This window comes from Sceloporus occidentalis, unplaced genomic scaffold (assembly GCF_023333645.1).
Source record: "Sceloporus occidentalis isolate IW3139 unplaced genomic scaffold, rSceOcc1.0.p SCAF_1, whole genome shotgun sequence".
NCBI classification, from domain to species: domain Eukaryota; kingdom Metazoa; phylum Chordata; class Lepidosauria; order Squamata; family Phrynosomatidae; genus Sceloporus; species Sceloporus occidentalis.
In genome coordinates this window covers 183,931,712-184,075,890 of record NW_028316981.1, presented here as the reverse complement: position 1 = coordinate 184,075,890, position 144,179 = coordinate 183,931,712, and the positions used below count along the sequence as shown (strand labels likewise).

The window sequence follows — 144,179 nt, the reverse complement described above, 5'->3', positions numbered from 1 at the left end:
TTACTGGAACAATTGTGGCAAGCTAGGGTATTCACAAAACTGAATCTCCAGGGGGCTTGTAACCTAGTCCGTATCTGTTCAGGAGACGAATGGGAAACCGCTTTTCAGTCCAGGTACAATCATTATGAGTACCCCATGCCTAGAATATCAGGGAAACTGAAGTATGCCTCTTTGCCTGAGACAGAGGTGTGGTGCATGATGCTCTGCACATGACCTTTTGCTACAACCCAAATAACTACTCTCCTAGACAAGATCCGTGATGGTCAACACCTTGATCAACTGGATTCTTGCCATGATGAAGTTCTTCATCTGTGTCATGATGGGAGATCTGCAGGGCACTTCAGACTATGCAAAACCCTTCACCTCCTGACTTGAGAGTTTTGGTGGCTGCTAGTTTGAGCAAAAGTGGATTGGTATGTATGGACCTGTCCCATGTGTCATAACAACAAGGACCAGCCAGGAAAGCCCATGGGACTGCTGTGGAGAATTCACCTTTGCAACAATTAAAGAGGCCTAAACCAGATCACCATATGAAACTGGTACCCCTGCCATTGATCCCAGAACTGTTGGAGCAGCTATGCAATGCTAAAGTCTACACTAAACTAGACCTCAGGGGCGCCTGTAATCTAGTCTGGATCCAAGCTGGAGATGACTGAAAGATAGTATTCCAGGCCATTTATGGACACTATGAATATAGTCATATATACTATGAATATACAGAAGTCTCTACGGCTTCACTGTAGAGGGAGAAGCTTTCTGATACCATCAGAGAGAGAAATGACACTCCAACATTAGTTCTTCAGCTTTGAAAATGATCAATAGTGAGGGACCTCAAAAAGAAGGAATCCCTGTGGAAATGGCACTAGAGGAAGGGTGCACTCTTTTCCCATCTATGGGCCATATCAGTTGATCAATTTAACATTAGCCAACACAGATCCCAGAGATATAATAACTCTGGAACAAATTATAATTTTTCAGGGTCAGGACTCACAACCTCTGCTAGAGGATTTCCAAATTCAACTTGAAATAGCTGCGGAGATGACTGTTCAGCAAAGTTTATAATGGCTTCCTCAGAAACCCTTTCTTTCCTTAATCAGCAACTCTCTGGATGCTACACTCTCACTAGTCCCAATTCTAATTTCTTTGGAGCAAATGCAGAGGGAAGGGAAGCGCTTGACTTCCACATATGTGTACCCTGAAGCTGCTGTATAATGTCATGAACTGAAAGGAATGGGAACAACAATTGAATCTAATGAAAACATAGAGTCTGGAAATTCAACATTTGGAGAAATTTCTAAAGCTTCTGGTTGACAATACGTATCCTAGCAAAACTCCCATCTTACTCTTCTTTGTTGGAATATTGCTGACTGGTGGAAGAAATGCTAAGATCCTTCTTTCATTAATTATATTGTCAGATTTGTTATATTATTGTTGCAGGAAACATGGCCATGTGAGAACGTAGACTTAAATTATTTTGCCACAAACATTAAAACTTTTGCCTGGTACAAAGAAGGAGAGGCTTGAAAGAATTTAAGAGTACTTATGTCAGAGCTGCGCACTATTCATAGCCCTTCTCTGCTGGGCTCTGCAGTGCCGCTTGCACCTACAGCTGCACAAGGTGCTAAAGAAATACTCAGGGTCTCCAAGTTCTGTTTACCAAACTTTACTACACAGTATACACATCACTATATACATGGCAACTCTCCAACCAACCATCCACTAATAATAATAATAATCCACACTGTCCATAGGTCACACCTATATTTATACATATTGTCCATGGCCTGATCTCCTCACACAGGTGTCTGCAATTGTCCACTTGCATCAGCCTCTTGCAACATCATGCCTGTTGAGTCATCCTGGGTATATCTTCCAAGTGATGTGACAATGACACTCCATTTAAGTCACTGTGGTGCAACCTCTCCAGATGTTGCATTATTCAGCTTCCTCAGCCAGCTGCCATATTCTGTACTGTGAAATTCTAGCCTAAGTGATGTACAATCATACATTCACTGATAGCTTATCTCTACCTAACTTCAGTGTTTTATCAACAGATGTGATCTCTTATTCCATCTAGCTACAGCATTAATCATTAAATATATTTTTAAAAAAATATTGATGTCCATTTGCTCCCTGATCACTCATTGACACGGGTCAAGATGGCCTGGAAAAGTCTGGAGGATTATATTGATAAACGAACTATATTGTACCTAGAAGCCCTTGTCATTGTGGCAGGAAACTTTAATGCACAGACCAGACAGAACAATGGGGTGCTTTCCCCACATTTCCATGACATTCCCCTCCAAAATGAATGAGGTTTCAATCTTTATCTAGTTAGATAATTAAAAGACAAGGGCTGTAACCATGCAAAGCTGCACCTTCTACATATGATAAAACAGATTGATTTTGCCATTTTAAATGAAAGCACAATAAGAGATAAAAATGGGGAATTTATTTTCCCATCAAATAATTGAGTTTATACAATGGATTATATTTTTGTTTCTTATAATCTGCTGGACTTGGTATCCAATTTTATTGCGGAGTGTCACCCAGATAGCAACTACCTATCTAAGTATTATCAGTTTGCCTTCAAAATAAATTAGATTGGATAGAGCAAGGCAAATATACTGGAAGATGAACAAGGCAGTTTTATCATTCAGCATTTAGTTTAAAAATATGCATCCCCATCTGGAGGTGGTTCTGTTCACAGCTTTCATCGATTTCTAGTTGGCATTTGGTTTGACTCCTAGAGTCAGGTTATGGAGAAAACATGTGGACACCATAATTGATAAAATATTGCCTTTGACAATTTGAGATAGGATTTTAGGTTTCAGTGTTTGACGTCAACCTGAATGACTGGAAGCTTTGTCAAAAGTCTTCAACAGATATACCAAAATCAGTCTGCTTGATGGATAATAAATGGTGAACTGTCTACGGAATTCAAACAAAATAAAGGGGCAAGACAGGGATACCCTATTTCTCCCTTATTATTTATCATCACACTGGAAATCTTAACAGTGTTAAAGAAAATAACAAAATTAAAGGCACAAGAATTAAAGGACATGAATTTAAAATAAAAGCTTTCGCTGATGACCTAGCAATAATATTGGAAGACCCCATAAACAACATGGAAGAACTCCTTCAGGAAATCCAAACATTTGGTGAATATTCTGGTTTCAAAATAAAGAAAGAAAAGACACAGATTCTAACAAAAATAAAATAAAAAAAGAACAATTATATAAGAAATATCTGAATGCTGTATAGCAAAAGAAGTAAGATATCTTGGAATATGGTTAATGATCAAAAATGCTGATTTGTATAACAACTACAAATAAATTTGGAAAGATTTATTTATTTATTTATTTATGGTATTTATACCCCGCCCTTCAGCCCTAAATGAGCGGCTTAGAATTATTATTTATACACAGTTTCCTGCCCTCGGGCTTATAATCTAAAACGACACAACACAAAATGAGAAGAAGGGGATGGCAGTGGGGAAGGGGATCAGGTCCAGTGGTTCTTCTCTCCCTCTAAGGCCTGGACCAAGGCAGATGGACTGGAGGGAGGGCTCTCTTTCTTTAGGTTAGCCCTGAAAGATGGATCTTCAACGATTCATTAAAAAAAAAAAAAATCCCCTTTAGGGAGAATTGCTGTTATAAAGATGTATGTGTTGCAAAGGGAAGGAGTTTGGGGAGGAAGGTTTTAATATTATTTTGCTATTTCTGCGACAATTGTGAACGCTGGCTCCAGATGACACTGGGAGGCCCTTTTCTCCTTCCAAGAGAACAGAGCCGTGCCGGAAATTTCTCCAAACGGTACATTCTAGAATCCATGTTATTGACCTGGTCTTATAAAAACCATGGATTTTTGGAAAAGAGCAAAGAAGTCCTTCCAAGCTATCATTTACTATGCGAGATGCAACATTTATATTCAGAGACCAGTATATTTTTTGGAGCCAAGACCAACCTCATATAGAAATACAAGTGCCCAAAGAATGTCACTGGAGGTACTAAAGTGAAAACCAAGGAGGTTAGCATACAGACCATGTTGGAAAGCAATGACGCCACCAGACAAACATCACAGTGTAGTTGTTGGAGAATAGCACCCTAACCCTGAACGTAGCTGACATGGATGGAGCAGAACAAGGCCACACAGACTGCACCAGGATCACCCGAGTAAAGCAAGGCAGAGAAACAAATGAAAAGATGCCTTGGGTTCCACCAGGTACTTTGGGGAAGCAGAAGGGACACAGTGGGAAAATGACAAAGTGGAGAAAAAAGAAAAAAAGAAAAAAGGACAAGATTCTGCAGACTAGGGAAAAGCGGATCTCCTCTCCTCTCCTTCCTTTTAAAATTTTTTACCTTCTGTGCTCTCCTTCCTTCCCTTCTTTCCCCCTCTATTTCCTTTTTACCCTCTCCTTTATATGCCATGTTCAGTTCTTTGCATACAATAAACTCTCTCGTTTAAAAAAAAAGATGTACGCGTTGCCTAAGCTACTTTTGTATTTTTGAATTTACCAATATGCACCAGGAACATAACACTTCTGGACTAGTATATTTGGTATAATAAATGCTTTGTCAACAAACATCACATTAGAAATTAATACTTATTAATGCACTGAAAAATACTGAAGTCAAATATTATGAAAAGATACCAACTTGGTTTTCAACACAAGAAGCTTTCTGTGGTAGATGGAGAAGACAAGGATGGATAAAATACAAAGATCTAATAACCAAAGACACTGAAGGACATCTTCTAACAAGACAAACATCAGATCAGAAAAAGATGAAAGATTGAAATGGGAATATTTGTTATATTTTCTAATAGAAAAAAGATTTAAGGATTTCTCTGAAGATGCCAGCCACAGATGCTGGTGAAAAGCCAGGAAGAAACTCTTCTAGGACATAGCCACATAGCCTGAAAAACCCACAAAAAAACGATTTAAGGAGGACTTAACGAAAGAAGGATTTGAAATGATGCCAAATCAAACTGACAAAATACAGTGGACTGGAGGCAAAGGGAAAATATCCAAATTGTATTCCTTACTCCTAGAAAGAGATACCGAGCAGGAGCTGATTAAAAAGTTATATGATTAAATGGGCCAAGGACGTGGGACACAACACCCCCCTTGAAATGTGGGAATCTGCATGGCATAAAACACAGCTCTTTTCTGCCTCACAAGACCTTAAAGAAAATTTCATCAAAATGGCTAATCAATGGTATTTTACTCTGGATAGATTAAATAAAATCCACAAAACAGGGAAGGAAAGATGCTGGGAATGCCATAAAGAAGCTGGCATGCTGTTTTATATGTGGTGGTCATGTCCACACATCAAAGAATTCTGATCTAAAATTCATATAGCAATACAAACTAAATATTCAACATGCATTTTCTCCTGAGTTATACTTATTAAATGTTACATTGACACTTAAAAAAGAAGATGAAAGAGCTCTCTGGAGAATCATAATTTATTTAGTCAAGGCTGCGAGCTTAGCTATAGCAAAATAATAGTTCTTTCTCTCTTATTTTTATCTTTCCTTTTTCTTGTTCTCTTTGTAGTTCTTTCTCTCTTAAGGCTCTCTCATTCTTAAGTCCAGCCAATTCAACCTCTCTTTTAATCTTCCATATCTCAACACTATCAGTGATTTCAGGCATGGTGGTGTCTAAACTCTCCACAGTTTCTTCAATTATGCCTTCTTCTTGTATTCAGCTTTCCAAAGTAGGTCTTACTTTCTTGGGAGGCATATTAACAATATTTCCCTACATTTACCCAAAACTTTTACCTCAGGAAAATATTTTCTGTACTGTATTGTCTCTGGCACCTTCTCTGTGTACAGGCTATTATCTCTTACTTTACCTCAGACTTTTACCTCAGGATCACCTTATTACTTGTTTCCTTATTGATTTGGTGATTTCAAACTTTTACCTTAGAAATCACATATTTATTATTATTACTACAGCTTGTTAGTTTTCCTTTTCCACATTTAGAGAGAGTGTTACCACAAATCTTCTTTAATTAAATATCTTATTCCAGTTGCAGGATATCTTATTTCAGTCCCCTACTATACACCATCAACATTTACCTCAGGGACTGTTACAAAAACCTCTGCAACTTCAAACTGTAGTCCTCTCAGCTTCCAAACAATCCCCTACTTTATCCTAAAGCAATACTCTAGCTGACTCTCACACACCAGCATTTAATTTAATTCCTTCACTGAAACTCAATGGATTCCACACTAGATCTGCCAAGCCATACTGGATTTCTAAGATTCAGCCTGGTTTTCAACTCACACAAATTACAGACGTGGCACCAAATTTGCCAACTGTTCACACAAAAGGCCTCTTATGGGCTTTTCTTTAACCAAAAAGCCTCCTCACTTGTTCCCTTTGATCCCACCATTGGATCAGTTGATCCCACCAGTTGGTACCAATTTGTGATAAGACCTTCTTTATACATCTGAGGTGTATACTTTTATTTCTTATCCACACTCTGTGTGAGTGGTGATTTGCTTTGATGGGCACCATCTTGAGGGGGAGAGAGGCAGGCCAGCAACAACAGGCCTTGCCTGAAATAAGAAGAGCCCTCCTTCCGACCACCATCTTGAGGGGGAGAGAGGCAGGCCAGCAACAACAGGCCTTGCCTGAAATAAGAAGAGCCCTCCTTCCGACCACCATCTTGAGGGGGAGAGAGGCAGGCCAGCAACAACAGGCCTTGCCTGAAATAAGAAGAGCCCTCCTTCCGACCACCATCTTGAGGGGGAGAGAGGCAGGCCAGCAACAACAGGCCTTGCCTGAAATAAGAAGAGCCCTCCTTCCGACCACCATCTTGAGGGGGAGAGAGGCAGGCCAGCGACAACAGGCCTCGCCTGAAAAGACAAAGAGCCCTCCTTCCGACCACCATCTTGAGGGGGAGAGAGGCAGGCCAGCGACAACAGGCCTCGCCTGAAAAGACAAAGAGCCCTCCTTCCGACCACCATCTTGAGGGGGAGAGAGGCAGGCCAGCGACAACAGGCCTCGCCTGAAAAGACAAAGAGCCCTCCTTCCGACCACCATCTTGAGGGGGAGAGAGGCAAGCCGGCGGCAACAAGCCTCAACTGCTGGCTTTGATTGCTTTGTACATGGTTTTTGAGGATTTTTGTTGAATTGTATGAGATCGCTGATGTCACTGTTGATGTATTGCTTTGTGCTATAGCATGTGACATGTAGCTTGTATGTTGTGAACCACTTTGATCTGGAGGAAAAGCGGTATACAAATAAAATTATTATTATTATTATTATTATTATTATTATTATTATTATTAAATAAAACTACATTTGATCCCACCACTGGATCTTTTGATCCCACCAGTTGGTACCAATTTGTGACAGGATCTTCTTTATACACCTGAGGTATATACTTTTACCTCTTATCCACTGCTTTTACTCTTCTAACACAATGCCTAAGTGTATAAGGGCTAGGATCCAAAGTGTCTTCCCTAAACCAATTAAATGCCTTAGGTAGCATGCTTACCTTTGTTTATAGTGTATACAATTCACTCACACACATCTGTTATAAAAACTAAACAGTAACTTTATTAAATAGCATTAAGTAAAGCAGTATCTTAGGTAGGTTCTATCAAACTGAGTGTAGTTACATTAACATTAAAATTGCAGGCTTATCACAGTCCCTTCTGGACTTTCTTAGGTGAACTCCCTCTGCTATCAGAATACCTATCTGTCTCTCACTGACACCTGGGGTTATTCAGACATTTGTGTGTGTGTGTTTAGTGTGACTGTGTGAATATTCCCACTCACACATTCTGGTTTTGTTGTTCACACTATTTTTTAATTGGAAAAACATCTGTGCTCATCTCTGCAAGTTCAGACATGTCAGCACTGTGAAAAAGGATGGAGTCGATGATGCAAATGCATTCAAAACACTTTCAAGGCATGCAGTTTTATTCCAGTTTATCTTGGGTCTACTATTCACATTGGTTATACAGACAGCTGATGATGTGACTCTTAGGAAAACTCATTATTCCCAGTTAAGATTATTCCCAGTTAAGTGAGTTTTTTGATAGCCTTCCACCCCCCACCCCCCAAAAAACTTTATTGGGTGCATTAAAAATGCATGTGAACAACAAAGATTCAACGCAGTCAGGTTTTGTATCTGACTCACACTGAAGAACCTCTCTCAGGCTGAAATTAGGGTTCTGTAGGGCTGGGTGTCTGCACATGCCAAGCCCTACTATTGGCATACGGGCACCATGATTGCGCGCACCCGTCCATATGGGGCATGCAATGACGACATCTGCGTGGCACAGCGCCCAAACTGGGACCCCTTCTGGGACTAGACTGAGCCCCCTTCTGGGCCCATAACCCCCCCCCCCCCCCAAATGTGGGGTGTTTAGTTTCCCAGGGTGTTAACTGTTTTAAAGGTAAACTAAAATATGCAGGTATGAAAATTAAACTTCTTAGACTTCAGCTTTCATCAACAGAGCAGCAAAAAATGTGGCTCAGACTATATTTTAATATGCTTTCCTAAAGAATAAAGACTAACTCAAAAATGACCAAGATATAGTTTGTGGGTTAAAAAACAAACAATAATGGCTTTAATAAATATATGTGTATCAAAACTAAAACTTAATGTAACTGGGAGTTAATACAGCAGGAAGGATGCTGTTAACCTCACTCAGAGGAGAACTGACTACAGACTGCAGTTACTGACTGCTTACTGGCAGTTTAGAATGTTCAGAGCATCCATTAAACTGCCACTAGAATGATAGAGGGAGAAGGCATGAAGTCCCTGTCTAAATAAAGAGGAACAGGAGAATGCCATCATAAATTTTCCAACCGTTTCCCTTGTAATGGGGATGGTACCTTTTGAGTGATACCAATGACTGTGTAACACATAGAGTGACTCTTTTTGCCGTGGCTGCAAAAAAGATTAGAGAGTTAAATAAAATTGCCATGAATTGCCTTGGAGACGCCCAGTATTAATTATATTCTATGATTATATAGTATATGTTTAATAATATCCAGTAAAGATGTCTCTTTTTCCTTTTGTCATTTTTAACAGTTAACTATTCTAACTGCACACTAAATGTTGGGACATTTTTTGTCCTTTGTCTTTTGTTTTAAATGTTTTATGCTTTTTGATAAGCTCATTTTGTCATGGCCTTTGGCTAGTACAATAAACGTTAACTTGACTTGACATTGCATAGGATGTGCTGCACATGGGAACAGCACCACTATCATTTATTTGATGCCTGCTTTAACATCCTTTTCATTCTTCTTTGGATCTGTCACCAGGACAGAGGATGCCATTATATTGTCAGTAATTAAACTCCTGACCTTTCACACTCTACCTTAGTGATGTGTTATCTTGAAATGCTTAATGCCTTTGTCTCTCTAGGCAAGCCAATTCATCCAGGAGGTGAATCCAGGGATTTCATCTTTGTTACACACCTGAAACCTGCTTGGATCTGAGGAGAACAAACATCAAACTAAACCGTTTCATCCATCATGAGCCTGACACATCTCTTGATACATCAGCTTCTATGCTGTCTGCTATGTTTGACTTGGACTTCCACTTATGAAGATAATATGTTAATTAAGATGTCCCATTAGATAAAGCTTCGACTTTTGGGCAATGTACTCAAATACCCAGGCAGACTGAGCTAGGATTGTCCTATAATGTCATACCTCTCACAGCAGCAAATGTGACCTATCATGATCCTGGTGTTCATCAAGATCCTGAATCTTGGAACAGGACATGGGCCTCATATGCCCCCAATTCTCTTAACCATTACATCTCAGTTGCCAGAACCAGAGGTCATATTTGCTTTGTACAATCTACCAGAGATCAAAAGGGCTTCATGGGAAAGAGGGTTTGTGACATGTACACTGAAAGGATATCTTATAGTTATTATCCAGACTTAAAAAATAAAACTAACTGCATCTCTCATATATGGCAAGCAGGTCCCACAGTAATCATCCACCTGGGCTCAGCTCCAGATTGGGACCCTGAGATCCTCACTGTTTTCAGCAAAGACAAAAACAATAGTCACAAGGGTAATACACAATTTCCAGACAGATATGGGAACTTCCCTATGCCTGTCTTTCCAAAATAACACCACTAACACAAAAAAATCATTACACAATGCCAGAAGAGGGATGGTCCAATCCTTGGCTGGATCCCCAGCAATACACAACAACTCCTATGTCTTATGGCACCCACTGCATATGTGGAAACAAGGCTTATGACAGACTCCTGGAAAAATGGTATGGTAGCTGTTACTTGGCTTGGCTGGCCCCACCAGTGGCACTACTAAAGACTTTGCCACATGATGTTCCTATTGAAAACATTCAGCACCATAAGCACAACTTCCTTACTAAAAACTGGAATCAAGGTGGGCTAGGCTGCGGAGTGTAAAAGGAGCTGTCATCAGGCTGCAGGGACTACTAGAGACTTTAGCCAAAGAGATAGCTGATATTGTTCAAGGAATAGCTAAAGAAACAAAACAACTTTGATAAATGACCCTACAAAACCGAATGGCATTAGACATAATTTTGGCTGTAAAAGGGGATATGTGTGTGGGCTGATCCACAACAGCTGTTGTGTATTTGTACATACAATGTCACATAGGACAGGGCAGAACACTTACAGATGATTGCCAAGCAACACAATCTGGATGCAGCCCCCAGTGATTGGATTGATCGAGCGTGGCAGTTTTTAACCCCTTGGTTGCCTGATTTAAACTGGATAAAACAATGTTTTCTAGTCGGAGTTATCATGGTAGCTCTATTTGGAAGGGGGTGTCCCTTGATAACTTTGGGCCCGAGAAGGATAACTTTGGGCCCGAACAGACAGGCCAAAATAAAGCTGCTTTGGGTCATTTTGGAGGTATGGTGTTTAAATGATATAGGCATCTCAAGAGGCCAGAACCTGTGCCAAAGCTGCGCTCCAGGCCTTAGGACTGGACCGTGGCTTTGGCATGGCTTCTGGCCTCTTAGGATGCATGCATCATTTAAATAGCATACCTCTAAAGTGACCCATAGCTAGGGTTGCCATAAGTCAGGACCTCCAAACCGGGACAAATGTAGGACAAATGTAGGACAAAATTTTCTGATGGAGGGCACATTTTTTAAAATGGAGGACATGCAAAAAATTGATGATTTTTTTTTTAAAAAAATCATATAAATGTATGTTTCTTAGGCATGATCAAAATGGAGGACATTTGGCATTATTCCTAGACAGATGCCAGAAATGTGCTTCCCTTTCTGGCCAAAAACCAGAAGAGGAGGAAGAGTGGAAGAAGCAGAGGAGGAGGAAGAGGAGAAGAAGAAAAGGAGGAAGAAGAGGAGGAGGAAGAGGAGAAAAGGAGGAGGAGGAAGAAGAGGAAGTAGAGAAGAAGAAAAAAGGGAGGAAGAGGGGAAGGATGAGGTGGAGAAGAAGAGGAGGAGGGAGAAGATGAAGAAGAAGGGGGGAGGGGGAGGAGGAGGAGGACAGGAGGAAGAAGAAGAAGAAGAAGAGGAGGAAGAAGAGGAAGAAGAGGAGGAGGAGAGGAGGCAGAAGAAGAGGAGGAGGAGAAAGAAGAGGAAAGGCTCTTTCCCCTGCCTAGTTGCCTCGCTCGCCGGCGGAGGAGGCGACAAGGCAGTGGAAAAGGGCCCTGCTGAGGCCAGACCCTTTCCCGCTGCCTGGCCGCGTCCCTGGCTGGCGGAGGAGGCGGCAAGGCAGCGGAAAAGGGCCCCGCCGAGGCGAGGCTCCTTTCCCTGCCTGGCGTCCATCGCGGGAGGGATCCCGGGGGCAGGGCCAAACCGGGGCGGGACCGTGCGGACCCGCCCCAAACTGGGAAAGTCCCACCCCCCGGCGGGATATGGCAACCCTACCCATAGCAGCTTTATTTTGGCCTGTCTTTTTGGGCCCTTTCTTTCCACACAGATTCAGGATCGAGCTGCAGTCCACATACACTAAGGGGTGTCATGGTGGGAGCTAATATCTCAGCTCCTGCTTATAGAAGCAGGCCTATTCAGCCAAGCTTCTTTTCAGATGTTTTGTCTGGAGGCCTCTAGGCAGAGACAAGATTTGGGAGAAGCAACCCTGTGTGATATCTTCCTAAGCCTGATCTTGAACCAACCTTGAAAGCTGCACATAAATCAGACCAGAAGAGACAGTTAAGAGGTGCAATAATAGCCCTGTTTATGTATTTGAAGGGGTGTCATATTGAGGATCGAACAAGTCCAACTCCCTGCCATGCAGGAACTCACAATCAGTGCACCCCCAACAGATGGCCATCCATCCTTTGTTTAAAAACCTCCAGGTCTTCCACTGTTGAACAGCTTTTACTGCCATGAAGTTTTCCCTAATGTTTCGGTGGAATCTCTTTCTCTCTAGTTTGAATCCATTGCTCCAGGTTATTTTCTCTGGAGCAGCAAAAAACAAGCTTGTCCTATTCTCAATGCGATATTCCTTCAAATATTTAAACAGGGCTATCATATCACCTCTTAACCATCTCTTCTCCAGGCTAAACCTACCCAGCTCTCTAAGTTGCTTTTCATAAGGCATGCTTTCCAGATCTTTCACCATTTTGGTCACCCTCTTTTGGACACGAACCAGCGTTTCAATATCCTGTTTGATTTTTGGTGCCCAGAACTGGACGCAGTATTATTCCAGGTGAAGCCAGACCAAAGCAGAATAGAGTGGTACTATTACGTTCCTTGATCTAGAAACTATTCTTATTGATGGAGCCTAGAATCACATTGGCCTTTTTAGCTGCCACATCACACTGCTGACTTATTTTCAGCTTGTGGTCTATTGGGACTCCTAGGGGTCATTCCCACTACAATTTGCAGCGAATCGTTATTCAGGGTATATGACCCTCGTTTCCACTTGAAAATGCTTCCGATCCACATTGGATTTATTCCAGTTAGAATAAAGTAGAGCAAATGCAAAAAACTGGGGTTTTCCTGGTAGTAGGTTTTTAGCGGTTCTTTTCAGAAGAATTGATTCTGAAGCGTGTCCAATAAGTGGGAATGCCAGATCAGAATCGATTCATTCTCAGGGGCGGGACAAATGGCAGAGGGGTGTATACCATCCCTCCCCAGAAATGTCACACACACACACACCCAGTGCTGCCTTGTGTGTGTGTGTGTGTGTGTGTGTGTGTGTGTTTAAATAAAAAACCCGATAGATTGGTAAAGTAACTACTTGGAAAGACAAGTATTTGCTAAACCTCTTTATCAATTTTTTTGATTAATTTTATTTTTAAAAAACGATCAAATGTGTCCCCTGTCCTCCTCCTCCTGGGTTCCCCAGCCTTTTCTTTGTCCTTCCTGGCCTTGGCTCTTCCCTCCCCGGCCTTGGCTTTGCCTCATAATATTTGGGGGAGGAAGACATGAGGTTTTTTTGGGGGGGGGGGTCTCAGGTGGGAACGTGGGGCACTCTCCCATATTGGAAGGCCACACAAACACACAGAAACACACAAGCAACACATACAAAAAAAAAAACACACACACGGAAGGACCACCCTAAGGCGAACCTATCCTGGGGTTTTCTGGCCAGGTTTGTTTAAAGGGGGTGATCTGCTCTTGCCTTCCCCCATGGCTGAGAGAGAATGACTCGTCCAAGGTCAACCCAAAGGATTTCTGTGGCTGAGCGGAGATTGGAAGCCTGCATCTCCAGAGTAGGAGTCCAGCGCTCAAACCACTAGACCAGGCTGCCTCTCCCTCGTTCCTTCCAATCAGGCAGCCAAGGAGAGGTCCAATGTTGTCCGCCCCATGAGCTTTGAGCCCCATGAACTTGGATCCACCTTTGATCTCCATGCAAAGGCAGAAAGAGACTCCCAGCGCTGTGTCTTCCTCTTTCTCTTCTTCCTCCCACTTCCTCACCTTCTTCCTTCTCCTCTTCCTACACCCCCTTTTCCCTCCTCTTTGCCCTCTTCCCTTTCTTCTTCCTCCTCTTCCTTCTCCTCCACCCTTCCTTCCTCCCCACAGTCCAGGCTGCCGTGACGTCTTATGATTGACATATGAGCGGCATAAATGGGGACAGCATTTGTGCCAAAATAAAACTAATTTACTGCCAGATTACAAAGCTCCACTCTATAGTGGGAACTGGGGACCTTTCGGAACCGATTTCCCACATGGAACGGAGCCAAATCGAGAAGCGGATTATAATGTAAATGGGAATGAGCCCCCAGATCCCTTTCACATTTAGTCTTGTCAAGCCAGGTGTCCCCCATCCTATACCTATGGATTTTATTTTTTCTGTTTAAATAAAGTACTTTACATTTCTTTGTGTTGAAATTCATTTTATTAGTTTTGTCTCAGCTTTCTGATCTATTAAGGTAATTTTGAATTTTGATCCTGTCCTCTGGGGTATTAGCTACTCCTCATTTGGTGTCATCTACAAATTTGATAAGCATGCCCTCTATTCTTTCATCCAAGTCGTTGATAAAGATGTTGAATAGCACTGGGCCCAGGACAGAACCCTATGGCATGGGGTTACCAAAATGAAGGGGACTCAGTATCTGCCTGTGACACATGGGGTGGCCAGCTACTGAGGTGTCCAGCCAAAATGGAACAGAGGTTTTGTCTGGTTTAAAACTAGACCAAATTGCTCTTCTTCAGGCACATGTATTTATAGCAAGACATGGAGCCTGGTTTCAGGAATTAAAGAAAAATGTAGGACAGGCCCAAATAAAAGTTGAAAACACTCCTAGAAATATAAATTCAGGGTTCTTAATCATGCTCAAAATGGAGGACCTTCCAGAAAAATGGAGGACATTGCAAAATAAAAACTCAAAATCTCATATACATTCATGCTTCTTGGTCAATCTCAAATGGAGGGCCTTTAAGAAAAATGTAGGACAGGACCAAATAAAAGCTCAGTATACTCAGAGAAATAGAAATGTGTGCTCAAAATGGAGGCCATTAAAGGAAATTTTATTAATTAATTTTATTACTATGCCTTTTTTCTCCCCAAAAAGGGACCCAGGGCGGCTCACAACACAAAAACACATTAAAACAGTTTTTTTTTAAAAAAAAAAAAGACAATTAAAATAATGTAATTAAAACACTACATAGTTCAAAGTTAAAACCCACAAAAGTTAAAAAGGCTTTTTAAAATCATGAAAGCCTGATTTTATTGGGGGTTGTTTTAGATTATGGGTTTTAAAAAAAACTTTTGTATGTTTTAAATTTGAACTTTGTAGTGTTTTAATTAGGTTATTTTAATTGTCTTTTTTTTTTTAAACTGTTTTAATGTGTTTTTATACTGTGAGTCGCCTTGGGTCCCTTTTTGGGAGAAAGGCGGCATAGAAACAAAACAAAATAAAACAAGGACAAATGTAGGCCATCATGGCAAAAAAGCAAAAGCTTAAAAACCCCTCACAGAAATATAAATCCATGCTGCTGCTTAGCCCTGCTGGAAATGTTGGAGATCTGGGGATTCCTCCTGGGCAGAAGGCTGAAATGGAGGACCCGTCCTGGAAAAGGAGGACACCTGGGTCACGCTGGGGCTGTGGAGTGTGGTGCTTTTCTGCGGAGAACGAGCAGAGGAATTGCAAGAGGATCCCCAGCAGCAGCAGCAGCAGCCCTGAGCAACGACGCTCCCTGGTCGCTATGGCAACGAGGACGCCGCCGCAGCTAGGCAAGAGGCCTGCTGTGTGGGTCCTTGGCCTGGCAGGGGTGCCCTCCTGGAGGGGACGGTGAGGGGGCCCCACGTGGCCGGCGGTGGAACTGCAGCCCAGCCTCTCAACCTTCCCTGCAGCTGCCCCAGACCTCCTCCCCATGGCAGCCTCTCCCCCTTCCTGAAGAGAGAGAGCACCCCTTGGGCCCCCTTTGCCCTCCTGGGCACCTTCCTCTCTGCCAAAGGAAGGCACCCTCTCTACCTCTCCCCTTCCCTCCCTCCTCTTCCTTCTTTCATTTAGTCAGGGGTTTATCTCCCACACCAGGCTGACCCTGTACCTCCTGGTGCCACCAACTGTCCCTTTTAACTGGCAAACCCCCCTCCGTCCCTCCCTCCCTCCCTTCCTTTTACTTTCTTCCTTCTCCTTTTCCTTCCTCCTCCCTTCCTTTTACTTCCTTCCTTCTTTCTTTGTCTTTCCCACCCTCCCTTCTCTTTCCCTTCCTTCCTTCCTTCCTTCCTTCCTTCCTTCCTTCCTTCCTTCCTTCCTTCCTTCTTTCCTTCCTTCCCCAAAAGCAACAGATACTGCCAGGCACTCCTTTCCCTAGAGGCACCACCAGGGCTCCCTCCACCTTTCCTCCTTCCATTTGCTTTTGTAGCCCTCCTCTTGGCAAGGCTCAGGTGAGGATTGCACCCACTTTCCTAGTGCCAGGCTCACTAAGCCCCTTCAAAACACCCCTTCTTTTCCTCCTGTGCCAGTTTGTTCCTCCAGCATTAGGATTGCACTGGCTTCTTAGTGCAAGGGCTTGGGTGAGGATTGGTGTCCCTGTCTTAGTACCAGGCTCACTGACTCCCTTTCAAGCACCCCCTATTTTCTTCTTGTGCTAGTTAGTTCCTCCAGCAAAGGCTTCGGTGGAGATTGGCCTTTCTTTCTTAGTGCAAAGTGCAAAGTGCAAAGTGCAAAGTGAGTATTGCCCTGGTTTTCTTAGTGCAAAGGCTTGGATGAGGATTGCACCCAATTTGTTATTGCCAGGCTCACAGACCTTCTTTTCTTTTTGTGCCAGTTTGTTGTTGAAGGATGTGGTGAGGGAGGGTGGTGTGGTGGAGAAGCTGGGTCTGCTGTGCCAGGTTCAACCTGGTCAGCGAGATACCCTTGAAAGCACCTTCCTACCCTCCTGTATCTCCATTACAGTCTTCACGCTCCTGGTTCTGGAACAGAAAGTTTGGTTCTTATATAGAAAGCCCATTATATCCTGCCATCCTTTTGCCTTCCGCCTTAAGTCCCAGTGCGCCCACATTTCACTGCCCCTCATACTACTGAGGCCTCTCTGTGGGCTGCATAATATTGCTGCTTGGAAGCCCATTTCTAGATGGTCTTGGTTAAGGTGCTTTTGGGGGTTCGCCTTTAGTTGCAGCTGTGAAGAACCCAATAAACAGAGTCCCCATTTTACTGCCACGGCACCCAGCCTTTGGAGGAAGCAAACACGGATTGCTTCCTCTGTGCCCATTTCTTCCTCACAGTTATAGTCCTCGGCTTATCATTCCCGTATTCTGTGTTTCTTAAACTCTTTGTTAGGTCATAACTACATGCCCAGTGTGCACTTCTTCCTCGTTGTGCAGAAGAAAACCCTGCAATCTAACCTATTCCTACTCAACATTGCCCTGCCAAAACAAGACCAAAGGAGAGGCCCTCTCTTCTTGCCTGGCTTGTGCCCATTTTTGCTTTTGTACGCCACTGCCTCACCTCTTTCCAGAAAACTCACCGCCAACCTTGCTAGGACCACATATTTAGGATCACTATACTGCCTTGTTAGGGCCATACATCCCCTGCACTGATCTTACCCATAGGAACGAACCATTTTGCTGCCAGGCAAATCACAGCCTATTCCCTAGGTCGATATTGTACGTCTTTCCCCTGCCATCTTGTTCCTCAGAGCAGAAGCCCTCCTTGCTGCTACTCTGCTGCAAATCTCAGCTTAGTTTTGTCCTGCCACCCAATTCTGCCAGCACATGTTCATGGGTTTGGACCATGGCCTCAGAGGCGGTGAAAGTGATTGTGCGTTGCCGCCCTCTGAACGAGCGTGAGAAGCAGATTGGCTGCAAGGTGGTGGTCTGCATGGACAGCACCCGTGGCCAGTGCTTCATCCAGAACCCTGTCACCTCTGAAGATCCACCAAAACAATTCACCTTTGATGGGGCTTATTACATGGACCAGAACACAGAGGAGATCTATAATGAAATTGCCTACCCGCTCATAGAGGTGAGTGTAACTGACTGCAGGTACTGGAGATCATTTCCAAATTTATAAATGTTATAAGTGTCTTTTTCTTTGTGAAGTTGAAGGCTTTCATGGCTGGCATCCATGGTTTTTTGTGGGTTTTTCAGGCTATGTGGCCATGTTCTAGAACAGTTTTTCCAGATGTTTCTGAAGATGCCAGCGAAATGTCAGGAAAAAACTCTTCTAGAGCCACATAGCCTGAAAAACCCACAAAAAATTATGTCTTTTCCTTTATTTACTGCCTTCCTGTTTAATCAACATTATCATCCCATGGGGCATGCACACTCATTTTTTTGTCCCAAGGAGATGCGGATCACCGCTCTGATCCACATCGGGTTCGTTGTTCCCATTTTGTTTTGGGTTTGCACATCTCTTTTAGTAATTGTAATACCTGGGTTATTCACACATGCCATTTTTTTACGATAAAATGGAGCCGCCTTCCTTCCTTTGAACGATGCAGAGCAATCTAAATGGATTCAGAAGCTTATTCATATTGCTGATGATGCAGGTCGATGCGGATCTTCCAGGAAAAGAAGGGAAAAACAGTATCGAATATCCTGGTTTAAGTGGGTTTTTTTGCCAGCCTCCTCCAAAAGTGCATCTAGTGCATTTGGGACGTGTGTGTGAACAACAAGACTCCACCCGATTCAGCCTGGATTATTTTCGTAGTGTGAATGGTGCCCCAGAGATTTTGAAGAGTGTTTTACTACTGCTGCCTTCAATGTACCGTTACCCTCTGTACCCGTGGGTTCTTTATCCACAGATTTAAGCATCTAGGACTTGAAAATATTCCAATTTTTTTTATAAATTCCAATAAGGAAACCTTGATGCTGCCATTTTATATAAGGGACACTATTTTACTATGCCATTGTATTTAATGGTACTTAAGCATCCACATTTTGATATCCAAGGGGGTTCTGGAACCAAACCCCAGTGAATACCAAGGGTCCATTGTAGTAGTAACAAGAGTAAGATATAGTGCCACTGAAACATCCACCATTGTCATCTCCCACTATTAGTGCTGCCACTCAGTAGCTTCCCCTTTATTACAAGGGGATTGATTCAGTCACGGAAACCACAACCCTGAGCTTGCAAGACCTGAGCAGGGCTGTTGATGCCTTGGGAATGTTAGGTTCACTGTATGTCAAAGCTGACTGTATAGCTAGTAACAACAAGAAGTTATAAATGTCACAGTAATCCAAGGAGTGCATGTGGTTGGGTCAAGGTGCCCCTAGAAAGTGACTAATTACAAGGCAAATCCACGAATTGTATAATCATTGAGGACTTTTGGGCAGAAGGCTCTATGAGCTTTATCACACATGGTGTTTAAACTGTAGTTTCCCTGGGAAGGAAGCAGCATCAGCAGTGCTGATCGCACAATGCCATTTCCCACCTATAGCTGTCCCATCCCTGATCCATTCCTTTTCATTCATGGGGGAAATCCGTGAATGAACTGCCAGTCACACAATGCCATGGGTGCAAAAAGCCATTCCCAGGGTACTTAAGGTATTGGCACATATGTGATGTCACAGTCCCTGCATCCCCCTTTCCCCTTGTTGGCATTGTTGGTTGAGCTGTGTCCCATCTAAATTCTGTGTTTCAGCACAGACTGTTGACATGGTCCATCCAATTCAACAAATTTAGTCTAGCGGGTTCCCTTTTAGTTAGCTGATGACTCTTACTGGCTGTCCTAATCAATGGCCAACATAGGTCTTTATAGGACAGCTCTTTCTTCCTCTTTCTAGCTGAGGACACTGTACTCTATGGGTTTGTGATAAGAAATGGCACTTAAAAGAAAAGAGCAATAGAACTAAACTTGAACTCTGAAACTGCAGGCAGCCTATTTCCCTAAACTGCTGTGGGAGCTGTCAAGTGTGATGGCTGTCGGAGTGTCTTTGTGAGGGGTCCAAAATCTTTGGTCCTCCCAGAATGGCCATAGAGGGCCAAATATTTCCTACCTGTGGCATAAATTGTGTCTCTACCTGTATATTCATTAACAAAAGCAAATATCCAAATCCCCATTGTCTTCCTTTGACCTTTTTCCACAAGACACTAAACCCAGGTAACCACTGCACCCCTAAAGCTTTCCATCACTGGAAAACTGTGTATGTGATGTGTGTCTTGGTAAAATATACAGACAGAGCATAATTGAAGCTACTGGAAATTTCAGCCTGGTTGCTTTTGTTTAATTTGTGATAGAAGCTTATCTGAAAACCAATATAATGTTTATTATTCTTGTTTTGTTTGTTTGTTTATATTTTCCAGGGTGTGACAGAAGGCTACAATGGTACCATCTTTGCCTATGGGCAGACAGGCAGTGGGAAGTCCTTTACCATGCAAGGGATTCTGGAGCCGTCTTCCCAGAAGGGCATCATTCCCCGAGCTTTTGAACACTTATTTGAGAGTGTGCAGGTACAAAGGTGATGGAAATGGCACAGAAACCATTTGTGGATTGTTCATCCAACTAGATATTCTGGGTTTTGCATTCTCTAAACTTCCTTCCAGCCTAGTATGGACATGATGACTAAATCATGGTTTGGCTGTTTGAAATGTACTCTGGTCTTCCCACCTCCCTTTTGGCTCTGCTCACTCTGGTCATGCCTACCTAATTTGTGGTGACCATAATTACTTAGAATGTTGTGTTTCCGGTATGTAAAAGGAAAACAGAGGGATCAGAATCTCCTTCCCACAAAAAACAAAACAAAACCCTCACCTGTTGATGCCTTGCCAATTTTAGCTGAATCACAGTCTACCCAAAGATTTCTTAAAACTTTAATTAGGAATGCTAGCAGAAAATATTAGAGGAGTTCATAGCCCTTTCTCTTCTATATCTGGAGAACTAGTGCAGTGTCTAGCTTACAGTGTTGGATTGGGAGATCCAGATTCAAGTCCTGCTGAACTATAAAGCTTGCTGGTTGACTTTGAGCCAGTTGCTTTCTCTTAGTATGACCTGCCTTGTAGTATTATTATAAGGATAAAGTGGGAAGAGGGAAAGTCTCATTGGGGAAAAGAGACAATATAAATGCAATGAAGAAATAAATATATCAATATCATTTGCTTCTATATGAAGTAAATCTGAAACCATACTTTCAAGTGGATGGGTTGATTATGATCTGGAAGCAAACTATGCATAGCAGCAGACATATCCAGGGGTAGCTATGTTGGCCATATAGCAAAGTACAATAACATCAAAAATCCACAAAACAGTTATACCTTTATTCAGTCAACAAAAATGCACAAAATACATGATGCAAGCTTTCAAAGCTCCATTGGCTTCTTCATCAGGAAAAGGTGTTCAATATCATACAGGAGGGAAAAATATAGTCCTGCCTTGCTATCTGTGGGAGAATCTATTCCAACACCTCCCGCAGATAGCAAAAGATGTGGGACCTTAAGTCCCATTGCTTTCAATGGGTGCATGCATGCTTATGCCTGTGTGTATAGCCGCTTGCACACACGCCCATTGAAAAAGCCGGGGCTTGCTGTTCGCAGAAGCTCTGATCTGTAGATGGCAAGTCCACGGTTGGCATGGGTACACTGTATGACGATGTTAGTCATAGGCCTGCATTTTGTCAAGATGTTACTTTTGCTGTTCTGAGTTAGGATGGTTCCAACTCAGTATGGGGTTATAGCCATGCAGGCAAGTCGCTCTTCCTTCTGACCATGCAGGTACTGGGAAAGAAAACATCATAAAGTCCAGAAAACAAAATTTAAATTCCATCAGCAACACAAAAAGATACTTCTTTTGAGATCTAGGTTGCTCTGAATAACAGGTACTGAACCATGATTTGCTCAAATTAGATATCACAGCAAACTGTGGTTACCCAGGGATGGAAAAGTGAATCACTTAAGAATGAGAAGGAATGGGGAAGAGAACCTTCCCCACAGCATGTTCTTGATATCCAAGTCAAAGTTTGGCTGTATTGTTTGTACAGTGACACCAAGGAAGTGAATCATAGAATCATAGAGTTGGAAGAGAGCACAAGGGCCCTTCAGTCCAACCCCCTGCCATGCAGGAACTCTCAATCAAAGCATCCGCGACAGATGGCCATCCAACCTCTGGTTAAAAAGCTCTAAGGAAGGAGACTCCACTACACTCCGAGGAAGGAGTGTGTTCCACTGTCGAATAGCCCTTACTGTCAGGAAGTTCCTCCTAATGTTGAGGTGGAATCTCTTTTCCAGTTAGCAACCCCACCAGTGAGGTTGGTGTTTTTGGGGCATGCCGCCCTTTGCCTCCCTGGAAAATGGGGTAACATACACAATTTTAGGCTAGTGTTTTATTCCTGTAGATGGTGCTCCAGTTCTGCAAGGAAATATAATGTTGCATTATTGCCTTTGGGGTACAAGGTGAAAGAATTCTCTGTTCAATCACATGGAGTTGTTATCATAGGCTACAATCTCTATGCCTTGGTTCTATATTATTTATTTATTTAAACACTATATAAACTGTTCTTCATTCTGATGGACACCAGGGAAGTGTACAATGGCTATAAATAGTGATATAAACACACAGTACAATAAAGCAACATGAGAGCAAAAGAGAGACAGTTAAGAAGTTTACAGATATTTTTACTAGCATAGAGGACTCAGAACAGTAGGTTCTTATTGGGCAGCAAACGGAATAATGTTCAGAATAAAGCTCCCTTCTCACAGTACAGTGTTAACAAACCTGATCCTGCACAGGTTTCCATGGTGAGAAAAAACAAAGCTGGAGATTTAGCATCATTACGTTATAGGTGATGTGAACCCCAGGAAGCCAATCATGAGTCAAGGAGAGATAATGCACTTGGGGTACCAGTAAAGGAGGCAGAGAAGGGATGATCTGCCCAGTGGGAGCATAACCCACCCAGAAGCTCTTGCTGCAAAGGTGGGAATAGTGCAGTCTTTGTAAAAGTGGGACTAGTGCAGTCTTCGAGATGTAATTGGGCTGCAGCTGTCAGCATTCCTCACTATTGGCTATACTGGCTAGGCTAGGGCTTCTGGGATTTGCAGCACAGCACTGTCTGGAGTGCTGCATGATACCACCTATAAAAATAAGCATGAGTTCTGCACTAATAGAGAGCAATACCATGGAGCTCCAGCTCTAACATTCTAGTCAATTGGTGCCCAGTCTCAATTCTTTAGAGCCTCTGTCCACCTCCAGTTATTGCATATGTTGCATTCTTCAGTCAAGGAACTGAGTTTGGTGGACATGAATTTATCTTCTTTCATTTTCACAACCATCTTTTGAGGTAGATTAAGGTGAGAAATGAGTACAGTTTTATGGATGATTAGAGATCTGTTATCAAGTCACATTTCTACTGTATTTCTCTGGCTATCTATCTGAGACTGGAATTGGATTTCCTATCTCAGAAAACTCCATGATAAGTTAGCCTTAGAATTGCCATAAGTCAGAAACGACTTGAAGGCATACAATAACAACAAACAACATCAACCTCAGATACCAAAATACCTTTGGCTTGCCTTTGTATGAGGACTTGCTCCATGAAGTGTATAATTTAAAAACCTAGAGGTAGATGACTGACTGTAGGCTATATATTAACTTAGGGCCCAAACAGACAGGCCAAAATAAAGCCGCTTCGGGTCATAGAATCATAGAGTTGGAAGAGACCGCAAGGGCCATCCAGTCCAACCCCCTGCCATGCAGGAAATCTAAATCAAAACATCCCAGACAGATGGTCATCCAGCCTTTGTTTAAAGACCTCTAAGGAAGGAGACTCCACTACTCTCCAAAGAAGTGTGTTCCACTGTCGAACAGCCCTTACTGTCAGGAAGTTCCTCCTAATGTTGAGGTGGAATCTCTTTACTATAGCTTGCATCCATTGCTCCGGGTCCTGGCTGCGCCAAAACCATGATCCAGTCCTAAGGACTGGAGCCCAGCTTTGGGACAGCTTCTGGCTTCTTAAGATGTGTGTGTCATTTAAACAGCATACCTCCAAAATGACCCGGAGCAACTTTATTTTGGCCTGTCTGTTCAGGCTCTTAGTTTCTCTTTCTTGATTTAAACCAGGGCCTAACCACTACTGAAGTGGCATTTTGGGCTCCCAGTTGCCAGGCTTGCTGTAAGCATCCTTCATATAGTCTAGATCACTGGTTCCCAACCTGTGCTCCACGGAGCCCTTAGGGCTCTGCATGCACTTCCCAGATGCTCTGCGGCTGCTCCAGGAAAAATGAAAGAAATAAAAATTAACGGAAATTAAATAATAAGAAACAAAAAGTAGAACAAAACAGGGAAACCATTAACCTGTAAGACATAGGGTAGGCGTCTTAGGAGCTCTGCCATAGAAACTGATTCTAAAAAGGGCTCCATGAGTCAAAAAGGTTGGGAACCCCTGGTCTTGACTTTGCTGGACTTTGGGAGATTTAGATGATGGAAAGGAAATCTGAATATTGAAACAAAATGCTCCAAATGGGAAAAAATAAATGTAATGGAGTAAACTAGCATTAGAGAGAGAAGGCTAGGCAAGAAGCTAGTATATTGGTGTAATAAACTGGGTGAAAGAAAGGTATACATGTCAATGAACTTTCTCCCTCACATGCTAGCTTTCCCAGTGTAGGGATTTTGGTGTTTTGTGTGTTATTTCAATCATCTGATACCTTAGCTGCAATGTGAAGTGGTACAGACTAACTAGAAACAGGCATTGAATCAATGAAAATTATGTTCATGCATGTATTAGATGCAGAAGAATGTCCCTCTGAGGCAATCCTTCTAGAAATAAGTCAGCCTGGAAACTTCATAAATCTCCATTATTATTTTTATTTCATTTCTATTTTTTCAGTGTGCAGAAAACACCAAGTTCTTGGTGAGGGCATCTTACTTGGAGATCTATAATGAAGATATTCGAGACCTCCTTGGTTCCAACACTAAACAAAAACTCGAGGTAAGGATTCCACACTTGCCAGAAGGATGTTAGTCTGAAGTAAAAAGAAACCAACAACTCCAAATTCCAGAAATCTGAACTCTGACAGTTTATTATGCTTCAATTATACTAAGAAAATATGATTAGCAATTTAAAGCCAGCAGTTGGAACTCTCTGTGACATGTCCATCTCCCTACATGATGCACCAGCATCCCCATAAAAACCTTTTTTCCTCCTAGGCCCTCACATTGGAGGTTTCCCTTTCTGACTTGTCTCATAACTACCCTCCTTCCTTTAGTTGCAAATGTTGTTCAGTATCAGGATGTCTGGTATTATCATTTGAGGCTAAGTTGTGTTAGTAGAGCTTTAAACACTAGAATCCTGAGATTCAGGGGTGCAGAATGAGAGCTAAACATTTGGCTCATAGGTCTGGGGTAGAGTCTTCTCCAGACAGGGATGGCACCTGGTAATCAGAGATTTATATACCTAATACATTTCCAACAACTCTTTAGGATTTGTCCTTTGGGGCTACTTGTTATCAGAAACCAACGTTTGTGGTAAAGTGCTTCTGCCTATATATGAGAGCTTTATTCTTCAAAAATAGTCTTTTAAGTCTTTTGGGCTGCATCTGCACTACAAAAATTAAACCAAATTTGACACCACTTTAACTGCCATGGCTCAATACTAGGGAATTCTGGGAACTACAGTTTTGTTGGACATTTAGCCTTTGCTATCAGAGAGCTCTAGTGCCACAATAAACTATAATTCCCAGGATTCCATTGCACTGAGCCATGGCAGTTAAAGTGGTGTCAAACTGGATTATTTCTGCGATGTGGATGCAATCCTGATCATCCTTTCCTAATTCAGATTTTTCTTTCACTGATTCCTGTAACTCTTTTACTGCTGTGGTCTCCCTTGTAGCTGAAGGAGCACCCAGAGAAAGGGGTCTATGTGAAGGGCCTCTCGCTACATACAGTGCACAGCATTGCCCAGTGTGAGCACATCATGGAGACAGGATGGAAAAATCGTGCCGTGGGCTACACCTTAATGAACAAAGACTCCTCCCGATCCCACTCCATCTTCACCATAAACATGGAGATCTACGCTGTAGGTAAAAGCAGAATATTACTGAAATAGGGTTGGGATGGATGTGATGGAGCAGAGGTTCATGTGATTTTAATAAACATCTGAGAATAGAAGCAAGAGCTGCAAGGTCAAAGCAATGCAGTCTAGGGCTACAGCCACACTGCAGAAAGAATCCAGGTTGATACTACTTCTGTTGAATGAGCTATTTGAGGAGAGAAGATCCTTCAAAGTCAAATGATCTGAATGATCATTTGCATGATTTGTCTTTAATGGTGGGTTGTGTGTTTCATCTAGGATGCTTTCTCTCCTTTGAGGGGGTGGGGGAATTCAGTGTCCCTCAACCATCTTTTGGAGAGAACAAAATGGAAAGATGCACAGCTTCACTTTCTCATTGTTGGGAAGTATGTAATACTATGTACTGATGTAGTTAAGTGCAGATTTCCCCAATCTCAGTCATTCCACATAAGTTTGACTACAACTTACATCATCTATCGCCCAGCACACCTGGAAGGGAAGCTTGCTCTGGATGGTCAAGGAGCTGCCTTCTCTTTCATCCCAGTCCAAATTCATTCTTCCTTTACAGATGAGAGAGGAGAAGACCACCTCAGGGCTGCAAAGCTTAACCTTGTGGACCTGGCTGGGAGCGAGAGGCAATCCAAAACTGGTGCTGTTGGTGAGCGCCTGAAAGAGGCCACCAAAATCAACCTGTCTCTCTCAGCACTGGGCAATGTCATCTCGGCTCTAGCGGATGGGCGGTGCAGACACATCCCTTACCGAGACTCCAAACTGACCCGGGTGCTGCAGGACTCACTTGGAGGCAACACAAAGACACTTATGGTGGCCTGCCTGTCTCCTGCTGACAACAACTATGATGAGTCTCTCAGCACCTTGCGCTACGCCCACCGAGCCAAGAACATCCGCAACAAGCCCCGCATCAACGAGGACCCCAAGGATGCTCTGCTGAGAGAGTACCAGGAGGAGATCAAGAAGCTGAGGGCAATCTTGGCACAGCAGATGAATATCAGCAACTTGCATGGTAGGATTGCTTTACCACTGACTGAAGCGCAGTTGTTCATGTTCTCTGCCTTGCTGGGGGAAGGTTGTATCAGTACCAACACTGAGAACTTCCTCATCTTCTAAGGACACAGGAGTTTCCCCATCTTTGGTCACTAGTAACTTGTAGGGTCAGTACAAAGGATTAGAGCAGCCTTCCCTAAGTTGTCACCCTCTTAGAGTGGTGGACTACAGCTTCCAACTCTTCCAGCTAGCATGGGGGTTGTAGTTCAACACAATTGGAAGGCACTACATTGCAGGAGTTAGAGTGACTCTGAAGAAGTTAAATTCATTGGTCAGATCTTTGCATACTCTTTGATTCTTCTTGTTTTGTTACTTTTGTTCTTTGATGTTCACCTGATACCGTGCTTATGTAATTTCTGCTTTGGGAATTGTAGGTTGTTTCTACAGTAGAGATAAGAAGCTAAAAATGAGAGGAAGGGCTTAGATTCCCCCTTCTGATATCCTCCTTCATGACAGAGGGCATGGACCCCCTCCCCATGTAGGTGCAGTTGGTGGAGCTTTTTCCCCTTGGTATTTCAGCCAAAAATCCAGTTTTGCTGCTACTCTTTCTCTTTAGCATCTAAATATTTTTTAAATTACTGTAAAGTAAAATAAAATAATGCTTATGGTGCAACATAAGAATTGCATAAGAACATGAGTAAGAATTGCATTGCTAAGCTGTATTGATATCATCAGCATCTACAAAAATTCAGTATTGTAGTCTAAGGGCTGGAAAATAGTCATTTCTCCAGAATGGATATTCATGCGGGGGTGGGGGTGTCACTTAAAACAATTTAATCACACATTTCACATGGTTAGGTAGCTAAAATGCAATGCAATAAACCAATGCTTAGAAATAAATATGTAATGTATCATACTATTTGAAAATGAGATCCTTTGGTTTATTAGAAAAGGATTAGCAGCTCAGTTTAGCTGTCAGGTCCAGTTTCCCTGTCACTGCAGCAGTCCTTCTAAATTAGGCTTTCTCTTTCCAGTCTCAGTAAAATTATCTCAGCTGCTACCTTCTGAAGATGCTCAGCCCGAGGTGGAGCCAGAACCTTCCCTGGAATCCCAAGCAGATATTGAGAAAGAGAAACAACAAATCCGAGAAGTAAGTTAACCATACCATGTGGCAGTGGAATTTACTGCATAGTCTTTTAACGTTGGAAGGCCTTTGAGAACTGATTTTCAGTGGAAACAAGGCTTGTAGAATATGCTGGACTTTTATTTGTTGTTGTTCTAATTTGTTTTAACTGGTTTCAGATTTTGTAATCGTTTAATTACTTTTTAACTTCTGTATGCTTTTAATCTTTAACTATGTTTGATTTAACAGTTGTTTGTGTCACAAACTAGGAAAAAGGTGGGATAGTAGTACAGTCGTAGTTGTTATTCTTGACATAGGCCTGCAAACTGACCTTCATTTATTAAAAAATCCAGCTACTGTTAGGTAGCTGTGCCATGGGACTTCTGCCCAATGCCTGCTCCCCTTTCTTTTCTTTTCTTTTCTTTTCTTTTCTTTTCTTTTCTTTTCTTTAAAAAAGACCATTTAGAAAATACTCACAAAGGGGCCATTCAGACTACCTTTTACCCCAGTTCAGAAACTGAATTAAAAGCGGGAAGTTCATACTGGCGCCGGTTGCTTTACATTCGAATTCGAGCTTTGCACACCCGTTCAGGGGCAAATCCCCCTTGGCGCGGGTCTTTTGAAAGCGGAGTTTTTCCTATATCTTTTGAGAAAAAATGGGTGCTGGCAAATGTGAACTTGGCCTCAGTCATGATCGGGTCAAGTTCAGGGGAGGGATTAGGAAGGGAAGAGGGCGGAACATGCCTCCTCTATCACAAGCAGCTTTCTCTCTCTCTTTTGTAATTGTATTTTTGACAGATTGTGCGCATGCTTGTGCTACAGGTTGATACATACTGATAGAATGTGCCTGCTTATGGTACATTTCCTTTTCATTTGCTAGCTGCCGGCACAGCAGGTCACTTTGCAAGTGACTTTTTTTTAAAGTATTTTTTGTGTGTAATATGCGAATGCTTCGAATGATTCCCTTTCAATTTGGCAAATTGGTACAATGTGCGAATGCTACATATGTGTATGTAATGGCATTCTGGGGTGGCAATCAGAGGCAAAGCAAGAGGATGCAGAGATGGAATTCTGAGGTGAGGTATTATTATTATTATTGGGACAGATTATGCGCATGCTTGTTCTACAGGGTAATACATATTGAATATGTATGCTTGTGCTACATTTCCCTTTTTGTTTGCTTGCTGCCAGCACGGCAGGTCACTTTACAAGTGGCTTTTTAAAAATTATTTTGTGTGTGTGTGTGACAGAATATGCGAATATGTTTCCTTTTAAATTTGGCAAATTGATACAATGTGTGAATGCTTTTGCTACATAGGTATATGTGTATGTAAGGTTGTGGAAACCCATGACTTTGGGGGAATCACACTCTCTCAGCCTCAGGGGAAAGGCAATGGCAAATCTCCTCAGAACCAATCTTGCCAAGAAAACCCCAGGATGGGGTTGTTTTAGAGTTGCCATAATATGTAACGACCCAAATACACACACACACCTGGTTTCCCAATGGTTGTAGGATATGTCACCTTTGACGAAAGCGGAAGTGAATTTGATTGAAAACAGAGGAAACTCCATTTTAAAGCTCTGCTGCAAATGTGAACTTCAGAGGGGCAAATTGTGAGGTAAAGGGTAGTAAAAACTTCTTTCCAAGCAGATTCGATATGGGGGCAACCGGATCTGCCTAGTTCTATCCAGGGCAAATGATCGAGTGGGAATGGGGCCAAAGACAGAAACTTTTTAAAACAAAATATGGAATGGAAAAGATGAGTGACAATGCCAAATGGACTTGTTTGGGGAGGACATTCCAAAGATAGGCACCACCACAGAAAATGTATATTCAATCATTTTGGCTCATTGACCTATTTAAAGCATTGCTGTCCATCTTTGGCTGTTGGTCTGTGTGAGCTGATTTACTGAATCCTAATAAGAATACTGGTATAACATATTACTGGAGGTCTGCCCCAACCCTCAGCCCTGAATGTCCCTAATTTTTCCCACTAGGTCCCTTTTAATGTGAACATCTGTTTTCTTGCTTTAACTGAAAACTGCTGCTTGATACACAGGTGTGAAACTTGTGATCCTCTCTAGAATGTCTTAACTACAGTTCCCATTATCTCTTGGCATTGATTGTGTATCCCATGGTTGATGGGAATTGCAGTTCAGCAACATCTAGGAGTCCACATATTGTCCACACCTGACTTGATTCCTCTGTCCATCATTATAATTAATTTAGCTATTAAGGCTGACAAGCTTGGAGCTTTATAAAACTTGAGGGTTTAATAATTATCTTGAATACTTTGCAGCAACATCCCACTGTCTAAATGAATGGATGAATTAAATCACCTACATGAGGAAAACATGGAGTTAGTACATGGATACGCTGAATAGTCTCTGCTGATTTTCTTTACTTTTTCAGGAGTATGAAGAGCGCCTGGCCCGGTTGAAGGCTGACTATGAAGCAGAACAAGAATCTCGTGTCCGGCTTGAAGAGGACATCAGTGCTTTGAGGAATGCATACGAGCAGAAATTCCACATTTTAGAAGAGAACCTTGGGAAAGAAGCAGGTAGAAGCGGAGCAGATCTGAAAAAGAACCATTGGATTTCATCAGAAAGATAATTTGAGCCAGGATTCCTATTTGCAAAAGCAGAATATTTGCACAGATAATGGTCCTGAGCTCAGTGATTAAAATCCTGAGGTTCTCATGCCTTATGAAGTCTCAGATGCTGGAGATGTTGCTCCATAACATTTCCAGCAGTTGGAAACTAAGGCATCCTTGTCCTTCACTGTTTGTCTCTGAAAACTGTGCAGAATAGTAAACAGTGTTAGAGTAAAGGATTCAACCTAGGAGACTGTATGCAAAGTCCCTCTGGAATATCTAGCAGAAATAGCATTTGGAACTATAGTTTTAAAAAAGTTCTCATGCTCCTTCTTGGTGAGTAGATCCCAGTAGGCTCTGCAGGAAGACTGCTGTTCTATGTCCTGGACCTGGGTCTTTGGTGTGGGGCAGGGATGAAGGAACGTTGGCCTCCCAGACATTTTAGTGTATAATTCCTGTAATCCTTTCCTGACCCCTTTAGGGGCTGCAGCGTTTAGAAGCTGAAGTCCAAAGCATTTGCTGCCCTTTTGATTGTCAGGGTTCTGCCATGTACAATCTTCTCTTTCATGTTGTTTTCTTGTTGTTGTTTGCCTTCAAGTCATTTTTGACTTATGGCAACCCTATGGTGTAGTGAATCCTGGCTTGGCCATGTAAACCCACTGGATGACTTTGGGCAAGTCACACTCTCTCAGCCTCAGAGGATGGCAATAGCAACCCCCCTCTGAAGAAACTTGTTAAGAAAACCCCTTGATAGGTTTGCCTTAGTGTCACCATAAATTGGAAATGACTTGAAGACACACAACAACAAAATGAACCTCACAGGGGTTTCTTGGCAAGTTTCTTTAGAAGGGATTTGCCATTCCTTACCCTGAGGCTGAGAGAGTGTGACTTGCCCAAAGTCATCCAGTGAGTTTTGAATTTGAATCCCAGTCTCCAGAATTGTAGTCCAAATTTCTAACCATTACATTACACTGGCTTTGTCATGTTGTTTTACATGTACAAAATGGTTGATAGGGGGTCATCCAGAGGTTTGTGCTGAAAAAACGTCATTAGCATACAAATGATATCCAGGTCTGCTTTTAATTCCCATCTTCTAACCCAGTGGAGGCATTCAAAGGCTTGAACTGGTGACTTCCAACAGTTTTGAAACTGGACATGAATGAACAAATAAAGTTTAATCCAGACAAGATCGTTGGATGTTAATTTAGAGCTGTACTCTTCCTGAATCAGCTCTATATAGGATTACTCTATCTCCAGATATAATATATGAATCAAAACTACCTGTGATCACTACTGCTATTTGGGTAACCAGAAACAGGACCAGATTCAGGATTACTTTGGATATAGATTAATCCTGTATCTGGCCCTGTTTCTGGTTACCCAAGTAGCAGTACTGATGACAGGTAGTTTGGATCAGTTTTGATTCATATATTATACTGATGGCTCTCTTACCTGGGGAAACTGGACTTGTCCTTGATCATCCATGTTCTGGCATTTCAATTACATTACTGTACTCTAGATTTACAATAATCTAGATAACTGTATTGCTGCCTGTGAAAATAAGCCCAGAAGCTTCGATCAGTTCAGAAAGTGGCTGCTGGCATTCTGACTAAGTTTCAGTAACAAGCTCAGAGGCTTCAGTCAGCTCACATTTCCTCCTCCTCCTCCTCTATTACCAGTGTCATTTGTTTCTAATTTACTTCAAGATCCATTCATGTTGCCAGATTGGACTGTAAAAAGCCAGAAATGGCTTGTGACCAGAATATCTAAAGAATTTCCTCAACACATATGAGCCTTTTGCCACAAGTAACTAATTTGGGAAAGAATTTTTTTTATGAGGGGAATTGTGGGGAGAAGATAAACATCTTTTCTCTTCATGACACAGTCCCTGTCCGGATGGTGGAGTGGGCACATAGAATCATAGAATAATAAGAGTTGGAAGAGACCGCAAGGGCCGTCCAGTCCAACCCCCTGCCATGCAGGAAATCCAAATCAAAACATCCCAGACAGATGGCCATCTAGCCTCTGCTTAAAGACCTCCAAGGAAGGAGATTCCACTACACTCCGAGGGAGTGTGTTCCACTGTCAGACAGCCCTTGCCGTCAGGAAGTTCCTCCTAATGTTGAAGTGGAATCTCTTTTCCTGTAGCTTGCATCCATTGTTCCAGGTCCTAGTCTCTGGCACAGCTTCCAGAGTGTAGCTTTTTTTTTTAGTTTCAAGAGATAAACTGTGCATACTTCAGTTATATGCTAGTCCAACCCTTAGAAAAATTGTTCTGCTGATGCTCCAGCTCCCTCATTGTCTCAGTTTTAGGACTTAATCACACCAGCCAGTCATCCCATCACAATCATGCTAGTTTGAGAATGGCAGCATACTGACTTGGCATAATTTCTTATCACACTTTCCCCCACAATAGTGCTCCAGACATCCATAGTTATATGATCTATTTTCCTCGCAGTTAAATCCTCCCTCTGAGAGGAAGCGGAGAACAAGTGACTGCAGCTGCCAACTGCCTCCCAAGGTCGACTGCTGTGTGAATGTGCATACAGCAGATAGATTTAGAAAGGTGTTGGCAGCCATGTTTGCTGAGACCATATGACTGCCTGAGAAGTGGAATTGCAGAGGAAGGGACCTATTGCACAGAGGCAGTCATGGAATAGCAGCCAGATTGAGAGCCTATTGATGAGTTTTCCCCATTAATGAAAAGGTGCACTATAGTAATTAATGAAATACAAGACAGCAGCAGGTCGGACACAACATCGTATGAAGAGTACTGGCCTACAATGCTTTTATCTTGTTAAAATTCCACTTTTATAGGCTTGTGTGATAAAGTCAATAGATTTTGCTCTAATTGCAGCTGTATCATTTATTGTTATGCCATTATTTTTGTAGCTCTACTATGGAAAACTACTCTGAGGCTTTTTTATAGAAAGGCCAGGTATAAATTGTATGTGTAAGTAAGTAAATACATATTTCATAGCATGCAAAACTACTCTCAAAAACTTTTTAATACCTTTAAAAACAACTATATGTCTTAGACTTAGGAGGCCTTGTGATAAAAATGTCTTCATTTAACATCACTTCTTTTTGTTTTCTCTAGAAACCAGCCAGTCAGTGGAAGATGCCTCTGACCAAGGCCTTTCATCTCCAGGCCCGGCTGAAGAAACAGAAGTTTCAGCCAGGGTACCTTGAAATATAAACTTCATACAAGCAGTGAAATAGATGCAGGAATACATATGACCATTAAAATTAGTTCTAAAATGGCACAAGAGGGGGTGTGATTGTGCTAAGCCATTGACGATTCCATAGGCATGCTGAGTAATAGGAAGTGTTGATAGTAACACCAAATAAATCTGTCCTCCTTCTATGGCAGATTGTTTAGATTTAATAATAACAGTAATATTTACGTAGCAGTTTAGAGGAATCAGCTTGCAATAGTGGTTTCAGTTGGACTAAGACTCTGGGGGACCAGACTTTAAATCCCCACTCAGCCCTGGAAACCCACTGGGTGACCTTGAGCAAGTCACACTCTCTCAGCCTCAGAGGAAGGCAATGGCAAACCCCCTCCAAACCAGTCCTGCCAAGATAACCCCAGGATAAGTTCTGTTTAGGGTTGCCATAAGTCAGAAATGACTTGAAGGCACCCAAAACCAAAACATTTTTTACACTATCTGGCTGTTTCACATGTGTTTTCTTGGGGTGCTTCCAGACAAGGCTTTTATTGTGCAATTGCCCTGAAATGTTATGAAAGTCCATTCGTAACCCTCATGGTTTCCAAAGTAATTTGGTTCCCCATCTACATCAGAATCAGTCTTCTATTGTTTCATGCCATAAAAATGATGGAAAGTTGGAATGGCTGCAAAAGGTCTTTTGACTGGTGCCACAACAAAATATTTGTTTAGAATCACCCATTATGTGATTTTCACAACAACCCTGTAAAAATAGGCTGGCATTACAATTCCTATACTGCAGGCGACGGGGAGCTGGCTGGCTAGTAGTTTGTTTAGTAATTTAAAAGAGAAAGAAAAATAAAAAGCACTGCTGCTTGTTAGTAATGGGTGAGAAAAGTGGCCAGAGATGAAAGGCTGAATGAACGCTAATATGGAGACCAAAAAACCCCCTAAAACCTGAGAGGCAGTACAGACCAGCACTTTGTGCCAGCCTGACTATGGAGTAGGGCTGAAGAAGGGCTGAGCATTCACACGCTCCAAGCCCTTTTTCCTCCACCGGGATGCCATCTTGACGTGTGCCTGTTTACACACAGTGCACCACAATGACATCCCTTGTGCACAGCATCCAAACAGCACTGCGCACAAGGACCATCATAATGCCGCACCACAGCAGTTATGGTACCCCTTCTATGGTGCAAAAAGGGGCTTCTCTTTGCTCCGTACACAGGCTGTGGCGTGTGGTTGCCGCGGCCTGCTTCTGGGACAGAAAAGGGCAACATCTTGTAGATCCCCTGACAAAGCAAAATAATAGAGGGGGGAAAAGAGAAAGAGTAGATAAGGCTCAAAAAGCAACAGAGTGATGTGAAAGAAAGATCACCTGTATTGCTGAAGAAAGGAAAAGATTAGCAGAATGGATAGGGAGAGAGAAAGAGTAGGTATGCATGTAAGAAGAGAGGAAAACTGTCGGGGCATATGAGTTGGAGAGAGAAAAAGAGCACCAGAGTGGGGTGAGCAAGTCTTTTCAAGCTGCTTACTTCGACTAGTAATCAATAAATAGGCTAATCTTTGAGGAACTACGTGATTCTTCGCTGTATTTGCAAAAAACAACCCCTTGCCCCTGCTTCTGAAATTCCTTGTTTAAAGATAAAATGGCTGTGACAATTTAGGTATTAAATTTACCAAGATTTTAACGGCACATTGTGAGGTCAGCAGCTTAAATGTTTTGCTGGTTTAGGGCACGGAAACACTCTGAAGTTTGCCATTGGGTACACAAAGCTCCAGAAGGCCTTGGTGTCAGGCTAAAGTCTGTGTGCCCAGCAGATGAGTCAGTTATTCCTTTTCTCCCAGTTTCTCCTGGAAGACTGGCAAAATACATTGGCTTTACATTCTGGGAAATTATCTGTGAATCAGACTCATATCCATCAATCCAGATACCATGCCTGTTCAAAATAGCTACATCCAACTTCTTCTTATGTTCAGGAGTCTGATACAGCTGAGTGTCCTGCTCCTTCCACGGGGCAGCCCATGGAGAAATCGATCCGACCGGGGACACCTGGAACCAGTGTGGCTGAGGATCTCCCTGTGCCTGTGAACCAGCAGCAAGTGCTTGCCAGGTCAGTGATGAACATGACATAGAAGGAGAGGCTTCGGAATGCTGCAGCTAGGAAATCAAGCCATATGATCATTACTTTGTATCCATTACAATGTATGCATCACTGTATAACAAAATCGAATGCCTTTAATAGTTTGAAAACCTGTGGTTCTGTTCTGGAATTGGGTTTAGTTCTAGGCTTCCCCAAGACTTTGTTTGGTACAGAACACTGGCACACTTTACTACTATAAGATAAACATTCTTTATAGCAAATGATCCAGCAGATGGTAGACAGCAGCCAGCCCTTTTCCTGATGGAGTCCAGCATTCTTTCTCAGTACATGACAGAACTGGGTCCCAAACAACTAATTTTACCCATACTATCCCTACCTAGTGATCCAGGACTTTATTACATGAGCTTTGGTCTTGCCTCAGTTTTGCTGCAATCATGTTATGTAAAGAGAACAGAAACATACCAGTTTGGGAACTTTGATGATCAGACCTCTGTTCAATATCATAATGTGGGAGTTTGGTGCCATTGATGGTCCCTGTGCACTCTCTTCTTCATTCTCCCTTAACCTTGCCTCTCTAACACTATGTCCTACCCACCTTACCTTTCATTTTTTTAATTTTTTAAAAGTTGTAACACAATTCTGGAGTTATAGGATCATGCCCTCTACCAATGATTCAGAGGCACATCAGAGCAAGTGGTCAGGGGCAATGTCATATGATAAGTACCCCCAAAGGGACTGTTTTCTTGCACAATTGCGATTTAAAACTCACATGTGATAAAAGTTCCCAATTTCTCATGGCTGACTAAATGGAGAGCCTCTTGGCTGTATTGTAGTGATGACAATAAAGACGGTTATATAGTGCAGAAGCAAGCAAGTTAAATCTATGTGTGTAAGTGTGACCCATCTTCCCCGCACACGTAACTTTTCAGAATTGTGAAACCAGCTTAGTAACAAAGGAAAATGCACTCCCTTAAGCCATTCTCAGTTTTCACATCTTTTCCCAGCCTCAGATTGGTTATGCAAAAAATATTAAACAAAGTACCTAATACCGATTAACCTTTATTTTATCACTGGACATCTGTTAACATTTGGTCCTGATGCTGACAAGGACTCTTAACATCCATTTTCCTAGTGGTAGAAGCTCACTACAGTTGTACTGGGAGAAGGGTAGGTATGGGAAACCTGTGGCCCTATTATTGAAAACCAGCTCATATCACCCTCAGCTAGCACAGTTGATGATGAGGATGAACCAGCAGTGGGGCCAACATTTGAGAACCAGTGTTTCCCACCTGATTTTGACCCATAAAGCCCTATACGGCTTGGGTCCAAGCTCTTTGAAGGACCGTATCTCCCTGTACGAACACCCCAGAATATTGAGATATCTGGAGAGGCCTTTCTCTCAGTCCCACCACCCTCTCAGGCACATTTGATAGGAACAAGAGAGAGGGCTTTCTCTGTGGCTGCTCCCAAGCTTTGGAACTCTTTCCCTAGAGAGGCCAGGATTGTGCAATCCTTGCTATCCTTCCAACACCAAGTAAAGACGTTCCTGTGCAGTCAGGCCTTTTAAGTTGAGAAGGGCTGGGATTTTAATGCTGGACTATACAAATTTTAATGGTTTGTATTTTAACATGTTATATTTTAATTTATAACTGTTTTAATTCTTAAAATTGTTTAATCGTTTTTTAATTTTTACATTTATATATTTTAATATTGCTTGCACTGTTTTTAAATTGTATTGTTTTATACTTGTTGTTTTCTGCCTTGACTCCCTGTAATTGGGGGAAAGGCAGGAAATAATAATAATAATAATAATAATAATAATAATAATATTACGATCCTCCCTCCATTTTTGTGGGGGATCCGTTCTGGACACCCTCTCCCTCTGCAAAAATGGAAAAATCACTCAGAGCCTATTGGATAGAATGGAGGTGCGCCCTCACAGGCACGCACCCCATTTTAACCCCCTCTGTTTGCCTCCCATGGATAGTCAAGGGATGCAGATTCCAAGTCCTCAAGAATGGAGGGAGGACTGTAATTGGGTTAAGACCCCTCTCTTGACTTCTTCAGGTTGCAGATGCTGGAACAACAGGTGGTAGGAGGAGAACAGGCCAAGAACAAAGACCTGAAGGAGAAGCATAAACGGCGCAAGAGGATTGCGGATGAACGAAAAAAGCAGCTGCTGGCGATTCTACAGAGATCAGATGAAGACAGCAGTGACTGGGTCCTGCTCAATGTTTATGACTCCATCCAAGAAGAAGTGCGAGCCAAAAGCAAAATGCTGGAGAAGATGAAGGAAAAGGTGATTCTTTTCCCCTCAAAAGCAAACAGGTTTTGTACAGTGCTGTAGTGAAGAGAATACAGAAAATCATTTTAAGAGCAGGAAAGAGTAAGAAGACAAGCTCCACCTGCTCTAAGTCAGCTGTTTATTCCTTTTAAAAAAGCCCAACACATTTCAGTCTCTATTAAACGACTCTTTTAATAGTGTTTTGGAGAGTGTTTACAATTCCAGTGATTTTTGCTGAAAGCCCCTGAAAAAAGCCTTTTCTCATACAGGCCGAAAAGTATCTGGTTGTTTTAAATGAAATAAACGGTTGACTATCTTAGAGCATAGGGATCTTGTCTCCTTACTGTTTTCTCCTTGTATAGTGCTGGGCAAGGGCTGTTTTCCCCACTCACAGACACCCAACACAAGATGTGACCATGACACTTGGGAAAGTTGGGTGCATATGAAAATTATTCACACCTTCTTCTCTTAAAATACATAGATGTGAAGTGAGGAAATAACAACCCTTCTTCCCATAATCTTTGAAACATTGTGCTTCAGTATGTGGATTAGGAGGACCCACAACTCGGTTGCATCCAAAGTAATGTGTGTTGCTTGTTCTAATTTTAATTTTTAAAGAGAGATTGAGAGAAAGAGGAGAAAAGAAACTTAGGAGGAAGACAGATAAAGCTTCTGCAAAGGCCTGAACAGTCTTTTCATCTTTCATCTTTACTAGATTATATAGGATATGGAATTGCAGAAGGGTTGGCTTTTCATTACTCTTCTGGACCACCTGCATCTGCCAAATTAATGTCTGTTCAAACAAGCTACTCAAGACAAAAGTGCCCAACCCTTCTTCATTAGTTGTTATCCTGCAAGGAGAAGGTAGCACTTCATTGAAAGTCAAGTCACTCAGAGCTTGGAAAAGTTACTTTGTGGGACTTCAACTCCCATACTGATGGGTGTGCGTGTTTGGGGATTGTAGTCTTAAAAAGTCACATGTCCTGGTTCAGTGATTTTTCACCAGTTCACCTAATACTTGCTGGTTAATGGGATTGTTGTAGAGAATGCTGGAGAAATGACACCTTAGTTTAGTCCAACTAGGTACTTCTCATGTTTTTTCCACAGTGCTCAGGATTCAAGAAGGACAGACTAGTCATGCTTTAACTATTGAGAGATACTAAGTATGTTCTCTTGCTTTATAAATTTAAAACACAGCAGTGGACCACACAGAGAACTAACATCAGTTCATTATTGCCTGAGAGCAAGGAAAAGGTGAACCTTGTATAAATGGGCCTTTATATGGCAGATTGATTTGCACACTGAGTCTAGGGCAGAGCTGGAGGACTTCTGCCCTTCCAACAATAGACAAACTATAGTTCCTATCATCACTCACCATTAACCAGACTGACTGGGACTGATGGGACCTATAGTTCAATAACAGCTAAAGGTCCACAGGTTCCCCATCCCTACTCTAGAGTCAGGAAATGTCTGAAACGTAGACCTGTGGTTTAAACAGATAAATGGCAATGTAGATGTATGCTTTTCATGGGTCTAAATACTGTAAAGGTATCAGATCCTGTCTGATCTTTGAAGCTAGGCAAAGCCCTGGTTAGTACTTGGAGGGGAGACCACCAATGATTCCCAGGTGCTGTAAGCTATATTTCAAAGGAAGGAACCCGCAAAACTATCTCTGAGTGTTGTTTTGCCTAAGATTCAATCAGGGAGTCTTAGACAACTTTATGAAATTCATGGGGTCACCATAAATCGACAACTGACTTGAAGGCACATATACACACAAGCTTTTAATAACGGGTGTAATGTGTGTGCAGTTTGTACTTGGATGAGTCAAGTCAGTCCTGACTGATGGTGACCCTGTGGATGAGACATCTCCAAGTCCCGCTATCCTCTACTGTTCTGCTGAGTTCCCTCAAATTCAGGCCCATGACCTCCCTGATTGAATCTATGCGTTCTTCCTGCTTTTCTATTTCCCTCTACCTTTTCTATCATTATTGTTTTTTCTAATGAGTTGTGCCTTCTCATCACATGGTCAAAGTACAACAGCCTCAATTTCATTATCTTGGCTTCAAAAGAGATGTCATGTATAAATTGTATCATTAAAGGACACAGGCACAGGATTAGCTCCTTTTGGATGGTCCTCACAGTTCCAACCATGCCCAGTTCAAGCATCCATGCAGTGTGTATGGTTGCCACTGAAAATTGATTCCCCAAGGTCGGGTTTCATACAGTTTTGTGAGAACGCTGCCTCTCCCATCCACTTGGGTTGCCAGATCACGTGACTATTTGTGTTTCAGTTTCGGGACATGCTGTCTTTTGTTCTGTTTCTTACTGCTGTGTGATACTATGATAACGTTCAAATTGGGCTTGAAAAGGGAGATTAAAAAATATGGCAGATGAGGTGATCAATGGCTAGTTTGAAATGAAATTAGTCTTGCACAACTAACTTAACTCATCAATGAAGGCTGAAACATCAAGTGATAGCATACTTTTATGAATTCAAAGACATAGCTGAATTAGTCTGGAAAAGGGATCTTGCATGTGAGGAAGCAGACTCAAATCTATGAAAGTTCATGTTACCAACTTCTCTTTTTCAGTTAGTCTCAAAGATGCCACAAGAGCTCTTTACTTGCCTTTATGAGTAAGCCATTGTAGATAGCAACATTCTATGGTTAGTTTATATTTTGCTTTTCACTCACATATTCAGCTACCTGTCATCCAGGTTCAAAACACGCTACAGAAATAATCCAGTTTGAGACTGCTTTAACTGCCCTGGCTCAATGCTAGGGACTTCTGGGAACTATAGTTTTGTGAGACATTTAGCCTTCTCTGTCAGAGAGCTCTGGTGCCACAATAAACTACAATTCCCAGGATTCCCTAGAACTGAGCCAGGGCAGTTAAAGTGGTCTCGAACTGGACTATTTCTGCAGTGTGTTTTTTGACCCTCATGGAAAAGTCACCAAGTAAAACTCGTATGTGTGAGAGAGCCACCCGTATGACAGGGCTTGTAAACTTGCTTATTTGATATCTTAGTGTTTCTTTCAGGAAGCCTGACAGGCACTACTTCAGGATACATGAATTATGAAATTGTATAGCTCTTACCAATTTGTTTTACTTGTTCTCAAACTGGTTCATTGTTTCCTAGTTGCGAGTGGCTGAGACCGAAATCAAAGACCTCCAATCAGAATTTGAACTGGAGAAGATTGATTATTTGGCCACCATCAGGCGCCAAGAACGGGAACTTCTGCTCCATCAGCAGCTCTTGGACCAAGTACAACCCCTGATACGGCGGGACTGTAATTATAGCAACTTTGATAAAATCAAGCGGGAGTCCACCTGGGATGAGGAATCAGGTTGTTGGAAAATCCCAGAGCCTGTCACTCAAAAGATCAGCCTTCCATCTGGTAAGAAGAGCTCCATAAATTTGCCACATTTCCCTCTCGAAAGTCTTGCTCAGGAAATAGCTTGCTCTAAAGTATGCTTATATTCACCACTAGTTAAGGCCTCAAGGCAGTAATGGGAGTTTCCTCCCACTGCAGATTGCATCTTCAGAAGGTAGATATTCCTCAGGTCCAGAGTAGGGAAAGTATTACATTCCTGCCATTCTGATAATAATCTATCCACTACATTAGTGTTTTTAAAAAAGCCTACACACTAAATGCAAAGATACATCTGATGTACCATCTAATTAGGCATCCTGGTGGCAAGTCTAGTTCTTACCATGCTTCCCTCATCACATATAGAAGAGACAACACTAAGTCAAGGCTGGGCAGCTCATGCCTCACTATATGTCATTGGGTCAGTGGTGGCCGGTGGCTCCCATGTCAGTCGGGTGGTGAATCCATTCCATGTTTTGACTATCCTTAAAGGAGAACTCCTTAAAAGCTAGCTCAGGCATGGAGTGGATTCACCAACCCACTGACATGGGAACCATTAGCCACCACTGATCCAATAACATATGGTGTCGGATTCCACCTCACATCATCCCTCACTATTGGCTGAGATGATCAGAACTGATGGGTGTTCTAGTCCAACACATTTTGAGGGCCACACATTCCCCAACCCTGCCTAAAGTGGTTCATCTTGAGTAAAGGATCTCCTCACTCCACCAGCAGAAGATTTCACCCTCTGATCAGCTCCATCAATAACACAGCTGCAGCTTTACTGCAGCCCTGCCTAATGGTGTTTTCAAAAGCAAGCCATACTTTGGCCAGCCCTGAGTAAAACTGCATACACTGAAACCCCTAGGCTATGCAATAGCTGAAGAAGATGGCATGATATTGGCCAGAAGGAAATGATAAAGACCCAAAAGACACTATTGCCTTTTCTCTCATAGCAGTGCCATCGATGTCACAGAGCAAAACAGGCAGGAGGAGTTCATCATCAGAAAATGGAGATGCAGTGGCCATGGTAAGTTGGAGAGGGGTACTTTCACTGTACCTACCTACTGGGAATAAGTCAAACAAAAGGTGCAGTGTAAATTTAATAAATTATTCTGTCTGATTTGCTGTCATGAGAGTGTGTTTTCCTGGTCACAGCTCTATGCTATGAGTGGGCAAAGTAGGGTTCTGTGGACACATACAATCACCTAAGGCGGTTTTTATCTCCCTTAAACCATCAAAAATCACAATTTCTGCTCCCCTCAAAAAAAGTGAATCGTCTCTTCTGAAAACCTCTAGAAGTGGCAATTCAACTTTTAAATGGTTTCCAAGCCCCCACCCCTTTAAAAGAACCCTTCGTGTCAGTCTGGAAAATCACTTTGCAAAAGTATCTTGTAGCACCTTTGAGGCTGACTGAAAGAAAGAAGCTGTGGTAGCATGAGCTTTCATAGAATTGAGTCTATGAAAGTTTGTGCTACCAGCTTCTTTCTTTCAGTCAGCCTCAAAGGTACTACAAGATCCCTTTGCATAAAGGAATCCTGTGATTTCCAGCCACCTCTGTTTTTATCCTGCTGTTTTTGGCATTTTTGCCAGTCTATGTGGCCTGCAAAGGGTCCCAGAGGCAGAAAATTGGCCCCTGATTCCATGGCCAGGAGAGGTGTAAATACCTCACTGAAGTACAAATCCCAGGATTTTCTAAGATGGAACCATGGCAATTAAAGTGGTATTTAAAGTGCTATAAGTGTGTAGTAGCAAAGAGTAACTAGTCTTGGTAAAGTCCAGTTTCTTTGCTAATTGTCATTAATGGATCTGTCTTCTATGGTTTGTTCTGTCTTTTGTAATTGCCAATTGTTACTCATTGTATGGGGGACTCACATAATGGGCACACACACTCAAGTCTGTGCATTTAGAAAACTAGTATGTCAAGAAGCAGAAATCTAAACTATTTTTTCTCCCTGAGATGCTAGTTTTTTATGTGGAGAGATTTTCCTTCCTAATAGAAGAGCATTCCATTATGTGAGATATCACCTGCAACTTAATGTAATCCAACTCAGACACATGGTTAGCACCATGATAAGTCGGAAAGTCTCTAGTGACAACTAACTATATCATTAGTAAAGAGAAAACTTTTAAAAGTTTCTTCTTGTTCATTTAGGCCTGGTACAGATGGACAGAAAGCGCCATTGTCGGGCTTGGGAGCACACAGTGACCATATGGGCCCGAGCCCTAGTGCATGGCAGTGGTGCAACCATCATGGTGGCCACCCGGGGCATCACGCTTGCGTCACTGATGCACCACAGTGCATCACAATGGTGCACTGATGGCAGTGGCCGCACGTGCCAAAAAGAGCCCACTTTTAGTAGGTTCTTTTTGGTGCAGTGAGCCCGTGCGATTTGGTTGTTGCAGGCTCCCTCAGGAACAAAAACGGGCAGCTCCAGCCTGCTCTTTTGGGGCGGTCTGTCAAGCCCCTCACTTTTCATTCAAAGTTATATATTCCATAGTGCTACCACTTCTCAGAAATTAAACTAGAGGTTAAACTTAATTAAATATCATTGATTCCAATTAGATAAATGTAAGGTTACATAGGTTGAGTCTTCCTTATCCAGAATTCTGAAATCCAAAATATTCCAAAAACCAAAACTTTTTTCATGGGTGGCTGATATAGTGACACCTTTGTTTTCTGATGGTTCAGTGTACACAAACTTCGCTTCATGCACAAAAGGGTATTAAAATATTGTATAAATTACCTTCAGGCTATGTGTGCATATGAAACATAAATTAATTTTGTGTGGAAACTTGAGTCTTATCTCCAAGATATCTCATTGTGTACATATGTGAAAATACAGTTATTCCAAAATAATAATAATAATAATAATAATAATAATAATAATAATAATAATAAATCTGATCTCAAGCACTTTGGATAAGGGAGACTCAACCTGTACTTAAACCTCAGTGAAGCTTGAAATGTTCACCTTGGTCTGGATATTGTCCTTAGATTATTGTTTCCCATGAATCTGTACCCTTCTTATTTTTGGATAGCAATGTAGAAACAAAACAGAGAAGTAACACACATTAGCATTTAAGATGGTAAAGTTGAATGTGAGATGTGAATGTGGGGATGAAATTACAACTTTAGGTGTGGTCCTACTCTCAGTTCCCTCGTCTGTAAAAATTACAATAACAACAGTGACCTACTGGGGCTTAATAATGATAAACTAGTGGTAACTGCTTGTATGTGTCTCCAGCAGGAAGAAGATCGCTACAAGGTGATGCTGAGCAAGAGTGACAGCGAGAACATTGCCAGTAACTATTTTCGCTCAAAACGGGCTAGCCAGATTCTCAGTGCTGACCATGGTAAACCTTTCCGGTGTTCACTGCCTTTTCTTCTAACACAGAGGTGGGAATCATATGGTTCTCCAGATGTTGTGTTTCTGGAATACCCGACAGCCCTAGCCAGCATAGTCACTGATGAGGAATGCTGGGAGTTGCTGTCCAACAACATCTGGAAGGCTGCAAGATTCCCATTTCTGTTCTCAGTGTATGTGGGGCTCCCCCTCCTGCTCCTTACTTATTTTAATCATTTATTTCTCCTTCTTGTTCTCAAGCTTTTGCATAGTTATCATTCTGTATTATTTTTTAAAAATATATGATTAAATAAAGACCAGGGATGGGATATAACTAGAATTATAATTCTAGTTAGAATTGGAATTAGTTTAGAATTTAGTTTTTATATTGTATTATATTATTATATCAGTGTATCCTGTGAAATGTAGAAATGGTGGTAATTTAAGTCAACGCTTGGAAGTGAGGAGATGAAAAAATTAAATAAAAAAGTAACCATTGTGGATTAGAGCAACCTGGTAAAGTGGGTCAATATTTCTGAAATCACTGAAGGTGAGAGAAAATAATTTGCCTAGTGCCACCAGTGAATTTATGAGAACAGACTTTAAACTTTTAATTCAGGCAAACTGTCATGCTGTAGCAGTTGAGTGTTGGATTAGGTGTGCATCTACATTCTACACTGTAGAAATAATGCAGTTTGCCATGGCCCCATTGTACAGAATCATAGGATTTGTAGTTTTGAGAGGCACCAGCAAGACTAAAGACCTTGTAAAAGTACAGATCCCAGGATTCCATAGGATGGAGTTACAGCACTTAAAGTGGTGTCAAACTGCATTACTTCTACAGTATAGATGCACCCTAGGACTCTGGGAGATCATGGTTTGATTACCCACTCAGCTATGGCAACCCACTGGATGAGTTTGGACAAGTCATACTTTCCCAGCCTCAGAGAGGCAAGCAATAGCAAACCCCTTTGGAGCAAATCTTGTAAAGAAAGCCAAATGATAGGTTCTCCCTTAAGTCAGAAATGATTTGAAAGCACACAAGAACAGCAACAACTGTTGCCATGAGCAGGGAGCAAATTGTCATTTATTTGTTTATTTTATTGACAGGGATGGGGAGAAGAGCACTTAAAAGTGTTTTGTACCCCAGGTTCTAAAATAACATGGCTGGCTTGAGATGCTGTGCACTTTGACTTGGTTTACAGCTCTGTCTTAGGCAATAAAATGTTTTGGGCTAGCTATACTATGAAGCTACAGTAGTTCTCAATGTCAGGTCTTAGTCTCACTGTGCCCATCATTAATACAGTCATCATCTGTTGCATTTCAAAATCTGCACTAAGCCAGGAATGGGGCATCTGCAGCTCTCCAGATGTTGGACTGCAACTCCTACAATCCTCCAGCATCTGCAGTGCTGGCTAGGACTGGTTGGGAGTTGCAGTCCAACAAAATGTAGAGGGCCACATGCTCTGAGTCCTCACCGCATTAAGGACTGTATGTTGTAAGCCTTCAAGTCATTTCCAACTTATGGTGATCCTAAGACAGCCCTATCATGGGGGTTTCTTGGCAAGATTTGTTCAGAGGAGGTTTGCCATTACTTTCCCGTGAGGCTGAGAAAATGTGATTTGCCCAAGGTCATCCAGCAGGTTTCATGGCCAACTGGGGAATCGTACCCTGGTCTCCAGAGTTGTAGTCCTACTTTCAAACTACTATGACACACTGGCTCAAAATTTTTAAAAACCCACATCTCTGCCCACATGTTGAAGCTGTGAATAAACGTTTTTAGAAGGCTTGAAGACTGGCTCCTCCTAGGAGGATTTCATATAGGCAGAGAGGCTTTTGTTATTGTTGCAATTAGACCAGGGATGGGGTTAGGTGCTGCCAATGTTCCCCCAATGTTGTAGGACTGCAGCACCTGTCAGCCTTAGTCAGTATGAAGAATGCTGAGAGTTGCAGTCAAACATGAGGAGGGACACGTGATTCCCCCTCCTGAGTTAGACTAAGCACCCCAGTGTTTTCTTTCTGTTTCTCTCTTGGCAGTTTCCCGTAACTCGCCCCCTTTGATGAACACCACCACCTCTATCTTGACTTGCAGCTTGGCACCAATTTCCCCTGCCCAGATAGTGGAGATGCCCCAGCCACGCCCTTTTCGCCTAGAATCCTTGGACCTCCCTTCTTCTTCGACCAAGACAAAACGCAAGAAAAACCGGAATAACCTGAGCGGAGACGCACTCTGATTCCGGGCAGTACTAGCCTGCTTGCTGCCTTCTGTTCACCCTCAGTGGGACTGTCTTGGTGCTGCAGCTGCTTTACATGGTTTTTATTTCCCTTTGTGGGAGAGTGAAAGCAATTAAATGCTGGTTCCCACAGACAGTTAGTCTAACCAGCCTTCCATGTTCAAGTTGGGACTGATACCTCTCACTGTGAACCATCCTTTTGCCATTTTGTAGTAACACTGCCTTTTGAGCCCATCTTTCTCTCCTATTCTGTGCTGTACACAGCATCTGTAATGGAAACCCAACCTAGAAGAGACAAATTAAGAATTCTTAGAGATGATGGACCTTTGGCTTCCTCCACCTCACAACAAGCATTTACATTCTCCCTAACTTCTAACAGGGCAGGAAATAGTTGGGCACAATTTGTCCCATCCCTCCCCTACTGCCAAAAGTTCAGATCAATGACAGGATAGCAGCCTCATCCTGCCTGTTCAACTCACTTTAGATCCTGATTCTGGTCCAGAGGATTCTTGAGAAGGAAGAGAGAAGGCGAGAGAAAGGGCAACCATTTCCAAAAGAATGACAGAAGAGGCCTACTCAGGAGTGAAATGAGGTCCCAAGGAGAAACCTCTCTAGAGAAGGGTGGAGAGATGGATTTTGAACAACACTGGGGCAAATAAAGCTCAAGGAAGAGAATCTGAAAGCTAAAAAAGTTAATGGAATTGGCCAAACCCCCACCCAGCAATGTTAAAAGGTGCAGCTGATAGTGCTGGGCAAGGTGGGAGTGTTTATGGCAGAGGGATGGAGGGAGGAAAGAGTCCTGATGGGACTGTTTTCCCATCAGAGGTACCTGAGGAAGTGCCTAAGCTTGGAAGCTTGCTAACAAGTGGAGAGTGTATCTTGCACATTACTCATCCCCTCAGCACTTAGATGTTGCTTGAGGGCAGAAAGGAAGCTTTTAGGTCTTTCAAGTTGGGAAGGACTGCATTGAGACCCTATATAGATTCCACATAACTGCTTCTTATTCAATGGGTTCCTCTTCTGCACTGAAGGCTCTGTATTCTTTTTACCTCTGGCACTCAGAAAACCACATAGATTCCATGTACATCAAGCTATAGTGGAGTCTTCCAGAGAGCTCCAATCTGCACTGAGATCACCTCAATCCAGAATGTGCTCTTGCCTCCTTCCTTGGGGTAGCAAGAGCTTCAGCAGCATTCTCACAGCCTTATTCATATACTTCCAGAAGTTTGCAAATCAAGTCATTTTCAAGATCCACACCCAGAAACTAAACCTGGGGTTCTGGTTTGCACAGTTACTTTTTCCTCTGGATGAGAACAGTAGAACAAGCTCCCATAATGGATCCATGTAGAGGTTGCACATTACTTCTAGACACTGTATGTGTATTGATTTATTTTTTTCATTTTCACCTTTCATGTGAGCACAATAAACTGCCTGTTAATGAGAAATGTTTGCTTGGTTGCTTTACATTCCACAAGTTCCATATATTTTCTGTTGTTTCTGAAGGGGTATGTGCCAAAACAGAAGGAAAGTGAAATCTTCATAGCAGTAGAGTTCCCTAAACTTTATTTCATATACTGGGGACTGACTGTCTCCTTTCATCCACATTCAGTCAGGACCTACATGGAATTAAAGGCACTGTATGCACACTTGCCTGATATCAGTGAGAAATATGCTAGTTTGCTGCAGAGGCCATAGTCTTTACCTAGGGCCTATGAGGGGTGAGATTGTCCTTTTTCAGCTTTTAGGAGAACAACACAGTAAGTTTGTAGGGCTTGCAAACTGCGGCCTGGTTGTGAGGCCGTAACGGGCTAACCATGTGTATGCCATGTTTAAACTCTTGGAGAAAGGGCAAGAGAAGAGACAGAAGTAAATAATTTGTACTGTGCCTTTTAAATTTGCTTTTACAACCTTGTGTATGTATATGGATGTGTCACTTCTGTTTTGTGGGTGGAAGACAATGGTCCAAAACACATTGCAGAAATAATCCAGTTTGAAACCGCTTTAACGGCCCTGGCTCAGTGCTAGGGAATCCTGGAAATTGTAGACCTTTCTAACAGAGAAGGCTAAATGTCTGACAAAACTACAGTTCCCAGAATTCCCTAGCACTGAACCAGGACATTTAAAGCAGTCTCAAACGGGATTATTTTTGCAGTGTGTTTTGGACCAGTGACTTCTGCAAGGTGTTACTCTTTGGGAGGATTACTGTGAAGGTAACTGTTTGGGTCCAAAATGGTCACTTTGCTCTTTCGCTAGATTGATGCATGTGCTGACTTAAAATTTTAGCCTATAGGAAGCCACATCTATCTTTTTATTGTTATTATTAGGATTAGTACCAGTGTGGCGTAGTGGTTTTAGTGTTGGACTACAAGTCTAGAGACCAGGATTCAATTCCCCACTCGGCCATGAAACCCATTGGGTGACCTTGGCTAAGTCACATACTCTCAGCCTCAGGGGAAGGCATTGGCAAACCTCCTCTGAACAAATCATGCCAGGAAAACCCCATGATAGGTTCACCACCTTAGGGTCGCCATAAGTCAGAAACAACTTGAAAGCACACAACAATAACCAGCAGGGTTTAGTGGCTTGAGCACTGGACTAGAAATCTGTTATTGGTTTTCTATAAAGAGCTGGGAATGGAAACATCTCAAAGATAGGGGAGGTACAAAAATTTCTGGTCTCTCACTTGAGCCAAGGGAGTGGTCCTCTTTTCCATCTCACCCTGTTCTACTTCCCAGTGCAGTGCCTGCTGGGTGATTCTGGGGCTGGGGTGGAAAAGCAAAGCTCAATGAAAGTGGCTTCTCTGGAAGGTAGAGGATGGCCCTACTTTCCAGTATCCACCTGATCTTAATCTTGGTACCTGGAAGAAAAGTGAAATATAAATAAAATAAAAAATATGGTACCTTCTTTCAACTCTAGGAGGTTTTCACACACCAGAAGCAAGGAGCTCTCTAAAAGAAATTCCAAAGCTTTGAAGGGGGAAGTGTAATATATCTTCTAGCATTTTCCAGGTGAAAATAGCTAAGTGTTTGAAACATCTCCATTTAGATATTATTGGGAAAGACATGTATATTTCATTCCAACTTTCCTTAGTAATTGTTCCAGGTCTATGATATTTTCTGTGAGTATAGTGTCATCTACATATCTTAAATTGTTGATGTTCCTTCCTCCTGTCTTCACTCCTCCTTCCTCGGAGTCTAGTCCTGCTTTTCGTATATTTTCTGCATACAAGTTGAACAGATAGGGTGATAGAATGCAACCTTGCTTGACCCCTTTGCTGTCTGGAAACTATTCTGTCTCTCCATGTGCTGTTCTGATACAGGGACGTAGCCAGGATTTTGGGAAGGGGGGGGGGTCCAGACTAAGTGCCACCATTATAATGGGGCTTGGGTGCGGCGGCGCGGCAGCACACACCATTTTATCTAATGGAAGGGGGGGGTCCGGACCCCAAGAACACCCCCCCCCCTTGGCTATGTCCCTGTCTGATAGTAGCCTCTTGTCCTGAGTACCGATTCCTCATGAGGACTATCAAATGTAGGAGCTTATTGCATGGCTCAATAAATCAATTTACCTCTACCCAGCTTAAATCTTAATTCAGGCGGCATCTTGACATTGTAAATCACTTAGGGAGTACTTAAGTGCACTGATAAGTGAAATAGAAATGTACTTGCTGTTGCTGTTGCTAATACTGCAAGGTTTTTGCCACCTAATTTGCTGCCCAAATACATCCTAGGTCCACCCCCACTTCCAGAAGCGCTCTGGCGGCCATTTTCCTTAACTCAGAAAACTCCCGGATCTGAAAAGAGCAGCAAAGAACACTACTGGAAGCGGGGATGGCCCTAGGATGTACTCGGTGACAAATTAGGCTGCAAAAAACCTTGCAATAATATCAGGATGCCGCCTGAATTAAGATTTAAGCCAGGTAGAGGTAAATCGATTTATTAAGTGATGTGATAAGCTCCGTAGTGGCACTTTCATTTCTTTAAGAGCGTTCCATAGCTTTTCATGATATATGCAGTTGACGGCTTTGCTATAGTCTATGGACTGGACTAAAAGTGCCCACTACTTTTAGAAGATACTGTCCTCTGCATTCATATAAAATGCTCCAGATTCAATAATCACTGCAGGATGCACCATAAGCCACGGACTGAGCAAAGAACAAACAGCTTCAGAGAGAATTGGTTAAAATAGGCCAGAACAGGATTGCCACCACCGCCATAGGATCCCTCTTGGCAGCTACAGTAGTCAACCACTTTTAAAGGAAACCCCTTTATTATGAGACATTCAACTTCCCTGGATTGAGGACCCACTTGGCAACTACAAAGCTGGTGAAATTAAATGCAGATGGATGTTTTGCAAAGCTTTGGCACAAAGCGGTGGGTGTGAAGTGTTCAGTTCCAGATTTGCCCATCTGCAGACAGTAGTGTAAACATACAGGCTTGCTTGCAGTAGGGTGCTTGCAGGCAAGCACCCTACTGTTTCTTAGCCATCTGGGCTCAGTTCTCTGCTCCAGCCAACAAGAAGCCACGAGGAACAATCTCTCTCTCCTTCCTCTTTCTCACACACATTCTTAATGAATCTGCCACGCTGTATATGTTTCCAGCCCTTCCTCCACTTTCTCGGTTGCACTATAATAAAGAGAGCTATAAAAAAGGGTAAGGCAATCCTTTTAAGTAGCTCAACAGCCTTTGGTAAAAGAGAACGTGAAATTTTTGAGTTCTCTGCATGATTTCTGTGTGGTCAGGTGGCTTGCTCCCAAAACTTGGCAATCTGGCTTTAATTTTCCTGGCCATAGATCTCCCATGTTATTCGGAACTGGTACCAAGAAAGAAAATGGTGATACTGACAGACAACACTGCTAATTTCAGGCATAACTAAGTATTGGCAGAAGTGAGTGTTAGTTAATATATGCCATGTTATATAGCAGTTGTAATTTTAAAAAAAAGTTTTTATACCAACTGGCGGGAACCTTTGATCCTCTAGATATTATAAACTTCAGCTCCTATCAGCCCAACCCATCATGATAATTATGGCTACTGAAGTCAAATTTCCATACTATGAGGAAACCAAAGGTACCCTACCCTTGCTCCATACCTTTTAGTCAATTACCCATAGTAGCCTCACTATGCTGCCTTTTTAATGAGTCTTCTCCTATTTCTATAAAAGCAACGAACACACATAAATTCAGTGGGAGAAATGTTCCCACCACTCTCTCCATGCGAGGGGAAAAAAAGTATGTAGAGAGAGAGATCTAGTAGCCCATTTGAGACTAACTGAAAGAAAGAAGTTGGCAGCATGAGCTTTTGTATGCTTAAGACTACTTCCTCAGAAAGGTTCACTTGCTAAATTCCTAGTTATCCTGGGAATGCCACCCGACACTGAAGGTGTAGGATATACACTGAACCAATAAATATATTTTACAATTATGTGATTGGCTGTTATTAAAGATATATGAGAAGTGCCATCGGTGAAAAAATTGGCAGCTCCGCAACTATTGTGTAAGATGTGTCACCTAATACCCCCATTCTACAGATGAGGAATAAATACAGAGGCCAGGGAATAACTGAAATGGTATACTGAATTTAAAGGACAGCCAAAATGCAATGTTTCCATCCTATCCCCTCCAAAGGGGCTCTTCATCCTCCCCAGCCAATCCCCTTCTCAGTAACTTTTAAAGAAAGTAATAGGAGATCCAATCAGACATCCATCACCTGATTATTTAGAGCAGGGTTTCTCAACCAAGGTTCCATGGAACCCTAGGATTCCTTGGGAGGTTGTCAGGGAATCCACGAGAGACTATGGCTTGGTACATACTTCCCGAAAGGGGCAGCCTGCCGGCGGTCTATTTCCATCCAGAAGGAAGCCGCAGCTGCCAAACCATGCGGCTTCCCTCCGGAGTAAAAAGAAACCTGTATTTCCGGGTTCTTTTTACGGCGCCGGAGTGACGTCGCAAGTGCGCCACTGGCGACGTAAGCAACGCACAATGCCATGCAGATGCTGTTTGGCACTTACATCGCAATGTACAACGGTCACTGTCATTAGTATGCTGCCAGTCCGTACTAGGGTTAGGGACTGTGCGGTTGGTGCGCAGTCCCTAACCCTAGTATTGCCGCCACCATGCTATAAAGTGCCCGTCTGTATCAAACATCAGATAGGCTCAGTATTCAAATAGGGCAATTTTATTAGCTCAAAGCTGCTGAGAGGACTTGGGCAACTTGAATAGGGATGAAGCTTTGTATACTGGTTCTGAGAAACAGAACTCCAGAATGCAGGGTCCAAATGTAGTTTTATTTTTTTTAAAAAATATTTTTTATTATCACCATTCTTACAGTAAAAGATTTCAAAACAAGTTTACATCGTTATAGTAATTTTTTTCTTTATAATGCTTTCTTCTATCACTGTTCCTATAAAGACTCTATTCCCTTTTTTCTTCTAGTTTTCCTTTTTACACTATAATACTTTCTTTTTTTCCAAATGTAACCCATTCCAAAAGTAATAATTCATTTTAATTAATATTTCTTTCGGTCCTATTTTCTTTTCTCGTTTCAAGTATGATGCCCATCCTACTCCTCTTTTCTACCTAGCTACTGATTTCACAATTCGTTTCGTTTTTATTGTGCCTCTATCTTGTTATTAACTGCATTTCTAGTTTTCTAAAAATTTCTTATTTATCCCCTAAATTTCTTCCCAATATTTTAAAACTGGTTGCCAATCTTTATCTACCTAGTAAAATATAGTTTTATTTATAGAAAACAGGGTATCACCATTCATGTAAAAGCATGTACACGCACACACACATTCAAGAACTAATGATATAAAAAGTGGTAGTAGGTAACAGAAGGGAATACTGATGGTCAAGGCATGTGAAAATACCAACTCTGCAGCATGTCCAACTGCCAGACAGAATTCCTGTTGGTAGGGTTATAAAGTTTAGATTTCTCCTCCTTCTGGGACAAGAAGTTAGCCAAGCCACTTTGGTTCCTCAAGTCAATGATACCTGAAGTGGTGGTTTGTAGACCTGTGCTGGTCCAGGAACCATCCCCTGCCAGTTCACAGCAAGCTTCCAGGAAACAGTGCAAACATGATAATAATACAACACAAATACGGTACCAATCCCTGGAGTTTGGTTGTTGTTTTGTGTCTTCTATTAATTTTGAGCTTAGAGAGACCTAGTATGCCGTAGCTGTTTGAGTATTGGATTACGACTCTGGAGACCATGGTTCAGTTCCCAGCTAGGCCATGAAACCCACTAGGTGACCTTAGGCAAGCCACATGCTCTCAGCTTCAGTGGAGGCAATGGCAAACCTCCTCTGAACAAATCTTGCCAAGAAAGCCTCATGATAGGTTTGCTTTATGGTCACCCTCTCAGTGCATTTCCTTGGCAAAATGTGTTCAAATGAGGTTGCCTTCTTTCCTTCCACACAGGCTGCAAGAGTATAATTTGTGCAAGGTCACCTAGTGGGTTTCCATGGCTGGGTGAAAATCCTAACCCTAGTCTCCCAGAGTTATAGTCCAATGCTCCAACTACTACACCACACTGGCCTGGCACATGGAGGGGGGGATACCAGCTCTTCACATCTGACAGCTTGGAAAGCACCATATCAAGACAGACTGTGAAGGCTGCCTCTCCCCAACTCTTTCTTTTTCAGCTTCTTTCTTTCAGTTAGTCTCAAAGGTGCTACACAGGGTGACCAGATGTCCTCCTTTTCTGGCATATTGTCCTACATCTCAACCTTCTGTCCAGGAGGAATTCCAAATTGTTCTTTGTTTTGAACAAAACTAAGAAGCCCATTGAGTAGCACCATGTTTGCTGTCGTTTTCCCCTCTGAGAAACAGATACGCTCCGAGTTCAGCAAGTCTTCTTTGCTGCTGCTCCTAGGGGTGAAAAATAACTTTATAAGCTTCAAATATGGTACCAATCCCTGGATTTTGTTTGTTGTTTTGTGCACATTCTATCCCCCTATGTGCAATGAGGACAGGATAATAAGATATAATAAAATTAAAGGATCATAAAATCTGTGTATGTAACATAGTTGTAAATAAACCATATGAAATGAATTTATATTTATTGCTTTTAGCTTTTATTTTGTAATTTTACAGTGCCTTGTCCTCCTTGGAGGTTAAGACATCTGGTCACCCTGGTACTACAAGATCCCCAACTCTTGCTGCACATCTCTCCTTTTGGAAGGGCTTGCCCCTCCATCCTCAGAGATGCAGCTTGGAGAGTGCCAAGAGGGCAGGAGAGAGGCAGGGAAAGCTGACAGTATGCTCACAAGACCTGGTGGAAAGTAAGTTTGGCTGCCAAGTCCCAGCTTCCAGTTCAAAGAAGCTGAGTGAAAGAGGGAGCGAGTCACAGAGAGCCAAAGAGAGACAGTGTGCGTGCAGCTCTCCCCGGCAAGGACATGGATGTGGAGGGAACTGTTGCTTGAGGAGCATCAGGAATGAGTGAGATGTAAATATTTACAGGCTTTGACGGCAAGGTCAAAGAATGAGGTTCCCATCCCAGGAGGCTGCCTGGGCCTCTGGGGAAGGAAGGGAACTGTCTGCCTCTGCCTAGTGTGGGAAGGAGGATATGATGCTGACAGGAGGGGGAGATGGAGCTGATCTGGGATCTCCCCATGTGCTGGACTTTTGGCTTATTCTTCTAAATAAGACCATCCGCCTTCCCTTCCCTTCCTTGCTTTTCCAGTGGCTAGATAAGTGACCCACCTCATCCAAGACTCTCCAAAGGTAAACAGGATATCCTATAAATTAAAGGTAAGCACAGACCTATGTTCACTTCCCTCCATAATGTTCATGCTGAACTGGAATCATTGCTTTTTGGGGGGACTCCAGCTTCCAGAATCCCAACCAGCATGCCCACTTGGAGCTGAAGTCCAAAGGAGTAGCTTTTGCAAGCTTGGGCTTTCAGCATTAAGGGGGAACCAGAGATAATATTTTCTGGACTTTCTGTGTAAAGATTAAAGGGGTGAAGTAGGTGAGACAACCCTTTCCCTGCAGCAAGAAGCAACGGTCCATTTTGCCATGGGATAAGATGCACTTTGTTTCCCTAGGATAAACTGAGGACCTTTTGTAGTTGCATGGCAGAAATTCAGCATATGCTGAATGCTCTCTGTAACTTTTTGTTTCCTCGACAGTGAAAGACACACGAGCTGCAATAAGAAAAGGAAACAAAAATGCTAATAGCTGAAATTATGAGAGTTTGAGCAAGTAATTCATAATCTCTCTCAGCCACATGGCAAGGCTTTCAAATGGGAATGATGTAGAAATGGAGGAACATCAGGAGACCCTCTCCCTTCTACCATACATGCAGCCTCCCATTACATGAAACAGACTTTCACATTAACCATCTATTTACTGTGTAAATGGTTGGATGCTGCTAACACAATGGATAAAAGGTGCTACACCTCTGCACTGCTATTTAAGTATGGGTACAGTATGTATGAGCTGAAGCTCAGTTTTATAATGGGGGTAACTCTGACTTTAGACCAGGGTTCGATTCCCAGCTCAGCCATGAAACCCACTGGGTGACCTTGGGCAAGTTACACGCTCTCAGCCTCAAGGGAATGCAATGGCAAACCCCATCTGAACAAGTCTTGCCAAGAAAACCCATGATTAGTTAGGAATGACTTGAAGGCACACAACAATAACAGCTCTGACACGCCTTTCGATCTGACACAAGAACTAAAAATAAAAAAACAGATTTGTGAAGCATATCTGTGTAGACCTGACCCCAAGTGTCCAGTTTTCATGGGTTTTCTCTAAGTGGGAGATGTGGGTGCAAATTCTCCAGTTTTGCTGACTTTTGCACAAGGGGAAAGGGCTGTGTGAAAATGTCTAGTTTAGCTAGTAGAGCAGCAGTTTGTTACAGTTTTGCAAGGCTTAATTGATCCATTGCTACTAATCTATTGGGGGAGGGGGGGTTCCATATATTTACTTACCGTATATACTCAACTATAAGTTGACCTCATGTATCAGTCCATGGCAGGTTTTGGGGCCAAAAGTATGGATTTTGATATGACCTATGGATAAATCTAGGGCAAAACCTAACAGCATATAACAAAGGATGTAAAGGCTGAAGTAAAGGAAAACGATGCTAAAGGCATTTAAAATTTTTGACAGGCATAACTGTTTATGCTCACCCTAAAGGCTGGATGGATGAGATATTAGATGGGATTGATGATTCTTTTTGGGGCTCCAAAAAGAGATTAAGTTCTCACCTTTCACCAGGGCATGGTTCCTTTTTTGACAAGAGTTAAAGTACAGTACTTACATTGACCCATGGATAAGTCGACCCAGGTTTTTTTGGTCAGTTTTTTGACTAAAATTTCTAGACTTATACATGAGTATATACATAATTATCTTCTTTCTCTCCCAGTTGTTGTGGCACCAGGCTCACCTCTCTCTCTGCCCTGCATCCTCCTTGTGACTAGAAGCAAATAGGGTACATTAGGCCATCCCGCTAAGTAAGTAAGTGAGAAGTAATAATCCCATCATCTTAATCTGAGAATAGCCCCTTTAAAATTTCTGTCTTCATTTTCAAAGAGAAAAATGTTCTCACTATGTGTATAAATGACAAGCTGTTAGCAACTGTGGTTGGTAATGTTGTTGTTGCTGTTGTTGTTGTGTGCCTTCAAGTCATTTCTGATTTATGGCGACCCTATCCTGGGGTTTTCTTGACAAGATTTGTTCAAAAAAAGGTTTGCCATTGCCTTCCTCTAAGGCTGAGAAAGTGCGACTTGCCCAAGGCCATGCAGTGGGTTTCATGGCTGAGCTGGGAATTGAACTCTGGTCTCCAGACTTATAGTCCAACACTTAAACCACTATGCCATGTTGGGTCTCAAGTTCTTAATTCATAATGCTTAATAAAATCTCAGATTTTGGCACAGAAATCACAGGATCTGGGACAATCCTAACCGGTAGCTCTAGATGTGTAGGAATGTGATGATCCCAACTTCCCTCTCTGGGAAGATGAGCTAGAACTTTATCACACCCAATTTTTTCACTGTTGCGGGTATGGAAAGAGGACGCTCGTGTGCGCGCATGACCAGCCAAAACCAGATTTTATCGCATGCCAAAGCGTCCTCCATGAGGCCTCATTCCCTCCCCTGGCGCCAAGCCATCCCCATTCAATGCTGAGGCGCGTGAAATGTTCTGGTCAGAAGTCTTCTGATCGCCGAAAATGGCGCCCATCAGTACTGAACGGGGACGGATTGGCACCGGGGGATGGAACGGGGCCTTTTGATGGATGCTTTGGAGTGCGATAAAATCCGTTTTTGGCCAGTCGCATGCGCACATGAGTGTCCTCTTTCCATACCCGTAACAGTGAACAAAACCGGTGCGATAAAGTTCCTAGACAGCTGTAAGCACCAAAATTTAATTTACACTTACATTTGTACACAATTCATGTTCATTCTTACCTTTTCCCAATTATTCAGCCTTATGTTAATGCAGAGGCAAAAATTACCTGAAGGATAGGCAACTCTGAGCTGGTCTTCCTGGGCTGTAAACACAGTGTAGAATTAATGCAGTTTGACCCTGCTTTAACTGTCATGGCTCCATTCCATAGAATCCTGGGATTTGTAGTTTGTTGTGGCATCAGAGCTCTCTGGCAAAGAAGGCTAAACATCTCACAAAACTGCAAAGCCCAGAATTCCATTGCATTGAGCCATGGCAGTTAAAGCAGTGTCAAACTTCATTAATTCTGCAATGCAGATGCATCCTCAAGCTCATTGGTGGGTTGATTGGTTGCAATTTCTTGACTTGAGGAGCTGCCAGTCCTTTTAGGAGTAACCTTTGATTGTGAAAGAAACTTCTCTTTGTCTTTATGTGGCTGGCAAAGGGGCAAGACTAGACAGACTATTGTAATGAATACCTCAGCTGTAGGCTGCATTGGTGAGTTATTGTTAGGGTTTTGATTTGATTTGGTTCCTATTAAGAACTTCTAATTAGGTAATTTTAATGCATTCTGTTTTAAAAGTGGTTGACTTCTTCTGAATGTATCTGTGTTGATTCTTTAATATGTATACTGAAAAGGAAAGTCAGGATGGTGTATGTTTCTTGCCCATTTAGAGGGCTGGCCTCTGAAATGCCTCTGTAGCCTGGTTGTTAAGGAGTTCTGAAAAACAAGTCTTTTTCCCCCTTAATGATATAAACATGTGTTGTTCCTTTGTGCCTTTAAATCAATTTATGGTAACTCTAAGGTGAAGCTATAATGGCATTTTCTTGGCAAGTTTCTTCATTATTATTATTATGCTTTATTTATATAGTGCTGTAGATTTGCACAGCACTGTACATACAAACAATAAAATAGATAAGAGTAAACCTGCTCATGGAGTACAATCTAAGAAATAATAGCATAATACATATAAATAATACATAACAATACAGGAAAGGGTTTAATAAAACAGGCAACAAATTAAAAACATCAAATAGCAAATAATAGTCACACATTGAGGGGGAATTGTCATTAACATCCTTTGAGGCTGAGAAAGTGTGACTTGTCCTAGGTCAGCAAGTGGATTTTCATGGTTGAGTGGGGATTTGAATCCTGTTCTCCAGAGTCACAGTCCACTGCTCAAATCACTACACGATGCTGGCTCTTATATGTATTCATACTATTTTTCACATTACACAGATTAAAACCGGGATATGTGTGGCTAAGCCATGGTAAAATGTGGTTAAGATGATCAATGTTATTAATGAGGAAGAGCACAAGCCAGGAGAGACTGCACCAATTTGCTTTTGCCTGAGCCTACTGCGAAGGACAAGATTCTTCTCTGTCTGAGTTAATTTGGTGCAAATTTAAACTCATTTTGCAAAAACTGAAGTAAACTGGGGATGAAGGGGAAAAGTGTGAGGAAGAGAGAGAAACTAGAACATTTTAAAAGCAGCTGAATAAACAGTGACTTAATCAGGACTGTCCCAGCCAAATTTGAACAGTTGGCGGGTATGATATTAATAGATAGATACATAGAAGATAAATTGATGATATTAATAGATATGAATCTTTAATGATTAATAGAATGAGTTGCACCACTTTACAACAGGCCTGGAGATGCACACAAAGTGCTTGTCACAGTATATCCACATTGCTCACATTTGCTACACACATATACACACACATCCCACGGTTCTTTAAAGAGCTACATAAAAGTTGTGTAAAACTCTGGGGAAAAGCCTGGAAAGGCTTTACAAAACCAAACAAACTGCTGGAAACCTTTACACAAATGTGACAATACGGATGAGTCTGGCCATGGGAAATAATGTTTTATTGTCAACTGTGATGTTGTGATAACCCAGGATCTTGATGGCAAGGTTGACATAAATAGTAGGGGAACATTAAAAATCAACAGCGAATTCCAAACTGAGTATCTGTGCAACTAAAACAGTTTTTGAGGAGGAGGAGAAAATGATCTATATCTATATTAAAATGTGTGTGTGTGTACAAGAGAAAGCGAGAGAAAAAGAGAAGGAGAAATCTGTACAAATCTTCAGCATACTCTCCAATGTTTCACATACAATAACCAGGACATATGTAGCCAAGTCACAACAATGTGGTTAAGATAGCAAATGCTATTAAGAGGGAAGAACACAAAAGCTAGGAAAGGCTACAGCAGATTGCTTTTACCTGAGCTTACAGGGAAAAGCAAGAATCTGCCACGTCTTCTCTTTCCTTTACTTATATAAGTGACTAATGCATCTGAGGAAGTTCGTTGAAGTCTATGAAAGCTCATGCTACCAATTTTTTTCTTTCAGTTAGTTTCAAATGCATTTGAAATGGTCTGTAGACTAATTCAATAAGTCATTCATTCAGTCAGCCATTCGTTGTCTCAAATGTGCTGCAAGATCCCTTTGCATCCTAATTTTCTTTGAATTCATTACCTGGGTTAAAGCTACTTTTGCACATTGAACTCAGTTTGCAGCAACTGAGGTAAGCTGAGGACAGTGTGAGGAGGCAAGAGAAACTGGAACATTTTAAAAACATTTGTAAAAGTGGGATTGCGGAGGATTAATAGGGACTGTCCCTGACATATCAGGACAGTTGGAGGGTATGCTTCAGGCATAGTAAACAAATAGGTATTTTATACTTCCATCAGCCATATTAAATAAATGAGGACCAATCTCTACATTAAACATATTTTTGCATCTTTTTCTGTTTTTTTATAATCTAATGTGTGTGCACCAACAGGTCCACAACAGGAAGATGGACTATTCCTCCAACAGTTCTGAGAAGCATGGGTCCTTACCTCCCAGAGCTATTTTTTTTTCTTTTTGGATTGCCAATGGGAATTTTCTTCCTGTGGCAAAATATGAGCATCTGCATGCGGCACAGTGGTTTGAGTGTAGGGCTGTGACTCTGAAGATCAGGGTTCAAATCTCCGCTCAGCCATGAAAACAGACTGGATGACTCTGAGCAAGTCATACTCTCTAAGCCTCAGAGGATGGTAATGGAAAACCACTTCTGAAGAAACTTCCCAAGAATACCCTGAGACAGGTTTGCCGTATGGTCGCCATAAGTCAGAAATGACTTGAAAGCAAACAACACACACTGTGTAGGCCAAGTTGTAAGACATAATTTTTCCCTGTAGGTCATATGGGTAGCATCACCATCACTCACATTTTTTACAGATCTTTACATTCTGAATAGAAAAAAAAAAATCCAGGCCGAAACATCCATGGAGAAGACAGATCCTTTTAAGTTTCCTTTAATCTCATTGACACTGCATCATCGGACCATTGCCCTCACCTCATTTTCAGTCTGAAGCAGACCAAGCCATCTTCAGATATATCACAGAGGTGAGAAATAGGCTTGTGTCTCTCCGTTCAAACTGCAAATCTGGTTCCTGATTATTTCTTTGGCTTCAAAAGATTTCACCAAACAAAATTTGGATTCCAGTTCGGGAAAATTCAAGCTCTTTACTGAAGATGCTGCTACTAGTGTTTCATTCACAGCAGCTGAGAGTAAAAAAAGCATGTTACACCACGAAACATTTTGTACTTGGAAACATATCCAAAGAGAACAAAAATGTACCCACCTGGTGTCAATTACTAACAAAGAATGACTCTATATGTATAAATCAAAGCTCAGTCCTTCGAAATACATTTATGTTTTCTTATAATCAAAACTGCCATCTCCTTCTACATGCTCACGCATATTTAAATCATAACTTATTTTTAAAATTCCTTTTTTTCTTTGGCCTATAATTCCCAGCATGACCTCTGAACATGCCGGCTGGGGGATTTGAGGAGTTAACAGCCTGTTATAATTTAACTTTTAAGGTTCTGATTTTAACATTAAGGGCCATATTTTACCCCTTTGGATGCTCTTCATAACCATCTGTAGTGGTGAAAAGCATATTCTCTCCTCCCCTCTCTCAAGAGCCAGTGTGGTATAGTGCTTCCAGCCATGGAAACCCACTGGATGATCTTGGACAAGACACATACTCTCAGCCTCAAAGGCATCTCCCCCCCGCACAACAAATCTGGTCAAGAAACCCCCATGATAGGTTCACCTTAGGGTTGCTATGAGTTGGAAATGACTTGAAGCTGCACAACTACAAGAACGTAGAGTGCTTTTTCAGCCACAGCATTTTTTTTTAACCAAATATTATTTTCAGGTAGTGCTGAGAGCTTGGGAAGGGTCAGTGGAGGTCCCCAAAAAAGCACTGGACACCTCCCAGGTCTCATGCAGCCAACATGATTCCTATCCCTGATCTGATAGCAAGTTCAGAAGCAGACAAGTCTCCCCAAACCCTTGTGCCACGATCCTTTTTATTCAGAGAAACTGGGCCTAATCTGGAATCTGCTGTGCAGTCCAAAGAAATAACTGAAAAAGAGAGCATTTACTTTTTTGGACTATAACAACCACAGTCTCCCAGTTAGTACTGCCACTGGCTGGAAGACAGTAGGAGTTAACAGTCCGAAAGAGGTACTTTTTCCAGTTTTGTTTTCAGTGCATTTAAGCAGTAGCTGTTTTCTAAGTGAGTGTTAGTGATTTGGGGATTCTGTGTGTTCCACACACTTTGGGAGCATTTACTCCAAACAGAGTATCATTGAACTGGCTTGTCTTCAGGTTATTTACTTGGGCAGGGAGAGCTTTCCCATAATGCTGGGCCAGAAGAAGTGGTTTCTTGTATCTCTCCAGCTACTTGATGTTTATACTGGCTGTTGACAGCAGCTAGTATTTCCCCTACTGAATGAGACCTCAGCAACACCCTCAGATATCACTGTTGAAGCATTTCCCTCTGCTTTGGCTGCAACATGTGTGCTAACTGAAATGAAGGACTGGTAGTCCCCATGGGGTTGCACTCCCTCCGAAAGACCAGATTTGTAGGCTTGGGGTGCTCTTGGATCCAGCATTGTTCCTGGAAGACCAGCCCAACACTTAAACCATTACTTCACATTATTGACTCTCTACTGGAGATTATCAGACGGGGAAGAGAAGCAGGAGTAAAGGGAATGCTCCCAGCATAATTGCACAGTCATGCCGAAGATTTTTAAATGACATTGCGCTCATCCAGTATTTCTCTTGTGAACACCCCAGCATGCTCCTGCAACTTCTCATAGACGCAGAAGTCCCATAAATGGCTTATCAATAGCATGAATGAAGCGCGATTGCAAAAGTGCAGAAGTTAATTGTGTTTCATTTGTGCTATTGGGGTAGCAACCCAGGACATTTACCCAGACTACAGTTCAGTAGAGGCAATTCATTCTCATTGCTAGGATCGGTTTTGAGGTATGGGGCACGATTTTGTTTGCACTGAATAAAAATAATGTGATGAAGTAATACATTTTATTTTATTTTATGTCATTTCATTCTGTGTGGTACAGAAACATTAATGTCAGACATGTGCTGTAGCACTGAAATGGCAAATGTGCGAAATGATCAATCACAATATAATAATGGTTTATTAATAGATGTTTGTGGAACACAATTGCAATATCATTTGGTTTTTATGTCACCACTGTCATGTGATTATGCAGCTGTGTGAAAATACAAATCACTATAGTGCTACTGTTGCGTTATCTTCCAATACCAACGATTGTTGCTGAATTGGCCCTGGTGTGATAATTTCCATGTGAGGCTGCCTTCAGAAAAGGTTCAGAAGTTGCAACTAGTGCATCCATCCATTATGAAGCCAAGCCCTCCCTCCAGTCCACCTGCCTTGGTCCAGGCCTTGGAGGTAGAGACCTCTTACCCTTTCTCTTACCCTTCCCCACCACCACTCCCTTCTCCTTTTGTGTGGTGTCTTTTTACATTGTAAGCCTGAGGGCAGGGAACCATCTAATTAAAAAGACTGTATGTACAGTGCTGTGTAAATTTACAGCGCTTTATAAATAAAGGTTAATAATAATAATAATAATAATAATAATAATAATAATAGTGCAAATTGTAGCAGCCAGATTTGTGTCAGGTGTACCTTTTAGTGATCATGTAACACTGGCCTTAGAAGAACTGCACTGGTTTCCAATTTGCTTCCAAGCTTAATTCAAGTTACTGACTTTTACCTACAAAGCCTGGGACCAGGATAACTAAAATGTTGTCTCCTCCCATATGAACATGCCTGAAATTTGAGGCCTGGTTGTATGTCCCAACACCTTGGAAGGTTAGGTTGGTATGCACATGAAACAAGAGTTTGCCTCCATCTGTTTTGAGCAGGCAGGTAAAAAGTACTGTTCCAAAAATCGTCTGATATTTGAAACGGCTCAGTTTTAATTGTTTGTGTTTAGGATTCTTCTTAGTCTGTTTTAAAACATTTTTAAAGAGAATTTCATACCTCTCAACATTTCACAGGTGAAAACCAGGACATGTGGTCAAGATGGCAGAGGTTATTAATGCAGAAGAACACAGAAGCTAGGAGAGGCTGCAGCAATTTGCTTTTGCCTGAGCCTACTGGAAAGGGAAAGATTCTGTTTCCTCCTCTGGTCTGCTTCCTGTTGAGTTCACTGAATGCAAACTTTTTCTGCACTTTGAACTCATTTTGTGGCAATGAAAGTATGCTGAGGGAAAAGGGGGAGGAGGAGAAAGAATCTAGGACATTTAAAAAGCAGCTGAAAAGTGGAATGACAGAGATTTAATCAGGACTGTCCTTCCCAAATTCAGTCAGCTGGAGGGCATGACATTTTAATGTTTGTTTTTATAATTTAGTTGGCCCTCCGTTTTCGTGGGGGATCCGTTCTGGACCCCCTTGCGAAAACGGAGACTTGTACATATTCAAGGCCCATAGGCTTGAATGGAGCGTGTGCCCTGGAGCGGGCACGGGGCATGTACTATGGGGTGTGCCCCATTGAGAATAACAGAGGTTGCAACTCCGTGAGTTCAGAACGTGATTCTCAAGTCCACGAGGAAGGAGGGGGCGACGGTGTATAGATCTTTGTACTGAATTTATTTTATTTGTGCATCATCTCAGAAACTCTTATAGGCTGGGAAGTGATACATAATTGCTTTAAATAAATAATAAATAAATAGTTAATTTGACACTGCTGTGTCACGAAGAAGCTGCATCCTCTTTGCTTCTAAAAAGGGACATGATCATTGTGGTGTGGAGAGAGCTATAATGCTATGGTGGAGGTGGTTGTGTGCCTTCAAGTCATTTCTGACTTATGGCACCGCTAAGGCAAACTTATCATGGGGTTTTCTTGGCAAGTTTCTTCAGAGGGAGTTTGCTATTGCCATCGTCTGTGGCTGACAGAGTGTGACTTACCCAAGATCACCCAGTGGGTTTATATAGCCAAACCAAGATTCGAACCCTGGTTTCCAGAGTCCTAGTCCAAAGCTCGAATCACTACACCAATGCTGGTTTTTCAATGTTATTGTACAAGATAGAATGTTAGTACAGTCGGCCCTCCAGACACCCCTGCAAAAATGGAGATGCACCTGTATTCAAGCCACATAGGTTTGAATGGGGTGCATGCCCGAGAGCATGCGTAGGCAGTGTGCCACAGGGGCGCGCCTCATTGAAAATAACAGAGGTTGTCCCTCTGTGAATATTCAAGACCGTGGATCTCAAGTCCGCGAGAAAGGAGGGGCAACTGTATGTCTTCATGGCAACTCTTATTTTCCTAGCAAGGTACAAGTGAGCCCTCTATGGATAACCCAGAACCCAAAAGAGTGGTCACTTGGGGCCTTGAAGGTTTTTTCCCCCTCTTTCCAGACCATGGAGGATTCTGGGGGCTATAGTTTTAAGAAGTAAATTTTCAAAGCCTTCCAAGTTTATAGTTTTTTGTGGGGTTTTCAGGGTATGTGGCCATGTTCGAGAAGAGTTTCTTCCTGACATTTCTCCAGCATCTGTGGCTGGCATCTTCAGAGAATGCTTCAGAGAAAACTATGGATGCCGGCCATGAAAGCCTTCGACCCCTTCCAAGTTTGCTTACAATTTTTCAACACACTCTGTTGGTAGTTGCAGGTGGAATGTTTGTTTTCCTTGAGTTCTATTTCCAGCTTTTTGTTTCATAGCATTCCATGCCATGGTTTTTAGTCTTAATTGCTTTGGATAATACCTGCTAAAGCAAAAGACAGGACACCAGCCTTCCAGATGCTTTTAGCTTGCAGCTCTCATAAATTTTGACCATTTTCAGGCCAGATGTGTCGGGGGGGGGGGGGGAGGTCACAGATTGTCCATTTAATTTTTAATGTTTTGGGGGCTCTGTGTTAAGTAAGGTTTTATGCAACAGTGAAAAGGCAAGAAAATGGTTCTGATGTCTTTAGAGAAAAATCCAAATAGCTCTTTATATACATTAATTAATAGGGGGCACAATCCATGAGGGCATTCTCCTGTGTCCTTTGAGGACATTCGGTCAATTACCTTAATGTAGCTGTTGTGGAACAAAAAAAACTTCAGAGGGAGATTAGAGAGAGAGAGAGAGAAAGGCAATAGTATTCCAATACATTAAGAATCTGTCACTAGAGGATATTTCCAATAGTTATATTTCTTATCATGCAGCATGAGTTAATGAGCTTGCGAAAATAAACTCATTTCAGATGTAGTGCTGGAGAAAAATGCTGAGATTACTGTGGACAGTCAGGAAGACAAAGAAATGGGTTCTTGAACAGATCATGTCTGAGCTCTCCTTAGAAGCCAGGGTGACCAATTTGAGTCTGTCATACTTCAGCCGTATCATGAAAAAAAGGACACATAATAATAATAATAATAATAATAATAATAATAATAATTAGAAGAAGAAGATTAATTTATATTTCCTGCCTATCCCTGTGGATTGATGCGGGATTATAACATAATAAAAATTCAAAAACACAATAAAAAGTTACAATTAACCCATAAATCCTCCCACCTTTAGAAATAATAAAATAATAAAATTCAACAAATAAAATAGTTATATCATAGCATAATTTAGAATAATCAAAATGGAATGGACTGTTGAAAGCGGAAGTGGCTATCCTTCGGGAGGTCCGTCTGGGAAGGCCTGCCGGAAGATAACCGTCTTGACAGCCTTCAAAAAGGTGTGTAGGGTGGTGATAAGACGGATCTCCTCCAGCAGGTCATTCCACAGTTTCGCAGCAGCAGTATAGAAAATTGCAGCTAATCTGATTTTCTGTGGCTGGACTACATTCTTCCCAGAGGATCTGAGAGTGCGGGGCGGATTATATAGGGAGAGGCGTTCCTGCAAGTATCCTGGACCCAAGCCATATAGGGTTTTAAAGGTGATGCCACTCCATAGGAATCAAGAAAATCCCTATGGCGTGTCTTATGAGAAGACTTGGAGAGGTAGAGTGTAGGAAGACCATAATGCTTGGAAATATGGAGGGTAGGAGAAAAAGAGGTACACCACATACCAGATGGGTTGACTTAATCAAAGAAGCTATTGCTAGGAGCTTGAAGGAAGTATTTAGAGCAGTTGAGGATAGTGGTTCTTGGAGGTATCTCATCCATAGGGTTGCCATGAGTCGACTCGAAGGCAGTCAACAACAATTATTAGGATGTTTATTACATTGTGGGTAGCTAGTGGTAATAATGTAATTCTCTGTATTAACACATGTTGCTTCCAATTTCCATGTGACTTCAATGTACATCAGTGGTTCCCAAACTTTTGTCCTCCAGATGTTTTGAATTTCATCTCCCGGTATTCCAGATTTTGGCCAAACACTAGGTTGATGGGCTGAAAAGGGGTTTAAAACCTAGCTGGCTCTTTTGGAAGGATGAGAGGTTTAGAGGTGGTGGATTGGGACAAACAGAAGTGGGTTGATGAGATCCTGGAAAGGGGTTAAAAACCTGTCTGGCTCTTTTGGAAGGATGAGAGATTGAGAGGTGGTGGATCGGAGACAACAAGAGTGGAATGAGAAGATCAATGTGCTGGAAAAGGATTTAAAATTTGGCTGAGGTATGCTGGTGGCCGTGTGGGAAATGGAATGATGGGTAAGACTGTTGACAGGACCTAGAGATATTTGCATTTTTCCACTTTTGTTGGGCTCACCCCTAACCCCTGCAGATGTGGAGGGGTGGTTGTAATCTGTTTCTGATTTCTTGAAGACTTACAAATAACTTTGACTGGAGCAAGTGAAGGGATCAAGATGGCCAAAGTTGTTAATGAAGACCACACAAACTCGGAGAAGCTACAGCCGATTGCTTTCGCATAAATCTCCTTGGAAGGGGAAGATTATGTCCCTTCCTCTCTTCTCCCCTTCCCATCCCTCAGTTGAGTGGCATCTAAGTTTGCAACTCAGTTTGCAGCAACTGAAATAAGATAAAGAGAGAGGGGGAAGTGGAAGGAGGAGAGAAAAACAGGAACATTTTTAAAAGCAACTGAAAAATTGGATGATGAAGGATTAACATAGATGGTCCCTTCCAAATTGAGACAGTTTGAGGGTATGAAGTGATCATGAGAGTATTAACATTGTTGTTTATTACAGATGATGATGATGGTGGTGATGGTGATGGTGATAATAATAATAATAATAATAATAATAATAATAATAATATTTATTTATACCCTGATCTTCAGCCATCTTCAGGGATCTTGTAGCACCTTTGAGTCTAACTGAAACAAGTTGTAGCATAAACTTTCATAGACTGAGGGCCAAAGCACACTGCAGAAATAATCCCGTTTGAGACTTCTTTAACTGCCATGGCTCAATGCTAGGGAAGTCTAGGAACTACAGTTTTGTGAGGCATTTAGCCTTCTCTGTCAGAGAGATCTGGTGCCACAATAAACTAAAACTCCCAGGATTCCCCAACACTGAGCCAGGGCAGTTAAAGCAGTCTCAAACTGCAGTGTGTTTTGGACCTAGGTCTACCTCCTAGGATATATGGTGTGAACTGGTGCGCAGGAAGGACCTTTCTAACATCTCTGAATCACAGAAGCTGGCTTTGATAGGATATTAATATATAAAGTAAGCCCTCCATAGCCATAAATTCTATATCCACACATTGAACCATCCACGGCTTGAAAATATTCTATGTGTATATATATATATATATATTCCAAAAGCAAGCCTTGATTTTGCTATTTTATATAAGGGACACAATTTTACTGTGTCATTGTATACAATGGGACTTGAGCATCTATGGAAATGTTTTCTACCCTGACTTCTGTTCCACAAAACTGAGTGCTCCTTTGCTACTCCAGAGGTTCCCATGAAGTCCTTTATAAATATTCATGGCAAACTATTATAACACAGCTATTTATTCTATCTCCAATAATGCTGGAAACTTTGCTGGCTCTTTCAGCTTTGGGCGTATAGCCATACATGGAGCGAAGGAGACTGGGATAGAGAGGTTATTCTCTCTCTCTCTCTCTCTCTCTCTCTCTCTCTCTCTCTCTCTCTCTGTTAAGGGTGAAAATTTGCCAGTTTCCTTAATGTGATCAGAATCAGAGTTCCCAACCACTCAGGTGCAGGAAGAAAGTCCCCCACACTTAAGAAAATATTTCTCTGGTTGAACTTTCAGATTTCCAAGCTGTGCATTAAACAGGAAAAAGGAGACTTTCCCAATCTATGTTATTTCATATATTTGCAAGCACATGGGAATCATAGTCCAGCCAAGGAAAACTTTCCAAGGTCTCTGTGGAACAGGAAAGAGCCAACAGTAGCCATGAATAGTGCAAGTGTGCACATACATGTATATGTATACTTATACATATATTTCAAGACAATGCTCTCACCTTGAGATTCCTCCCCACACCCGGAGGATTGGAGTAAAAGGTCCCGGCTCTGAAACCCAGCAACCCTAAACCTAAGGCAGAGTGGCCCAAATGCCTTAGACTGTGGATGGTGAAGTGTGGTTTTGTTGTTGTGTACCTTCACGTTATTTTTGACTTATGGTAACTCTAAGGCGAACCTTGCACTGAGTTTTCTTGGTAAGGTTTCTTCAGAGCAAATTTGCCATTCCCTTCTTCCTCTGAAACTGTGAATGTGTGACTTGCTAACGTCACTCAGTGGGTTTCCATGGCCAAGCAGGGATTTGAACCCTGGTCTCCAGAGTCTTAATCCAACACCCAAACCGTTACATCATGCTAGAAGCTATTATTTTCCCCTGCAGTCATCCAACAAACTCTCCCCTCAGCCCATCCTTGTCTAAAACGTGTTTGGCACATACCGGATAAGTCTTCTATTTGACAGTACAAGGAGAACACCAGAGGGAGGAGATCCCACCCAATACATTTAATTCTTTTTAAACTGCTCTAAAAAACAGCCTGAAGGGAAACTGGAAATCATATATCCTGATGGGCTTCAGTGTGTGCCGCACAAGGAATTTAACACATTTTTCCTGGCACTGGAATGAGGCATGATGTGAGAGGCAAGACGAGGGTCTAGCAAGCAAGAGAGACGGGCCCGGTGCCAGGACTTGAGGCTTCTCCCTTCCAAGCTCTGGGAAGGAAGCGGGTTCAAGTGAGCTGACTGCAGAATGGGACTGGACTGCTTTCTCTCCCAAGCAGCCAGGTAAGGCCACTACTAATGCACTGGATTGGACTAAGGAAGGATACACATTTCCAAGTTACACAGAAGCCTTTCTCTAGTAGTTTGGAAAAGCTGCCAGTTCCAATCTATATATAGAAGAAAGTTACTTATTAATGTAGATATTTTTATTGAATTTTCCTTCTTCTCAGCAGAAGCTTTGATGTGTGCTAGAGAAACAGGGATTGAGTGTATAGGTTAGGAATCTTGGATTCTGTTCATAACTCTTGTGTGTTTCTGATGTGGAAGGGGAAAGGTAGGGAGGAAAATATATAGTTGTGCTCGTGAGTCTCCAAGATAAAAGGAATCCAAAATACACTTTTCATCCCTGAGGCAAGACACACCTATTGATCTGTAATATGTCTATCCGTCACATTCTTCCTCCAAGAGTTCAGAGGACTTTATCGCACAGGGAAAATTGGAAGGTTAACCAAAGGTTAATCCAGGGTCATCCGGGGTATTTCATGTAATTTCGCAAAAGATTTTTAAAAGACTTTGCACGCAAACAGAAGGCAATCCAAATGCAATTGTGAGATATCCCAGGAATAGCTGAATTTGGAAAAATATTGAATTTATAAATCCTTTTCCACTGTGAATTTGCAGTCAATTCACATTTGCATTAGTATGAAAGAGAAAGAGATATAGAGCAGCTGTGGAGGCTCTAAGCTGGGAAATCCTGGTGTGTGAGGGAGCTTTGTGGACTTTCGCCTTGGCAAACCATGACCTTGGAGAGGACGGGAGCTGGGACTGAGGAAAGGACTGGCCTTTTTTCCACACACACACACACACACACACACACACACATGCAGCACGTATGTGCAAATACACTAATTTGAAATCAAGAAGCCAATGGGTACGTGCTCATGTGATAAGTTCATTCACATTCACACTGCTTTCTCTTTCGGATGGACGCTGTGTTCGTCTGCGCGTGTGATAAGCTACTAAGTAATTTCTTGCATTTTTGGATTGCCCCCTCCCTCTTCTTTTGGCATACATTTCTCCATGTGAAAAAGTTCATAGTAGAGTACTGTGGGACCTGCTCAAGTCTCATTATATATTATGGCATAGTAAAATGGTGTTGCTTATATAAAATAGCAAATCAGGGTTTGCTTTTTGGAATTTATATATTTCTGAAATATTTTCAGGCTGTGGGTGATTGAATCCAGGGATAAGGAATGTTTGGATATGGAGGGTCAACTGTATTTATCTTTACAACAACAACCCTACAAGTTAGGTTAAGTTGTAAGTGTGTGAGCAGAACAATCTGCCTCATCACTGAGTAAAGAACTAGTTTTCCTTAGCTAAATCCAGCATTGCAGCTAGACAAGATTCCCAGTAGTTCCAACAGATGGACACTTAGGAGCTTATCGCTTGGGCAAATAAGCCCAAGCTTACCTCTTCCGGCTTCAATTCTTGATCCGGGATGCCCCAAAATGTTATCATACCTAAATTGCCACCGATCTAGCTGGGATGCTGCTGCCTGGATGCAAAGCAAAGGAGATTACCGCACTAGGGTAAAAGCGTTCCCCAATGCGTTCTCACGGGCGCGAGCCTGGAACGTGATGAGGGCCAGAACGCTAGTTTACCGCACAGCGGAACGCCGCCGTCGCCGCCGGGCATTCCAAATGTGTTCCAGGGAGGCCATTTCTGGGAACGGTTTTGAAACCGTTCCCAGAAATGGCCTCCCTGGAACACATTGGGAACACATTTGGAACACATTTGGAACGCCCGGCGGCGACGGCGGCATTCCGCTGTGCAGTAAACTAGCATTCTGGCCCTCATCATGTTCCAGGCTCGCGCCCGTGAGAACGCATTGGGGAACGCTTTTACCCTAGTGCGGTAATCTCCAAAGTCTCACTCAGCTGGCCAAGTTTTCAAAGTCAGGGAGCTTCCAACTTAAAAAATTGGTCAGCTGAGCAAGGCTTTGACCTGGGATGCATCCGAGCAGTGGCATCCTGTGTAGATTTGTGGCAATTTAGCTGTGATAACATCGAGGGGCATAATGGATCCAGAATTGAAGCTGGAGGAGGTAAAACGGCTTATTTGCCCAAGTGATAAACTCCTTAATCCTGTTATTTCCAAGATGTATTCTTTTCATTGCTCCAAAGCTGAACAGTTTCCTGTTGCTAAACATAAGCCCTAATGTGACTAGCTAACACATTCCTCTTCTGCTCATGATATGGATGGTATTCTGGGTCTTTGGACGCTCATGTGGTGTAGTGGTTTGAGCGTAAGACTGCAACTTTGGAGACCAGGGTTCAATTCCTAGCTTGGCTATGAAACCCACTGAATTACCTTGGGCAAAGTCACATGCTCTCAGCCTCAGAGGAAGACAATGGCAAACCACCTCTGAACAAATCTTGTCAAGAAGACTCTATGATAGGCTAGCCTTAGGGTTGCCCTAAGTTGGCAACAACTTGAAGGAACACAACACACACAGAGACTTGTAAGCCTTATTTTGGCAAGCAAATATTGTCTGGCTAAGTAATTTAGCTTGGCAAGTAAGAGTTGTGAATTGGTCCTGGTAAATGAATCCCTTCCTCCTCCTTATGAGACACTAAAGTATAGCTTACAGTTAGACATTTGGTTTTTGCTGAGCTTATGCCCATTTTTCAGGGAATCCTTCATCTTTCAAGGTGCTTCCTTTTGAACTATGAGCTTTGTTTTTGCAAAGCTTGTTTTAAATATCTATAGCCAATCCACTTGAGTTGCAAAGAGTTTGTTCCTTTGTTTATTTTTACTAAAAGGGACTTCCAAGTAAACAGGTAACTTCAATACAAATATACACACCACCATGTTTAGGATTAGCCTGGCATCATTGCAATATGGCTAATATTCTCCCAGCCTTTCTCCATGTCTCTCTTGACTTAATGAGGCTGTGTCCAGAGGAAGAAATTATTTTTATAGTAGGGACCCATAGCTGTGGTTTGCATTTTACTATTTTAATCTTCCTTGCTCTTCTTGAGAGCTGGCGTGAGAACAAGGACAGAGGCCATGCGGGTTTAAAGAAGCAGAGATAAGCAGCATCTGGCCCTGCCTGTGGGGGCCTGGGAATGGATGCTATGTTTACACAGGAACTAAAAGTCATCCATCTGTCCTTGGATGTACTATTATTTCTCCCCAGCCTCTCCCTCCCTCAGACCCAATCTGGACTTTAAGATCTCTTTCATATTACACATTCATATCACTTTGATACCACTCTAACTACCATTGCAACTTCCTATGGAAAATCCTAGAATTGGTTGATGAGGAAGGGATGCTTAGGGTACTCAGCCTGGGAGCTCCTCTGGTGTATCTGACCAAACTATAAACCCCAGGATTCCATAGGATGTTGCAGCCATGGCAGTTAAAGTGGAATCATAGTGCTATTAATTGTGTAGTGTGAAAGAGAGCTAAAGCTCTATTTTCCTCACAACAAGGTCAAGATCCACTATCATCAGACATAACTACAATGATAGAGCTCCATTACTGTAGTTATTTACGCATCTATAAGTCATCCTCATGTATAAGTCGATGGCAGGTTTGGGGGACAAAATTGTGTTAAAGAAACTTTGTGGGTCTTCATGTGTCTGCTGTCACCCTGACCAAATTAGGCCGTAGCAAGGAGCAAAGTGTAGCTCCTTGTAGGCCTGTGAGATGTACTTGCCCGTGATTTAGATTAATCATCTCTAATTGTTGTTTGTTGTTGTTAACTGCCTTCGAGATGATCCCAACTGATGGTGAATTAGATGAGACATCTCCAAGACCCCTGTCCTCCACCACTCTGTGGGGTGCATTTCTCAGAAGGGAACAGCAAATTTATTAGGCAATGGGCCTGAGGCGGAAGGAGCCTTCTAAAATTTTTGAAAAGCTTTAGAAGACTCATCTGATGTACAGAGGTGACAGGCTGCTAAGCAGACCTAAACACTTACTTAAGTCCCATTGCTTAACACCTTTGCAGTTTCCTCTAGGAAACACATCTCACCTCCTTTTTTTCATGTTAAAAGTTGACTCCTAGACTTGAGACTCAACTTAAATCTTGGCTTGAAAGTATCTTGCAAGGACTTGAGACTTGACTTGAGACTTGAAGGTAGAGACTTGAGACTTGGACTAAAAGACATGAATACATCACTGGTAGTTTGGCATGGGAATCCATCCAGGCAGAAGTGGAGTAAGAAAAGATCCCCTTATGGGACAATGGGAATACTGGCAGCAAAAGTCATGCTCAGCTTGGGGACATCTGGCTTTGGCATGCTCCCATGTGGCAAGGGAACCATGCAGTGGCATCTGCCCATCTGGAATCCCATATCTGCCATCCTAGCTGGAAAAGTCCAGCTAGCAGCTGAATGACGTGGCTCATCAGTCTGCAGGCAGGTTGGTTTATGGCTTGGATCTGGACACGTGTGGGTGCCAAGCCAATGCACAGCCATAACCAATAAAAGCTGTGGCCTGTTTTATTCCAACTAAATGTCTATGTGTGATCTTTGTAAGTGGGGCAGAACTTTCCCCTGAGCCTGCAGGGTAAATGCCTAACACACACGTTGGCTCTAAGTAGGCTTGCCATATCCCGCCTGGGGGCGGGACTTTCCTGGTTTGGGGCGGGTCTGCACGGTCCCGCCCCGGTTTGCCCCCGCCCCAGGATTGCCCCCGCCCCCGGGCTGAGGGGACGATTCCCTCCCCGTTTGGGCTCCGCCTCCGCCAAGGGTGGGGGCCCAGGCTGGGAGGGAAAGTCTCCCCTCAGCCAGGCTCCTATTCAAATGCAGGACACAAAAAATGTGTCTTACATTTGAAAATTTTGTCCTACATTTGTCCCAGTTTGGAGGTCCTGATGAATGGCAACCCTAGCTCTAAGTATGTTGTTTACTTCTAGTAGCATTCTGGCATGATAATTGTGCAAAAGCACAAGGGAAATCAGAAGCAATTTTTGTTCTTACATGTGACTATATGGACTTTAAAAACTTTTTTAAAAAAGAGTTGTATCTAGGAACGTTCAGGCACATATCTCAAGGTGAAGGCAGATGTTAATGCCTATAGGCAGTAGAGGAGCTAGTTCAAAAGCACCTTCTGTGCATTCAGTCAAAAGAGACATGCGTTTTCCTCTCAGGACAACTCTTAAAAATTGGTTTTGCAAGTTTCCAACATGCTTCCACTTTAAACCATAAGATGTTGGATGTAGAGACACTTATTTGCTTGTGCTTGTAACTCATCCTTGTGTTTCCCTCCCCCCGATATTTGGAGATGTTTTGCAACTCTTTGTCTCAATTTTTAATTCAATACAGAACAAACTTACTTCTCTCTAACATTAATATGCTCCTTTAATATTCATTTAAATTAGAAACATTCTTTTCTTTTTTTTTTGGGGGGGGGGGAGATACAAGTCCCAGAATCCCCAAGGCAGCATGGGGAATTCTGACATGTATATCCCACAAAGACTGTGGTGAAGTGGTTTGAGCACTGGCCTATGACCCTGAAGACCAGGGTTCGAAACCTGGCTTGGCCATGGAAACCCACTGGGTGAATCACACTATCTCAGCCTCAGAGGGTGACGGTGGCACCCCCCTTCTGGAGAAACTTGCCAAGAAACAGGGACATAGCTAGGATTTTAGGAAGGGGGGGTCCAGACTAAGTGCCACCATTATAATGGGGCTTGGGTGCAGCGGCGCAGCAGCACACACCATTCATTTTTCCAATGGAAGGGGGGGTCCCGACCCCAAGAAACCCCTCCCTTGGCTACATCCCTGCAAGAAAACCCGATGATAGGTTGCCATATAAGTTGGAAACAACTTGAAGGTACACAACAGTAACTACAAAACCCATAAATACTGACTCCATGCTTCCTTGGGGATTCTGGGAGCTTCCATTCAAGCAAGTCATGTTTCCAAGCCCTCATTTAAACACACTGTCCTCTTGCTTTCCAGGGATCTTCCTTTCTTCAGCAACCATGCTGAGATGTTATTATTTTTCGGAGAGCTTACTTCTGTTTGTTTTATGTTATATCCAATTTTCTTCTGTGGTGAGCACATTTGGCAGCTTTGACCAGAGAGCTACACTGGGACAAAGGAATGGTTTGTGTGTGTATATGCATACACATGTCACAGCTAGTGAAGCTTCTTTGGAACTACCACTTTCCACTTTTCTTTAAGCCCTACCATTTGTCTCCAGCTAAAGCATCTGGTGCTACATTCATTCCTTGCTGAGGAATCCCAGCTCTGCTAATGGGAACCACAGGGCAGCGTCCCAAAAATGGAGAGGATATAACTGTCTGCTTCAGTGGTGGTGAGAACTTTAATGGCCTTTCCTGAAGCAAATTCAATCTATTTCCCCATGTATGTTGCCAAGAGTATCTGGCACTTAAGCACAAGGATAAGCCAGCCCAGGAAATCTAGACTAGAGAAACACTCCGACCAAAAATATTGAAACACTAGGTCTGTGTCCCTGCTTGCCATCTTCGGAGAGAAAATGCATATAGTATAGCATTCGTCTAGGTTTTCATATCCATATTGCATGTCAGCATGCAATCCATTTCCTCAGTCAGTAAAAAATCCTAGACTGTGGCATCCGCTGAGTTTAGTTTCCTTTGAGTGGCCAGAGGGAGATACTGGCCCATGGGTAGATAGATAGATAGATAGATAGATAGATAGATAGATAGATAAATGTGGTTGTTATTATTATTATTAATAATAATAATTTTATTTTTATGCCGCCTTTCTCCCCAAAAAAGGTACCGAAGGCGGCTCACAATATACAAGCACATTAAAACAAAATTTTAAAAAAACAATTAAAGTAACCTAATAAAACACTATATATATATATATATATACACACAGTATATATATATGTGTGTGTGTGTGTGTGTATATATATCATATATATAATCATATATATATATATATATAATCCATATATGTGTGTGTATATATATATATGTAAGCATATATATATATATATAAAATACATATGAGTGTAGCTATTTAATCATATATATGTAATACATATATGTGTGTCTGTATATATATATATATATGTATTATATATGTATACACACATACATATATATACATATTATATCTTTGTATTATATATACATAGATATATACACACACACATATATAATACATATTTGTGTGTGTATTTATATATATAATACATATATATAATAAAGAATACATCTCTGTGTATATATATATATATATGTATATATATATATAATATGTGTATATATCATACATATATGTGTATGATATATATTATATATATTTATATATACACACACATACCTACATACACACACACATATACACAATAGTTTTACCTTTTTACCTACCTTTAATTAAAACACTACAAAGTTAAAATTTAAGACATGCAAAAGCTAAAACACAGTCTAAAAATCTAAAACAAACCCTCCTGCCCACATAAAGCCAGGCTTGCATGATTTTAAAATGCCAAGGGATACTTACCCATAGGGAAATGTAGGAGAACATTTGTCCCTAGAGAAACATAGGAGGATACTTGCCCATAGGGGAATATATGTTTCCCTATGAGTAAGTGTTCTATAGTTCCCTATGAAGAAGTATTCCACATTGCATCCACACTGGAGAAATAATCCAGTTTAACTGCTTTAACTGCCATGGCTCAAGGCTATGGAATTCTGGGAATGGTACCACTTCTCCAGTGTGCATGGAGCCTCAGATAGTGAAAATAATCCAGGTAGAACCTGCATTGAATCTTTGTTGTTCACATGCATTTCAATGCACCGGATGAAGTTTCTATTTTGGGGCGGAGGGCTGCCAAAACCCCCACTTAACCCAGAATAATTGATGCTGGGTTTTTTCCCCTTGGTTTTTCCCTAAAAGATTTGCATTGTCAGCTGTGTGAATAAACGAATGTGGACAGACCTAGGATAAATCAGGATGAAACTCTGCATGCCTTGAATATTGTTTTGAATACATTTGCACCATCAACTCAGGTGCTGACACCTGTGAGCAACCGAACTCACAGAGAGGCACATAGATGTGGTTCATATATATATATATATATTTAATTAATATTTTTATTCAATATTGGGACAATTCACTGAAATACAAATGAAACTTCATTCTAACACACACACTGTCTATTACATAAAAGAGAGCTGTCTTTCTTTCTTTTCTATTCTTCCTTTCTTTTTCACTCTCTCCGACTTTCTGTTTCTTCCATTGCTACGGTGGTTTTACAAATACAAGCATAATTCACCTCATATATTATATAATGTATCCACCTCATAGACATAACATGAAATCTAGAGGTAAGTAAAATATTAGTCCATATTACATTGATTATATTAATTGCACAGCCATATATCTTAGACATAAATATCACATTCCCACCTTTTTAATTACTTCTCCTTATTCCTATATGAACTCTTTTATATCGATCTATTGCCACCTCCTCATTTGATTTAGTAACTTAAAATTCTTATTGATGGACCTTATATATGCCACAGCATCTCTTACAGCATTTTGCTACTTATGGATATTATCCACTTACTATCATTTGTCTACAAGCATTTTACATTACTTCTATATAGTATGTCACATTTATACTCTCCCATATCACTTTTTGGTGAATATTTCAAATTTTTGGTAGTTATAGTATTGTTATAGTATTTACTGTATTATAACAGTGAGTTATAGTAAACTACAGTTTATGTCTCATATCCCCGTCCAGTATTTAATCATTGGCTTCCATTCATTTTCAACTTCTTGTGTTGATTTGTTATTTATTAAATGCATTAATATATCTATTTCTCTCATCTTATGAATCTTTTGAAGCCATTCCTCTATAGATAGAATAGTTTCTGTTTTCTATTTCCTTGCTATAACTAATCTAGCAGCTGTTACTAGCTATAATAAAATTCTCCACTATCTAACCTCATCTTCTTTATTTAGTATTGCACTTGAGAAAGTAGATCTCTGGATTGAGTGGAAAGTGTAAGCTGAACATTTTTTTGTATGTTTGTATGTATTCTTACCCAAAATGTCTTTATTTTGGGGCTCGTCCACCACATGTGGTATAATATACCTATTTCTTCCTGACACTTCCAACATTTATTGTTATCCTTGTTAAATTTTGTCTAGTTTCCAGGGCATATAATACCATCTGTTAAACATCTTAAGAAAATTGTCTTTTAACTCTTGTGATGCAATGGATTTATTGGTTGTTTTCCATGCATTTTCCCATCACTCTAACAGAATATTATACCATATACCACATCTTGCGTCCATTGTATCATTGATGGTTGAACTAATTCAGCCTCTAGATCTCTTGGTAAAAGAAGTTTGTATAATTTAGTTACTTTTTTGTTTTCTTGGGATCAGAATATTTTATCCATCTCATTAGAATTTTCCTCAAAATCTTCATTAAATTTCCTTTTGATTTGGAGATAACTGAACCATTGCACATTAATTTTCTGTTCTTCTCATTCCTCCCCTTGGTCTTATTTGTTACCTTCTGTCTTTGATAATTAGTCCTTTATATGTTATCCAATGTGGAACTGTTTCCCATCTCCCCAAAAGAGTTTCCTGGACTGAGATCCATATAAGTATTTTATGATAAAAATTTGCTCTTTATTTGATACCAAATCTTTAATAATGCCTTTCTTATGATGTGATTGTTGAATTCTTTATTCACCTGTATTTTATTATACCACAGAAACACATGCAGCCCATAATCTTAGATTTGCACTTTCTAAACCCAGTAGCTTTTCGTTTTTTAAATTTCACCCAATCCTCTATCCATAACAGGGCACAGGCTTGGTGGCATCGCTCTAAATCTGGTAGTTGACATCCTCCTCTTTCTTTATAATCTTTTAATGTTTTCCATCTAATTCTGCCCCCCCCCCCCCTAAAATTCCTTAATTCTTTGTTCCTGTCTCTAAATGTTTTTTTTTAAATCTGTAACAATGGGCAGATTACGAAAAAGAAATATTAATTTGGGCAGGACATTCATTTTGATGACTGGTGTTCTTCCAGTCAAGGGTCAAATTCATAGAATTGTAGAATCATAGAGTTGGAAGAGACCCCAAGGGCCATCCCGTCCAACCCCCTGCCATGCAGGAAATCTCAGTCAAAGCATCCCCGACTTTGTGTAGCTATTCAGTCATTCCATCCTAAACAGATTATTAATGGTAGGTGGGTGGGGGTAACAGATTAAGATTTGTAGACTTGTACAATTTTGAAAATATGGTACTTCTTTGTAATTCAAATTACCATGCTGCACTGAGTGGGAAGTTACAATTTAATAATGAGGAAAGCGTTTCAAAGGAACTTGCAAGATTCTCACAGGCAGACACATTGCCATACAGTAGTTGCAGTTCCTCTTCCTTTTTACATCTGTACATCTTCCGTTTTATATTTGACCTGAAACGGACCTGAGAAAGACAAGCGGAATTACTATTTTCCCCCTTATTGCAGTAGAATTCAAGATGGGGAGCATTTCCTGTCAGAAGGTTCCTCCTAATGTTGAGCTGGAATCTCTTGCATCCATTGCTCTGGGTCCCTATTCTCTGGAGCAGCAGAAGTCAAGCTTGATTCATCCTTAATATGACACTGCTTCAATGCAGCAGGAAAGAAAGGGTCTGGAAACCATGCCTTATGAGGAATGGCTCAGGGAGCTGGGGATGTTTAGCCTGGAGAAGAAAAGGTTAAGAGGTGATATGATAGTCCTGTTTTAGTGTTTGAAGGGATGTCATATTGTTTTCTGCTGCTCCAAAGATCAGGACCCGGAACAATGGATGCAAGCTACAGGAAAAGAGATTCCAGCTCAACATTAGGAGGAACTTCCTGACAGTAAGGGCTGTTCGACAGTGGAACAAACTCCCTTTGAGTGTACTGGAGTCTCCTTCCTTGGAGGTCTTTAAACAGAGGCTGGATGGCCATCTGCTGGGTATTCTTTGACTGAGAGTTCCTGCATGGCAGAATGGAGTTGGACTGGATGGCCCTTGGGGTCTCTTCTAACTCTATGATTCTATGATTCTAAACAAATTAGGAATAGAGGCACGACCCCCACTTAATGTTCCCCACTTATTCCTCCTTGGGACCCCCCCCCCAATTCCCCCCCTAGAACTCCACCTCCCACCACCCCCCAAAAATCCCCAAAGTCCATGCATAAAGTTTGCAAAATTGCAATGCTTTTTTGCAAAATTCTCTGCGCCCAAGTACGCTTGCAAAAACTTTCCACTTCTTCCTCTCTTCCTTCCTTCCTTCCTTCCTTCCTTCCTTCTTAGCTGCAAAAATGCAAATTCCAGAGGAAGAGGTAAGGTGGATCCAATTTAACAACAACAACAACAACAACATAACAACAAAATATTTATTTGTTTCCTGTCTCTCCTTTTTTCAGGGTCAAGATGGGAACGGTAAAGTTCAAATATAAATTATATAATCAATAATAAAAACATTCCCTTAATTTCCCCAAACCTCCTCCCCTCCCACCTTCACATATAAATCATAACAATAAATCCATACAATAAACAATAACGTTATTTAAGACAATTAAAACAGGAGTGGCATTGAGGGGGGGGCTGGTTTGGATGGACAAATAGTCCTGTTCTATTAGGAGGTCAGTCTGGGAAGATCTGCCAAAAGAGATCCATCTTTATTGCCTTTTTAAAGGCATTGAGAGATGTAATAAGGCAGATCATTCCAAATGTTTGGAGTGGCTGCTGAAAAGGCTGTTGAATCCAAGCCTTAAATAGACCCTCCTTCCCTTCCCAGATTTGCAAAAAAGGGACCCAGTCCCTTGGGAAGCCTGGCACTGAACAGGAAGGCAAAAGGAGGCTCTGCAGCAATGGAAATCCCTGGAATGGACTAGAAAGATCTGGGGGTTTCTTTGGAGAGGGATGCACCGCAGCCCCTTTTTGCACTGTCTCCAAACAGGGGCAAAATCGTTCTGCTTTGGAGATTTTGATTCAGGGCCCTGGATGCCAAGAGGAGTTTAATTTGTTCAAGATGCTTATGGTCCTGAATGCCACCCCAGTCCATTAATGGTATTATCCATGGTCCTGAAGACCATTCCAGTCCACTAATGGTGCTATCCATGGTCCTCAAGACCATCCCCAGATTAATGGTGCTATCTATTACTGTCTTTCAGTCCATTAAAGAAACTATCCATGGTCCCAAGGCAGTTCCCAATGGTGTGAAATCTCCAGCTGCTAAAGCATTCCCATCAAGCTGCCCAGCGTTGTTTGGGAGACATCTCTCAAAGAAAGAGACCCCACCATCATTCTAGGGGGGAATTGGGGCCATTCTAGGGGTGACCGCCATTAAAATGAATGGGTCACGTGGCCTCAGCCTGGCTGCAGATATTAGTATCTGCGGATGGCAAGCCCATATTGTCCCCAATGATGGTATGCATGCACCCGCACCGCCATCAGGGACAAAATCCCTCCCCCTCCTTCTCTTCCAGCCCCATCTTCTTTGACCATTGAGGCCCTAAAGGCAGCCACCCCCTTCCCTGGGCAGCTGGGGCTCCTGTGCCTCCTCTCCTTCCGTTCGCTCTCCTCCTTCCATCCCCATGCCATTCCCTGGTGCCAAGGGGTCCGATGGGCAGGGAAGAGGAGAATTTGCCCCGGTGAAGCCTCCACTGATCCTCCAGAGATTCCTAAGAGGCACCTCTTCCCTCGGCCAGGCGTTCAGGCTTATACAGCCCATGTCTCTTCCCTGCGGGAGCGCTGGCTTCGTATGCCTGGAAAAGAAGAGAAAACAGAGATGTTTTTGACTTCCCCTTTGAAGCCCATGGGTTGTAATATCCCACATGGACATTCATACAGACTTCCTCTATAGTTTACCGCAGTAAAGCTGTGAACAATCCCATTCTCCCTTTCTTTTGGGGTGGAGGGATCACCACAGCTCAGGGGTTGGGGAAGGGGGAAAGGCACTCTCCCCCAGAGAGAGACAGAGGGAACCAATACTCACCCCGACGGGTGACATCAAGCAAGACCTCAATGTCGGGCATGTACCTCTCCAACAGCGGATTGATGATGTGACTTAATTCCCTGCAGAGAAGAGGGAGCAAATATCACCTCACTAAGTCAACAGAAAACCCTGTTTGCTCAGTAGAGAGATTTGCATTCCTCCATCTGGCCACATCCAGTGGACTAGAAACCCCCACTGACCATTACTCCCCCAGCCTCTACTTGTAACACAGCTTACTCTTCGAACGTCTTGTGGGTCTCATCATGGAGACTGGATGTACGCATGATATAAAACAAGGTGTTCGAGAGGATGGGAATCCAAGGCTCCAGCATCTCATCATACACGATGTCATTTGCGATTAAGCCAAGAGCTTTGATCGCCCTCACCTGAGTTGAGAAGAAGATTCTGGTCTCAACCGAGATCGAGGGTCACCCGGTTCTCCTCCCCAACTCCCAAAAACAAGGCGCAGATGGGGAGCATTTGAATTTGCTCCATGTGGAGCAGCCATGGGAGGGTCAGCGGGAAAGACCCCTTCTGGGTGATGTCCTTACCTTCCTCCCAAAGTAATCCTTATTCCAAGAGGAGTCATTCACATCGGCTAAGAGGTATAACAGCGCATGGTGTAGGTCGCATTTGGATGAAGTCAGGACGCTATGCGTGTACTTATAACAGTGGCTGTCATGAGAAATAGGAAAGGAGTGGTAAGTCTCATGCTTACTGGACTTCCAGCCCCAGAGAGGGAAAATAGGCTCAGGGCCCCAGGGATGCGTGGGAGAATAGCAGGCAATCTGCCTACCTTTCGGATGACTCTAAATAGTGATCCAAGATTAATTCTAAATTATTCTCGGCTCCATTGCCTGCAACGATCTTGGCAATTGAAGGATCCAGATTGCAGAACATGCAAGGTTCATGAAGAGCCTTCTTTCCCTGGGGGGGAGGAGAGGGGGGAAATTAGGTAACTGCCACCTTCTAAGGCTCCATTTGCACGCTTGAAAAGTAGGACGTGTCCTGGAAGGTGTCATGGCCACCCCGCTCAATGGGCCTCTTTGTCACACTCATAACAGAAGACCTTATGGGATTCCTCCTGGACAGGAGGAGGAAACGTCCTGGAAAAGGAGGAGGTCAGGATCTTTCCGTGCCTGATCACAGATCATGGTCCCTTCTCAAGACTCTATTGGGCACTCTTCCATGGGTCCAGAAGGGCAAAAGATGAGGCCCCTCTGTGGGTCAACCAGACTCTCCTTTCTGAGAAACTGGAGCGTGTCCAAAGGAAGGCGACTAAAATGGTGAAGGGCCTGGAAACTATGAATCCCTATGAGGAAAGACTCAGGGATGTGGGGATGTTTAGCCTGGAGAAGAGAAGGTTAAGAGGTAATATGATAGCCCTGTTTAAATACTTGAAGGGATGCTGTACTGGGGGGGAGCAAGCTTGTTTTCTGCTGCTCCAGAGAACAGGACTGGGAAGAATGGATGCAAGCTACAGGAAAAGAGATTCCAGCTCAACGTTAGGAGGAACTTCCTGACACTAAAGGTTGTTCGACAGTGGAACACACTCCTTCCTCTGAGATTTTGGTGGAGTCTCCCTCCTTGGAGGTTTTTAAACAGAGGCTGGATGGCCATCTGTCAGGGATGCTTTGAGAGTTCCTCATGGCAGAAAGGGGTTGGACTGGATGGACCTTGTGGCCTCTTCCAACTCTACGATTCTATGATTCTAAGGAGCGAATCTTCCCCCTGTCAAACCTCTGAGAGATCTCCTCTTCTTCAATGCAGCCCTATTGGCTCTGGATGTCTAAAATGGGGGCAGCAAAAGTTCATGAAATGTGACACCTTCAGAGCATCCCTCTGGGGCCAGAATGATGCTCCAGACAGCCCACTGAGGGACCTCAAGGGCATCCTTATGGAAGCCCATGGAATGATGAAGGGAGTGCTCCTTCTAGAAGCACCCAGCCATTTCTCCAGGGTGAGGCATTACAGCACCCATCCCTTCCCTTTTGTTACTGTTAACTGCCCTCAGAGTACCTGGCCAAAGTGGACCTAAGGCAATGTGCCTCATTCTCCTCTCTATGGAAGTCTGTATCCTGAAAACAAGTAGTGCAGGGAGGAGAGAAGTGAAATCCACCAAGACTCGCTTTCCACACACACACACACACACACACACACATGCAGTCGGTCCTCCTTATCCATAGATTTTTATTTAACATGGATTCAAGAACACACAGCTTGAAAATATTCCACAAAAGTATAAATTTCAAATGGCAAACCTTGATTTTCCATTTTGTATAAGGAACACCATTTTGCTCTGCCATTATATCTAATGGGACTTGAGCATCCATTAATTTTGTTATCCACGGGGGAATCCTGGAACCAGACCTCAGTGGATAACAAGGACCCACTTTGTGTGTGTGTACGTATACACTCATCCCTCCATATCTGCGGCTTTGATATTTGTGGATTTGATTATTCGTGGATTTGATTTATATGTTCAATCTAGGAATATCTAGGTCCTCCAGTGCAACACTATGGTCAGCTTTAATTAACAGTTGCACTGAAAGACCTAGAGATTACTGGAGAGAATACTCTACTAGGCCTTAGTAGCTCCTCCAGTGCAGTTCTATGGTCATTCTCTGTCAGACGTTGACCACAGAGTTGCACTGGAGGACCTAGAGATTCCTAGAGAGGTGTCCTCTCAGGTAAAAACATGATGTTTTTGTTATTTGCCTCTGTGAGTCTGAAAAACTCTTTCCTTACCGGCACAGAGGGATGGGCCTCCATGGAAAGCGCATGATAGGCGACGTCCTCCTCCTTGACGCAGGTTCCTTGCGGCTCCGTAAGTCTGAAATGGGGACAGGAAAAGGCCATTCAGTGTGACCACTCCAGATATCAATAGCAACATTGACTGTCTAGAAAGCCCACAGGTGGCATCTGCAAAAGCCGTAGCGTGGAGACAGGAAAAGACCTTAGTGCAGAGGAGAGAGATCTGGAAAAATTCCCCAAAGAAACCCCTTGAAAGCTCCACTCAGCCTTTCCCCATTTCCCAAAGGACGATATGAAAACACCAGCAGATCTACCATATATACTCAACTATAAGTCGACCTCACCTATAAGTCGAGGCCAGGTTTTGGGGCCAAAATGATGGATTTTACTAAGACCGGTGGATAAGTTGAGGCTAAAACTTAAGGGCATTCTAACAAAGGATCCAAAGGTTGAAGCAAAGCAAAATAATGTCAAAGAACTTACAAAATTCCAGCAGACATAACTCTTTGTCCTCATTCTTAAAAATGGATGGATGAGAGAGTAGACGGGGTCGGTGCTTCCAGGACAGATTATACACTTGCTTTAAGATACAGTACTTACATTGACCCATGGGTAAGTCAACTCAGGGTTTTTGGGGTCAATTTTTCGACCTGAATTTCTAAACTTATACATGAGTATATACAGTACCTCTCTCTAGCAAACAACGGCCTCATTCCCAGATACAGATAAATGAGTCTCCAATCCAAATCGATGGATGGATTCGACATCGGATCATGGTTCCCTACATTTGCCCCAATCACATTTTATGGAATGGAATCGAATGAAAATAAACCACTTGTGGTTCCCATTCACCAATCAATCAATTCAAAATGATTCAGTTCCAGCCGGCCGAAGGGGAAATTTGAATTGATTCCAATCCGCTTCTGTTTCCCCCTTGCGCCGACTGGATTTGGTTGAAAAGAAGTGGGGGAAAATCAGTGTCAAAAAGATGCAGGTTAAAGAAGGAAGGAAATGAGGCAGTAAGAGGTAGTGGCAGAAGGAAGAAGGAAGGAAGGAAGGAAAGAAGGAAGGAAGGAAGGGAAAGAGACAGAAAGAAGAAAGGAAAAGAGGCAGACAAGTTGAAACGGAAGGCAGGCAGGCAGGCAGGCAAGCAGGAAGGAAAGAATGAAGGAGACAGAAAGAAGGGAGGGAGGTAGTAAGAAGTAGAGACAGAGGGAAGGAAGGAACGGAGGGAGGGAGGGAGGAAGGAAAGAAGGAACAGAGGGAAGGGAGGGAGGGAGGGAGGGAGGGAGGAGGATGGAAGGACATGGGGACTTACCTTGGAAGGGGAAGAGACAGGGCATCGTCCTCCTCATCCATTGGTCGTATGGAGCAGGAAAACCATTTCACCACAGTCTTCTTGGCCCTCTGCAGAGGCAAGAGAGGAATGAGAGTCAGAGAAAGGATGGCTGTCCAGAGCTATGGCCTCAATGGTCACCTCAGGGCTCCACCTCTGCTTACCCCGCCACACTTTTTGATGGACTTCCACACACTTGGCATTGTGATGCTGAGAACTTGGCTAGACCCAAGCCAAGTGCCCTCCAAGAACAGGTCTGGTCCGACCAAGGTCCAGAACAGCACTGACCAGTATCCAGCACACTGACCAGTATCCAAAAACGAACTGACCAGTATTCAACACACTGGCCAGTATCCAATGCACTGACCAGTATCCAATGCACTGACCAGTAACCAATGCACTGGCCAGTATCCAACGCACTGACCAGTATCCAACGCACTGACCAACAGCCAATGACTGCACTGGCCTCAGTTGCATTCTAGAGTGGAGTCCAGATTCCAGAGCGGATACGGAATTTTTTCAAAGGCAAACAAATGCATCTGGACAAGTGGCCATGGTTGCCATGTGCTTCTCTGGGCCTTGCTACTCTTCCTTGAAGGGCAGGCGGAGGGGCTGGTCCATTGGAGGAAATAAACATAGCAGTATGGTGTTTTGAAAGGCTTGGCACTGTCTTGCTTCTTCCTAACTCTTGTCATTGGACCCTCTTCCATCTCTATATGGCCCTTAATAGTTCCTTCCAACTCTAGGATCCTATGTATTCCTGCAGGGCAGGAGGTGGGTTGGACTATATGACCCTCAGTAGTCTGTTGCCAACTAGCACCTGGACCCTTTGGGGATTAGCAAATGAAGCCGCTAGACTGGAACAGCCTGGGGCAGGGGCAGTCCACCAGTCATTGTCAGCAAGTACTCCGGAGGGACCATTGGACCATTGCACTAGGACAATGGGGGAGCAGGGTTCGAATCCCCCTCTCTTCAGCCAAGGAAGCCCACCAAGTGACTCTTGGAGAGTCACGCTCTCTCAGCTGAGCACAAGCCAAGAGTGTGACGCCGCAGCTAAAAAAGCCAAGGCGATCCTAGGCTTCATCAATAAGAGTGCAATGTCTGGATTGAGGGAAGACGTGGTTCGGATTTTGGAATTTTTGAATTTATACATAATGAGATTGTCTTGAAGACAGGAAAATCTAAACACAAAATTCATAGATGTCATATATAGAGTCTACTTATTCTCCGAAATTCCTGGGACCAGAAGTGTTTTCCGTATTGGAATATTTGCAGATAGGTAATGAAATATTTTTGGAAGTGGGACACATCTCTAAACCCAAAATTAATTTCTGCTTATTCCCCCAAATTCCTGAGAGCAGAAATAGATTACATTTTGGTATATTTGGAGGAAATAATATATAATGAGAGATCTTGGAGATGGGGCCCAAATCTAAACCTGGAAATTCATTTATGTTTTTTGGATACCTTACACACTTGGGCTGAAGGTAATTTTATAATTATATAATATATTAATTTAATAATAATAATAATAATAATAATAATAATAATAAATGACTACTAATAATGAATAAATAAATGAATGAATAAATAATTCATTATGGCACATGGCCAGCTTGTAAAAAATACAAACAAAATACTAATTTACAAATATTGCAGGGCATCCAAATATATCATATTCTATCAATAGTACAAGAATGCATTTCTATACATAACTTAAAACCCTAAATCTTTCAACTACAAGTTTAACAGTAGACTTAAAATAATGGTTTTAGCATGTGTAAATTTACAGCGCTTTATAAATAAAGGTTAATAATAATAATAATAATAATAATAATAATAATAAATAACCGTTTAGTAGCTGTAGACCATTTCCAAATAGAAACAAAAGAATCCGTTAATATTAACGGGACCAAACTATCCGGATTGAATAACATTTTTAACCAAAAGTTAAATTTACGAATCCAAATACGAGCCTCGGTTGACATTAGACCAGTTTCTAAATGAAGGATAACTTTGGAATAAGGTCGGAGGATGACTTAAATTTAATGGAAGCAGTATAGAGTGCTCCCTCAACTATAGAAGTATATTTGTCCAATTACATGTTGGAGAACCAGGGAGTAGTCAATGGAGATCTTCCAGACTCAGACTCTGACTCTCTCACTCTCTCTCTCTCACTCTCTCTCTCTGGCTTTGCTTTGCGAATGAAGATTCAGGAAGGACTCATTCCGCGCTTTGTACAAGCGCTTTGGTGACTAAAAAGGCCAATTCGGGATAAACAGGTCCGGTTGCAGAAAGCACAGCAGAAAGTCTCCTTGGGTGATGTTTCCAGGTTGCGGTTCTTTCTGCGTTGTTGTTTCTCTTCGAGGCTCGTTCGGCGTGAGCTTTTGAAGAAGGTTGCAGCGTCATGGATAGTGCGTCTCCATGCCTCCCAATGCGAGGCCAGGGAGGACCATTGTTAGTGATCAATTTGGCCAAGCCTGAGATGTTGTTTCAGGGAGTCCCTGTATCTCTTATTTGGGGCGCCCCTCTTACACTGACCCGTGGCGAGTTCACCGTAGAATACTACTTTTGGGAGGCGATGGTCCTTCATCCTAGAAACATGTCCTGCCCAGCGCAGCTGCGTCCTCAATAGCATGGCCTCAATGCTGGTGATCCCTGCTTGCTCAAGGACAGCAACATTCGTCACATAGTCAGTCCAGTGTATATTTAGAATTGTGCGTAAACAGCGCTGATGAAAGCGTCCAAGGAGTTGTAAGTGTTGGCGATAGGTGACCCATGTTTCAGACCCATAGAGGAGAATAGACAGTACAATGGCTCTATACACACTGATTTTTGTGCTTCGCCTCAAGTGTTTGTTACTCCAGACTCTTTTGTGAAGCCTTCCGAATGCACTATATGCCTTTGCCAGTCTGTGATCGATCTCTTTATCCATCTTGGCGCCTGAGGAGATGATGCTTCCCAGGTAGGTGAACTGCTGGATGGACTTAAGCACAGATGTGCCTACAATGATGTGGGGATGGTAGTGTTCTTCCTGAGGTGTCGGCTGGTAGAGAACTTCTGTTTTCTTCAGACTGACTTCCAGTCCAAAGAGCTCTGCAGCTGTTGCAAAGCAAGATTTAGGCGCTGCAGAGCTGCTTCCGTATGGGCAACGAGGGCAGCATCGTCAGCAAAAAGCAGCTCACGGACTAGATAGTTTAGAGTCTTAGTGCGGACCCTCAGGCGGCTTAAGTTAAACAGGCTACCATCAGTACAGTAGCGTATATAAATGCCATCTTCTTCTTTGAGATCTGCCGTAGCCCTTTGGAGCATCATGCTGATGAAGACTGTAAATAGAGTTGGAGCGAGAACACAACCTTGTTTAACATCATTAGTTATTAGAAAGGGCTCCGAGAGAGCATTGCCATATCTGAATTGACCTTGCTGGCCTTCATGTAGCAGGATGATCATTTTGAGGAATTTGGGGGGGGGGGGGCATCCTAGTCAGTATGCCACAGACCTTTTCTACTCACAGTGTCGAAGGCTTTGGTGAGGTCGACAAATGTTACATAGAGTCCTTTGTTCTGCTCTCTACATTTCTCTTGCAGTTGTCTAAGGGCAAATACCATGTCTGTAGTGCTCCTATTAGTTCAAAAGCCACATTGGCTTTCAGGGAGAAGTTCTTCTGCAATAGCAAGGACTAATCTGTTCAACAGTATCCTTGCAAGGATTTTTCCAGCAATGGAGAGCAGTGTTATACCTCGATCGTTTGAGCAATCCGATTTTGCTCCTTTTTTTCTTGTACAGGGTGATGATGACTACATCTCGGAGATCTGATGGCAGTTCGCCTTTTTCCCAGCAACTCACAAGGAGCTCGTGGAGTTTAGCATGGAGTACATGACCTCCATGTTTCCGAGCTTCAGGTGGAATTCCATCAATCCCGGCAGCCTTGGCATTTTTCATCTGCTGTATGGCCTTAACGGTTTCTTCCAAAGTGGGAGCTATGTCCAATTTTTTCTTCATCGGTTGTTGTGTCATCTGTTGAATAGCTGAATCTTGGACTACTCGGTTGGCACTAAAGAGGCTTTGGAAGTGTTCAGCCCATCAGTCCAGAATGGAAGCTGTGATTAGTGTTTGACCATCTGAACTGTATAGGGAGCTTTGGATCTGATATGTAGGTCCAAACACTGCTTTAAGTGCCTCATAAAATCCTCTGGAATCACCCAGATCTGCACAACGTTGTGTCTTTTCTGCTAAATTGATCCACCACTTGTTCTGAATGTATCTGAGTTTTTGTTGGAGTTGACTACATGCAAGGCAAAAGGCTGCTTTTTTAACATGGCAGGATGGCTGGGCGAGGTGTGCCTGGTGAGCAGTTCTCTTCTTTGCCAACAGCTCCTGGATCTCTTGGTTGTTTTCATCAAACCAGTCTTGGTTTTTCTTGAGGGAGAATCCTAAGGATTCTTCCGCAGACTGCAGGATGCTGTTTTTGATATGTTGCCAAAGCTCTGTAGGAGAAGAGTCTACAGGATGGTCTTCAAGTTTTCTTTGCAAATTTGCCTGGAAGTTGTCTCTTTTGGCAGCTTGTTGAAGATTGTTGACTTGGAGTCTCCTCTTTAGAACGCCACCCCTCTTAGGTTTGAACTTAAAATGAAGATTTAGTTTTCATCTTACAAGGCGATGATCTGTTTGACATTCTGCACTGGGCATCACTCGGGTATGACGGACATCGCGAATATTTCTCTGGCGCACTAGGATGTAGTCAATGAGGTGCCAGTGTTTGGATCGGGGATGCATCCAGGTTGTCTTCAAGCTATCTTTCTGCTGAAAGATGGTGTTTGTAATAGTCAGCTGTTGCTCTGCACAAAACTCTAGCAGGAGGTGTCCATTATCATTACAGTTTCCAACACCATGCTTGCCTAAAACACCTTTCCAGGCTTCAACGTTCTTTCCTACTCTGGCATTGAAGTCACCAAGGATAATGATTTTGTCTTCTGCAGGGACTTTTTGTATAAGGTGGCGTAGGTCTGAGTAGAATTTGTCTTTCTCCACAGGGTCGGATTGCATAGTTGGGGCATATATACTGAAGAGAACAACATGTGGGAGGTGTAAGGAGATAATGCGATCAGAGTGTCTTGTTGGCAAGGTTTTGAGTTTGGAAGCAATGGAGTTTTTGATCATGTTTTTCAGTTTTGGGTTTGCCAGACCAGTAGAGTGTGTAGCCGGCACCATGTTCCTTAAGGCTGCCTTCCTTGTGGAGATGGACTTCACTAAGAGCAGCGATGTCGATGTTACGTTGTGACAGTTCATGGGCTATTAGAGCAGAACAGCGCTCAGGACATCCACTGTCTGCAGAATCTTGCATGGTTCTGATGTTCCAGCATGCAAGCGTCAGTCTATTTGCACCTTTGGAGGCTGGTGTGTGCCTTTGTCTCTTTGTCTTTGTTTGACCGCATCAGAAGATGCCTGTTGACCAAAGTCCTGAACCACCTACATGCAGGGTTGGGTCTGCGGCTTCCAGTGCATCTTTACACCTTCCATTTCGTCCCTCGCCTATCGCTACAGGGCTTTTTCAGAGATTGGATGTATCCTTCGAGCCTGTGCAATGGATTTTTCTGGTGGAGCGCAGCGTGCACAGAACTGGCCTCACCCTTTAAACCAGAGGTTCGTCTGCTGAGGCCTTGACAAGCATGGATGGTAGCAGCAAGGTCCTCGGGTCGTAGGTTTGATTAGAGTTTCCTTCTCTTACATGGTTGACCTTACAGGGTTAGACGAGCACCATCTGCCCAGGTTTGGGATTAGAGTTTTCCTTCTCCTAGGATGGTTGCCATAAGGCTAGAGAGCCCATCCTGCCCTTTGGCGCTCTTGGTCAGACCCTTCAGTTGTGACCTGTCTGGTATGGGAGGCCCTGCTGGTGGCTATTATACCACCACCAGCATAGCTCACAAAATCATTAGGGTGCGCAAGCCACTCCCTCATGACAAGGGGGTATCCAATGGAGACTCAGACTACTACTACTAATAAATACTACCACCACTACTACTAATAATAATAAATACTACTACTACTACTACTACTACTACTAAGGCTAGCTGTGGCCAAGGCACTTCGAGTGCTGGAGAGCAGAGGAAGAGGAGGAGGAGGAGGATTGGAAGTGGCAGAGGCAGTCGTGGAGCAGACACTCGTCCACCTCTTGCTCCCTTCCCTGCCTGACTACAGATCATGGTCCCATCTCAAGACTCTATTGGGCACTCTTCCATGAGTCCAGAAGGGCAAAAGATGAGACCCCTCTGTGGGTCAACCAGACTCTCCTTTCTGAGAAACTGGAGCGTGTCCAAAGGAAGGCGACTAAAATGGTGAAGGGCCTGGAAACTATGAATCCCTATGAGGAAAGACTCAGGGATGTGGGGATGTTTAGCCTGGAGAAGAGAAGGTTAAGAGGTAATATGATAGCCCTGTTTAAATACTTGAAGGGATGCTGTACTGAGGGGGGAGCAAGCTTGTTTTCTGCTGCTCCAGAGAACAGGACTGGGAAGAATGGATGCAAGCTACAGGAAAAGAGATTCCAGCTCAACGTTAGGAGGAACTTCTTGACACTAAAGGTTGTTCAACAGTGGAACACAACCCTTCCTCTGAGATTTTGGTTGAGTCTCCCTCCTTGGAAGTCTGGATGGCCATCTGTCAGGGATGCTTTGAGAGTTCCTCATGGCAGAAAGGGGTTGGACTGGATGGACCTTGTGGCCTCTTCCAACTCTACGATTCTATGATTCTAAGGAGCGAATCTTCCCCTTGTCAAACCTCTGAGAGATCTCCTCTTCTTCAATGCAGCCCTATTGGCTCCGGATGTCTAAAATGGGGGCAGGAAAAGTTCATGAAATGTGACACCTTCAGAGCATCCCTCTGGGGCCAGAATGATGCTCCAGACAGCCCACTGAGGGACCTCAAGGGCATCCTTATGGAAGCCCATGGACTGATGAAGGGAGTGCTCCTTCTAGAAGCACCCAGCCATTTCTCCAGGGTGAGGCATTACAGCACCCATCCCTTCCCTTTTGTTACTGTTAACTGCCCTCAGAGTACCTGGCCAAAGTGGACCTAAGGCAATGTGCCTCATTCTCCTCTCTATGGAAGTCTGTATCCTGAAAACAAGTAGTGCAGGGAGGGGAGAAGTGAAATCCACCAAGACTCGCTTTCCACACACACACACACACACATGCAGTCGGTCCTCCTTATCCACAGATTTTTATTTAACATGGATTCAAGAACACACGGCTTGAAAATATTCCACAAAAGTATAAATTTCAAATGGCAAACCTTGATTTTCCATTTTATATAAGGGACACCATTTTGCTCTGCCATTATATCTAATGGGACTTGAGCATCCATTAATTTTGTTATCCACGGGGGAATCCTGGAACCAGACCTCAGTGGATAACAAGGACCCACTTTGTGTGTGTGTACGTATACACTCATCCCTCCATATCTGCGGCTTTGATATTTGTGGATTTGATTATTCGTGGATTTGATTTATATGTTCAATCTAGGAATATCTAGGTCCTCCAATGCAACACTATGGTCAGCTTTAATTAACAGTTGCACTGAAAGACCTAGAGATTACTGGAGAGAATACTCTACTAGGCCTTAGTAGCTCCTCCAGTGCAGTTCTATGGTCATTCTCTGTCGGACGTTGACCACAGAGTTGCACTGGAGGACCTAGAGATTCCTAGAGAGGTGTCCTCTCAGGTAAAAACATGATGTTTTTGTTATTTGCCTCTGTGAGTCTGAAAAACTCTTTCCTTACCGGCACAGAGGGATGGGCCTCCATGGAAAGCGCATGATAGGCGACGTCCTCCTCCTTGACGCAGGTTCCTTGCGGCTCCGTAAGTCTGAAATGGGGACAGGAAAAGGCCATTCAGTGTGACCACTCCAGATATCAATAGCAACATTGACTGTCTAGAAAGCCCACAGGTGGCATCTGCAAAAGCCATAGCGTGGAGACAGGAAAAGACCTTAGTGCAGAGGAGAGAGATCTGGAAAAATTCCCCAAAGAAACCCCTTGAAAGCTCCACTCAGCCTTTCCCCATTTCCCAAAGGACGATATGAAAACACCAGCAGATCTACCATATATACTCAACTATAAGTCGACCTCACCTATAAGTCGAGGCCAGGTTTTGGGGCCAAAATGATGGATTTTACTAAGACCGGTGGATAAGTTGAGGCTAAAACTTAAGGGCATTCTAACAAAGGATCCAAAGGTTGAAGCAAAGCAAAATAATGTCAAAGAACTTACAAAATTCCAGCAGACATAACTCTTTGTCCTCATTCTTAAAAATGGATGGATGAGAGAGTAGACGGGGTCGGTGCTTCCAGGACAGATTATACACTTGCTTTAAGATACAGTACTTACATTGACCCATGGGTAAGTCAACTCAGGGTTTTTGGGGTCAATTTTTCGACCTGAATTTCTAAACTTATACATGAGTATATACAGTACCTCTCTCTAGCAAACAACGGCCTCATTCCCAGATACAGATAAATGAGTCTCCAATCCAAATCGATGGATGGATTCGACATCGGATCATGGTTCCCTACATTTGCCCCAATCACATTTTATGGAATGGAATCGAATGAAAATAAACCACTTGTGGTTCCCATTCACCAATCAATCAATTCAAAATGATTCAGTTCCAGCCGGCCGAAGGGGAAATTTGAATTGATTCCAATCCGCTTCTGTTTCCCCCTTGCGCCGACTGGATTTGGTTGAAAAGAAGTGGGGGAAAATCAGTGTCAAAAAGATGCAGGTTAAAGAAGGAAGGAAATGAGGCAGTAAGAGGTAGTGGCAGAAGGAAGAAGGAAGGAAGGAAGGAAAGAAGGAAGGAAGGAAGGGAAAGAGACAGAAAGAAGAAAGGAAAAGAGGCAGACAAGTTGAAACGGAAGGCAGGCAGGCAGGCAGGCAAGCAGGAAGGAAAGAATGAAGGAGACAGAAAGAAGGGAGGGAGGTAGTAAGAAGTAGAGACAGAGGGAAGGAAGGAACGGAGGGAGGGAGGGAGGAAGGAAAGAAGGAACAGAGGGAAGGAAGGAAGGGAGGATATGGGGACTTACCTTGGAAGGGGAAGAGACAGGGCATCGTCCTCCTCATCCATTGGTCGTATGGAGCAAGAAAACCATTTGACCACAGTCTTCTTGGCCCTCTGCAGAGGCAAGAGAGGAATGAGAGTCAGAGAAAGGATGGCTGTCCAGAGCCATGGCCTCAATGGTCACCTCAGTCCTCCCCCTCTGCTTACCCCTCCACACTTTTTGATGGACTTCCACACACTTGGCATTGTGGTGCTGAGAAATTGGGTAGACCCAAGCCAAGTGCCCTCCAAGAACAGGTCTGGTCCGACCAAGGTCCAAAAGAGCACTGACCAGTATCCAAAAACGCACTGACCAGTATCCAATGCACTGACCAGTATCCAACGCACTGACCACTGTCCAGCACACTGACCAGTATCCAAAAACGCACTGACCAGTATCCAACGCACTGACCAGTATCCAATGCACTGACCAGTATCCAACGCACTGACCAATAGCCAATGGCTGCACTGGCCTCAGCTGCATTCTAGAGTGGAGTCCAGATTCCTGAGCGGATATGGAATGTTTTCAAAGGCAAACAAATGCATCTGGCCAAGTGAACATGGTTGCCATGTGCTTCTCTGGGCCTTGCCACTCTGCCTTGAAGGGGAGGTGGAGGTGTTGGGCCATTGAAGGAAAGAAACATAGCAACAGGGTGTTTTCAAAAGCTTGGCACTGCCTTGCTTCTTCCTAACTCTTGTCATTGGACCCCCTTCCATCTCCATATGGCCCTTAGTCCCTTCCAACTCTAGGTTCCTATGTATTTCTGCAGGGCAGGAGGTGGGTTGGACTATATGACTCTCAGTAGTCTGTTGCCAACTAGCACCTGGACCCTTGGGGGATTTGCAAATGAAGAAGGTAGACTGGAACAGCCTGGGGCAGGGGCAGTCCACCAGTAATTGTCAGCAAGTACTCCGGAGGGACCATTGGACCATTGCACTAGGACAATGGGAGAGAAGGGTTCGAATCCCCCTCTCTTCAGCCAAGGATGCCCACCGTGACCCTCACAAGTCACACTGTCGAGCATGAGCCAAGAGTGTGATGCAGCAGCTAAAAAAGCCAATGTGATCCTAGGCTTCATCAATAGGAGTCTAGTGTCTAGGAAGTAATAGTGTCACATTGATACACTTGAGCACTAAAAATTGAATGCATAGATATAGGACTTCAGGCTGAGCATGAGCCAACAGTGTGACGCAGCAGCCAAAAAAGCCAATGCAAACCTAGGCTTCATCAATAGGAGTGTAGTGTCCAGACTGAGGGAAGTAATAGTGCCAAGTGAATACTACACTTGGGCAGTAAAAAAGGAAATGAATCAATGGGGGACATCTGGCTTGACGTGAAAAAGAGATCTGGGTGCCTTAGTGGACCTCCGGTTGAACATGAGCCAAGAGTGTGATGCAGCAGCTAAAAAAGCCAACGTGATCTTAGGCTGCATCAATAGATTTATAGAGAAAACACTCCTCTAGGCATTCATAGATCCTTCAGCATGAGTCTATGATCAACTTCTGGCAGATGTTGACCATAGAGTTGCCCTGGAGAACCTAGAACCTAGGCATTTGTAGGTCCTCCAGTGTGCTTCTATGACCAACTCCTGGCAGAAAATCAGTGGAAGATGCTCCCTTCGGAGAATGGTGGAGTCTCCTTCTTTGGAGGTCTTTAAACAGAGACTGGATGGCCATCTGTTGGGGATGCTTTGATTGAGAGTTCCTGCATGGCAGAATGGGGTTGGACTGTATGTCCCTTAGGGTCTCTTCCTCTATAATTCTATGAACCTATGAGTTGTTCAGAGGGGTTTTCCCACTGCCATCCTCTGAGGCTGAGAGTATGTGACTTGCCCAAGGTCAACCAGTCTCTTCGGGAAGGTATATTTCCATCGGCCTTAAAACAGGCAATAGTAAAAACTCTTTTGAAGAAACCCTCCCTTGATCCCCTGTTGATGTGTAATTACAGACTGGTCTCCTTATTATCTTTCTTGGGCAAGGTGATCTAGACGGCAGTCGCCTTTCAGCTCCAAGCTGTCTTGGATGAAAACGATTATCTGGACCCATTTCAAACTGGCTTCAGGGCGGGCCACGGAGTTGAGACTGCCATGGTCGCCTTAGTCGATGATTTCCGTCTGGGCATCGACAGGGGAAGTGTGGCCTTGTTGGTGCTCTTGGACATCTCAGCGGCCTTCAATACTATCGACCATGGTATCTTTCTGGAACGCCTGAGAGAATTGGGTATCAGGGGCACTGCGCTCCAGTGGTTCCAGTCCTACCTCTCAGGAAGATTCCAGATAGTGAGGCTGGGGGACAGTTGCTCTCGTAAAAGAGAGCTGACATCTGGCGTTCCTCAGGGCGCCATTCTGTCCCCCATGCTGTTTAACATTTACATGAAGCCACTGGGAGAGATCATCCGGAACCATGGAGCACGGTGTTATCAGTACGTTGATGACACCCAGATCTATCTCTCCATGTCTCCAACTGATACAGTGACTAAGGATGACATCTCTCCTCTGGATGCCTGCCTGGGGTCAGTAATGGGCTGGATGAGGAAACACAAACTCAAGCTGAATGCAGAGAAAACAGAGGTACTTGTGATAGGTACCCCAAGTCCGGGCAGGGAAATTTGTCATCCAGTCCTAGACGGGGTCACACTTCCCCTAAAGGACAAAGTTCGCAGTTTGGGAGTACTCTTGGATTCATCTCTACAGTTATCATCTCAAGTGGATGCGATGGCCAGGAGTGCTTGGTACCAGCTTCGGCTGATACGCCAACTGTGTCCCTGTCTGGACCAAAAGGACCTAGAAACAGTAGTACACGCACTGGTAACCTCTCGCTTGGATTTCTGTAATGCGCTCTACATGGGGCTACCTTTGTACCAGGTTCGGAAGCTTCAACTAGTTCAAAACGCTGCAGCCAGATTGGTCGCGGGAACCTCAAGGTCGGACCATATAACACCCGTATTAAAATCTCTTCACTGGCTGCCAATTCACTTCCGGGCCCAATAAAAAGTGTTGGTTATTACCTATAAAGCCCTACATGGCTTGGGCCCGAGTTACTTGAGGGAGCGCCTCTCCCTGCATAATCCGCCCCACACTCTCAGAACAACGGGGAAATTTTTACTTGAACACCCCAAGGTGAGACTGGTAGCGACTCACCAAAGAGCCTACACAATGACAGCTCCAACTCACTGGAATGCACTCTCGGAGGAGATTCAACTCAGTTGTACATTGGAAGCCTTCAAGAAAGCATTGAAAACCTATCTCTTCCAGTTAGCATATCCTCCCAATTCTCTTTAGAGAAAGTATTCTCTAAATTACCAAGAACTCTTCAGACTAGATTAAGAAGACTACCCACAACTGATATCCCAACTATCCTAACTACACTGTTTTTAAAAATTGAATTGCTTATAACTGTTTTCATAACTGTTTTTTAATATTGTATCTGACATGTGTCATATAGTTTTATCGTACGTACACAGCTTTGATCTGGAGGAAAAGTGGTATATAAATAAAAGCTTTATTATTATTATTATTTTATAACCAGTGGGTTTCTATGGCTGAGCCGGAATTCGAACCCTGGTCTCCCAGTGTCCAGTGCCAAACAGCTATGCCACGCTGGTTCTGCACTCCGTAAAAAGAAGACCACTGGGTGATTCTACCTGTTCTCTCGATGGCCACCCTTGGAAACAGAGGGACAGGATGAGGCAGGAAACTAGTTCTCCCATTCTCAAGTTCTCCTTCCGTTTCATTCTTCTTTACTTTTCACCTTGAAAAAGAGAGTGAAGGGAAACAGAGGGGGGAAATAACCCAGACTCATCCAATTGCAGCTCATCCAATTGCAGTCCTATGAAGGCAACGGCTGTTTCTCTTGCAAGGGAGAACAGTTAGCTTTAGAGACATTAATTTCCCACGATTGCGTCTCACACAAGGGGCTGGTGTTTGCTAAGAAGGGAACGCGATAAGGGAAAGCCACTTTGTCTGGCCGCTTTAGAGATAAGCGCCACTCGGTATAGAAATTACCGCTATGGGGGGAATATATATAAGAGGAGCTCTTGGTGGCAGAGTTCGAGAGAGCAGCTGAGCAAAAGAGGAGGATTAAGCCATTGATATGGCCTTCAGAACTCAGCAAGGAGACGGAAATGTCACAGAGCCACATTGCTGAGCATGGCGCATAGCAGGGTCCTCTTTGGGAAGGCGGAATGACCGAGTTCAAATCTCACCTTTGCACTGAACTTACTATTTATCGGTGGCCAAAAAGATGCATCACCACCTTTTGAGCCTTTTTGCAGAGAGGTTTCTCTTGCGACGAATTAGTGAAAAAGAGCAGCAGACGAGGAAGATGAAAGTGCGCCTTTGTACGAGAGAGGAGCATGGAACCATGAAAAATCATTTTACTTGGAAAAGAGTGTAAATTCCAAAAAGCAAACCTTGGTTTTGCCATTTTATCTAAGTGACCCCATTGTACTATGCCATTATATTTAATGGGACTTGAGCTTCCAAGGATTTTGGTATACATGGGGAGTCCTGGAACCAAACCCCAGCGGATACCAAGGGGCCACTGTATTTTTCACCATAAACGCGACCTGCAACAAAATGTAGCCCTGCGTCCTGTTTAATGTCTCCACCAGCCAGCCATGCCTTATTTTATGATGCTCCGTTCTGTAATACAGTGGAACCTTGTTATACACTGGGGTTTGGTTCCAAGATCTCCCGTGTACAACAAAATCCGTGTATGCTCAAGTCCCATTAAATATAATGACATAGCAAAATGGTGTCCCTAATAAAAAATGGAACATCAAGGTAAATTTATACTTTTTTGGAACATTTTCAAACTGTGTATGCTTAAATCCGTGTATAAAAAATCCGTGTATAAGAAGGGCCGACTGTAGTACCTTCTGATTCGGGATATTGAGAAACTGGAGTGTATCCAAAGGAGGGCGACTAAAATGGTGAAGGGTTTGGAAGCCATGAAGCCCTATGAGGAACGGCTTAGGGAGCTGGTGATGGTTAGCCCGGAGAAGAGAAGGTTAAGAGGTGATATGATAGCCCTGTTTAAATATTTGAAGGGAAGCCATATTGAGAAGGGAGCAAGCTTGTTTTCTGCTGCTCCAGAGACTAGAATGTGGAGAAATGGTTGCAAACTGCAGGAAAAGAGATTCCACCTCAACATTAGGAAGAACTTACTGATAGTAAGAGCTGTTTGACAGTGGAACACGCTCCTTTGAAATGAAATTTATGGGGCTGTCATAAGTCGAGACGCAACGTGAAGGCACATGCACACAACCTTCATGTTGCACTGAGATATAATGGGGACATGTCCTTATTTAAATGTTTAAAGTCTTAGGAATTTGGGGTAAAGTTCCAGGAAAAACTGCGGCATACAGCCAATTATTTATTATTATTAACCTTTATTTATAAAGCGCTGTAAATGGCTTGTCTTCTTCCAGGCAGGCCTAGAGTGAGAGAATGCTAGAACTTGTGGTGTCTTTATAACAATTTATGTATTTCCAAACAGAGAGCAGAGTTTATCTTAAGCAAAAAGACCACTTTGAAAAGGCAGCAGATCTACAGAGCGCAATTTGTCCCTCCTCACACAAGGATGCACCTTGATTCCCAACTGATTTTGGAAAGATTAATTTTCAGATTGTAGTTATAAGACGCCTCCAGCTAGCAGGGTCAATCCCACCAACATGGCTGAAGCAATAAAGGCCTGAATTGTGGATAACTGGGTTTGTTATTTGCAGGGGTGGCACTAGGGATCCATCCGGGCCACACCAGGTGACACCGTAAGGGGGTGTGACACCACTGCTCCCCAAACTTCTGCCTTTTAACAGAAATAAGCTGTGGCATTCACTTGAGTCCCTCTAAAATGCTGAGGAGTTGGTGTGAGTGGGGTGAGGCTCAGTGGGAAGAGGCCCTAGGTTTTTGTAAAAATTAAAATTTATTTTTTTTAAAAGTAAGAATTTTTATTTTTTTTTAATTTTTAAAATTCTTTTAAAATTTGATTTTAAAATGTCTCATCTTACGAAATTTTCATTTTAAGCACATGAAACAATGTACATGTAAATACATTTAGGCTGTGCATACGATATTATAATTTAAAGGTATAATTTTAATTTTGCTGGTTGTTTACATCACAACTATTGCCATTACATTCAGTGATATACAGGAATTAAAATTTATGAGAAACATTAGTACAAAAAACCAGGGCTGGAGATTAGTGGTGATTTTGAGGTTATTCTTTGTCCTACACCGCCGGAGTAAGATTTTTTTCATAATATTACTCCTGCTCCTACTCCTGTAAAAACTTCTTACTCCTTTACTCCTTACTCCTTATTCCTACTCCTACTCCCTAGTCCTGGGGGAAAGCCCCAGTTGCTTTGCAAGGATGGTGTGTAAGTGTCACTCTTTGCCTCCCAGTTATTTCCCCAGTGCAATATATTAAAATTATTTTTTGGTGTTTGCATGTACAATATAATAACAGAAATAAGGAGTAACAAATATATTTTGTTACTTCCTACTCCTACTCCTGTAAAAACCTCTTACTCCTTACTCCTACTCCCCAGCCCTGCAAAACATTACCAAGGAGTAAACAAACCTTTTTCTGTTCCAACAGGCTTTAAGGAATTGACTGCGGGGGGCTTTTATAATTAGTGTACAGTTTAGTGGTTTTTCTTTTTTTTTTTTCTTTTTTGTGGATTTGTTTTAAATGGTTTCAATTCTAAATAATTAATATGGTTCGGGTACAGATTATTTGAAGGACTATTTCTCTGCCCCACCTTTTTCACATTTGGGGGAAGACAGGAGAGGGTCTTCTCAATGGTTGCCCCCAGGCTTTGGAGCTCCCTTCTTGGAGAAGTTAGACTCCCTACTTTCTTTTTGCAGACAAGTAAAGACTTTTCTGTTTTGACAGGCATTTCATGATTGATTGTATAATCCCTACTTCCCCTAAACAATCCTGCTAACTGGCATGTTTGCATGCCTGCCTGACAAATGGTGTTTGTTTTAAAATTTAATCTGTTTTTATTTTTATGTTATTGTTATCATTGAGGCTGCTGCCACACTTCAGAATTAATGCAGTTTGACACTGCTTTAACTGTTGTGGCTAAAAACTATGAAATACTGACATTGGAAACTTCCATAGCATTGAGCCATGGCAGTTAAAGTCATGTCAAACTGCATTTAGATGCAGCATTAGTCTCTCTTTAACTTTTTTATTTCATGAATGTTGTGAATTCGTTTTTTAAATTTCTCATAAGCCACTTTGTGTTCCAAACTGGGGAAAAGGCAGTCTAGAACTACTACTGCTGCTGCTATTACTACTACTACTACTACTACTAATAATAATAATAATAATAAGCCCATGGATGGCCTAGCACTAGGCCTTAAGCCTAGGGGCCATCTCTATTTCTTGCCAGAAAGCCCTGCTGACTATCCACACCCCAAACCTACTACTGAGGCTGCATCTGCACTGCAGAAATAATGTGGTTTGACACCACTTAACTGTCATGGCTCCATCCTATGGAATCCTGGAATTTGTAGTTAGTTGTGCCACCACAGACAAGGCTAAATATTTCACAAGACTACAGATCCCAGTATTCCATAGTATTGCGACATGGCAGTTAAAGTGGTGTCAATCTGCATCATTTCTGCAGTACAGATGCATCCTTAGACTCATTCCTTGCAGTGCAACAGAGGAGAACATCTTAGTATATCCAGAATGACCAGATGCCTTCCTTTCCATGGACATTTCATACATCTCAGCCTTCCATCCAGGAGGAAATTCAAAATGTCCTCCATTTTGAACACAGCTAGAAAGCATGAATCTACATTTATATGAGTGGGTTTTGTTTTGGGTTTTTTTTTTTTTTTGTAATGTTCTACATTTTTCTTGAATGTCCTACATTTTGAAGTGCCTTATCCTCCTTTACTGTCGTTGTATATGTGTCTTTTTTAAAAAAATCTTCCTTTCAGTTCATTTTTCTAACCCATTCTGGACAAATCTTGCCAAGAAAACCCTGTGATAGTTTCGCCTTAGGGTTGCCATAAGTCCAAAATGACACAAAGGCACACAACATCAACAATGCCTGTGTCAGTCCTAAAACTCTTGCTCTTGTATTCTGTAGGTCATCTGTGGGGAGGCAAGAGGAGGCCTTGTTTCTGACCCATCCTGCTGGCAGCTGCTGACCCTTCTTCTGTCCACATGGAGTTTCGGTACATAGTGGCGATGGCGGTGGTAGTGGTGCTGGACTTGGCCAGGCCTGTTTGGCCAGCCCCTGAACCGATCACCGGCCCAAGGTGCACCTACACCTTCATTTTGCCACAGCAGAAGTTCACTGGGGCTGTATGCTGGAGCAGTGTGCGTCCTCCCCCAGACCCTCCAGGCCCAAACCGCAGTGAAGTGGAGGACCTTCGCCACCAGCTGAGCCGCCAACAGGCCCAAATGGACGAACTCCGCCGGCTGGTGGAGGTGGACGGGGCAGTGGTGAGCGAGGTCAAAGCACTGCGCAAGGAGAGCCGCAATGTCAATTCCCGCGTCACTCAGCTCTACACTCAGATGCTCCATGAGATTCTCCAGCGGCGAGAGCGGCCAGTGCCAGCATCCCACCTCGAAGGGCGGGTGGCCAATGCTTCTGCCGAGGCCTTGCGGGTAGCTGCCAATTATCGCCAGCTGGAGGGCAAGTACCAAGCCCTGGCAGCCCTGGTCAACAACCAGAGTGCCCTCATCAGCCGCTTGGAGAGGGAGTGCCAGCAAGGAATGGGCAGCAAGATGCGCCCACAGGTACCAGACAGAGGAAGAGTGGGGGCACATTTCAATGTGATGATGATGATGATGATGATGATGATGATGATGATGATGATGATGACATTGAGTTTATTTATATCCTGCCTTTCTCCCAATATAGGGAATCAAGGCAGCTAACAACAAAATGAAAGCAGTAGAAATTAAAAACAATACAAAGGCTCTTATCACACGTGAAACAGGAGCTCCAATTCGAAGCCCTGCCAAGCAAGAGGGTAGCAGAGTCACTTCAAATCCAAGGCAATTCACATGATGTATTATCATACCTGAGGACCAAAACTGTGGTCTCTACTTAGGCAAAGTGGAGCGAGTGCACATTGTATCACCATACCAGAGGGATTCAACGATTCGAATTGGCACCCTTGCTCATGCTCAGTGGGGCTCTGGATGCTGTCATCCTTCCCCGCCCCCTCCTTAGCTGTCATCCTTCATCGGGGTGAAAGAGGAGGCAGGGGATGATGGGAAAGGTGGCAGGGTGCCAGAGGGGGCAGAATTGGGGTGAAGGAGCAGGCAGGGGGTGATGGAACAGGTCACAGTGGGTCACTGGGGGTGAGATCGGGGTGATCTTCCACACCAGACCAATTCGAAGTGAAATCAAAGTGAGCTTGGAAACAATTTTTGTGAATTCGCTAGTTACCGAATTCACAAAAATGAGGAGTCTCTCCGAATTGACTGTGGATCCGCCTCGGAACGACCCCCCCCCATAGAAAGCAATCAATGTCTGATAATACATCACGTTATAACATGAATACGCATGGCTGGACCCGCAGTGACTCTGGATCTGAGCTGCAAAACCCCTCGTGTGATAAGGCTCAAAGGCATTAGAAAAGTTTAAATATAAAGTTAGGGAGGAACTACAGTGGGTTCTTGGTATCTGCTGGGGTTTGGTTCCAGGATGCCCCGTGGATATCAAAATCTGTGGATACTCAAGGCCAATTAAATACAATGGCATAGTAAAACGGTGTCCCTTATATAAAATGGCAAATCATGGATGGTTGAATATTGAAATTATTAATATTATTCAGTAATTTTACATTCACCCTGCATCCTTCGTGGATTTTAATTCCCGACACACACACACGTGTGTGCGTGCGTGCGTGCGTGCGTGTGTGCATATGTGCTCCACTTGTTGTGTCTTCGAAAAATGTCTTTCTTCTCTGAACCCCTAAGGAAAAAGATGAGGGACAATAGAGTGGAAAGGGGCATGGCTGCAGGATTTTCAAGAGAGTATGGCTGATGAGTGACATGGGCCCCTTTCGCCCTACACAGTTGAGAGAATTATAGATTTGGAAAGAATCCCATGGATCATCTAATGATAATCCAACCCCCTGTTATGCAAGAATATACATTAAGGCATTCCTGAAAGATGCCCATCCAACTGAAGTTTAAAGACCTCCAAAAATGGAGAGTTCATGACCTTCCGAGGCCATCTATTCTACTCTTAACAGTGGGGAAAAAGTTCTTCCTAATGTTGGCGTGGAATCTGTCTTCTTGTAATTTGAATCATGGGGTTAGAGCACATTGATCCCACTTTAACTGCATACCCTGCAACTATCCTGATTTGGTGGGGACGGCCCTAATTAATTCTCTGTCCTCTCATTTTTAGTTGCATTTAAAATGTCCCAGTTTCTCCCTGCTCACCCCCTTTCCTCCTTTGTCCTCAGCTTACTTCAGTTGCTGCAAACTGAGTCAAAGTGGGAAAGTAGTTTGCCCTCATTTAACTCAGCAGTGGGGAGAGGAGAGGAAACAAGTGGAAACTTGCCCTTTCCAGGACAGGTCTACACTGGTCAGAATATTCTGGACTCCTCCCAGATTATTCTGGCACCAAAGCTATTTCAAATTCCCCACATTACCTGTGCATTCTGGAGTGACACTGGGTGGTTTTCTACACATATATCCAGCTATGCCAGACAGAGCTGCTGGCACCAGTGTAAGTCACTCGCTCTGGGGTAAAAAATGAGGCACCTAACGTCAGTCACATGGAGGTACACACCTCATTGTGACTTCAGAGGAGCGACTTGCACCAGCAGTGCCAAAGCAGGTTGGCAGACTAGGATGCTGTGTAAACAGCTGTCTGGTATCATTCTGGAATGCTCCAATTTTTCTGGGAAGATCTGGAGCAAATAATTACTTTTATGTAGGGACAACTCAAATTGGCTGCAGAACTGCCCTTCCCATGTGAAGGCAGTCTGCAATCAAATTGGACCTTTGGCCTTGCCACTTGTGGACAGGATTATGTGAAGGTGAGGGGAAGTCAATGCAAATATCTTGTGTAGACATGCCCTTAGTAGACCCAGACAAAAGCAAACTGTTGAAGCATCTCCTTGTATGTCCTTCCTCGGTAATATTTGCTGTGTTGGCCACAATCTGATGTTGTTTGGCCACATTTGATCCAGTTTTCACCTGTGAAATGTTTGAGAGTATGTAGCTACTATGGCTGGGTATTATTCAATTCTAGGACTTATGTAGCTTTTTAAGTCACAAGTTCTGACAAAGCTACAAGGAAGCAGACCTGGCAGTTAAAGGGGGATCAAAATACTATAATTCTATGGAATGAATGATCTAAACTTGACATTGCATAATTCCTCTTCGGATAAAGGTGGGCAGAAATATATATGCAACTCATCTTCCCTCCTGTAGTTGTCAGGTAAGATTGTCTCCTCTTTCCACAGCCACCTCTAGTACCAGTCGTACCTCACAACCCTACAAGCCTCACCAATGAGAGCAGAGCCCGTTTTGATGCCATCAATGATATCCAGAGAGACCAGACTGCACCTGCCCAACCTTGGCCTCCGCACAGGGCTTCAGTCCCACCAGATGGCACAATGCTCTCCCCTGCTGTTGTGCCCACAAAATCTACGGGTGAGAGGACCATGTTGCCAGGGGAGATGTATAAAGGAGGGTAGAGGCAGAGTGGGTCAGAGGTAACATAGGTTGAGTTCACACAAAAAACTGTTCCTGTTCCTGTTAAAACAAGGATTGGGTGAGAGATTGGAAATGCTACCTTTTTAAGACTATAACTCCTAGAATCTCCTGTCAAAAACAGTAGTTATAAAAACTAACTTCTCCATACCCTGCATGACAGTAGGTTTGTCAATGAAACTTAGAATGTTTGCATTTTATCACCCTGTTTGCTCAACTTGTATGCAGGAAATACACACAGAGCAGGTTTAGATTCAGAAAGTGGAGTGAAGATAGGAGGAAGGAACATCAACAATAAAATATAAGTGGATGACAGCATACTACTAGCGGAAGACATCACAGACTTAGGACAATTATTATGGAAAGTAAAAGAAGAAAATGCAAAGGCAGGCATACTGATGAACATAAAGAAAACAAAAATAATGACCACGGAAGATCTACATAAATTCAACCTAGACAATCAAGAAATCGAAATAGTAAAAGAGTTCCTGTACCTTGGATTAAACATGGATCAAAACAAAGACTGCAGTCGAGAGATAAGAAGACTAAAGATCAGTTATGGAAGAGCTAGGTAATATCCTAGAGTGTAAAGCTATATAACTGAGCACTAAAGTTGTCCAGTCCATTGTATTCCCCATTGCTATGTATGGATGTGAGAGCTGGACAGTGGAGAAAGCTCACAGAAAGAAAATTAATTCATTTGAGATGTGGTGCTGGAGAAAAATGCTGAGGATACTGTGGACAGCCAAAAAGACAACAAATGGGTCCTTGACCAGATCAAGCTTGAAATCTTCCTGGAAGCCAAGATGATGAAATTGAGGTTGTCATACTTTGGCCACATTATGGGAAAGAACGACTCCCTAAAAAAGACATTAATGCTTGGAAAGGTGGAGGGCAGTAGAAAGAGAGGAAGGCCGTATGCCAGATGGATAGATTCAAACAGGGAGGTCACAGTACTGAATCTGCAGGATCTCAGCAGAGCAATGGAGAACAGGGGGGCTTGGAGATGCATCATACACAGGGTCACCACAAGTTGGGATTGACGAGGGCAGTTAACAATAACATCCTTGTCCAAACAAATCAATGAACCTGTTTTCCTTTGGCAAATGTGAGAGAATATTCATATTTTTTGGTACAGAATGGGCCCTATTGTCACCAGTCCTTTCTCCCAGATTTGTCCTGAGGGCCTCCTGCTTCTTCCCTGAGCCATCTGTAGCTCAGAGCCAAATATAAATAAGCCCAGTCATCACAAACAAAACCCTTCACTCTGGAGCATCCTGCTCTCTGACCTGGTGCTTAAGAGTTTGGCTAAACATGAAACAGCCAGCTGTTGGAGGAATGCCAGTGATTTACAGACAGGCTTTTGTAGCTGACAAGGACAATAAAGCAAACATGTGAAAAGGTCCCAGTGGTGAGGAGAAAAACTAGTCTTCCTCCGTTTTATGGAATTTGGAAATGTAACTTTCTTGAACTGCTCTGCCCAGAACCTGGAGGATTCTAAGAGGTGTAATCCACAAAAGTAACTTTTCCAAGCTCTAGGTAACTGACACTCTGCAGAATTAATGCAGTTTGACACCAGTTTAACTATCATGGCTCCATCCTTTGGAATCCTGGGATCTGTCATTTGTTGTGGCACCAAAGGTCTCTGACAAGGGAGGCTAACTATCTTGTAAAACTACAAATCCCACAATTCCATAGCATTGAGCTGTGGAAGTTAAAGCAGTGTCAAATTGGATTAATTCTGCTGTGTAGATGCAGCCAGGGAATCTCTTGAGGAACGCCACAACAGGTGGTAATAAACCACTAGTTGAGTTTGAAATTAGTACTTTTTCCCTAGTGGATAAGATGGCACTATCACAGGACTGGGAAGTGTGTTTGATTTGCAGTTTCCCTCATCATTCATCACTGGTTATATTGGCTGAAGCTAATGGAAATTGTAGTTCATCAACCTCTAGAGAGCTGCCCTTTCCTCAATCCTACATTTACACTGTTCAGTTCCTAATAACTCCTATTTTTCTCTTCCCAGCCCTAGGGCCTTGGCATGACTGTCAAGCAGCTCAACAGGATGGGCAGACCAGTGGCATCACCATGCTGCAACCAGCGGGTGCCCGGGGTATCATCCAGGCCTGGTGTGACCAGGAGTATGATGGGGGTGGTTGGACTGTCATCCAACGACGGCAGGATGGTTCGGTCAACTTCTTTGTCACCTGGCAGCACTACAAGGTGTGAGCAAGGTCTATCAGGTGTGCTTTGAAGGGGAGAGTTATGAAGTGAACAGCGACGTATGAGGAGTAGGTCTCTCAGTGACATAGCCTGACGTCATATGGTTGGTCTTGGAAGTAGAGGGTGAAGAATGTGTGCCATAATTCTAGAAGTTAGATTTGGAGCTCCTATCTTTTCCTGTGGGAGTCTGCCTTCAATATCCTTGTCATAAGTAACATTAGCAGTAAGACCATGGATAGGGATATGCTATCAAGGTATGCCAGAGCAAAGCTTTGCAGCAGACCTGTGGGTCTGAAAGCTAAAAGAGCAAGGACTTGGCTTTTGGGGATGGAGTAGAGGTCCTGATTTGAAGGATCCCAGCCTGTAGTTAACCTACAGAGTTTGTTCAAGTGAGAGGTCTCAAACTAGGACCCTAATCCAGAGATCCAGATTAAATGCAGTTTCAAGGGGAAGTGACAGTGCTGGGCCTCAGCTGGATGTGGACACTGCGCAGGATGGGATGATGTGAGGGTGTGTGGTATGTGTGTGCTTTACTGATTTCCTGCTATGAAAAGATTCCTTAGATAACAGCTGTACTGGCCCCTGAGCCACAGGAGACATAGGAAAGTCTAATTCCACATTCCTTTCCCCTTAGAGCTAAACTCAGAGCAGGAACGTGGGATGTGTGATCTCCCCAAACATGTTTTTGAATGGCAAATGCCACACTCCCTCACTATGGACTACACTGACAGGGCCTGATGGGATCTGTACTTCAACTGCATCTGGAAGGCCACATTGGAGTAGAATTCGGCGACATACAGCCGTGTTGGTCTGGAATATCAGCATGCAAAGGGATCTTGTAGCACCTTTGAAATGAAGAAGATGCTTGGCCAACTTCTTTTGTGCAGTTAGTCTCAAAGGTGCTACAAGATCCCTATGCATACTGGAAGGCCACATGTTTTTCATCCTACCGTAAAGCCCCTTGCAGCCTGCTAACCTTTTGCCTGCTGTGTCTCTCCAGAATGGTTTTGGGCACCTGGAAGGAGAGCACTGGCTGGGCCTGGACCCCATCCGCTGGCTGACCCACCAGGGCACCTACCTGCTGCGGATATGGATGGAAGACTGGAGCGGACGACAGGCACATGCTGAATACAACACCTTTTCCCTGGAGCCTGAGAGCGATTTTTATCGGTTGCGGCTGGGCCACTATCATGGCAGTGCTGGTGACTCCCTCTCTTGGCATAATGGCCGACAGTTTAGCACACTTGACCAGGACCATGATTCTTACTCAGGTAAGCTGTCCTAAGGGCTGGAGTGGGGTCAGCTGTCAGGGAACACCAAGAGCTGGGCAGAAAGTATACTTCCTTTGTTGCTGTTTACTATAAAACAATTTCAATTTATGGCAGTCCTACGATTGAGAACCTTCAAAGAGGGGTCATGAACTATCCCGTTCAGGTCTTGCAAACCCAGCTCTATGGCTTCTTTGATGAATAAATCCACCTGTTGCATGGTCTCTCTTTTCTGACCACATTCTACTTAGTTAAGCATTTTCATCATTTCGAATGAGTCATGTCTTCTCATGATGTGACCAACTATGATAGTCTGAATTTTGTCATTCTGGCCTATAGGCTGAATTCTGGCTTGATGTGCTCTTGAAACTAGTTATTTCATTCCTTCATGACATAACATAATGTTACATATTATTACTAACAAATAAATAAATCTTTCTTTATTACAGTTGCTTATTTATACATTTACATCCTGCCTTTCTTCCATTGAGTTCAGAACGGCATATATAGATTTCCTCCTCCTCACATACTTATCAGAACATTCCTGTGTGGTCAGTCAGCCTGAAACAGAGTGACTGGCCTGTTACAGACTGCCAAAATAAAGCTGCTTCGGGTCTCTTTGGAGGTATGCTATTTAAATAATGCATGGGTCCTAAGAGTCCGGAGGTTGCGCCAAAGCCACACTCCATTCCTAAGCACTGGAGTGCAGCTTTGGTGCAGCTTCCAGATGCTTAGAATGCATGCATCATTTAAATAGCATACCTCCAAAGAGACCCGAAGCAGCTTTATTTTGGCAGTCTGTAACAGGCCACTGTTTCAAGATCACCTTTCATGGCTCCTTAGTTGGGTTGAACCTGGCTCTCCCACGTTCCTAGTTAAAACACTCCACGACTGATATCCAAAATCCCTCATATATCCATATCCATATGTGGACGTGTGCTGCTGTTGTTGTGTGCCATCAAGTTGTTTCCAACTTATGGTGACCCTAAGGCAAACCGTTCATGGGGTTTTCAGGGGCTGTGAGTATGTGATTTATCCAAGGCCATCCAACCAGGTATCCGTGCCACCATGCTGGCAACACACTGCCTCACACGGTCATTCTGTGCTTCATGACAAGCTTGAGAGGACTGAAGAACATCTGGCTACTTCCCCATTGACAGATGCACAATGGTGACATAAGTACTGAGATTCACTGGGGCTTTACAGTACATTGGGGGAGGCTTTGGATGCTGTGCAGAGGAAAGGAATATCAATTCTGCAGCACCTAGAATTGCAGACCATCTGACAGTGGTTGACATGGTGTTTTGATGTTTCAAGCTATTTTTTGTACATGGTGAGAAAAATAAGCAAATATTCACTCCATCCCCAGTAGTTTGTTATGGTGATGAGAATACTCTGTTAGCAATTCATAGAAAGCCAATCCCTAGACTTGCCTGGGGAGAGCCTCTGGCACTTTGTTTTAAAGAGAAACTTATGGAGGGGATATATGTTATGTGTGTGTGTCTACCTTCAAGTCGCCTGTCAACATATAGCGACCACATGAATTTCTTAGGGTTTTCCTAGGCATGCAATACTCAGAGGTGGTTTTGTCAGTTTCATCCTCTGAAATATAGCCTGTAGCAGCTAGTATTTCTGGATAGTCTCCCATTACAAAGGAATTCAGCCAAAGAGAACTGCAGGAAGAGGCACAGTGGCAACCACTGACTATAACTAGGATGTATGCTTTGTTCAGATGGCATCTAAATTCAGGGTTTGGTGATACCTTCTCTGGTCCCCTCCCCTTTTCTTTTCTCACAGGGAACTGTGCCCACTACCAGAAGGGCGGTTGGTGGTACAACATGTGTGCTCATTCCAATCTCAATGGTGTCTGGTACAAGGGCGGGCACTACCGAAGTCGGTATCAGGATGGTGTCTACTGGGCAGAGTTTCGTGGTGGAGCCTACTCTCTCCGAAAGGTCACAATGATGATCCGTTCCACACAAGGCAGCTAATTTCTGGTCAGGAGGATAAGAAGGAGCACATAGCAAGGGAAAGTCCAGACATACTTAGAAACAGGAGGCACTGGAAGCATAATCCACCTATTTGAACACTCTCCTCTCCAGGCTCTAGGGAAAACTTGTTTTACCACTTATTAGTTACAAATGATTGTACCCATCATATAGGAGATGAACACAGTCACTCTCTGAACAGGGCAGTTTTCCAGCCTGGCTCCCATTCAGATAAATGATCCAAAGAACAGCCTGAAATAAAATATCATTATAGGTGCTGAAATGGTACAGCTTAAAATATTTAGATGCTGTATACTCTGAAGATACACGTTTCCCAACCATCAGTGTGAGCATGAACAGACTGAAGGTAAGGACCCCCCTACCTTAATTTTCCTAGATGAAATTCAAGGCATGACCTGCCTTTTAAAAATTATTAATATATATTTTGCTTACAACCAAAGAACAAAATGGAGGCTTCTTAGTGGTAACTTGCTGTGGATCTGCTGGGCTCACCTATTTTCTTTTTATTTTTATATATAAATAAACAATTTCTTTTTGTAAATATGGTGTGCCAGTTACCTGTTTAGGAACTTTTGTGAGTCTGTTAATGTTACTACATACATATTCTATTGGATAGGAAAATTTCCCCTTCATTCTCTGTAATGGCTGAGGTAGGTTCAGATCCTCTGAAACACCCTTTGTCCTAAACAAAATATTCTGGTCTAAGGAAAATAAACCTCATGCACCAAGTTTACCAGTACCACAAAATGAACTCAACTGTATTTATTTTGTGTAAGCCTTGTTTGTTTATTTGTTGATGTTTTCTCAAGCAGAATTTCTGGGCAAGAACCCTGTTCTGCATTCCAAATAAAGTATGCAAATCTGTTAATTCATCTGCTATGGCTTTTACTTGCTCATTATATCCTTTGAAAAACTGGATTCCAACAGAGTTCTTCCTGCTTGTGGATGTCCCTTTTGGCACTATGTGCACAAGCAGATTTGGGGGGTAAAGTTCCTCCTCTTTATTAGTTGATGGCTGCTGCCACTGTTTGTTTTGCACTGTGACCTTCTGTGAGGAGAGGACAGGACACATCACTGGTCAGCATCCCACTCTCCCATGTCTAAGGATGCCTTTGGTTGTTGCAGTTGTGTGGTTTCTAAGGTGGGATGGATACGAGATAAAATCTAGAGACATAGCCATGATAAGAGAGCACTGAATTCCATTGCTACGTCTGATATTGTCTGACCATGTTTTCTAAACATGCCCTGCTGCTGCTGTTGTTGCTGTGTGCCTTCAAATTATTTCCAACTTACAATGACCTATCATGTAGTTTTCTTGGCAAGTTTCTTCAGAGGGGGTTTCCCAGTGCCATCCTCTGAGGCTGAGAGAGTGTGATTTGCCCAAGGTTACCTAATGTGAATACATAGCTGAGTCAGGATTCAAACCCTGGTCTCCGGAGTCATCGTCCAACACTCAAATCACTGCACTACACTAGGTACTGACTAATAACAAGACTGAGGATCTATGCCTTATGCAGCATGACTTTAGGTTATTTTTTTTAAAATACCCATTTTTTCATGCAATTCTGGAGCTTTCCTATAGTGATTGAAGTTTTAAAAAAGAAAAAAATAGGAAAAAATAACTAAAGGTAATCAGGATGCTTGGGAATAGTTGGGAGGAAGAGACACTGACACCATGTGACTGGCAATTGCACAACTGCACAAGTCCTGGGGACTTGCACAATTGCCAGGACATTGACATCAATGAGCAGGGATGAGTCTGGGACAGAGCAGTTGTGGGTCGGAGGTGGTGTCATGTGATAAGTATCACAAAAGGTGCTTCTTTCTTGATGTAATGATCACAATTTAAAAGCCACCTGTAGTAATACCCTGAGCTTCAGTCAAGACCTTTTGTGCTTCAAGGCACACATTCAGTTGCTTCTCCCCAGCAGAGACAACTCTTTATCTATAACTGCTGCTGGCTATTTGACCTGCAGAAATTAGAAAAACTAGACAGTTTCTCAATGGGCAAAAAATGCATATTTATTTGCATCAATTAAAAAAAAGTACCAAAGCAAAAGAGAGAGAGAGAGAGAGAACAGCCTGAAGTTCATCTTATACATTTACATCTATGAATATATAAGAAACATTTGTTTAGAGAGAAGTGACAAACAAGGTAGATCTGACTAGCTGTCAATGTGGAGATCCAAGATTATAAGAAATCAGATACTCTCAAAGACAAGACACATGGCAAGCATTAACATGGCTTCCAAGAGCAAAGCTAATGTCATATAAATGCTTCAGGGAATATTTAGTCTTATTTACTTCATTATAATTATAACATTGTGATTCCACTTTAAATGCACTGGAATGTTTGGATTTGCAGTTTAGGCAGGGGATACATAGCAGTTTCTATTTGAAATCTCTAGTGTCTCATCAAACTACAGGATGCAGCCACAACAGTTAAAGTGGTATCAAACCACTGTAACTGTGAACTGTGGAAGAGACCTTATCTCATTTGCTTATAAAAGGCAGAGGGGAATACTTCTATGCCACCATTTGGTTCTAAACCCTCAAAATAGTTTCCAATGGCAAACAACAAACTCAAAAGCAAGAGAGACTCACATAATGCATAGATTCCTCCATATTCAGGAGTAAGGAAGCTGGACTCACCTGAACAGGACTGTTAACTAGTACTTGTAACACACCTCCGATTTCTGGTCCCAAGTGTACAGAACCTGTTACAAGTTTACAGGCCTTCCAAACAAATACATACTATGGGTGACTTCTGGTCACTTCCCCCACCTCCACCCACTACTGGGGCTTTCAGGCCAAGGTCCTGTTCTGTTGTGTAGCTACATGACAGTAGTACTGGATCACACCACTGTGAAACAAGTTGTGCAATGGCTCTGCTAGGGACCACATCTACCAAGTCACTAGACCAGTGATGGTAAACCTTTTACAGACCGAATGCCCACACTGCAACCCAGACCCCACTTATTTATTGCAAAGTGCCACGTCCCTCTGGCTTTCTACTAAGAAACTCTGGCAAACTGTGTGCTAGGGTGACAGCATGTGTGCCCACATAGAGGGCTCTGAGTGTCACCTCTGGCATGCATGGCATAGGTTCATCATCACTGCACTAAACCAATGCTGCTAGCCATGTGCCATGGTTTACGTCAACAATGCAGGACTTGCACTATCAAGATTAGGATGCCCCCATTGTGCAACTTGCTAGAAAGTGCTACTGCTTATGTAAGGGGATTTATATCTATGCATAAGTCAACATGATGATTCAGGCCAGACACCTAATGACTAAGATGGGATCTTTTGAATTCCAGCCCAATTAACTTTAAAAGTAAGAGGACATTTCCTAAAAGCACACATGAGCTGTACTGTTCACTTTCATCCTGCAACTTCCCCGAGGAGAAGTATTGCCATAGTTTGAGGCTTTCAGTCATGGCTGCCTAAAGCAGAAACCACAGCAGTTATGGCCCTCTCAGCTTTTTGTCTTGTTGGGATGGTCTGGTTTCCACAAAGCTGAAGCAGCATGCATCTTTCCTAACTGTAAGTATATCTTAATGGAAATGTATTATGTGCACAAGGCCAGTGGGTAATTGCACAGCAACATGCTATCTTCTCTTCCCAGTCACTAGCAAACATTCAAATTGCTGGTGGAAATTCATGTTGAATGGGATGGAAGGATATGGCACATTTTTAGTCTCCTTGGTTCTTTTTAATGGCACAGGCAGGTGGGACCACCAGAAAAAAATTAAGACTGATTGGTGAGTGGTCTCCATCTTTAAGAATGGTCATTCACATACATTATGAAGACAGGCAGGCTGGAAACCTCAGGAAACATAAAACCAAGGCTCCATCCTCAGGAAACCACCACCAATCTGTACTTTGCCATCCATTTTCCACAAGAGGCCTACACCAGGTTTACATGGGCTAACCATTGCTCTCACCATCTTCTTCTTCATCAATTTCCATCAGATCTTCCAGGATGAGCTCATTGATGTCCTCTATCAAGCTACCTTGACTGATGCAGGTGGCCACTGTGGAGCCCGTGCTGTCATGCTCTTGGCTGGGGAAGATCACTTTGGGCAAACGGTTCTTACGTCGGCTCAGAGGGTGCACACAGTGGGTTCCAGGTACGTGGGGCTCTGTGAGTCAGGAAGAAGGGCATACTGACAAACACATAACACTGTCCACTATCTCCTGGTGAGGAAATGTACTTGTGCCACTGGGCAGCCTGTTTTTTTATTGGAACAGGTGCCATCACACCGCCTGTGTGTGTGTCAAAGACAAGCATCAGCTATACTTCCTACTTCCAACCCCTGTCAAGCTGGCAGCAAGGATCTCCCCATCTCACTCCTACCCAACACACCAAATATATATAACTCTTTACATACTGTTTGTTGCTATCAGAACCTCAAAAAGAATGAAAACTTACCTCCAAGTGCTTCTCCAACAAGAGGAACTTTAGCTACAATATATATTTTTAAATCAATAAAAAAAATCTTTCTGTTTTCATTTCTGCAAATTGTAAACTGAACGCTGTTGAACCCCCAGAAAGTGCACACACACTGGACTTGACATCTAGCATACAAAGGATTCCCAATACAATTCTTTCTCATAGCACATTTGGTCTCACCTCTTCGGTTGTAACAGTCCTCAGCAAAGCAGGAATGCTGTTGTCTGCCTCTGTGCCCTTGGGTCTTTCGAGGTGGGATGATACAGATTGGGAACACAGGTGTACGGCAGCGATAACATGGAGAGGCGTTCCCCATCTGTGCCCATCCCCTGCAAGAAGTTTATTATTCTGTTGGCAATTCCATATTCTAAGTTTTGCATTTCACAGTCCTCTCAGAACAATGGTTGCTTTGCAGAGAAACCGAAGAGCTATAAGGCATCCAAGTAGCTTTTCATATCTACATTGTAGGATAGCATGCAATCCACATCCCCAACCAGTGAGAAATTCCAAACTATGGAGACTGCTGACTTTAGTTTCTTTTCGGTGACAGAATGCTGTTATAAACTGTTATAAATTATGTTAAGGAGAATTTATTTTAAGCAGGTGGACTGGTTTTTTTTTTAAAGACAGAAGATGTATTGTGTTGTTGTGTGTCTTTAAAGTCATTTCTGACTTATAGCGACAGTAAGGCAACTATCACATGATGTTCTTGGCAAAATTTGTTCAGAGAAGGTTTGACTTTGCCTTCCTTTCAGGCTGAGAGGGTTGCCTTGCCCAAGGTTACCAGTGGTTTTCCATGGCTGAGCAGGGATTTGAAGCCTGATCTACCAGTGTCCTAGTCCAACACTAAAACCACTTCACTCAGTATAAAAAAATCTACAGAGAGCAAATTGTCCACCCTCATATTAGGATGGATTCCCAGCAGAGTTTTGGGGGAAAAAATCCTTTTTGGATATCACCTCTCAGAATCCTCCAGCTAGCAGGGTCAGTTCCACCAGCAAGGCTGGGGCATTTGGAGGGTTTTAGTCCAAAAACCTAACTCTTTCAGCCTCTGGTTCCTATCTAACTCAAGCTAGAAATTCTCAGTACTCAAACTTTTCAAATGACAAATTGCTTTTTGCCCTCCTCAGTTGGAAGGGAATCTTCCTCTGAAAGCAGGTGACCAGATGTCCTCCTTTTCCAGGACATGTCCTACATTTTGCAATGTCTTGTCCTTCTTTGGAGTTATGTCATCTGGTCACCCTGTCTGAAAGTTCTGGTGGATATTTCATTCCAAACCCTCATGAGAAATTCCCAGCTATCAAGACACTTCTATTACTGATGAAACAGCAACAGTATCCTGGGCCAGGGCTGTCCTCAGGCAGCAAAAATTATACCCTCTCTCAAAGTACTCTTGACCAGTCACACTGGTACCTGAGGCAGAAAATCTGATAAGTGCCTCTCTTACCTGACAAGTATAAATGCCTTCATAATACACGGAATAGTCTTTTGTTGATCCTTCAGAATGTGTGTTGCCTGAAGTGGATGCCTCACTCTGCCTAATGGTAAGATCAATGTCTTGAACTATCAACCTTAAGCCTAACAAAATAATGATCAACTGGCATCTTAACAGCCAGTTTCCAAGTCAGTGGACTTCTCAAATACCAGGAGTGCTAGGGCCCAGTTCCTCATGCTTCGGGATAGCAAATAAAGGTACTAAAGACCACCCCCACACCCCCACACACATACACTCAGTCAGTCCACAATTCTTGCCTCTTACCTAAAAGTGTGTCCACATGAGGTACACTGGAATTCTGCTACGCCCCACATTTTGTTGTATGGTACTGGGTCATAACGGCTCCTACACTTGCGGCAACGGGATACCTGTGCAAAGTGTTAACCAACTGTGTGAATGACACCCAAATCTCAATAATCTCAGTCTCCTTCCCTCCTCTTTCTCTCACACACACACTTCTTCAGGATCAAATCAGATGTGATGGTAGTAGAATCCTGCTGAATCCCTATAGCAGACTGCTGGCATGGAAGTGTACAGCCCTCATCTTGTTTCATCACAAATCTTTTGCTCCTGCTAGGGTTTATTTCTGGTTTCAGAGCTCTTCATTTTTTGTTGTTAAGGATGCAAAAGTTGGACAGTCAGGAAAACAGACAGAAGGAAAATCAACTCATTTGAGATGTGGTGCTGGGAGAGAGGGCTGAGGATACCAGAGACAGCCAAAAAGACAAACAAATGCGTCCTAGAACAGATTAAGCCAGAGATCCCCTTGGAAGCTAAGATGATTAAACTGAGGCTGATGTACCTTGAACATATAATGAGAAGAGATCAATCACTGGAAAAGACAATAAATGCTAGGAAAGGTAGAGGGGAGAAGAAAGAAAGGAAGCTGGCATGCCAGATGGATGGACTCAATCAGGGGGGAATACGGACATGGGCTTGCAGGAACTAAGTAGAGAAGTGGAAGTTAGGTGTTCTTGGAGATGTCTTGTCCACAGGATTACCATCAGTCGAAGTCGACTCAAGGGCAGATAACAAGAAGTACCTTCAAGTCATTTCTGGATTATGGTGACCCTAAGGCAAATCTATCACTGGGTTTTCAGGGGCTGAGAGTGTGTGACTCACCCAACGTCACTAAGTGGGTTTCCATGGCTGAGTGGGGAACTGAACCCTGGTCTCTAGGGTCGTAGTCCACCACTCAAACCACTATATCACACTGGTTCTCTTCAGAGCTCTACTGAGAAATTAAAATGGCTGGTAGAATAGTTGAGGACTTAGACATGGCAGCTGGGAGATTCTGCAGGTTGTAGTCCAAAAGTAACAAGTCTGTATTGCTTATGTGACAGACCTAATTTTAACAAAGGTCTGCCGCCACTCAGTCTACATGGTCTTGTATATATATTTTTCTTTTAAACTGGGATAATGGTGAGGACACACTCAAAGGGAGGGAAGAATGGGAGAGGCAAGGGCAACAAGGGAATATGGCCCCGTACAGACCGGCGAAAAGCACCAGCCTGTGAGTGGGGCGAGGTCATCTGCATGCTTGAAGCCCTACCACTGCTGGCAGGGCATCATTGTGGTCAACATGGTGTGTGCCATGATGACACCCCTCTGGTGCAGTGCCCAAACTGAGCAGCGTGGAAGGGGTGTCACCATGGCGCGCCGATGCACCTATGACACCCCTTTCAGGGAGCAACAAGAAGCTGCTTTTCGTGGCTTCTTTTTGCTCCTTCTGGAGGCTGCAGCGTGTGATTGCCGCAGCCTCTATCCAGGGCAAAAACGAGTGGTGTTCAGCCTCCCATCTGTACAATGTCCACAAAAAAATCACACTTCTCTCTTGGGATAGCTGTCTCAAAGGGCCATACTAATACCCAATCCAACATCTATTGTTTAAACAAACTCAAGTGAATGGACATGTAAACTAGAACTCTCTCTCTCTCTCTTCCTCTCATACACACACACACACACACACCTGTTTTCTCTCTGGGACACGCCGCCACCACATACTGTCACAGGACTGGCAGGCAAACTGTCGGTCACGAGGGGGGATCCGGTTGTTTTTGGCATTATTAAACATGTGTACATTCTTTTCAGTCAGTTCCAAGACCTTTAGCTTTACAGCAACCTCCTAGGAAAGAATACACATGGAAGCATGGAGATGTGGTCTCAAGGGCCCCCACATCTTACCGTTTCCACCCTCAAAATATTAAAAGGCCAAGAACACTAGCTTCCTCACTAGCTTCCCTTTGAACCTCCTAATTTGTGTCACTCTGAGGCCATTTGCACCCTACACAGTTACAGAACTATGGTCCCAGTTTAACTGTCATGGCAACATCCTATTGGAATCCTTGGGTTTTTAATTTGGCCAGAGGCACCCTGAGGAATCTAAAGGATTCCCTTCCCTAAACTCCAAATCCCAGGCTTCTGCAGGATGCAGCCATGGCAGTTAAAGTGAGATCATAGTGCTATAAGTGTGCAGTGCAAAAGGGCCAATGATAAGCAAAGGGGGGGGGGGGAGAACAAACAAACAAACAGAGAGGAGCTTCTGGTGTTCTTTTCTTACTGAATAGGTATTAACCATCTTGAAGAGGGAAACTGAACTGGACTAGAGACTCTTCACTGGGAGGGATTATTTGCAAAAAGTCCCAAACATCTTTGTTTTGGTGCTAATGATGACTAAGTACTGGGATTTGTCACATTATTGTATACAGGGTCTTCCTATTGGCTGCTTATGCTATGCGGATACCACTTTGAAATGCAAATTCAGTGGGCCCTTGTTATCCGCTGGGGTTTGGTTCCAGGACCCCCGTTGATAACAAAACCCATGGATGCTCGAGTCCCATTAAATACAATGGCATACTAAAATGGTGTCCCTTATATAAAATGGAAAAATCAAGGTTTGCTATTTAGAATTTATATTTTGGGGGAATATTTTCAAGATGTGGATGCTTGAATCCATGGATAAAAAAATCTGTGAATAAGCAGGGCAGACTGTATTATTGTTAACAAGTTATAATTTGATTATTTAAGAAAATCAGCCTTAAAATTTTAAAACCTTTGACTTTTGCAGCTTTGATTATTCACGGATTTTATTAATATGTTTTTCTCTAGGAATATCGAGGTCAACTGTAACCAAAGGTCACACTAGAGATTCTTAGAGAGAACACTCCACTAGGTATTTGTACCTCCTCCAGGGCAGTACTATGCTCAATGTCTGGCAGATGTTGACCACAGAGTTGCCCTGGAAGACCTAGAGATTCCTAGAGAGTTGCTCTCTTAGGTGAAAACATAGTGTTTTTGTTATTTGCAGTGTGTGTGTGTGTGTGTGTGTGTGTGTGTGTGTGTGTGAAAGTTTAAAAAATAATTTAGAATTACAAAAAAATTATCAGCTCCTCTAAAATAACAAATGAAATTAACTTGAAATGTTGTTAACCCCCCTCCCCCCAAAATTGATGTTACTGGTGTTTTGAACTTAAAATCAATTTTACAGATTAATTTAATTCAAGCTCAGTTACCTCTTAATGCTATCCTTCTCCTAAATCCACTAATGGTTGTTATATGGATCCTAATCTGGAGTTATGATTTCAGTTCATAGTCCACCTGCTAGCCTGGTGGATTTTGATTAGGAGATCAAGAGGTGATGATCTGTTGTGCGCGTTCAAGTTGTTTCAGACTTAGGGTGACCCTAGACGAACCTATCATGGGGTTTTCTTGTCTGAGAGTGTGTGGCCTGCTCAATTACTACACAGTAATTAATATGGGAGACTGCCAACCGATATCAGCTGCTGTAGGCTATATTTCAGAGGAACCAACTGGTAAAACCACCTCTCGGTATTCCTTGCCTAAGAAAAATTATAGGGTCATCATAAGTCAAGGGGCTACTTGAAGTCACATATACACCAAATTAACATGGAGTATAATACCATGATCTTGTCAATGTGTTAGTGTTTAGTTTTCTCTCCTTGATGTGTCTCCCCTCTCCATTTTCCCTCCCTAAGGTCCCATTAAAACTACAACAGTGGCTCAGTATTTCTTTTCTCACCTTGATTTTGCCATGCACACTTGATGGTTCCTACAAAGGGCAAAAAAAAAATTAGTTACACTTATTAAACAATTTTAATCAGCAGGTATTGTTGGGGCTTAGAGGCCTTTGGTGAGCATACCCTCCTCAACTGCTGTATTTATAATCCTGAGACATGTTCACTCAATCCAACAAAATCAAAAATAGACTTTCATCCAAAGTGTCAATCAATGGATAACAGCTACAGTAGAAGCCAGGATATTAAACCAATGTTAAACTACAGTTTGACATCCTGACTTATTTCATAGCTGTTAAATATATGGAAACTGGGAGATGATAGCCAGAACATGGTCATCAAGCTGCAGTTGTCATACTTACACAGGTTTGGCTCAAGATATGTTTGTGCCTGAGATGGAAAATCTTAAAGGCATTTTTCCTCTTCCTCTAATTATTTGGAGAGAGGCTCACAATTCTTCCATAAATTCTTCTGTACAAGCCCCAGTGGTTTCAGTAGGGCTTGTGAAAAAACATTTCTTGATGGATTATGCCATTTTTTCACATTTTAAAATAACACACACACACACACACACATGGGGCCTCTCCTTTCTCCTCCCACTGAGTGTCACCCAACTCACATCTCTCTACAGCATTTTAAATGCAAACAGGTGAATGCCACAGCCTGCTTCTGTCAAAAGGCAGGTGTTTGAGGAGCAGTGGTGTCACCTCCCTTAAGTTGTCACCTGGTGTGTCCCGCACCCCCCTTGTTATGCCACTGATGTTGTACTTTGCTATATGGCCAACACAGCTACCCCTGGATAGGACCTCAAAAAGGGATTTGTCAGATAGGTGAGATCAACCAAATGGCCCTAACTCTACACAAGAGCCTCCTGCCCCCACCTCGGCTTGCTGTTTCTTTTGCTCCTCTTCTTTCTTCAGTTTGTCCAAAACTCTCTAAAAGAAGAAGAAAGAGAGTTGGATGCAGCCACCAGACAACTGGAGAAATGTAGTCCACTATGGTCCTAGTGGATCCACACAATAAAAAACACAGACAGAGCTGGGGAAGTCTCTTAACAGGATTAATTTTTTGTGAAAACAAAACACACTTCTTAAATAAGCAATCCATTGGGAAGTCTGGAAAGGAAGCTAGTTTCTCAGTAACAAACAATTCCGATTTTCTAGAACAATACCTAGACAGGATTTCTCATTTATAATACTAATACAATACAGGTTGAGTCTTCCTTATCCAGAATTCTGAAATCTGAAATATTCCCAAAACCAAAATGTTTTTCATGGGCGGCTGGGATAGTGACACCTGTGCTTTTTCAGAGTTCAATGTACTTTGTTTCATGCACAAAATTGTTTAAAATATTGTACAAAATTACCTTCAGGCTATATGCATAAGGTGTATATGAAAGATAAATGAATTTCATGCTTAGACTCAGGTCCGATCGCCAAGATATCTCATTATGTACATATATGCAAATATAGGTATTCCAAAATCAAAAACAACAATAATAATATCCAAAATCAAAAAACATCACTGGTTGTTTTGGATAAGAGAGACTTCAACCTGTATAACATACTACAGTGGGACCTTGTAATCCACTGGGGTTTGGTTCCAGGAGCCCCCATGGATAACAAAATCTGTGGATGCTCAAGTTCCATTAAATATAATGGCAGAGCAAAATGGCATCCCTTAAATAAAATGGAAAATCAAGGTTTGCTATTTGGAATTTATACTTTTTTAAAATATTTTCAAGCCGTGGATGCTTGAATCCATGGATAAAAAAGCCATGGATAAGGAGGGCCGACTGTAATATAATAATGTTATTGTTCGTGCTGTTATTAAACATAGGATCAGCAAGGTTTTCTAGAATACTGAAGCATTTCTTATCAATGGGAGTAAGGACACAACAGCTAGGTAGAAGAGGGAAGCTGGGCTCTTTCACATTACACAATTATAGTGCTATGATTCCACTTTAACTGCCGTGGCAACATCCTTTGGAGGGAGGAGCATCTTCAGCCAAAGAATTCTCCTTTGGTGCCTGTGACCAAACGACAAAACCCAGAATTCCTTAGGATGCTGCCATGTCAACTAACAGGGAATTATAGTGCTATAAATGTGTAGTGTGATGGATTCCCTGTGCTTGAAGCAGTCTTGTCAGTTCCCCCACCATTATTATCTTCCTCTTAGACAATACCTAACTGGGTGATACCACACTTTTCAGACTTCAACCGTACCCAGGTTGATCAGATGTCCTAACCACAAAGGAGGACAAAGCACTAGGGGGAAAAACATACAAGAAAAATGTAGGATATTACACAACAAAAGCTAAAAACACTAATATAAATATACATTCATGCTCCTTAGTCATGCATGCTCCAAGCGGACCTAGCAGCAAGGTCCTTCTAAGTAACCTTAGGTAGGATTCACCAGGGATGAGTCAAGCTTGCACCTCGTAACATTATTTTCCCATGAAGAACTAGGATGCTTCCAGAAGACTGGCCCTGGTGCTACCAATCAAACATCATTGTGCAGCTACTCTGGCTTTTCCGATCTTAACAATTTGTGTGTGTGTGTGTGTGTGTGTGTGTGTGTGTGTGTGTGCGTGTGCATAAAGTGAAACTACTGGAGGGTGGAAAACGGAAACTGATATTGTTTGGATTCCTTGTAAAATTATGGGAAATAGCCTGGGAGATTGCACAGAAAAAGGCCCATCTAGAAACATCCTCAGCAGATGAGTTATGCTCAACAATACTTGGGGTTAAGGGGGAACACAGACTTGAGGTTATTTGTTAACATTTATAGCCTGTCCCATCCAGGGAAAACATCTGTAACTATTTTAAAAATAAACGAACAGCAGAATAAACTAAAATGCAGCTAATATTTTGGGTACAAGCGGCTAGGGTATGCTTGCAATTTTAAACCACCGATGCAATTTCTATCGTGCCATAAAGGTATCCATTACAATGAAGGCCTGGAATTCAATGAAATGGCAACATTCATAAAATGAGTGTTCCAAATCCCAGACAATCTACCTTAAAGACTAACAGATGTATTTTGAAATTGCTGAACTAGTACCAGTACATTTTGTTCTTTTTATCATTATAATTAGACTACAGTTTTTTCTCTCACTACAATTTTTAAATCAGTGCAGCATAGCTAAGAAGCATTTGCTGCCACCGATTACTCTTACTGTAAGTGGTTACTGCACTTTGGGCTCTATCACACTGTGATATAACAACACTGGATGAAATCCCAGCATTTGAATCTGGAGAACATCTAGTGGGGATTCATCTTGCATGTACTCCATGTTAGGGCCTTTTAAATGTATGCATTTACAGCTGTCAACAGCCATGACACCATCCTACAGAATCCTGGGATTTGCAGTTTAGGAAAAGGCATTTAAGATTCCCAGCCAGAGAGCTCTTAGACCCCATGATACTACAAACTCCAGAATTCCACAGAATGTTGACATAGCAATTGATGTGCAATAATAGCCCTATAACAGTGTAGTGTGATAGGGTTTTGTATAACAGTGTGTGTGTGTTGTGTGCCTTCAAGTCGTTCCCGACTTATGGTGACCCTAAGGTGAACCTATCATGGGGTTTTCTTGGCAATATTTTTTCAGAGGTTTACTGCTGCCTTCCCATGAAGCTGAGAGCATGAATTTGCCCAAGGTCAGCCATAGTATTTCATGGCTGAGCCAAGAATCAAATCCTGGTCACCAGAGTCATAGTCCAAAAATCAAACCACTAAGCCACGCTGGCTCCTGTGTAAAGGTGAGCATTGCATAATTTACTGATTGCATTTCATATTCTTCTGGACTTGCTGTTTAAGTACAAATATGTGTGTATACACACATATTATATGTGAACTGAGGACAACACTTCAGGTGTCAGCTGTCTGACTCTCCACTAAGAGAACTTTTGTCACAATAAAACTATTCGCCTTTAAGGTGCCACAAAATTCTGCTGCAGTCTTTAGACTTTAAGGGTAGACGAAAACAAATGCCTCTCTGAAATAAAACAAGCATGGTACAGTGAGTCCTTGGTATCTGCTCGGGTTTGGTCCCAGGACCCACCATGGATACCAAAATCCATGGATGTTCAAGTTACATTAAATACAGCAAAAGCCCCGAACTCCTGAAACTCATGTATGGCAGGATCACATCCTAATCGACTGGAATGAGATTTTAATAGTGTAGACAAGCCTCACGAATAAGGACCTTTGTTTTGGACTATAGCTCCTGTAATCCTTTACCAATAGCTGTGTAATAGCTGAGGCTATTTATCTAATGCTAGGTGCTGGATAGGTGGTCAACAAAGGTTGGATAGGTCATCAGCATTAATAGCTGAGGTTTTGGAGACTTCAAGTTCAAAAAACGTGGAGGGCCAAAAGTTCCCCACACATTTTGCAGCCTTTGCTCCTTCAGTCTATGGGGGTGATGGGCCATCCCTAATGGAACAGATCAGGTGGGAAGAATTATTGTCCTTTTGATTTTCATGGTGTGTGTATGTTGTGGGCGGAGGAATTGTGAGCTATATGAGTGACTACCCTGTCCTTCATCATCCAGTTCCCTTAAAATCATATAATTGTTTTTTGTGGTAAATGGCTGTTTTTCTTTTTAAAAATAAAATACAGCAGGAATGTTATATAGAACATGGTGCAAGGGAATGTGTGGTCCATGTTGATGTTGTTGGACATCAGTTACCATCATGCCAGCCTAGCAAAACCCATGGTGAGGGATTATGGTAGTTGCAGACCAAGATCTGGATGGTCATGTATTTCTTGCTCCTCTTATGCCATATCAATTGACTGCCATTCCTGCCCAGTTATGCTTCTATACCTTTCCATATTTCAGTGTTCACAGATACACTTTAGAAGTTGCTCCCTGGCTGCTCATCCATTTCCCCAGCTATCAATCTCAGCTAATCAGTGAGAGCATTACCGAAGCCACAGGATCATTGTTGAGTGTCTCTCTGACTTCTGCATCTACGGTTAAAGGGGAAAAAAAACATGTTTCAAAAATGTGAAAATGTGACACGATTTATGAGCAGATACAGACAACTAGTGTCTCCAGTTAATCTAAAGAAAAGCACCCAGTATAGGTTTTAAACCACTTGAACAGAATAAGAATGCTTCCAAACAAAGATTTATAGCAGAATCACTATGGCTTGTTCCCTCAAGCTTTCCAGCAGGGTCCATACACAATAATTATTCATTTTTAATCCCCCATGTTTTCCCATTTATTTTTTTTCTTACAAAGGAAAGTTGATGATGATGAGTATGATGATGACTCCAATTACATTTACCCTGGAAGAGAAACTCAATTTCCACAATCCCCTGCTTTTTTATTATGAAGTGAGCCAAGTTTTTGGAGAGTCAGCCAGATCATCACCATGCCTCTTGGCTGGCCATGGCTGCATCTTTATTTTCACCATTTCATTTCTTTCCCATAAATAATGTTTAGAAATTAAATTTCTTTGATGTCATTTTAACAGGAGAAGCAAATCACTTATTAATGTACTGTATCAAACTGAAGTTGCCATTTCCAAGAGAAATTGACAAGTCTGCGAAAGGACCGCTTCTTGGTCTTTTTTCTTTCCAGAGAACAAAAATCCATTAAAAGAGAAAAAATGAGAAAGCTTCACACTGCAAGGAGACTGCATTACAGGTGTGCAGATTCAGTCAAGGAAGCCATAACCCTGAGTTTGCAAGACCTGAGCAGGACAGTTGAGGACCACAGATCTTAGCTGTTGCTCATTAATAGGGTTGCTGTTAAGTCAAAGTCAACTTGAGAACAATCTAGACAAAACGATGAGTTGGAACGTTCCTCATTCAAATATAATTTCTGATACAAGCAACATAAATAGGCACTCTTCTTCTCGGATTCAGACTCTTCATCTGCCACCTGAGTGGTCCAGGGATGTACAGAGTGCAAAGATACCCCCCAAAAATTTAGGTGAGATTCTGAATTCTCTAACAGACTATATATTTTCTTGGGTTTTTCATTTATCATCCTAGTCTGCATAGATTATTGTATACTTACCAGGAATCAGGAAAAGTTACTTATTTGAACTATAATTTGGGCATTGTAGTTCATATAAGTAACTTTTCCAAGTTGCTCTGAATTGGCTTCTCTGCGTCTTATAGTTCTGGCTCTCTACCTGCAGACATCCATCCCAGCCCTCCTCCATTCAGCACAGGAGAACAAAGCACAGGCCAAAGATCTGGCTCACCGTCCAGCTCTTCTTTGCAGAGGATGATGCGCTTGCAGGCAATGTCGTGGTTGTTGCAGAACATCCGCATCAGCACCACGGCATCTGGGATGCTCACTTTCCCATAGAATTTCTCTCGTAGCCTGCGGACACTTTTCTCGAGCTGCATTGCAAGGAGGAGACCAGAGGCAATAATTAAAAACTTAAAAAGCAAGCATAATCATATTTCATCTTAAAGCCCAACTCACTGACAGGGAGGTGTAGTACTTCACCAAATAACAAACTCTAGGCTTCTGCTAATGTAGATAAAAAAGGTATTGTAACGTTATAATTCTGAAGTGAGAAGAAGACCATGGTGGTTGTTTGCTCAAAGCTGGAAATGGACTGAAGCAATGATGATGGAAGAATAGATTGTTAAAATTACTGAGTCTAATGGCCAGATTGACCGGGGTCTTGAAAGGATAAGACTTTTTGAAAAATTGGAAACCATGTATGGACTTTTTGAGCAATAAGAAATCTAACAATGTAATATTATATTTATTATATAATAATATATCATATTACAAATATATTTATTATTATAATCTGTGGCTATGGTTATTAGTAATTTTAGTAGGCTTATTTAGTTGGATCTGTAATGACAGAGTAATACTTTTTTCTTTTCATTACTGTCAGGACTGGGGGGCTCAGAAGAGCACTATTGTGTATTAGTTGCACCTCTTTTTTCATTTTTGTTTTCCTTTCTCTTTTCTCTCTCTCTCTCTCTCTCTCTTTCTTTCCTTTATTTATATATTCCTTTTTTTCCCTCCTTCTTCTTTCCAACCTCTCCCAGTTTCTTTATCTTTGGTTGTATATTATCCTGACTGTCGATTAGTTTGTGTTAAAAATTAATAAAAAAAATAATGTCAGGGAAGTGAGTGGGTAATTTATAAATAAAGAACTTCAGCCCGTATCACCTGGCACCCAGTCCTCTTGGCAAACAAGAATTAATTTTGGGTGCTCCCGGATTGCAGAATTGCACAAGGGAGTGTCTCTGTACCTTTGCCCCCACCCCAGAGTTTGCTCAAGATAAACATGACCCTGTGAAGCAACATTACATCACTCAGCCGCAGAGGAAACAGCAGAATGCAAACAACAACAACACAACTTTCAAATTATAGAATCGAAATTATTGAAGCAACCTTTCAAATGATGGAATTGCCAGAGCCTTATAGCTGCACACATTGGCCTAAATCCTATTGTTAATCTCAACTAGAATAGGCTGACTGGATCAGTGGGATTTACCTATGTGTTGACTCACCATTCAACAATTAATTCAGTGGGTCTACTCTAATTGGAAATCCTCAGTAAGGTACAGGGTTCAAACACCTGAGAGCATTTATGGGCCCAAACAGATAGGCCAAAATAAAGCTGTTTCGGGTCACTTTGGAGGTATGCTGTTTAAATTATGCATATGTCCTAAGAGGCCAGAGGCCACGCAAAAGCCACTCTCTAGTCCTAAGGACTGGAGTGCAGCTTTGGGGCAGCTTCCTGCCTCTTAAAATGAGTGTGTCAATTAAACAGCATCAGACTGGATTATTCCTGCAGTGCAGATGCAGCCTCAATGAGATTCTCTCCAACATTTGTTGGGGACTTTCTCCTTGTGGAAGAAGGCTGTATCTGCATTACAGAATTAATGCAATTTGACACCAACTGCCGTGGCTCAATGCTATGGAATTCCAGGAATTAGTTTTGTCAAACATTTAGCCTTCTCTGTTAGCTCTGGTGCCATAACAAACTACTAATCCCAAGATTTTATAGCATGGAACTATGGCAGTTAAAGCAGTGTCAAATGCATTATCTCTGCAGTGCAGATATAGCCAGAGTAGGGCATTTCAGGACCAGTTGACTCTATACCACTGATGCCCAAAGTCTGATCCTTTAGATGTTGTAGACTTAAGTTCCCAGAAGTCACAGCCGGCATGGCCAATCGTAAGGAATTCTGGGAGCTAAAGTCCAAAACATCTGGAACCACTGCTCTATACAGAGGAGCCAGATGGTGCTGGATGTGTATAGGATAATTTGCTGTTGTCTCCATCTCGTACTACTCCTTGGGGGTGGGAAGGACTTCACTGCATCTGCCATACCTACCATCACATCATCCTCTTTTGGGGTAGGCAAAGGCACAGATGAAGAAGAGCCAGCATGGCATAGTGGTTGGGCTGTGACTTTGGAGGCGAGGGTTCAATTCCCAGCTCAACCATGGAAACCCACTGGGTGACCCTGGGCAAGTCCCACTCTCTCAGCCTCAGGGGAAGTCAATGGCAACCCCTGCTCTGAACAACTCTTGCCAAGAAAACCCCATAACAGGGTTGTCACAAGCTGGAAATTACTTGAAAGGCACACAACAACAAAGGGCAGAAATGGGTCCTCCTCCTTCAGTGGCTAGAGTTGCTTGTGCCCCTGGTATTGATATTGTAAAGATTTGGGCAGGATTAAGTGAGGTGTGCTGCAGCTCCTTGCTTTTGCGAGTCCAAGTTGCATGCATCCTCCTTGGAAGTGTACTGGTGCCAATGCAATGGGTGGGAGGGAATGTGAAGTTGAAGGCTTTCATGGCCGGCATCCATAGTTTTTTGTGGGTTTTTCAGGCTATGTGGCCATGTTCTAGAAGATTTTATTCCTAATGTTTCACCAGCATCTGTGGCTGGTGGGAGGGAACTTCACTTCCAGCTTCAGATGGAAGGTGAACTTGGGCTGCCACTGAGCTTTTCACATAAAATTAAAATTAAAAGGCCCTCAGTTATAAAAAAAAATGTTTTTATTTTTAAAGTTACTATGAGCACCAAAATTGCCCTCCTATTTCACAACCCACCAGAATTTCCTTCCTTCCGACATAGAGCAAAGCTCAAAGTAAAACTTAAGTAAACAAGAGTAGTTACAGCATGAAAGACAGCATAACGCATGAGAGCCAGGGTGGTACAGTGGTCTGAGTGCTGGATTATGACACAAGGTTTGATTCCCATCTTGGCCATGAAACCCACTGGGTGACCTTGCGCAAGCCACACTCTCTCAGCCTCAGGGGAAGACAACGGCAGACCTCCTCTGTGCACGCCTTGCCAAGAACAGCCCGTGATAGCTTTGCCTTTGGGTCACCGTAAGTCGGAAACAACTTCAAGGCACACAAGAACAACAACAACAACAACAAAAGTTAAAGGATGAAAGCCGGCATAATATCTCAGGAAAACGTCAAGTGAAACTGCAGCTCAACCCCATCTGCCTGTTGGCCACCCTAAAGCAGAGTTAATGAAGAGAGCACCTTTGTCCATAAACAGAGTGCCTTCACTCACACCAAGATAGAGTCCTATACAGCGGGCCCTTAGTATCCACTGAGGTTTGGCTCTAGGACACCCCCTGCGGATACCAAAATATGTGGATGTTCATTGTTGTTGTATGCCTTCACATCATTCCTGACTTATGGCCACCCTAAGGTGAACCGTTCATAGTTTTAACTTGGCAGGATTGGTTTGGAGGAGGTTTTACCATGGCAATTCCCCTGAGGCTGAGAGCATGTGACTTGCCCAAGGTCACCCAATAGGTTTCTTGGCTGAGCTAGGAATCGATCCCTGGTCTCTAGAGTCCAACACTCAATCCGTTACGCCATGCTGCCTCTCACGTGGATGCTCAAGTCCCGTTATATACAACGGTGCCATCAAATGGTGTCCCTTATATAAAAAGGCAGAACCAAGGTTTGCTTTTTGGAATTAATACTTTAAAAATATTTTTTCTTTTTTTTTCTTTTTTTTTTTTAATTTTTATTTTCATTTTCAAACAATCACTAAAACATTCATACAACATTATACACATTATACATTGAGGCACGTAACCTTATATACAAACAACATATTTCACATTGACAAAACAAATAGTTCCTTGACATGACTAAAATAACATTTAACATAAAGGTGCTTCCTATTACTCAGTTAACTTCATCTTCCAGTATTGGATTCTTATGTTATGTCTTATTTCCATTTTCCCTTTAAGACATTGATCTCCAAACAAAAGGTGGGTATGAAACTTCCCTAGGTGTAATTCTAAGAAGACTGTACCTTTACGTTTTCTCGTCTCTTTTTGGGGCGCCTCACTATAGTTTAGTTATAATTTTATTTAAATAGACTGTTGCTATGCAAACTCCTCTCTATCTTATACAATATGTAAATTCTAAATGACTTTCCATATGTCTCCCCCTCCAGTATAAACAGATAGCTCCTTTGTATTTACAATAAAGCTTCTAGTTTTAACACAGTATATTTGTTTCCATAATTCATATATTAAATAAAAGCGGCAAAAGGAAAGAGAGGGGTAAAAATCTCTTCTATTACACTAGTTAACTTCCAAGGAAGAATATATTCTGCTTCCAGAGCAACTTAGATATGGGAATGCTTATTTAGTCCCATCTTCCAATGGTGCGTGATTTTTAATCAGACTAGCAAAATATTTTGCCATCTTCTCTTAATATAGTCCTTAAATGGTAACCATTGTTCTATTACTTGTTCTTCACTTTTCCCTTTGATCCAAGAGGTCATTCTATCCAACTCCGCCATTCAAGAGTTTTCATTAACCATTTCTCTATTGAAGGGGCGGAGTTCTGTTTCCAGAAGCTAGCAAAGACAATTCTTGCACATGTAAATAGGTAGAATAATAATCTTCGGTATCTCACAGGTGCAGTGTCTTCAAACATCCCTAATAAACACACTTCCGGGGAGAAAGGAATTGAAATTTTAAACTCTTTCACAATTATTTCATATACACTCGGCCCCCGGGTTACGAAATTAATTCGTTCCGCCGCCATTTTCATAACCCGGAAGGCTTCGTAAGCCGAAAAAGCCATAGGCGCTAATGGGGAAAAGCCGCGATTCCGTGCAAAATAGCGCCGAAAAGCACCAAAATTTTATTCGCAACCCGGAATAACCTTCGTAACCCGGAAATATTTTTTATTATTTTTTTTTTCGTAACCCGGAAATTTCGTATCGCGGCGCATTCGTATCCCGGGGTAAGAGTGTACACATATCCAATATTTTTTTGCAATCTCACAGGTCCACCACATGTGGTAGTAAGTTCCTGTGGTTTTTTGACATTTCCAACATATAGGACTAACTTTCTTATAGATCAGAGAGATTTTATGAGGGGAAAGATGCCATCTATAAACCATTTTGAATACATTTTCTTTCAGGTCCTGATTAGCAGTATATTTCAGCCCCCTGTTCCAGATGTATTCCCAGTTTTTATACAAAATATTATGGCCCACATTTTGAGCCCATTTGATCATACTATGTTTAATAGGCTCTTCTTCAGTATTCCATGAAAGGATCAGCTCATAAAATTTCGCAATTGCCTTCCTATTCACTTTGCTAATTAGTTCTTCCCAGGCTGTTTTTTCTTTTGCTATTCCCACATCTGCCATATCGAGCTTCCATCTCTCTTTAAGTTGTCTAAATAGGTACCAATGGCAGTTACTCCCTGATTGGTTCAGTTCTTCTTGAGTGTTAAACATCAAGACTCCTTGCTGGTCTTTTATTAAATCTGAGTATCTAAGCCATTTTTTTGTGGGAATGGCTTCTCTATTAAAGAAGGCTTCATGCGGGGAACAACATTGTAAAATCTGGTTACTGAGTCTGCTTTTCCATCTTTCCCAAACTTTTAGTAGAGCTTTTCTCAACACATGATGTTTACATGCTCTATGCACCTTGTCTTTAGAGTAAAATAAGTAAGCATGGAACCCAAATCTGAGATTCTCTCCCTCTAAATTTAGTAGGTGTACATCTTCTAGAGTTATCCACTCAGTAAGCCACCATAAAGCCGCAGCAAAATAATAAGATTTTAAGTCAGGCACCCCCAGACCTCCTCTAGACTTTTTATCGCACATTGTTTTTTTACTAATTCTGGCTTTCTTCCTGTTCCAGACAAATCCCATAATAACGCTCTGCCATTTATCAAGTGGTTTGAAAGAATGCAAGATGGGAATCGTCTGGAACAGGAAAAGAATTTTTGGCAAAACACACATCTGATTAACAGATATTCTTCCAAACCATGAAAGTTGAATATTTGCCCATTTCTCTAAATCTTTCTTAATATCTCCCCACATTTTAACATAATTATTCTTATATAGGTCGATGTTTTTGCTTGTTAACACAATCCCCAAATATTTGACACTCTCTACCACCTTAAATCCTGATATATGTTCTAGATTTTCTATGTCTTTTCCCTTCAGGTTTTTAGTAATCATGTTGGTTTTATCTTTGTTAATCTTTAATCCAGAATTCTTTTCAAAATCAGCTAGGATATATAACAAAGGCTTTATGCTATCGCAAGGATTTTCCAAAATATAGACTACATCGTCTGCGAAGCATCTCATCTTGTACTCTTCTTTTTTGATCTTTATACCTTTGATCTGCGTTTCTCCTCTTACAAGCTGATTTAGAGTCTCAAGTACAAAGATAAACAAAAGTGGGGATAGCGGGCATCCTTGCCGCGTTCCTTTATTTATTACAAACTCATCAGACTTGGTGTTGTTTATTAGCAGCCTAGCCCTCTGATTGTTGTAAATTTCTCGAATCCATTCCTGAATTCGGAAACAAGCCTCAACATATTCCAACATTTTAAAAATTGTTTTCCACTTTACGTTGTCAAAGGCCTTCTCGAAATCTATGAAGACAAGTGCCAACTCCTTCTCATTATGTTGTTCAAAATATTCGAGAGTGTCTATGATGATTCTTGTATTGTCCTTAATATGCCTTGTTGGTAAAAAGCCCGCTTGTTCTTTTCCTATCCAGTCTGATAGGACTTTTTTAAATCTATCAGCCAGTATTGTGGTGAAGATCTTGTAATCGGAATTAAGGAGGGATATAGGTCTATAATTTTTGATGTTCCTGGGATCCTTGTTTTCTTTTAAGATAAGTGTGATATTAGCATGTTGCCATGTTTCAGGGAGTTTGTGCCTACCCAGTGCGTTCATAGTCGACTTCAGGGGGAGGATTATTTGATCTTCAAAAGTTTGATAAAATTCTATTGGGAAGCCATCCGGTCCTGGGGATTTCCCCTTTTTGCCTTTTCTAATCGCTTCAGTGACTTCTGCCGTGGTTATAGGAGCGTTGAGTATCTCTTTTTGTTTAGCGTTAAAGCTTTGTAAGTTAGTTTTTTAAAGGAATTTCTCTAGATCCTCATCTTGATCAGGATTTTCTTTATAAAGAGATGAATAAAAATTTAGAAACTCTTTTTTGATTCCTTTTAGATCCGTTATTATTTTTGAATCTTTAGTTTCGATTTCCGATATTATATTTCTTTCTCTTTGTTTTTTCAATCTGTAAGCTAGCCATCGACCTGGTTTATTAGCGTGTTCAAAATGTGCCTGTTTCATATATCTTATTTTGTTCTGTATTTCTTCATTCTCTAGTATCTCAATTTGTTTTTTAATTGTATTGATTTCTTTTCTAATGACTTTACTCTTGAGATTACTTTGCTGTTCCTTCTCTTTTTGGTGCAATGTATTACATAAATTAGTTAGCTTTTCTTTCTTTTTCCTTTTATATATGGAGTTCTGTTGTATAAAGAAGCCTCTTATGAAAGCTTTAGAGGTGTCCCAAACCGTGGTTACTGGTATATCTTCTTTTAAGTTTTCTTCAAAGAAATATTTCAAAGCTTGTCTTCCTCTTTCCACTATTTCTTCCTTCTGTAGCAAGTTTAAGTTCAATTTCCAAGAGAAGTCCGCTTTCCCTATTCTTAATACTGCCAATATAGGACTATGATCGGATATAGTCCTTGGTTTAATGTCCATTTTGTGAACATCTTTACATATAGCTTTTGTAGCGAACATCATGTCTATTCTAGAGAAAGACCTATGGCGGTCAGAATAAAAAGAAAAGTCTCTAGAATTGTGGTATTTATATCTCCAGATATCCAGAAGTGCTTGTTCTTCAATGAGTTTATCAAAGGATTTCGGTAACTTGCCTTGAGTCTTTTTTATCTTTTTATCAGATTTCCTATCCAGCTCTGGATTCACAGCTCCATTCCAGTCTCCCAATATCATGATTTTTCCATAGTTAGTTTTACAGAGTTCTTCATTTAACATATTGAAAAACTGTTCTTTATGATCCAGAGGTGCGTATATCCCAACCAACAAACAAGGTCCACTAGGAAATATTACCTCAACCCCTAAATACCTCCCATCATCATCTTTGAATATCATTTTTGCCTTGTATTTATTATTGACATACATCACTATACCGTTTTTTCTTTTAACATTAACTGAAATGAATTCATTACCTAATTTACTATTTTTCAAGAGTCGCACATCTTTTCCCTTAATGTGTGTTTCTTGAAGACAAGCCACATCTGTTTTTTGTTTTAGTAAAAAATGGTTCACTCTTCCCCGTTTTTGTGGGGAGTTCAGGCCCCTTACATTCCAAGTTAATATTTTCAGACTATGCATTATCGATAGTTCTGTTCTTAATTGCTTTCTTACCTTAGGTTTGAATTCCTTCTGGATCTTTTTCATTGACTTCTTCATTATGTTCTTCTTCATTGCAAAGTTCTGAATCTGGTGTTTCTCCCGTTTTTGCCTTCTGTTTTTCCCTTTCCTCATTGTCTGTTCTTTTCTCCAATTCCTTCTTATATTTTCTCAAAAAGTCTTTCATTTTCAGTGTAGAATTGATCCTAAACGTCTCCAATTTATATCTGAATATCACCCCCTCTAGTCTATCCCATCTATAGGGAATGTCGTTATTTCTCAGTAGCTCCACCAATGGTTTATACTCATTCCGTTTTCTCAAGATTCTCAAAGGGACATCTTTCAAAATAACAAGTTCCTCCCCATCCATTTCAAGACTTTGTTCATAGTTTAATTGAATGATCTGGTCTCTCATTTTTTTTCTTGTAAAATATACAACAACGTCTCTCGGGAGCCTTTTTTGTTTTGCAATTTTAGAGTTAACGCGGAACATCTTACTGATTTCGATCTCAAAACTGTCTAACTCAATTCCTACATATTCTGCTAATGTCGGTGTCAGGTATTCATATAGGTCCTCGTTGTCTTTCTCCTTTAAACCTCTAATTTTGATACAGTTTTCCCGTTGTTTTAGATCTTGCAGTGCTCTTTCATCGAGATCTCTCTCATAATTCTTTTCGAAATCGCTGACTTTTTTGTTTATCTTTTCCGTCTTGTCTTCTAAGTTATCCATATTTTTCCCCATCCGAGATATATCTTCCTCCACTTTTCCTATGGAGTCCTTGATGTCATTTAATTCTGCTCTTATCTCCTGACGTATTTCTTGTTTTATTTCTTTTCTCATAGCATTCATGTCTCTCTTCATCACCTTCATGTCTTCCTTTATTTCGTAGTAAAGTGTTTTTAGTTCCTCCAGTAAAGCTGTCTGTTCTGAGCTGCCAGATCCAAAAGAAGGTCTTCTCTGTTGGCTTGATTCTATCTTGGTTTTCCTAGTGTTCATTTTTGTCTTCTTAATCTTATAGTCGATTCTAAGGTGTCTATTATATTATTGTGTTGTCTTGATGTCACTTTACTGTGATCATATGGGTTCGTTCCTCGATGTTCTTTATAATCCCTAGCCTCTTGCTGAAGTTTTCTAACTCTCTTTGCTATTCTTTAGTGTTTGCTGAACTTTCCTCTGTGTCTGGGCTTCTAAAAATCTTTTATATTTCCTTCATATCTCTTAAATCTCCTGAATCTCAATTCTATTCTAGAGCCCTCTCTATAGCTTCACTTCGTTCAAGCTTCAAGCCGATTCAAGCTTCACTTCGTTCTTTCTCTTCCTGTATCTTGGTGTTTCCCTTAGCCCTATACCTAATTCTTCTCCACAGAATTTTACTTCTCCTCCAAAGCACTGCCTTAACTACTCCAAATTGACTATCTCTTTTTCTCCTGGAATCTCTATTTTATTCTGTCTTATTTAGAGATGTTAGAGATCTTTCTCTTTCATTCTTCCCCTTGGGTCTTCTCTTTAACTTTATCTGTTTGTTTATATTTACTTTCTTCTATTTAATTTCTCTTTCTCCCTCCTGGAAGTTTAATTTAAGCTCTGGATCCTACTGTTCTGTTTCCTACTCTTCTATCCGTCTCCTTTATATTCACACTCTTCACTTCGAGGGATGCTTAATCACCAGATGTCAATTCGTGTTCTGCCCTGTGTCTTGCAGTTGTTTACTTTCTTTCCTTTTCTCTTTCTTTCTCCTTTTACTCTCTCTCTTGAAGTACAGCTTCTCACTTTAGTTCCTTTTTAGAGGAGCCGAAATGACAGCATCTCTTATCACTGTCAGCTTCATAAAGAGAAAAACAAGAGAGGAAAAACAAATCCTCACTGCGCAGTTTTTAAAGGTCTGCATGCACTGTTATTGTAGCTTGGCCTCTCTCTATTTGGCTTCAGCTGAGCTTGGTTTAGCTTCGCTTGAGTTAACAAGCAAGGGAAAGAAAAAAGTGGTAAGTAGGTCAAGCAACTGCCGTTGTTGCCAAATCCTTTCTTATTTACATAGTATCTTTTTAAAGTCTTTGAGAGGGCTTGTAACTTTCTCCAAGTTGAGTCACATACAAATACACATATAAATATTATAAAGTTTTGATATTTTATCAGACTTTCAAATGCCTTTCTTTTACTTCCAGCCAATTCCTGCTTCTTAATAAATCAAATGAGTTTGCCAGACTCTCAGTGTTTCAGTCTATTTCATCAATTTGCTAAATAATAATGTGATTTTCTTCCGTTTTGGAGATTTTACTGAAGACAATTAAGGCAGTTCAGTAGCTGAGCAATTTTGTCTTCTTTCCCTTATCTTAATGCTGCTTATTAAAAAGAAGGGAGGCAAGCTCTAAGAGCCGCTTGTGGCTCATCCCACACAGGCGCTGGTGCTTCAAGTCTCCTTCTCTCGCTCTCCTCTCTCACACACATCTCAAAACCTTCGCTTTGGAGTGGGGGAAGGGGCTTTCTAGGGGACTGCTGAGCTCCTTCGTCCAGAGCACTGCCGTACCTGGAGTTTTCCCTGTTTTGCGATGGTCTCTGCATGCAGGGAAGCGCCGGTGGAGAGACTGTTCCTCAGAGCCTCTGAAGAACACGTCTGCCGAGCTGCCACTCCCAACCAGGTTTTTTCAAGGTATAGACTGTTGAATTCTTGGATTTATAAATCCATGGATATGGAAGGCCGACTGTACATGTAGGATTTGGGCAGGGGCTGATTTGCAACATTTCTTATTTGAGAAACCAAGGGACACGGTGCCAGCAGCCCCTACCCACACTAGACACATCCATTATTATATGGTTCTGAAAGAGGATACAGGCTTGGGCTGCATCCACACTGCAGAAATAATCCAGGTTGATGCCACTTTAACAGCCATGGCCCCATACTATGGAATCCTAGGATTTGTAGTTCAGTGGAGCTCTCTGAGCCCACAATTCCCAGTATTCCACAGCATTGAGCCATGGCAGTTAAAGCAGTGTGAACCTGGATTATTTCTGCAGTGCAGATCCAGCCTTGGTCACGATCTATTCTGGAGTAGCTCAGTGGAACCTCCAGGTGCAAAGGCAGTGTACCTCTGATAAGTGGAGGAAGACAGAGAATGAGGATTGTACCTTATCTGCCAGCTTCTCGTGTTAATAAGAAAGTCCTGACACAGATGCCAAGCTTGGAAAAGTTACCTCTGAGGACTCAACAAAAAGCATCCCCCCCAAATGCCAGATAATATGATATTTGTGGATGACAGCCAACCTGGTGTAGTGGTTTGAGCATTGGATTAGGACTCTAGAGACCAGGGTTCAAATCCCGTCTTGGCCCATGTCGACCCATTGGGTGACTTTGAGCAAGTCACACTTTCTCAGCTTTAAGAGGATGGCAAAGGCAAATCCCCTCTCAAGAATTTGCCAAGAAAACCCCATGATAGAGTTCACTGCCTTAGAGCAGCCGTAAATTGAAAATGACTTGAAGACATACAACAATAACAGCAACAACGAGAGCCAGTGTGGTGCAATGGTTTGAGTGTTGGACTACAACTCTGGAGACCAGGGTTCAATTCCTGGCTTGGCCCTGAAACCCACTGGGTGACCTTGGGCAAGTCACACTCTCTCAGCCTCACAGGATGGCCATGGCAAACCCCCTCTGAAGAAACTTACCAAGTAAGCACCATTATAAGGTTTGCCTTAGGGTTGCCATAATTTGGCAAAAACACTTGAAGGCACACAACAGCAGCAGCAGCAGGAAGAAGAGGAGGAGGGGGGGGGGCATGGCTGAAGGAGGCGTCTGGCTTTTGCAGTCCCTAAATATGTCATTCTTCTAAGGATTATGGATCTGATCTCCCAGAGGCAGCTTTTCTGTATGCTTGCCCTCCTCCCTAGTAACTGGTAAACAGCTCCCTGGTCACAGGAGGCTATTCCAAGCCAACCTTGCAAACCATCTCCCTTCTCTCCCCCCACCCCCCATTTCAGCGCGATAATGGGCAAGTCACACTCTCTCAGCCTCAGGGGAAGGCCATGGCAATCCCCCTTTGAACCAATCTTGCCAAGAAAACCCCAGGACAAAAACCCACTGGGTGATCTTGGGCAAGTCACACTCTCTCAGCCTCAAGGGAAGGCCATGGCAATCCTCCTCTGAAACAATTTTGCCAAGAAAACCCCAGGTCAGAAACCCACTGGTTGTCCTTGGGCAAATTACACTCTCTCAGCCTCAATGGAAGGCAATGGCAAATCCTCTCTGAAACAATCTTGCCAAAAAAAGGAAAGAAGTCTCCAAACTGTGCCCTTTAAGAGAAATGTTGGACTTCAGCTCCCAGAAACGTCAGCCACGTTGATTCCCTTAGAGCATCGTTTGGGTACCACTGCCTTAGATCTCCATAAGCCAAAAAGGACGTGGAAGGCTTCTCCAGAGGGAGATCAAGGAGGAGGGCGCCCACCTACCTCCACCTCCTCCTGCCTGTCTCTCTGCTCCATGGCTGGGAAGGGGAGACCCCAGCAGAGATCCCATCAGCTGCCTCTTGCCTGAGACTCTGAGCTTGGTCCAAGTCAAGAAGCAGTCAGAGGGAGGAGGGCAAGAGGAGGTCCTGCCTTGCAGAGTAGTTTCACTTTCTTTTCCCTGCCTGAAGGGAGGGAGGAGGGATTGCCCTGCAAGAGCAGACTGCAGAGCATTGTGGTTGCTGTTGTTAGATGTCCTCCAGTGTGTTCCAATGCATGGCAACCCTATGGATGAGACACGTCCAAGGCCCCCTGTCCTCCACTGCTCTACTCAGGTCCTGCAAATCCCCCTGACTAAATCCATCTGGCATGTGGTCTTCTTCTTTTTCTCCATCCTTCCACCTTTCCTAGCATTATTGTCTTTTCTAGTGATTCACGCCTTCCCATGATGTGGCCAAAGTACAGCAACCTCAGTTTGATCATCTTGGCTTCCAGGGAGATTTCAGCTTTGATCTGTTTAAGGATCCAGTTGTTTCATTTTTTGGGCTGTCCACAGTATCCTCATCACTCTACTCCAGCCCCACATCTCCAATGAGTTGCTTTTCCTCCTGTGTGCTACCTTTACTGCAAGAGCACGTGACAAACTGTTGGTTTTGTTAGATGCTCTATAGTCTGTTCCGACTCATGCCGATCCTGTGGATCAGAAAGCTCCAAGACCCGCTGTCCTCTACTGCTTTGCCCAGGTCCTCCAAATCCATCC

General features: G+C 42.5%; 4 protein-coding genes across 12 annotated transcripts; 2 read left to right on the top strand and 2 right to left on the bottom strand.

Annotated features, from left to right (window-relative positions):
- The first annotated feature begins 16,553 nt into the window (after positions 1-16,553).
- On the top strand, positions 16,554-48,516 carry LOC149323015 (kinesin-like protein KIF17). 2 transcript variants are annotated; one of them, XM_089486251.1, is made up of 14 exons: positions 16,554-17,865; positions 20,149-20,295; positions 24,663-24,764; positions 25,665-25,854; positions 26,413-26,865; positions 27,881-27,996; positions 30,383-30,530; positions 33,664-33,746; positions 35,714-35,847; positions 37,906-38,137; positions 41,265-41,523; positions 42,456-42,529; positions 44,751-44,856; positions 46,884-48,516. In XM_089486251.1, the coding sequence occupies exons 1-14, from the start codon at positions 17,635-17,637 to the stop codon at positions 47,078-47,080; spliced, it is 2,472 nt and encodes an 823-aa protein (XP_089342377.1). In that variant the 5' UTR covers positions 16,554-17,634; the 3' UTR covers positions 47,081-48,516. The 2 variants fall into 2 exon arrangements, with proteins under 2 accessions (XP_089342377.1, XP_089342376.1); XM_089486250.1 differs by having other exon boundaries at positions 44,748-44,856.
- Positions 48,517-55,480: 6,964 nt separating this feature from the next.
- Positions 55,481-115,179, top strand: ANGPTL6 (angiopoietin like 6). Of its 7 annotated transcripts, none has more exons than XM_089486178.1 (6): positions 55,481-55,834; positions 105,213-105,868; positions 108,562-108,751; positions 110,838-111,034; positions 112,035-112,305; positions 114,100-115,179. In XM_089486178.1, exons 2-6 carry the CDS (start codon positions 105,290-105,292, stop codon positions 114,291-114,293), a joined length of 1,431 nt encoding a protein of 476 aa, XP_089342304.1. In that variant the 5' UTR covers positions 55,481-55,834; positions 105,213-105,289; the 3' UTR covers positions 114,294-115,179. The 7 variants fall into 7 exon arrangements, with proteins under 7 accessions (XP_089342304.1, XP_089342296.1, XP_089342332.1 ...); XM_089486170.1 differs by lacking the exon at positions 55,481-55,834 and adding an exon at positions 102,043-102,120; XM_089486206.1 differs by lacking the exon at positions 55,481-55,834 and adding an exon at positions 102,780-102,803.
- On the bottom strand, positions 83,111-102,905 carry LOC149323014 (uncharacterized). 2 transcript variants are annotated; one of them, XM_089486238.1, is made up of 9 exons: positions 102,692-102,905; positions 95,788-95,872; positions 87,993-88,081; positions 86,669-86,753; positions 84,717-84,847; positions 84,472-84,595; positions 84,158-84,306; positions 83,921-84,000; positions 83,111-83,690 (listed from the first exon to the last, which is right to left on the bottom strand). In XM_089486238.1, the coding sequence occupies exons 2-9, from the start codon at positions 95,809-95,811 to the stop codon at positions 83,644-83,646; spliced, it is 729 nt and encodes a 242-aa protein (XP_089342364.1). In that variant the 5' UTR covers positions 95,812-95,872; positions 102,692-102,905; the 3' UTR covers positions 83,111-83,643. The 2 variants fall into 2 exon arrangements, with proteins under 2 accessions (XP_089342364.1, XP_089342357.1); XM_089486231.1 differs by lacking the exons at positions 95,788-95,872; positions 102,692-102,905 and adding an exon at positions 88,175-88,398.
- SHFL (shiftless antiviral inhibitor of ribosomal frameshifting) lies at positions 115,076-143,524 on the bottom strand. The gene is made up of 10 exons (XM_089486220.1): positions 143,426-143,524; positions 130,524-130,665; positions 129,233-129,276; positions 125,178-125,231; positions 124,302-124,331; positions 122,232-122,387; positions 120,527-120,630; positions 118,948-119,096; positions 118,259-118,456; positions 115,076-115,447 (listed from the first exon to the last, which is right to left on the bottom strand). The coding sequence occupies exons 1-10, from the start codon at positions 143,456-143,458 to the stop codon at positions 115,383-115,385; spliced, it is 975 nt and encodes a 324-aa protein (XP_089342346.1). The 5' UTR covers positions 143,459-143,524; the 3' UTR covers positions 115,076-115,382.
- Positions 143,525-144,179: the final 655 nt, after the last annotated feature.

Excerpts from the sequence above, each read along its gene's own strand:
- LOC149323015 (XM_089486250.1), top strand. The coding sequence starts at position 17,635 with ATGGCCTCAGAGGCGGTGAAAGTGATTGTGCGTTGCCGCCCTCTGAAC. Across the intron at positions 20,296-24,662 it reads ACTTATTTGAGAGTGTGCAG|TGTGCAGAAAACACCAAGTT; the intron begins GTACAAAGGTGA and ends CTATTTTTTCAG. Across the intron at positions 35,848-37,905 it reads CAGCAGCAAGTGCTTGCCAG|GTTGCAGATGCTGGAACAAC; the intron begins GTCAGTGATGAA and ends TGACTTCTTCAG.
- LOC149323014 (XM_089486231.1), bottom strand. The coding sequence starts at position 88,213 with ATGCCAAGTGTGTGGAAGTCCATCAAAAAGTGTGGCGGG. Across the intron at positions 84,848-86,668 it reads AGGCCCATCCCTCTGTGCCG|GGAAAGAAGGCTCTTCATGA; the intron begins GTAAGGAAAGAG and ends CCTCCCCCCCAG. Across the intron at positions 83,691-83,920 it reads GCTTGATGTCACCCGTCGGG|GCATACGAAGCCAGCGCTCC; the intron begins GTGAGTATTGGT and ends CTTCTTTTCCAG.
- ANGPTL6 (XM_089486178.1), top strand. The coding sequence starts at position 105,290 with ATGGAGTTTCGGTACATAGTGGCGATGGCGGTGGTAGTGGTGCTGGAC. Across the intron at positions 111,035-112,034 it reads TCACCTGGCAGCACTACAAG|AATGGTTTTGGGCACCTGGA; the intron begins GTGTGAGCAAGG and ends GTGTCTCTCCAG. Across the intron at positions 112,306-114,099 it reads GGACCATGATTCTTACTCAG|GGAACTGTGCCCACTACCAG; the intron begins GTAAGCTGTCCT and ends CTTTTCTCACAG.
- SHFL (XM_089486220.1), bottom strand. The coding sequence starts at position 143,458 with ATGGAGCAGAGAGACAGGCAGGAGGAGGTGGAG. Across the intron at positions 120,631-122,231 it reads GTGTCCCAGAGAGAAAACAG|GTATCCCGTTGCCGCAAGTG; the intron begins GTGTGTGTGTGT and ends CACTTTGCACAG. Across the intron at positions 118,457-118,947 it reads GGACTGTTACAACCGAAGAG|AGCCCCACGTACCTGGAACC; the intron begins GTGAGACCAAAT and ends CCTGACTCACAG.